Source organism: Dryas octopetala, chromosome 5 (genome assembly GCF_963921425.1).
Source record: "Dryas octopetala chromosome 5, drDryOcto1.1, whole genome shotgun sequence".
Taxonomy (NCBI): domain Eukaryota; kingdom Viridiplantae; phylum Streptophyta; class Magnoliopsida; order Rosales; family Rosaceae; genus Dryas; species Dryas octopetala.
Genome location: NC_141370.1, coordinates 7,294,869 through 7,439,047, shown reverse-complemented (window position 1 = coordinate 7,439,047; position 144,179 = coordinate 7,294,869). Strand labels below are relative to the sequence as shown.

Here is a 144,179-nt window from a genome sequence, read left to right as displayed (position 1 = left end):
TTTAAAGATGAATTTAGTTGCTTAGATATATGGATAGAACAATTGACCAATCTGTTATAGATTATATGGAGAACTTCTACTCTAAGTAACATTTTAAAATAGAGCCGACCTCAATACCTTGCAACCACTTGTTTCTGTAAAAAATGCTGGAAATTCATTGGTCCTATAAGCAGCAACACAAACCCCCTGTGTTTCCTGTTTTAAGAAGGCAGTTATTATAAATTTATAATTGACAATTTATTGCTGTATTACATCAGTGATAAACAGGAGATGGTTTAGACTGTTTAGTGCAGACCAAATATTCGAGGGTCCTTGGGATATCCAATATTGATTTTACACCAGCAGAGATGACAGCTACTGGTGTCCTTCCAAGCTCAGTAAGGTCAGAAGATATGTCCATTGCTGCAAAGGAAGAAATAAAATTTGGTAACATTTTATCGCACAATAACACGCTCCTTTAACCACTATCCAGCCTGGAAACATTTTTCTGGCCCAAGGTCAAGAGTTTCAAATAAACATCAATTTCTACATATGGATCAGAGGCAAGATAAATGGTATGCATTATCTGGCTAAGTTGCAGCACGCACATAAGAGCCAAAGACAAAGTAATAGGTGCTTATAGATTATTAGTTCATTATGCAACAATGGGCAAAGGACCTACATGATAATCTCTAGCTTTAGATATTTTGGGAAGATATAATGAGTTAAGATTCTTTTCAACAATAACTAAATATAAAGTCACATGCAAAATTTTTGTGCATGCTAAGCTGTGCAAGAATCATTTTTATTTAAATATGGGCCTATATGAGACAACAGATGACAATGAGTCTTGTATGGTTTAAAACATTATGTTTTTGACAGTCTACTGTCTAGGGTTATGTCAACTTAGTTTTAATTGAGCTTTTAATTTAGGGGCTTTAAGCAATAGGCCCCAAAAATCCCTCTTTTCAGAATTCCTTGCAGCACCAACAGTCACATTTTTCTTTTCCAAAAACTGAAGTTCTGAACCCTCAAATAACTCTTTTAAGCATGCCTAAAAAACCTTAAATCAGATGTTTCCCAGGAAAGCTCTGCACCCAGATTTCTAGGAACCAGCCCCAATTTTCCTATTGAATTACCCAGCCATTGTTCTTCCCCAATTTAATCCTGAATTTTTGAACCTTCAAATAACCCTTTTAAACAGCCCTTATAAACCACAAATCAGCTGCTTCCCAGAAAAGCTCTTCACCCAGATTTCTTCAAAACCGGTCTCTATTTGCGTAATAAATTTCCCAGTTTCGCATCGAAGACCCTAATTTAATCTGAATGCAAGCCAAGCAACAAGCAGACATAGGTAGGGTTCCTAACCTGTCCCACCTTAGTTTGTGTGCGTACTAGTTGCCTATCTGTGCTCCAATCTAAACCATTTGAGGGACCATAGACTCAATTAACACAGAAGACATATGACTCGGCTTGCAATTAGGAGAAAAAAATCATGAATGCAGATATTAGAAATATGGTTGCCTTTGATAGTGACTCTTTGATTCTAATTCCACAATGGATAGCTACAGATGGACAAAGGTGGTTTCTGTCATGAACTTTTAATAAAATCTAGCAGCAATATGTATGTAGCACAAAACTCACTACGCTCGCCGTGTCTATGTACCCCTCCAATTCCTCCAGTCACAAACAATGGGATGCCAACCTACAAGAATGTGCTTCATTATATTTGTAAACGTAAACAAAAAGAAGACGTCCTTGAGAAAAGCTAATAATAGAGTGGTTACCATAGAAGCAAAATACATGGTTGCTGAAACAGTAGTTGCACCATTCCCTCTGGTCGCCACCTAAAAAAGAGTCAACAAGTCATCTTGCAACATTCTAATAATAGAATGATGATTCAGGAATTCCATTTTTCAGGAATTTCTTGAACATATATTATAACAATGTAGAAAGCCCCATAAGCATGTGTCTATCCACGTTATTTTTATGGAGAATCCAACATGCTAATAAAAGCTGTAAAATATAGCTAACAAACACTTTTGCAGATGTACAGTGCAATGCCGCTGATAGAAGCCTACAAAATAACCATCTTCGGCACATGCCCCTCACTAAAAGCATAAAAGTAACCTTAGACAGCCATATTTGAAAAATCATCATTCTTTTCTGTCCTCAATGAATGGTGGTATAAGTATTGTGGTGTGTTTTCATAATTTATGCAGGTGTAAATTTGTCAATTGCATATATTTCTATCAGCACAACACACAATCTAAAACCAAGATCAATCAACTTGATCAACTGATCTCATCGACCAATACTATTAGCCACAATAAGAGAAATGCATCAGTTACTCACAGCAAGTGCAGTATATCAGTTACTCACAACATGTGCTATGTCTCTTCGAGCTGTCTTCTGAGCTCTAGGACCCAGATTGGCAAGCTTCTCCAGTTCTTCCATACTCAGACCTAGACAAAGAAATAATTTGACACAAAATAAGAAAAAGAAACGAGTCATGTAATCAACCATCCCCCGGAATTATAATCAGTAATTATTTATGTAGTCAAGCTTCCCTTAGCAGATGAACCTTAACAATTGGATTAGAATACTCTTTAATCTTTTCTAAATCTGAAAGGCTGAACCATCAGTAAAGCTGTTTATTGAATTAGATCTAATCAACAGAAAATCAAAAGTGGACCTGATCTTTTTTGCTAAGATAATAAAATGTACTCAGAAAACTTGACTATTACCTATTAATTCGGTTTTGTGTAATTTGACCATACTGACAGGTTTCCCACTTGCAATTATATACTGTGTTTTCTTATTAAGTCTAAAGTTTCTCAGTTGTTCCCTAAACATATACAAGGGGCCTATATTACTGAAGTCGTAGGCACATATTCTTAAAGCATAGAAAACGTATGACGGTTTCACTTTTGAAGGAAATTGTACAAAATATATCATCATTATTGGACAACATCTGCACAAGTAAATTCATATTCTAATCTTCAACCTCTTCAGAGGGTATAAGTTGTCTCACTAACCAAGCAGTTATACTCAGATCATTGAAATCACTCAGTAAAACATATCACACTAGTTTTTATTCAGTGGCATGAAATCATTGCTCAATATAAGAAGACATATAGTTGAAATTAACATAAGCTACCTTCCAAGTCCATACCATATATTCATCTAGAAATCAGAGCAAAGTTAAATATAATAACGACCTACGCAAGGTACGCCACCCAAAATAGCAATAGTGGCAGGAACAGCTCCATTTTCCCTCACAACCGCCTCAACCTCCTTTGCAGTGTCCAAATTCTTAGGATACGGCATCCCTGAATACAAGGAAAAACAAAATTGAGCAAGAAAGTCAAAAGTGCTGTTCCTCATATACACATGGTGTAACACCATCATTGAACTTATCAACACATATTGAGCTATCAGTACGCAGCCATACTCCTATTTCCCCATTTCAAAACCGCACCCATGTCGTTTCGAGTAAGTCATACCATTGCGCCAAAGTGCCATTTATTATCATGATGGAATGAATTATGATAATGGATAGTATGCAGAAACCAAATTGGGTTTCATTTAGAATGTTATTAGAAACTCAACAGCAAAGTAGTTCAAATTTTGGGAATATCAAGGAAGAATAAAGGACAAAAAATCAACTGACAACACAATAAAAGAGATAGTGAATTACCATGGGAAATAATGGTGGATTCAAGAGCAACGACAGCATGCCCATTTGACAAAGCTTCAGAAACCTCTGGAGAAATCTTGATTAACCCCACACCATCCTTCAGAAAGAAATTGAAAAAAAAAAAATTCTAAATGTGAAATTTGGAACACAATTTAGAAAGATAATAATAAAAGAGGTAGAAAAGGAGGGGGAATGTATGTGTCATGTATGGAATTGGGACCTTGTTTGAGTGCGAAGGATGGAAGTGTCTGCGGAGATTAGACAGTCTTGAGAGCGCTGAAGAAGACGACGCCATAGCCTTTCTGTGATGATACTCTAATACAAGAGTCACAAGACTGGCCTCCAAAGTTCAAATTGTTATGTACAGTGGTATTGCTGATTTGTAAAGCTGCGACCTTTTTTCTGGTCAAGAAGACTGAAGACCTTAGGTACATTGGAGGGAGGGAATAGAAACCCAATTTTAATTTAAGGAAAAAAACAATTTTAGTACCTACTTTTACAGTTTTACCCTAAAAGCATATTAGGTAATGTGGTTTTAAAATTTCGCTTAGACTAATCAAAGGTTTCACTTTTGTTTATTTTTACAGTAGTGCTAGATATACCACATTTTTATACCATAATTTCATACCATCTTATGTGGCAACTTACATGGCATTCATACATTGGATACTAAAAAATAAAAATAAAAACCCAAAAAGAAAAAGAAAAACTCTGTTCAATAAAGTAATGACACGTGAGATAGTATAAGAATGTGGTATAAGAAATGTGGTAAGTATAGCATTATTCTTATTTTTAATCTGCACTACACATCACTTTTGTATTTTTGCCTATCAAATCCATGTCTCGTTCTTAAGGAGTAAAATTTCAGTTTTGAGAAAATTTGTGTGGAAATTTTTATTAAAATTTTGATTTCGACAAAATTAGACAAAAATGATGAATATTAATATTAAAATATAAAAATTTTGAATGAAACTTTATTATATATTTATTTAACATATTATCTACTACATTGATAAAAAAATATTCAAAAAACTAAATTATATAGTAAGTTTCATATGATATAAGATGATATAGACTGAACTGCCAAAAATAATGTATCAAAATTCTGTCTTTTTTATTTTACCACTTTGATTTTGCCCAGTTGTTTAAACATAAAAAAAATAATAATAATAAACAAAACCAACTGTTTTGTTACTTTTGTACTTAAGCCTGTAAGCCAAAAATTTGATAATTTTGAGATTTCTAATTTTTATTATTATAAAAATATGTTTTTTTTTTTTTAAAAAACCACACATGGATAGTACACTTTTTATTTTCACTTTATTCTTTGCCAAGGCTCCTAACTCCTGAATACTGATGAACAAAAACTTTGTTAACAATTTTTTATTTTTGATAAATTATGATTCAATTAATTGGGACCACACACTCTGCACCAAAAATGTATTAGAAGTTAATCATGCCTACCCCCTACCCCATGACACACTCATTCTCTCTCTTCTCTCTATTCCCTCTCTCTTTCTTCTTCTTCTTCTTTCTAGTGAATCTGGCTTTCTCTTTTAGCCCTTTTTTTTTCTTCTTCTTCTCCTTTCTGGCTTTCTCTTTCAGCCTTCTTCTTTTTTTCTTCATCTCCTTTCTTTCATTTATCTCAATTAGTCCATCCCCCGTGCTTCTCTCTCTCTCTCTCGGCATCTCAATCTCAGCCCAACCTCATCTCGCCCCTGTTGCCAAAACCTAGTCTCTTCTTTCTTCCTCCCTCCTCCACGGCCTCAGCTTCCCCAAAACCCAACCTCCCTAAACCTAGAAATTCCATCCAGCGAAAATTTCACCGAAATTTCGAGGTTTTCGGGGAAATTTTCGAAATTTCGACGAAATATTCTGAAATCAAAACGAAAATTATATGGTATTGTGATAAAATTTCGCCCTCTCCAAAAAACTAAATTTTCCTCCTTGCTCGTTCTTAGCCAACAAAAAAAAAAAAAAAAATTATATATTTGGTTTACTTATTTTATATGTTCAATTTTGATTCACGATTTTTTTTAAGTTTTGTTTTGGTCCACTCACTTGTTCAATAAAAGTTCAGATTTGTTTTTTGAAATTTGTCTCGCCTTTTACCCTATTAAATCTCAGTCAAATTCAGTAAACATATATATTTTTTTAAAGCTATGTATCTCTTCTTTACAACCATATAAAATTCATTCAAATTAGAGTTCTAAAACTCAAGATATTTGGTCCTAAAGTAAGGTACCCGAAACTACCAATTTTTCCTAGAAAATTTTTCAGATTTTTCAAACTTTACCAAATTTCAATTCTCTTTGATTCTCATACTCCAAATTGGTTTCTATGACTAAAAAATGATGAAATATAACTTATACTTCAATTATAATTGAAGAAAACACAACCAAAAGGATTTAAAATCATAATTGAAAAAAGATTGTGGATCAAAATTGAATTAGATATAAAATAAGTTAATCAAATTTGTAATTTTCTCAAAAAAATAATAATGAAAATCATCTCACTACTGCTGATGAGGAGTATTAACCCCACAAACACTACCTGCACTCCTCCTTTATTTATTAATTATTTTTTTTAATCACTATTTATCATTTGAATTTCTAATATTACTCTTAACGTTTTGTGACTTTCACCTCATATGGATGTGATCATGTGAGGGGTGATGTTAATTTTGGCAATTCAAAGAATAAAAAATAAAAAAAAAAAACAAATTGGGAGTGCATGTGCATGTAATGATTTGGGATTTGTTTGTACCCATTGGGTCATTTTGGTCTAGAAATGCTTTTGGCCAATGTAAGATGAGGCCAAAGAAGTGTTGTTGGCCAATTTTCGTGTTGTGACCAAGGAAGCTTGTTGGCTAATTTCCGTGTTTTGGCCAAAGAAGTGTTGTTAGCCAATTTCCGTATTTTGGCCAAGGAAGCTTGTTGGCCAATTTTCGTGTTTTGGCCAATGAGGTGTTGTTGGCCAATTTCCACATTGAGCGTCCAACACACCCAAACTCTCAAGTCTCAAGAATCTCTCAAAGTTTTTTTGCTTTCAATTTCTTTTTAGTTGTTATCGTTCGAGATGCTTTTAGGTTTATTATAACTTTAGTCACATGCCAGTCCACTTTAATGAGCTGAGCACTCGACACCATCACGAAACACTAGGTACAACCCATCAAGCGCTTAGCAAAACGGTACTATGCGCTATGAAATTGTCACTGTCAGACAGTGACAATGACTGTTAGACAGTGGCAATCACTGTTATTGTGCGACAGTAGCAATTTACTATTTAAAAAAAAAAAAAAAAAAAACCCACCGAGCACTTGACGCCAAAAACACGGAACAAAACATAACATGGGCTTTATTTGTACAAAGTGGACCTTTTCATCATTTCTAATTTTTATGTGAGTTTGTTTATCATTAAAAGCTGTAAAATAGACTTTAGAGTAATTTACTTTAAATATTTAGAGGATTATAAAAACATGCGAAGATAATTTTTTTTTTAATAAACAAACTTACCTAGTAGCATCAAAGTATACTTCTTTGTTACAACACACTCGAATACAGAGAAAAGAGCACATAATATTTTACAAACTTGAAAGTAGTGCAAATAAAAGTGATGCCTTCAACTGACTTGAAGGATTCCTTATAAAGGAGTTGGTAAGTAAACACAATAATTAAAACAAGCAAAAAACAGATAAGGAATCTGATCTCTTCGAACTCATTAATAAAGAAACAATATATTTAGATAAGATTATTTGTTTTGGAGAATAATCTTTCTGTGTTTGCACAGTCCTTCAGAATTAAGAAAGGAGACAATTTATATATATATATATATACAAATATATATATACATGCCCATTTAAGTAAGGATGTCCTTACTTTAAGAAAAGTAAGAACATCTTCTATGTGTAACACCTGGTAATGCAATTCGATTATTGAAACCGTTTAATTTTTAGGTTACTTCTCAAGGGTCATCCTTATAAAAACAATTAGCCAAATTGGTGATTTGTTTCGTCATCTAAACTGTGTAGAAAAATACAGTCCGTCAGATAAAATTGAAATGATGTTTGTTATAATAAACTGGCTAAACAGTTTCCGATCTAACTAATTTTTTGCAAGGTTGATATTTTAATGATGTTCTAAAATATAGACGGTTCTGATCATCCAATTGTAGGTCTAAAGAGGTTGTTCTTACTTTTCTTAAAGTAAGAACATCCTTACTTAAAAATTTCCCTATATATATATAGTAATGATCACTCGTTCACCATAGAGCGAGGAATTTTTCGCTCACCTAACCACCCAGTAACGAATTTCAATGATCGGAACTGTTCATATTTTAGGTCATCATTCAAAGATCACCCTTACAAAAAATAAGCCAAATCGAAAACTGTTTAGGCTGTATATTTCTGTCAATATCATTTACACTTTATCTAACGGACTGTATTTGTTAACACAGTTTGGATGACTAAACAATTACGGATTTGGTTGATTTTTTACAAAGACGACCCTTAAGAAGAGACTTAAAAAATGGACCGTCCCTATTATTGAATTCTTCGCTCTGTGGTTGTTGGGTGATTAGGTGAGCGTGGAATTCTCCGCTCTATGGTAAGCGGGTAATCATTATATATATCCATCTATCTTGAAAGTGGCAAGAGGGTCATTGGCACAAAGATGGGGTGTTCACCAGCCAAAGTGAGGCATTGAGGTGAGGTTAGGTGGGGTGAGGTGGGGTCGGGTGGGATGGGGTGGGGTTGGGTGGGGGGGGGGGTGGGGGTTTATGCATCCTTCCCCCCTCTTTTTATTTCCTTTTAGTTTTTTTTTAAATTTTAAAACTATTTTTAATACTGTTTGAAGCGTTAAAAATTGATCACGTGTGTGAGTTGTGATTTTTGACACAAAATTGAAGTTTATGTCTTGGATGGACACAAAGTTGAGGTCGCATCCTAAATTGTGACAATCCGCATGGTTTAGGGCCTTTGCTAAAAAATTTCCAATAATTAACTCATATATTTAACTCAATCTACATTGATGTTAAGAGGTGTGTAAGTGATGAATCACAATGAATACATACACAAACACTAGACTTGTTGAATCTTAATCTGCTCATCTAATAACCCAGCAATAAATTATAATGATAAAAATTTTAATTTGTGTATAACTGTCAAAATTATTTTAATTTTTTTTTTGCCACAATATTATTTTAATTTTATCTTGCAGATTGTATTTTTATATATATATATATATATATATATATATAAAAGATATTGTTTAGTTTGCGGCATCAAAGAAAGTCATTAATCACAAATCAACAGAATAGATTTTTTTTTTTTTGGGACATTTTGGTAAATCCAGTTGGAGATATAACCACCACAAGTATGTCCCAACTGCTCTTTCTTTCCATCCCCGCTTTCCCTCCTCTGCTATTGCTCTCTTGCTCATGGCTTCCAGACTCTCACTCACTTGGATTCCTAATTTTCCAATCCCACCTGAAACACTCCCTAAACACCCTCAGAAGATACCACTTTTTGGTCTCCAACAACCTCTGAGTTTTCATTTAAAATATTCCTCCAATTCAAGGACCATTTCGAGCTCTAGAGGAGGAATATCATCACCATCACTTCATGCTGTCCAACAGGAAGTGACCCAATCCCTCGCTTCAGAGTCCACCAATGATTCCGATTCTGCCCCTCCTTCCTCTACCAAGCTCGTTCTCGTCATTGGCGGCTCCGGCGGTGTTGGTATTCCCAATTGCTTATATAATTGCTGTTTTTTCTTTTGTATGAATTCTGTTTATGGGTATGTGTAATTGTTGTCTCTTTATATTTATTATTCAGATTTTAGTGCTTGTTTCTTTTTTTGCTAGTTTTTATGCGCTATATTGCGAAAATGATTCTTGTGATTGTGGAAATGCTATTGATTCTGTTGTGAAGTATGTAGGGATTTATATTGAACAATTTTCCTGTTTTTAGGATGCAGGTTCGTGTAAATGATATGGATTTCCTCCAATATTTTCAGGTTTTCACATACTTTTTTGTGCATTTCTTGGAAACTTTGTAAAATTTAGTGTTTTAATCTCATTTCAGGTCAGCTGGTAGTGGCTTCATTGCTAAACCGGAATATCAAGTCACGCCTATTATTGCGTGACCCAGAGAAAGCAACTACATTATTTGGTGAGCACGATGAAGATACATTGCAGGTACCAATTTCTGAGTAAGTAATTAAGCAAGAGATTTCTATCACTCACCTGTTAAGGTTGGAGCATCCAACCCAAAATAAATTGGTGAAGAGGCCCCAAGATTTTCTATACTGAGATGCAAGGTTCTGACTGAATTAAGTCAAACTTGTGTATAAATTATATTAGGTGACATTTGAGATGTGGATTAATTGTCTGCTTTGATACCATGTTAAAGTTTGAGTATCCAACCAAAGCCAATTATTGATGGGTGGAGTGATCCACAAACAAGGTCATACATATGGATGAATTTTCCACTAAAGTTCGAGTATCTAAACTCAAAACCAATTAGAAATGGTTGGAGATGCCTCATGGTTATATATACTGAGATGCAAGATTTAGAATCCTAAATTTGAGGTTTTATATTCTCAACAATTTCTTCTTTTAGCTTAATTTTAGTTTCTTTCTTGAGGAGTGAGGATTACAGTTCTAAAGCATCTAAACTTGATAGGTATACAGAGGGGACACTCGGAACCCAGATGATCTAGATCCTTCTATTTTTGAGGTTTGTGCTTTGGTTCAGTTACTTATACCTTTTTTTCCGTTTCTGGATTTATAATGCGGTCTATGGTTAATGATTTCTGAATGATTAATTTTAAAAGGTCTTTATCTTATAGGCAGTCACACATGTGATTTGCTGCACTGGAACCACAGCCTTTCCTTCAAAGCGGTGGGATGGGGATAATACACCAGAAAGAGTTGGTTAGAATTTATCTATTTTGATATCTTAGATATATGAGTGAGCAAGTACCTGTGCAATAAGACATTGTGCATCATTTATTTTCTGTTGGGATATGATAGGTTGATGAACAGCCTTGCATACTGGATAGATTCATAATTTTTAGGCCAATAATAGATGAATTATATACATGCACATGCATGCATGGGAATGCACACGCATGCATGGGAATGCACACAACAAAAGATTGCCTACTCTATAAATGTGCTTTCAGTGCTTTTGACTATAAATGTTTTTTTTTTTTTGAAGATTGGGAGGGTGTGAGAAATCTTGTATCTGCACTGCCTTCATCGCTGAAGAGAATTGTTCTTGTATCATCAGTTGGTGTAACCAAGTTCAATGAACTGCCATGGAGGTAAGACTACTTATTTATGGATGGTGAGTTATAAAACCAGCAACAAACTTTCTTTGGTTTCAGCAGGCAATAGGAAATTACATTTAGTAATTGAATTAATATTAAGGACCCTTAAATATTGCATAGCTTTCGCTGGGTTGCATATTTCATAATAAGACTCTCAGCAAGGAAACTCTTTAAACAAAAATTATTAGTAGAAGAGGGGATAGGTTCTCAAAAATAAAAATTTATCCTGAGTGCAGAGAAATTTCTGAAATAGTTGCTATTTTATGAGACCATAATGATCAACCAAAGAGTGATACATTTTGTTTTTTTGTTTTTTTTTGGATAGGAAATAGTGATATACTGATTTATTATGACTTGGAACCTACATTCCTTGTATTTTTGATTAATGTGGGGTTCTTCATATCTCTTCTTGTTATGGCTTTCAACAATTTGAAAGTTTGACATGAAGCTCAATTTGGAATTGATCTGAACCATGAAGTTGGTTTTAATTTTCTATTTCCTTTTCGCATGGATTAATATTTCTTTTTTCAAATTATTTTATCCTTTGTAGCGTTATGAACCTTTTTGGTGTTCTCAAATATAAGAAGATGGGAGAGGATATTCTTCGTAATTCTGGTCTACCATTTACGATAATCAGGTTTGTGTAAATTAGTTATGTCACTTTCATTAAACGCTGAGAAACCAGAAGGCAATTATAGTATATTGGCAGATTTCAGCTCAGAGAAAAGCAACTGTGTATCCTTAAAATCGTTGCTTGTATCATACTTATACTATATATGTATTTCAGACCTGGTAGATTGACAGATGGACCTTACACATCATATGATCTTAATACGTTGCTCAAAGCTACAGCTGGCCAACGACGTGCAGTCCTTATAGGTCAAGGTACACTATCAACTATCTGTTTATAGAAGTTGCAACAACCATCACATTAGATGGGTTACAGATTCATTTCCTTTGACTCAATTATTGGTCCTATGGTCTTATACCAAACATTTAGCATTAATTAGCAGCTGCGAAACAGAGCACAAAAACCATCAAACAAGAGATTAAGAAATGCCAAACGGATCAATGCTGTCTCTGCAAGTTGAGCTTGGTGGAACTAGATCACTAGCTTGGCAAAGCCAAATGGTCTGAAAGCTCCTTGGTCTGGAAGGAAAATTGTCAAACTTGTGGTAGGGTGGGGGGTGTGAATATTGGGAACTGCAATTTAAAATGTTATAGTAGGGTTGAGGGCCAATTATGAGTACCATTGCATAGTTTTTGCTTATGTCATTATCTTGTTGCCTAATCCCTTTAGGGATTGTTATGCAGCCATGTTGTTATTGGGAACATTTTATTCCAATTAAGAATGTTTTTATGGCCAAAATAAGAAGGGAAATATGTAGGTGATAATACTTAAGGATAGGTGTCATTTAGATGTCATATACGTTCACATGAATGCTGCTGCTGTTCAAATTTGTTTGTCCCAGGCTCCCAGCAACCTAATATAATTGATGCTTCCTTACTTGGTGAATCCAGTCTGCTTCTGGGTAAATTGCTCAAAACCTAGTAACTTATTTCTCATCAAGCCAAATGTCGTGCCAACTTCAATTTGTAGGGACTATGGCTTAATTTGAGTTGAGTAAAATATATGGTGATTCAAATAAATAATTTGCGAAGGAATTTTCCACAAGATGCCAATATAATATGTTTTCCCGTCACACATGAAAAATTCTTCTAGTTTAGGAAAGGATGAACTTGTTTGTCTACTGATTTGTGGATTGAGTGTTACTAATTCCTTCCTATCTTATGTCTTTATTTTAATGGGTTTAATTATTTATGGGATCCAGGAGATAAACTAGTTGGAGAAGTTAGCAGACTTGTTGTTGCTGAAGCTTGCATACAGGCGCTGGACATAGAATGTACTGAAGGAAAAATTTATGAAATCAACTCAGTTGAGGTAATTTTCTAAAGATCAATGATTCAGTATTTAGGAGGTCAAGACTGTACAATGCATGTCTGGTCATGTTTTTTGACATCCCTTGGCATTTGAACTCAAAATTCAGTCTTTGTTTATATATTTTCTTAAGAGACTTACTGCATCCAAACTTAATAAATGACAATTTTTCTTTTTGAAATAATTTGATTTGGTTTAAAGAGGCTATGAGCTTTTTGAGAATTGCCTTCTCAGTGGGCAACAGGGAACAACTGTTGACTTCCTAAAGAATTCATTGTTTCTTGTTGTCATGATATTTCTGGAGACTGTCACCACTATGCATGTGGTGTGGCCAACAAGGCTGAATTTCAACTGAAGTAATTCTGCCTTTGTCTGTCTGACACTGTAACCTTTATTTTCTATTTTGGATCCTCTCAACTATTTAAAAATCAAGCTCTTTGTGATGGTTTCATCTAGCCTACTGGTGGTTGTTGTTTCAGTACACAGAAACATTTTGTTTGTTTGCTTATTCCATTTATTCTTTCCTTTTCCCCTAAATTTAGAAGGCATACTGCTTCCTTTGGAACACACTTGATATTGTTGCCAAGTTTACTGGAGACCTAGACATAAAGAAATTGGAGACCCTTTTCCAGTTAATCCTACCATATTCTGATGCTTTGAGGAATTTCTTTCCAATAGTAAAATCTAGTACTGTGCAGGGAGATGGTCCAGGAAGTGATCAGCAGAAGTGGCGAGAATTATTCAAAGCTGCCCAAGCTCAAAAACTGGATTCTTAGATTTCATTGGGGGTCCATCCATGCATGCCAATGATACTGGTTGCAAACAAGAAATATAAATGTTGATCTGTCTATATATTGTACAGAATGACTCTGTATTTCAATACAAATCTGTAAATTTTGCATTCTTTCGTTCACTTTTTTCATAGTTATGTATGCAATTTACATTTAAAGTGATGTCACAAATGCTCCATATTGAAAAAGTATAATATCTAGGGGTTGTATTTGAGCTCTTGTGTACCATTTTCTTGCAAGTTGAAGTTTTTGATTTTGAACGTTTGAACAATAATTCAAGGTTATTCTGAGATGGATGACAGAATTTACATTGATACCATTTGACGCAAAATTATTGTATGTGACTATAATCGTCACCACGTGGATTTATAAATTTAGAATTTGGAGTTTTAGATATTAGTAATTGTACATATGTTATAATTTTAATGAATTGATCACACTGCCACATGGTATTATAGTTATATACAATAATATATCAATAATACTCCACAAACTCCATTGATTTTTTTATATTTTTTATCAATTGATCATCCAAATTTGCCATCAAATTAACATGAATGCATTCAAAAAAGAAAAAGACATCAAGGACAAATTTGAAAAATTTATTAATGAAATAATAGTATATGACGAATAAATCAAAAAAGGAGTGTAAGTGAATATTTGTGGAGTGCCAAACTGGCCTCCCTTAAAATAAACTTTGACCAACCGTTAACCTCTCACTGAAATAATTGAGCTGCATATAAATGAGTCGGCTTACCATTTTATGTTTAGCGAAAATTATCACTATATATATACATATTTCAAAAGAAAGAAGGAAAAACAAATGGAACAGATGTGAAGACACAATTACAATCTAATTTTAAAAATTGTTACTAATAAATTCTCCTTTTCTATTCCAGGGGCGATCTTCAAAAGACTTTCCAACTATACTGCGACTGTGATTTATAGTCCCGTCCTCGCAGCAGTATTCAGGAAAGTAATCCAAGAAACTTTTGCTTCCTAGTTCATCAATTCCATTGAAGAGGAAATTCACCAGCAAGTCCTATGGATTAGACTTCAAGTAAGAAACTGCACTCATGTAAGAACATCAAACTCATCAATGTCTAATACCTTTGCTTGTGTCTCTCCAATCAACTTTTTCAGTAATCCGTGTCCAGGATCCTGCTTCCGTCACAACAAAGTAAGTCATGAAAGCAAATAATAGGGCATAAACTGTAAATTGAGTTAGAAATTAAGTGATATTTTTCAAGAAAAACTATTCCAAGGCCCTATAACTAATCACTAGGAATTCATTCATACACATACGATGGGATGCATGGAAGAAAAAACCTAGCAAAGAACATTAATCACCTTCTCTGCTCTCCATGTTAGATATCTATGTTGCGCTTCACGGTTACAAATAATTTGAGATGCATTTGTCTCCACTACTGCTTTGTCCATCAGCTTAAGCCAGGCCTGCAGGAGCAAGAGGGACTTGTAACACATTACAATTTGGAATTCTTCATTTCGATTGATATTGGAACTACCATATAAACATGATATTCCATTCCACTTAGCGGCGTCATTAAAAATAAATAAACTATAATTTTGGGCCATAAAAGCCATCCAGTTTATACCTTGTAATAATCCATGAATGCAGAATATAAAACATCATATTTGTAGGGGCTTGACGTAAATCTTGTCCATATCACAATTGGTGAAAAAAATGTTAATGACTCGCTAGTAAGCTTTCCTCCCCAGGGTAAAAGCTGCAAGAAATCTGTGTTCAGTCACCATGCCATATCTCTTAGAAAGAATTTGGAAAAACTATGAAATCAACATTTACATTATATGTGCCAGTTTGAATCATTCTACTTACCTCAGCATATTTAACACCAAGAGGTATTAGGCCTTTATAGTATTTATCTTTGTAATCTCTTTGACTGATGACATCATGCAAAGGGTTCAGGTCCCTATAATAAATGATCAATCACAGGTAAGCTCCAAAGTCTAAAGTATTCGATATTAGTTATGAATTATACCAAAATGGCTCCAGGGAACACAAATATAGTTAAGCTGTACTACAATATTGAAAGGGAGTCGCTAGATGCAGCAAATCCAACATCATCTAAAAAATAATTTACAGATGCATCAAACCAGAAAGTAGCACTGCCAGCTTGTCTATAAACTAGTGTTCTAAATATGTGATGACCAGAATATGATATTCCTTTTGCTTTTTATATTTCCACATAAAAAGGTTACTCAATGTCTCAAGTTACATGTAAAAGAGAAAATGTACAATATGGCCAAAGGATAGAAACTGTAAAAGCAAACGAATAATAGATTTGATGATAAGCCACTATATCTGCACTTATACTTCAACCCCAACTTTTGAAAGAATTTCTATAGAAAAGATTAGGCTTATTAACACTATTGCCCCCTGTAAGATACACTTTTTTTCACTTTGCCCCCTGAAACTTAAATCCTCTCAGTTTGCCACCTGAACTTCACAAAGTTGTTACAAAAGACCCTATGCCGTTAACTCTGTCAATTTTTCCGTTAAAATAGCTGACATGGCACCTATATGGCATGAGTGAGACCCTTTTTTAGTTATGTAAGATCCATGTAGACAAGCAAAATTATAAAAAATTGACATGGATCTTATTATTTTTAGTTTAAAAATTATTTTTTTTGTCCACATGGATTTTACATAACTAAAAAAGAGTCTCACTCATGCCATATAGGTGTCACGTCAGCTATTTTAACGGAAAAATTGACAGAGTTAACGGCATAGGGTCTTTTGCAATAACTTTGTGAAGTTCAGGTGGCAAACTGAGAGGATTTAAGTTTCAGGGGGCAAAGTGAAAAAAAGTGTATCTTACAGGGGGCAATGGTGTAAATAAGCCAAAATATTATAACTCAAATAACCCAGAAAATTGTTTAGCATGAAATGGAAAATATGATGCCTTGTCCTTTGATAGAGGAGTATATGTATTTTAAAAAATAAAATAAAATAGAATTTGAGAAGCAGTTTCAAAGAGATGAAACTATGAGAAACGGCTGTCTCACAAACAGTAGTGCACAGATGTATACCATTAAGCAAAGCCATCACACAGTTATAACTTATAAGACAAAAATAAAAGCATATAATGTTGGCAAACAGAGCCATACCATCACAGGAGCCACATCATTATCAGATATTTATGTAGACATTTTAATCACTGTTGAAACTTTTATCAGATTATTATATAGACAGTAACTTGGTAGGGATGTTTCTCAGTTGAGGAAAAAGAACACTATCAGTAATAATGTTTAAGGTTTATATAATTAAGTGTTATAAAAGAGCAGTAATCCTATTATTATGTTTAAAGAATTAATAAAAATGAGAGCTTACAGAACAACTATGTTTATATTTGCACTGGTGAAGAAGTTGGCACAAAATATGGGCATATCAAATTCTGGTTCTGGGAAGGCAGCAAAATCCAAAACCTGCATATGATTTATTATACCAATGTTATTACAAAAAAAAGTGTGATTTGTTCTATAGATCATAACAAAATGCACAATAGATGTACATCTTTTGAAGAAAAGTTGCGTGGTGGAGGTTTCTATACCTTTTCTCATGATGCTTACAGATAGGCCATGACCAAGATCTTACTAATTCTCAGGTCATCTTTTAACAGCTTAAGCTTCTAGATTCATTGGTTATTTATCAATTGTTAAATGTATTAGAGAAAGATATCATGTTTCCAAATCCAAACCATCCTAGTTTAGTTCATCATCCACCACCCATGCTAATAATGCATCACATATGAGAAAAGTGTAGAAATAGATGATTTTCACCATCTCCTAGCTAATAATTCGTTGAAACAAATAAAAATACAAGTGTTGAAACCTTTGAGACTAAAGTTTTCTGAACCCTTAACTTGTTCTCATGTTTTCTCTTATTATTTTTATGATGCCCAGATATTTAAGCAAAAATTATGGGGGTACTGTGACAAAAACCTTAACCTTTGAGACAGAAAATGTTTAATATCAGTAAAAATATGCTTTCAGCTTCCTTTACTGTTCACTTTCTAATTTTAAATTCCTAGTAAAATGACGTGATACTTTGAACTTTCGTAGTGTCAAGGGTGGAACAAAATCTAGCATGACAAGATAAATTTCAACTTGAAGCTAATTAGGAAGCAAATTACTATAGATAAGAACCAATCAAGCCTCTAGTCAAGAAGATAAATATGACCGGGGCTAGAGTACATTGCACACATACCATGAAGGATATATCAATTTATACACTTAATTCTGAAGAACATAGGTCAACCTAGGATTTTCCAAATGATCCTATAACAATACTCTAGGAATTTCATCCTTCAATTCGACAGGCAACTCCCAAATGGCTATCTTTATTTTAATATTTTGGTGAAATACTTTTGGAAAATATAGAAATGATGGAATACTCGGTAGTTGACATCATTTCAGAACTATTATAGCAATAATAAAAAATAAAAAAAATATTAAACTTAATGGTACCATTTAGCCCTTCTATAGTTCACAATATTAAGTACATAAAGTGACAAGTTCAAGAATGATACCTGCATTGTTTGACTCTCAATGCATAGGCTACGTATAAGTCTAATTTTAGTAGCTTGGAATGAGAACATTTGAAGTTCTGCTTTACCATCCATGGAAATCATGGAATTAAATCTTTCCTGGTGACATACAAAGTAAGGTTAGTCATGAATAGCAGCAATAATAAATATGATGGTGAAGCATTGATAATTTGGTACCATAAAAGCAGCAAATAGTTCTCAAAAATGGAAAAGTGATATAATAGTTAAAGAAATGGCCAATGGAGTGGACCATGTCTCAAAATTGTAATCTTGAGGTAGCAGTAGCACTACATCTGCATATGGAAAAGTGTACTTTTTGTTCAGAAAAATTGGTACATAAGGAGTTAATAGTTCAAGAAATTGCCAAACCGAAGTTGCGAAACTTTTGTAAAGCTGATCTACCCCAAATGATGACGAGAAACAAAAGGGTTTTTGAAAATTATGCTGGTGTTGAGGAAAAGGTATGCTTGGATAAGCCAATTAAGTTGAGGAAAGGTATGCTCGCATAAGCCCACCAAGTTTATGCTTGAATAAACCACCCCAACATAATTGGTGCTTGAATTGGCTCACAAAAGAAATGGGTAGCTTTAGATAAGTCTACCAAGGGCTATGGCCACCTAAACATAGGTTGTGATCGAATAGGCTAACTTCAGGTAGAAGTAGACTTAGATAAGCGTATCAAAGGTTATGGCCACCCCAGCTTAGAGATAAGCCACATCAATGCAGGTCATGCTCGGATGAGCTGACCTGAGGAAAAGGTATGCTCAAATGAACTACCAAGGGTTGTTCCCCAACATAGTTCGTGCTTAGATGGGGAGACGTAAGAAGTCAACCACACTTTATACTCTGATAGACAACTAGAGGAAAAGGTGGACTTGGATAAGGTACCCTAGGGTGAAAAAGAAAGGTCGGGATAAGCCTGCTACAGCATGCTCAAATAAGCCAAATTGAGAAAAGTGATCAGGTCAACCTTCGTCTATCTTGGTCACTTGGGGGATATCGTTTTGGGGAAAACTAATCACCAAGCACAAAGAGCCATGTGGTGCCAAGATAGCCCCAGAGTTTAAGTGCAGAACTTGTCGACCCAACCACCTCAGCCTACCACCATGTCGAGCACAACCCTGCTTGATAAAGAGGGCCGTGAACTTTTCGTACATTGTATGCCTACTTTTTCTGAAACATTTCCGGTTGTTTTGATAGATAGAGACAGACTATCCTAGGGTGTCATCCTAAGACAAGTACATGCATCAAGATGAGCAGCATGATCTGAATACTAGCTCAACCTGAGTGCTATCAGACCCAATACTAGCTGGGTACCCAATATCAGCCAAGTTAAATTAAGCACTTGTATGGGTGATTTATAATTTATGATAATGATTACAAGGGAACACTTGGAACTCCACACCATTGGCATCAAGAAGGGACCAACTTATTGTATGTTTAATAGGAGCCCAGATAAGGGAGAGAGAAACATGTGGAAGGTCTACAGTGCTTGAATATGCTCAGTTATGTTTTTCCTTGAGCAAAGTGAGTAGTATTTTTCATATGTTAGTTTCCTCATAAGTGCACTTATTGATCTTCATACCATACCATACCATAATTTCACTATCCGCTCTTTCTTTTCTTCCTGATTAAGTCCTTATTTAATAGGAACTTCCATGACATCATTTGATTTTGAACCGGAGAGCATCAATTTATCTTTACATGACAGTGAAAGCAGTAATTTTTATTGAAAGTACGTATGTTAAAGAAAAAAGGAAGTAATTCATAAAGTTCCAAGTCCAAATTCATTATTTTCCAATTGCAACTTGAAAAAAATTTTCCAAATGGCACCAGCCACCAGAAACATAACAAACAGCTCAGCACCAAACCAGCATTCAATAAGTTTCAAAGAAAAAGGAAAAAATTATACATCAAAGATTGGAATTCCAAAATAAATAATTTAAATCAAATCAATCCAAGAACAACCCATATGCTGAAGGCAATAAAGTGCATATATATACAGATATATGAGTTTTAGGAGAGTACATACCTGCAGGGAAGAAGGTGCCAAATGGGTATGGCGTTTAGTTTCATCCAAAGCAAAGTGAATGAATTTCTTGTATGAAATTGCAGAGACTTGGATAATGGGCCTCTGCTGCTTCCTACTGCTACTGCAAATACTAGTAAATAATTCAGTGCTGAATGGTGGTAAAGGTTTTTGCAGTTTGCAAAAGCTTAATGAAGAACACCATTCCATGGACGAGGAAGAGAAACTCGCACTGAAGCACCCACCAAACATGGGGCGAGATATAGGGAAATCGAACTGCCGATATTTATTTCTCTTAAATAGATAAGTTGTAAAGACTTTAAACAAATTTGTTGTGTATCTAGCAACAAAAGTGTTAAATGGTGTAGTGGTAAGTTGTCAGGCCTGATCCCAGGTTCAAAGTGTAGTGGAGCCTGTGGAGGTGAGATTTGGATTTCCGTTTTACTAGTTTATATACTTTTTTTTTTCCATTAAACTACTATATATATAATTATATAAACATAATCAATGAATTACTAGGTTATAAACATATAAAAACTAGGGTAAATTCCTTTAAAGCCCATTTTAGAAGGCCATTGCAAATGCAGTCCATTGATAGTGACTGCAACTTTTTTATTTCCTTTTAGAGTTCATTTTTGCTCACCACAAAAAGAGGTGATGATGAATATTATCACTATGGTGGATGGGTGATATGTGTCACCTGATTATATTTTTGTGACACGTATCACTCATCCACTATGGTGGTAATTAGGGGTGGGTTCGGATCGGTAACCGAACCGAAACCCCTAAACCGAAAACCGAACCGAACCCCTCCGGTAAGCCTCCACGGCAACCGAGACCGAGACCAAAAAGCCGGTAAACCGATGTTCGGTCAACCGAAGAATCCGGTCGGCTCGGCTCGGCTATGGGCCTAGACCGAACACATGTTGGGCCATGTTTTGGGCCACATTTTGGGCCTTGACTCCATTCACTAATTTAGTATAATATATTAATATTATGATTTAGGGTATTTTTAATTAGTTTATATATATTAAAAAACATATAAATTAAAATTATAGGGGTTTATAAATTTATATATGTTTTATATAAATTATAGAAATGTATTATATAAAATTATAAATTATTTATTAGAAATGTATTAGAAATGTATAAAAATGAATTATGTAAATGATTTGTTAAATATATTCGGTTCGGTTCGGTTTACCGACGGTTTAAGGATATGGGAACCGGGACCGAGTCCGAACCTCCCGGTTCGGTAGTCAAACCGAACTTCCGGTACGGTTTTATTTCGGTACGGTTTTTTTCGGTATCGGTTGGGCCGGTTTCGGGCTCGGCCTCGATTTTTCGGTCAACCCGACCCAGCCCTAGTGGTAATGCACACCATGATAAGCAAAAAAATTTTCTTTCCTTTTATACACTTTTTGGACAATAGCATTCAACTTCACGTGGAGCAACAATAGTATTCCCTTGTGTTTGTTACTTCGCAATAATTTGCTGCACTTTTTTGTCTAGTTTTCAATTTCCTGCTTTACCCATAACATACGGAGAAACTAATAAATCTCAACACTCTTTTGTGTATAAATAAAGAAGCTAGCTCTCATTGTAAAGCACGGTTTAAGAAGGATACATCTCTCGTGCTAGCTTTCTCTCCCTTGTTCTTAGTTTTCAGTTTTTTTGTAAACCATCTTTGTATCAGCTTTTCAGCAATTATGCAATAATAACTAGTAAGTTCTTATTAGTTTCTCTTTCTCTGTTACTTTAAGCTTAACTTCAATTCCAAAATAGGGAAACACTATCTTAGCATATTATTATTTTAATAAACACGGTCCTTGTATTTCCTTTCTCTGGTCACTAGTTTCTCTGTTATGTTAAATTTGACACTGTAAGAAAGATTCTTGAGTCTGCGAGTCCCTAATTTTGAGCCGCCATTCATAGCCTGAAGTGTTACGTGCGGTGTTCCATATTTGTTGTACTATACTCCACACAGTATTCAAACGCAATAGTTTCAGAGACACATCGGTTGGCGAGAAACTTGGTATCAGAGCCTTGTTTATCATTATAATAATACTGTTAGATAGTAAAGTACCTTGATGATTGAAGTTATATTTACATCTTGTTGAAAAGTTTATTGTATTGTTTGCATGAACTATTTTTTAATTCACATGCCAGATTACACTATTATCGGAATAAAATCCAGACTAGAAATTGTAAAACGGACTAGAATTTAAATTTCATAGATCAAGAATAACATATTATCTAGAAGTCTTGCAATTACCTAACTTTAGTGAACAAGCTCAAGCAAATTACTTTGAGGTTATATGAATCAACCATAAAGCAACAAAAAACTTAAAGATTATTAGAGAATCATTACAAAACACTTTAGCAATTGAACTAGAAAAAGACATGTTATAATAGATTACCCTAATTTGGAAATAAGTGAGCATTAGAAAAGAAAACTATTTCAGATAATAATACTTTACTTTTTCATTTTCATAATAAATAATATAAGCATATTTTACATAGCAAAAAACAACATATAGAAAATAGCATAGTAGATTTACTTATAAATCTGTCAGAAAATATTAAGCTAGAACAACTTAAGCAAAATCAATCAATAGAAATATTAAGGTACAACTTAGAAAGAAACTCAACAAATATCTTAAGAAAAAATTTAGATTATATCACCAAGCAAGTAGGAGATAATAACAAGAATATTAAAAAATTTCCTATAATAATAGATCAACTTAAAAAACAAGTACATCAAATACAGTTAGTACACAAGAATTTAGCAGGACAAGTAGACATTTTACATAACAAAACAAATCAGCTACTAAAATAGATGCAAAGTGCAAAATATATAGAAGCCCTAAAAACACTTCAAGAAATAGAATCGGGAAGTGAGTCGCCGGCGCAGAGTGAGGGGTCTGCAGCCAATGGCCGGTCGGAGTGGGGGAGGGAGGTAGGGTGGAGGTGAGGAGGTTCGGGGGGTAGGAAGGGTTCTGCATCGTCCCTCCCTTTTAATTTTTTAAGTTCCATTAATTTTTTAAAATGTTTTTAGAATTATTTTTTAATGGTGATAAAGAGGACAAATTTGCCCCTAAAAGTTGATCACGTGTGGGTCACGTGATCGACTTTTAATGGATTTTTTGACGGATTTGACAGAAAATTCTTAATTGAGACAAACAGTAATTTAGAGTCCTCAATTAGAACAAAGTGAAAGTGACATCTTCAACTGCGAAATGGGATAAATGTCATGTCCTTTTTCTAAAATATATTTTCTCTAATAATTTCCTTAAATGGACTTGAATCAAACAATTAGAGGCAAAATTCCATTTTTGGTCCTTGTAGTTTCAATAATTTTTCGCTTTCATCCGATAGTTTCAATTTTGACAATTAAGGTCTTGTACTTTTGTAACAATTGAAATCAAGTTAGAAATGTTAACCTCATCTATTTTAAAGAAATTTGATGTAGCATAGTGGTTAGCTTTGTCTATTCAAGACATAAATGTCCAAAATGCCTAAATACGAGTGCACAATGTTGAATTTCCGTGTTAAAAAAAATGGGTTTAACGCTTATGAAGATTGCAACCATTATGAAAGTACATGACCGAAATGGCAAAAATTGAAACTACGGGAAGAAAGTGAAAATGACTTAAACTAGAAGGACCAGAAGTGTCATTTGACAAAAATTAAAAAGCATAAAGTTTTAGTCTAAAAAGGAGAAGCGTTAGGGTCTGGAATTAAAAAATCTATTAACAAAAATTGTAAAAGAATTGAGAGTAAAAATTGAAAATTCAAGGGGCAAGTGAACAATATTTTTTTTCTTAATAAAGCTAGAAATCAAAAAATAAGAAAATTTATGTGTATACTTAACATAAAAGAAAACATAATATGGAGATAAGAATGGGCCACCATTTGGTCGCATCCAGGACAACGGAGTTTTCAAATAGATCCCAAAGAAATAGTAAAACCAGATTTGACGCCCATTGAATTTTCAAAACTGCTCTTCTCAAAACTTAATCCCATACGTACATACCCAAATTCACGCCCATTGAATTTTCAAAACCGGTCTTCTAGAAACCATTCACGCCCATTGATTTTTCATATTGCTCTTCTAGAAACCTCTATTTGATATATAAATATAACCTAAGATCGGTCAGTTGGTATGTTCACAAATCAGTAATATATCTCTTTCTCTCTTTTCATGCATCTAAGAGACAAGATGAAGAGGAAGATGGTGCTTCTTGTGAGCCAAATCATCGAATCAATGATTTACCAGAGGTATTTGTCAATAAGCATCGATCTTGGTCCATTATGATTTTGAAAATTTAGTTGAGTCTTGTCTCTAGTTAATTTGTTCACACACACACACACACATACTTAATATATATCTTGTTGTTTATGTACATGTGTTTACTATGAATAAATTTCATTTTATTCTTGCTCTCAATGGTGGTAAAGCAAGAAGATTTGTAGGTCTTTAAGAGATATGGTTGATACATTTCTATTTATTTTACTTTCTTGAATTTTTGTTGTTGCATACAATATGACAAGCATTTAAAATGAATTGGTATGTGTTTTATGGAGGGAGCTTCTGTTAAAGAATCCTTCAAATAATTTTATTTAGCAGATCTCTCACTCTATATTTTATTTCAATCACCCAAGCTATATGTTTTTAAGGTTCATATGATCATCTCTGCAAAATATTTTACAATAAAAAAACATTAAGATTTTCAAATTTGATTAAATAAAAAGACGAATATAATGTTTTCAACAAAAATTTGAAATGATAATAACCATTTAACCAAACAGTTAAATGATTTTCGATTTATCTAATTTTTGGCATAGATGATCCTTGGATGGAGACCAAAAATGTAGATGGTCAAATTTTTGAAATACAACGCAAAGCATGAGGGATCTCTAAATAAATATTTTTTGAAAGATCCCTTGTTGAGGCTCCCTTGTGTTATATATATGTGTGCTTATATACATTTTTAATTTATTTTTTGTTACATTCTATCTCTAATCAACATACAAAAAAAGAGAGAATTCATCTAGTATACAAGGTTGTGATGAAATTGATCTTAATTGTAAGACTCACCATATAGAGCCTTTCTTTAATTAGATGTTAGGATGGCTAGCTACAACATTGGTTAAAGTTAGGTTGTGTTAGCAAATTACCTAGAGTCTTGTTTATACACTTATAATAAGTATATATATTTCTATAATATTGTAGATCTAACTATCTTTAAATATTCATAGGTATATTTAGGTGTGTGCATGTGTTTTATTTAGGAAAATTCTTAGGACAAAGAGGCACATTCATAAAAAAAAAAACAAAAAAAAAGTACTAGAGACACTAGAGTTTAGTGGTTGGACAAGAAAGTAAGTAGGAGGTCATAGGTTGGAGCCTTTTTGGAAAGAAATAAAAAATATATTTTCAATTGTTGCTCCTGTTTCAGGCACAAAAGGAAGGGTTTTGAATTTTGAAAATAAGTGGTTGGTAAAGTTTGAATTTTGAAAAGTTTTAAGGTCAATCCAATGATGGAAATGAAGGATAAAGTTTGAAAAATAATCTCGGGGGTGTGCTGTTTAGGGAAAGATTGACTAACTTATTTAAATTTTTTTAAAAAGGTTTTGAACACTTTACAAACAAATTTTGAAAAATAAAATTTCACAAGTCCTTTTGTTATAAAAATTTTATTTTAGGGAGGTTGCAAAGGATAGAACAAGAGGGACTTTTGGTGTAGTGGGAGGCCATGACATGTTGGAGCTTTTTTGGAAATAAATCAGAAAAATCTTTTTAATATATATTCCTCTTGTTTCAGGTAGAAAAGGACGCTAGAGTTTTGAATTTTGAAAATGAGTGGCTGGTAAAGTTTGAATTTTGAAAAGTTTTAAGGTCAGTATATCCAATCATGGAAATTAAGGATAAAGTTTGAGAAATCTCGTGAAGGGGTGGAGGGGGTTGCTGTTAGGGAAAGATTGACTAACTTATTTAATTTTTTTTAAAAATAGGTTTTGAACACATTGCAAACTAATTTTGAAAAAAAAAATTCACAAGTCCTTTTGTTCAAAAATTTTTATTTTAGGGAGGTTGCAAAGGAAAGAACAAGAGGCACTTGTGGTGTAGTGATTGGACTAGAAAGTTCTAATTAGGAGGTCAAAGATTGGAGTCTTTGTTAGAATATAATTAAATTATTCGATCTGCCTGTTGGTTTGGGCGGCAAGAGTTGGTGAAGTTAGAATTTTAAAAAGTTATAAGGTGAAGCCAATAAGAATATGAATGATAGGTAAAGTTGAATAGAACTCCAATGATTTAAAATGATTAACAAAAAATTTGAAAAGTAAAGAGGCTCTAATTTCCCAAAGTCTTTGTCTCCACTCTCCTTATAATATCGATAGAGGTTCTTTTTATATAGATAGTTAAATTAATTTTTTGAGTTAATAAAATTACTAAGATAAGGAAAAATTAAAATTTTATCATCTATATTAGTTTTCAAATTTATGTTTGATGGTAGCAATTTATATATGATGATGGAAGAAACTTTTTCTTTTTGTGGGACTAATACGACATATATCCACTATGAAGCCAGATGGCTAGCTAGGCAAATAGAAGATTAATAGTGTCATATTCTTTTGTCTGTTTTCCTTTTTTTTTTTTTTTTGAGGCCGATCGAATGCCATCTTCCTTTAAACAATTGCAGAAGGGGTTGATGTGATACTTTCAAATGTTACAAAAATTTTTTTGTGACCAAATACCTTTTTTTTTTTGTGTCTTATAGTGTGTGCAAATAGATATTAAAATTTTACAAATTCATTAATTTAAAATACTTGTAATACTTTAAATTTTTACCTGTAAACAATATTATATATAATTGATCATGTTTTTGGGTTCAGGTGCTTCATAGGAACAGTTTCGAGACACTGTGAAATCATTCAGGCATCTGAATGATATTGACAAAATTTTGGACCGTGAAATGCGCCCCCACTATAGCTAGCAATTTTGGGCTTGAAGCAAATTTTTGTTAGAGAACATCTGGTGAAGTGGAAGGGACTTTCATATTTGCATTGCACATAACGGCGAGGTTCAAGAGAAAGATTGAATTCTTCAAAGTTTCATGTAAAGTAATGGAAAGAACTTCCATATGATGATTGCTATTTGGATTTGAATCCGACATATGATATGTATTGCATCTGAAATTTCATAGAGAGATTAATGATTAATTCAACATAATTTAGTCTAGGCCAGTGTCAAAAACTGTTGTCAATGATCTTTCTAACAGGCTTAGGAAAAATTATTTTGTAATCTTTAGAGACTCTTTCAAATAAACAAAAACGGTTATCAATTATAAAAAATTAATAGTTTAACTAACATGATAGTTTTTTTTTTTTTTTTTCTGGACATATAAATTTTACCAAAACAAATTTATATTTTACTTCAAATGCATACAATTTTTTAAAGTTAATAATAAATTAATTACCATATTTTTGTTATAAATAAGAAAATCAGATTCATTGAATATGAGCCAGAATTGACAATGTAGCCAAGCACATAAGGTAACGTCCATAATGAGTCAAAAAAACCAAAACAAAAAGGATCTGGACGAGATCTAAATCAGATAACGCATATCAAAACTTAATTCCGGACACAGATTTAAGCCCCTTGTTTTCTCAAAACCGTTGTTCCGGAACCCTCCATTTCATGTATAAAAGGACCTAAAGACTAAGTTGGTCTCAGGTCTCATCATCTCTCCTTTCTCTAATTAGCACTGATTAGGTGCTTCCTTCCATACTGAGAGGATGGTGAAAGGTTGCCCAGAGGAAGATGAAGATGAAGATGAAGATGAAATTAATCCTATAAAGCCTAGCACAAATTTAAAAAATCGGATCAATGATTTACCAGAGGTATATATATTATATATCCACCGTTCAATTTATATATATTATGACCGATATCAATTTCTTGAATATATAAAACTGTGCTGCGCACCGTTAGGGTTTGTTAATTACTTTGACCCTCATTTTTGAATGATAGTTATATGGACCAAGTCTTGTTTGATTTTGTGAAAGAATATATACTCATGTTATACTCATGTCCTCCTATACGCAGGGCACACCCATAATACCAGAATGGCTACGTGGAGGTGAGATAATGAGATCCAATCTAATATATTTATACATATGTGTTTATGTATCTTGGTGGTTGTTTTTTTGCCAAGTATATGTGTGTCCAAATGAAAAATTAATCTAAAAAAAAGTAGAAAAATTAATCTTATGTTAACAGCTTCTTAATAATTTTATTTGAAATTTTTTTTTTAATTTTTCTTTCGATTTCATTTTCTGCTAATTACACAGAAACAAAATTCATGGTCTTTTATTTATTTATTTATGAAAATGATCTTAATTTTCTGACTATGGCGCACTAAGCAAATTAAGCACCCTGTGAGATCCATCGAATTTGGATACGAATACATGTTGCCTTGATTTAATTACTTGTAATTTCTATGTATGGCCATCTTGAAAGTCTCACAAACAATTTGTCACTTTTTTTTAATCAATACTAATATATATATATATATTTATGTCTGTGCATATTGGTGTCTGTTCATGTTATTATGAGTAAATATTCCTTGTTTCGGTGGTGGTTTCTCTGCTTTGGGCATATATATAACAGTTATTAGCAGAAAATAAATTAATTGTCAATACATTTTGTCGTACTTTTTATTTCTTTTTTGCTTGGATTTCCTTCTGCGTTTTTGACAGTTTGGTTTTAAATCAATATAAATATTTAGTTATTTTTAAATGACTTACTAGAATAGATGCATCAATCGTTTTCATTGTTAGAGATTTAAAGTTTTGTAGTTATTCTTGTTATATCTAAGATGAAGCAGAAATTAGATGAGTGAACTTTTTAGCTAGTTTTGTGCATCTTAAAATTGTTCAGATTTTTGACAACAATGCTCAAATGATTATTTATGTTTTTCTAAGATTATTATTATTATTATTATTATTTTCAGGTTGTGAGTTGGCTTGCTAATCTGTTTAGCAGAAATATCAACGAACATGACCAAGACACGCCATTTCTGTTTACTACCAACTGCTACAGTACTACCCATGGTCATTTCACTTATCTTCTCCTGGCCCAACTGTTCCAGCTTTGTTGTCGCTTTCGACTTTTCATCCATTAATTGGATCATGGTGCTAGTTTTAGCCTTTTAGGGAGTCCTAAGTACAATTTTAAAAACAGAGTAGATCAATGGTTTATCAGATTTTTATAATTATCATTTTTCATAGTTAGACTTTCACTTTTTTTTTTTTTTTTTTTTTTTTTTTTTCTATATGGAAAATTCTACCTATTGTGTAGAATGTATAATGTTGTACTTAAAAGAAGAGGCGGATTATAGAGACGGTGACTATTTCATCATTTCTTATTGTGAAAAACAGAAACAAGTGGATGTACAACTTACCAAGATAGATGCAGGGCCGGTCCAAGAAACTACGAGGCCTTAGGCGAAAATCAAAATTGATGCCTTTTGCATAAACAAAACAAATTAATGATAAAAAATTGTTGGACAAAATTTACCACCCAAACAATCTTTTAATAATATCTCTAACAAATTTTCTAATAAATAAAAACTAATTGAACAAAAAAAAGCAAGGGCAAAAAAGAGAAAGAGAGAGAGGTCATGGAAAGAGATAAGAGAGTTAGAGGGATGACAAGAAAAATTAGTGAAAAAAACTTTGTTATAATAAGCCTTATTTTAAAGAAAAATACATATTTATAATAAAAAAGATTGAGCTACTTTATTTTAAAAAGAGAGGCCCATTTATTTGAAGGAGGAGGAGTCCAAATATGGGCTTAAAAACAATAAAACGAGTGAAGATTGAGTCCACACAAGAAAACAATTAATGAAGACTTTTTATTTCTTAGTGGGCTTAAAAACTAGTGCACCAAAATGAGGCCCTATACTTGCCAGGGCCCTAGGCGGTCGCCCAACCCACCTGCCCTCAGGGCCAGGCCTGGTTGTAGCCTATAAGAATAGATTCAATATATTGATAAAAACAGATTCACAAACCCAATACATTGATAAAAACAAATTCACAAACCCAAAATATGAACATATATAACAATTCACAAACCCTGAAATAAGAACATATATAACAATTCACAAAACTCTAAAACACAATTCACAAAACATACCCATATTAACATATAACCAAGGAATAAAATTTCGGGTTTCGATGAAATTTCGACGGAAATTTCGAAGATTTTTAAATTTCGATAGAAATTAGATGGAAATGATGGAAATTGCTATCAAAATACGAAAATTTTGAATGAAACTTTACCATATATTTATTTAACATATTATCTACTACATTGATAAAAAACATTGAAGAAACCAAATTATATAGTAAGTTTCATGTGATATAAGATGAATATAATGCGCGTTGAAGGCAAATACTGTTAACTAAAATTAGTATAATGAATAAATGAAATTAGTATATTTTTTATACTCTATAATCTTTATACTAAATCCTAATAATAAATCCTATATACCATAATACTTTTTATGCTCTATAATCTATATAATAAACCCTATATACTTTATAATCTATACTCTTTATTAATATTGTTTAAGATATCGTATAGGATATTAGGGTTTAGGCCCTTTAGGTTATTTTTAATTATTTTTTATATAAAAATGTATTAGAGTTTAAAAACAACTAAACAAAACCCCAAAACGGCCAAACGAAACCCCAAACCATTTTTTTTCTTTTCAATTGCCCAAAAGCCCCAAACCCCAATCAAAGGAAAAACTTTTATTATTTTTTCTTTTTTATTTTTTTTTGTTTCCTTTTTTGTTTCTGTTTTGTTTTGTTTTGTTTTTTTTTTCTTTCCCCGTGACTCTCCTTTTCTCCTTTTCTTTCCTTGCTCTCCTTTCTTCTCATTTCTTCTTCTTTCTTTCGCCTGTACTTCTCTCTTTCTCTCTCTCTCTCTTATTCCTCTATCTCTCTCTCTGCATCTCCATCACCAGCCCACCCTCACCCTCACCCTCAGCCTCATCTCTTTCTCCCTCCTATCTTTCTCCCTTATCTCCCCCTGCCGCCGAAACCCACCGAAAACCAATTACTTCCAGGCTTCAGCCCCTTATCTCTTCCTCCCTCTATCTCTTTCTCCCTCATCTCCCCCATGCTGCCGCCCTCTCTTGCTCTCTCAATCTCACCCGTCAAAAATTTCGGCGAAATTTCGATAATTTCCACGAAATTATCACGAAAAATTGGCGATTATGTGTTTCAATTTTGAACCCCCCTAAAATCGAAATTTTTAGCAAAATTTCGCCGAAAATTTCAAAATTTAAACCCTTGCATATAACCAAATCAAACATATAATTAATTCACAAAACCCATATTAACAGATAACCAAATCACAAAACCCATATTAACAGATAACCAAATTAAACATATAACCAATTCACAAAACCTTTATTAACAGATAACCAATTCACAATTCAACAGATTCTAGTTGAACCATTCGAATAGATTCTAGTTGAACTAGCATACGAAATCAATTTTTTCAATTTTGCATACCAATTGCACACTCCAAGTCTCCAATTGCATTGAAGGTGAGATTCCAACTACCTGCAATCAAGTAAGAATTTAGGAATTTCAGCTTACAATAACAAAATTAACTTACAAAAAAAATTAAAAAAAGTCCTAAAATGAAATTAAAAAAAACTAAAATGAGAGATTGAGAGAATAAACTGAATCAAGAAAATAATTTGAGCTGAGGGTAATTTATGCTTTCCCTTAATTGAAAATAAAAAAAACCCTAAACTGAAGCCCGCAGTGAAAACTTACCCAAATCGAGAGATTGCGATAAGACAGATGATAGATGAGAGATAAAAGACTGAGAAAGTGAGAGAATAGAGGTGGAAATGTTGATTTCAGGTTTGGCCGTGGGAATTTAGGGTTGGAAAGTTAGGGAATTTATGGTTTGTGGTGGGAAATGATGATGGTCTAGTGACTGGTGAAGGGGCGGAGTATTTGGTGGGTTTTTATGGTGGTCGCCGACGGATTTTGACTGTAGTGGGTTCTCTAGGGATTTGGATCCTCTGCTAATCACTTACTAATTAATTAAACTACTTGTTTTCTTGTGTAAGCTTGTGATCAGAACTGTTCATTTTTAAAATCACCCTTCAAAGATATCTCTGCAAAAAACTAATCAAATAAAAAATTGTTTGGTCATGTAAATGTTATCAAATAAACATATAGTTTTAGTAACGGTTAAAATTACTGTTTATTTATTTAATAACAGTTACATAACCAACAATTTTCGATTTGGTTGATTTTTTGCAGAGATGATCTTTAAAGGGTGATCTAAAAATGGAACGGTGCCGATTATGAACCTACATTGTAAAATAACGTAATTTTTATTGATTAGCACATAAGCGATTAGAAGAGAATTCAGATCCTCTTGGATCGTATGGAGGTGTAGCCTCTTTCAGTCTCTTAAGTCTTCTTTGAGCTTCGAAGGAAAATGAAGCCAAAAAAACTGAGGGACCTAATTTTGTTAATATAAAATTACTAATAAAATTAATATTAATATATATTATATGATTAAGTCGAGCGGTCGAGTTGGGAGTGGGTGGTGAGAAGCCCAAACCATACTAATCGGGCCACCTGCCTTTTTGTGTAGCGGCTTGGTCGGGATAAGACCAACCCAATCCGCCCCGACGTCGAGTTGGTCGGGTACATGCCCACCCCTATTATTGAAAACTGCGGAAAATATACATTGATCTTATCAACTAAGGTGCCTTCACTAGACCAACATAAATTTGGAAGCTAGTTTGCCTAAACCACCAACCAATTACAATGCATTTACGCACGAGGTTGAGATGGGTTAGGGAGTGATCGAATCTATCAAGGTTCTGTTTGGTGTTAGTGAGTGAGGAACATAAGCAAAGATAGTGTTTTCGGGTATGTTCATTCCCAATGCTAATGGAGGAGGGTAGGGCCAACTTTGCTGTGTGATTGGCATAGGCGTGTTGGAGGATTTCTTAGCCAACTAAAGCGCGCAGCGTAATTTTTTGTTTTTCTTCATATTTTCTGCCTTTGTGAGAAAACCATTGTTTGTTTGGATTGCTCATTGAACATTATGATATTCTGCACATGTCAGATGCAACAATCATTATCAATGAGAAAGATCAACAAATAGGGTAATTAGAATCCATATACATCACATGGTAGATGGGATTGGGGGCCAGCTGCTAGACTAGGGAGAGAGGTCAATAGTCTCCAAAAGCTGGAAATAAAAATGTATAAAACAAGAGTCAGGATGTATGTGTGTGTGTGTGTGTGTGTGATTACGTATGTACTTTTCTCTATATTCAAGAAGCAGCAATGGTCATGTCTTACCTTGAGTTCTTTTGCATTCTCTCATTACATGTGTTTTGTACTCCATGTTTGATGGTTATTTTTGTAACAACATTCTTCTCCCATTGACTCACTATAACCTTAGCAAGACTGTGCAGTTCTCTATTCCTTCCTATGAAAATTTATCATATATATACAAAATAGTTAATCAAGCAAGATTTGGTGAGTGTAAATACAATATATGTGAATAAAATTTACATAGCTAGAGCAAATTCCCCCTTTGTAGTACATCCAGCTAGATTTCCATAAGTTGGGAAATCATTTATTGTCAATAATAAAATAGCTTTTAAGTTGAACATAGATTTAGAGAATGCACCAAACACCTTCACACTGTTGTTCCAAAGCTCCTTCAAGTCATCCACAAGGGGTTCCAAATATATATCTATGTCATTTCCTAGTTGTTTCGGACCTGGAATAAGTAGAGTTAACATTAAATTCTCAGCTGACATACATATATTTGGTAGCAAATTGTAGATGACTAGCACCACCGGCCAACAACTGTATACACTGCTTAGATTGCTGAAGGGATTCAACCCGTCAGTCGCAAGCCCAAATCTGAGATTTCTTGGATCATATGCAAAATTGGGCCACTTCTGATCAACTATACTCCATGTAAATGAGTCAACCGGATGACGTATCATTCCATCTTGACTGTGGTGGGTGGAGTGCCAAGTTAATTGCTCAGCCTTTTTAGGAGAAAGGAACATTCTTCGAATTCTTGGTATTATAGGAAAGTAACGCAGAACTTTCGCAGGCACGCCCTTCTTAATCTTTTTACTGCGCGAGTTTACTTTCCATCGTGATGAACCACATTTAGGGCATGTCTCCATGTGCTCATTCTCTTTTCTAAACAAACAACAATCATTGACACATGCATCATTCTTCTCATACCCAAAATCAAACTCTTTGAGAAACTTTCTTACTTGGTACAAAGAATTGGGGAGCATGTTTTCATCTGGTAGCATGTTCTTAAATGCCTCAAGAAATTCGTCAAATCCCTTATTTGTAAGGCCATGTGCAGCTTTAAGTTTGTATAAAGTTAAGGTGGCTGATAGCTTTGAGTACTTTGTACACCCTAAATATAAAGGAGTTTCAGCCTCTTCCAGCCTCTTTATGAACCCATCTTGTGTCGAATTGGCAGCCCCATCGCAAGGAATGTATGCGTCGTTGTACATCTTATGTACCTCTGGCATTTCATAATCTTTAAATTGTGTAGACATCTCACAATCATCAATTTGTGCAAAAGTACTAGGTTCTTCTCCATGAAGGACCCAAACAGTGTATTGAGGGTCAAAACCATATTTGAGCAAATGGGTATTTAAATCCTCATCATTTTGCTGACAAAGATTTTTGCATAGATTGCAAGGACACACAATCATATCAGGATTCCTTGCATACTTTTTAGTATTTTCAATAAACAATTTCACTGCTTCTTGGTACTCCTTACTAATTCTACAAAGGAAAAAAAACATACATTACTCTAGGTTATTGGATGAATCCCTTAACATTATACAATTTTAGAGATTTTGAGAAACCTGTTTGGATTTGTTGTCCACCTCTTATCCATCCATAAAAAGTCCTAAAAATTATATATTCTTTTGCCTAAAAAAAATAAAGAAATATAGCCATGTAAAGATTTAGCAAGCCACTACAAATATAAAGATTTCAACATTTTTACACCAAATTTAGTCACTTTGAAACAAGACTAAAAGTTCTAACTCATGCAGGTCAATCATTTTTAATTTGTCAAATCAGTCACCAAGTCAAAAGAAAAATGGCTTCCTCACTAGGAAAGTTTCTAGGAAATGGCAAACTAAATGAGAGATGCTAAGGAACATCTCAAACATGTTACATCCTAAAATACCATGAATCAAAGATAATATTATTATTTTTTTGAAAGTTACCATGCAAATTAAAAATAGTAATTTTTGAAAGTTAAGTATTTAGGTTGAACAACAACCAAAGACTGTCAGTGCCTGCCATATCCAAAAATTCTGTAAAAACAATCAAAATTGAAGCCATGGAACAAGTACAAATTCAACACAAAATCGCCTAATTATCAAATTCAAACCCAAAAGACAAACAAACCTGGTGAAAGGAGAAGTTTTGGCCGAGATCATAAGCAAATTCTCTAACATGTTGGAGAGCAATTTCTGACAAGATCACGCAAGGCTAGCTTCAAATATTGGGTGCAGGGGGATCACTGCTCAACAAAAAAGAGGAAAATAAATTTTCTCAAATTATTTGGTCCAATTAAATTGTAAATTGAGAAAAAAATTAAAATATATTAAAGTAATAAATAATTTCCAGATCAAAGAAAAAAAAGAGTAACAAATAATTGCATGGGATACTGTCCGTGGACAATGAGTGAGGAAAGAGAGGAGACACCACAAAATTTTTGATAAAACGATAAAGGAGCTACGTACAGAGGGCCTCATAATACATTCAATTCATACAAACATGGATGAGTCTTCCCTTGCATATTATAAATCTCTCACACATTGCTAATGGAAAAAAAAAAAAAAAGAGTAAACACTCAAAGAAGCAATTAAACATAATCATGTTGGGTTGAGAAAAATACTCCTATGATAAAATGAAATACAAACATTCTAGAAACAAATTGTCTGTAAATACTCTAAAACCAGAAGATGCATCTTTCAAGAAATTCGATGGTCCCAAAAGTTCCTAGCTAGCTAAAAAAACCCGTAGTTTCTTAAATATGTTTTTTTTCGTATCCATTGCAATTTACAAGATATCATATTTTAATTATTGGATTACCATATTCACAATCTGGCAATACATGACATTATCAACTTATATTGTAAAACTATTTGACAAAAGAAATTTTTCATATATATATGGTTGAAGTAATTAAGTGAACTTAATTAATTAATAATTTGGTTAAGGGAGAATGCTTGCGTTAAGCTTTTGGTCTGTGAATTTAATTGTCATGATTCATGAACCATGGAATCATACACAGTAATACAAAGCCTTTTAAAAGGATTCGCATGTTACCATTACATTAGTAGAAAGGACAAAATGAGTTGCTACACTTGTGTTATCTAGAATTTTCATGCAACTACCACATGGGTTCTTACTGTTCTTAGTCCCGCATGTAAACTCGTGCCAGCTAGCTGAGAAGGAATAAGAGGATAGAGCTAGCTAGGCTGGGTTAAAGATAAGCAAGCCGAGCTAGCCAAGGAGAGAGATTGAGAAATCCATGGCAAAAACTACTGTAAAATGGGGCAGAAATCATGCTTAGTTTGATCATAACATACTCCATTGCTAAAACAACTTGCACCATAGAAAAAAAATTTAAAAGGTGCACTAAATGAATACTGCAAGCCTCATAATCAATGGAAAAAAACAAAAACAAAAATTGAACTGTGACAAAACACAAGCAGAGAAAATTTTAGAGAGAAAGAGATAGAGAGATTACCTTCCTAAGAAAATGAAACCATTTAATAGAAAACATTGTCCTGTACGTATCGTAAGCTTTCTTGCCACAAGGATTTAGGATGATAAAAAAAATAAACCAAACAAACCAAAAATTAAGAATTTGGGTTTTGCTTATATCATTGAGAGAAAGAGAGAGAGAGACTAACGGAACTTCTTGAAGGGGGTCGAACTGAGACACGATGGCTGAGCCCAAACCATAAGTGGTGGAGCGATGAAAAGGACCAGCGATGATCAGGGGGCTATGAATGAGAAGGAGATATGATCATGGTAGATAGAGAAAGAGAGAGAGAGGGAGTGTGTGGAGGGGGTTGGTGAAGTGTGTCAGAATAGAAGGATTTGGAGACTGTTTTGGACTTTGGTTTTTGTGTTTTTTTTTTTTTTTCAAACTGGCGCGAAACTAAAATAAACCCGTGGGAAAGTTTTGGGCCACAAATTTTGGGCCTATGACATTTTTAATATGCCATAAAATGTAAAATCTATGACACTGGAAAAATGTCATCGTTATACTTTTTTATGACATTAGAATAAATGTCATGCTTTTTATGGAAATTTAAAAAATGCCATGTATGTAATAATCTTTTAATGACATACTGTATGCGCTATTAAAATGTACTATTTCTCATGACATGTGTCTAAATGTCATGGAAATCATATTTAATGACATATTCATGTGTATGTCATTATACCTTTGTCATATGATACATTTAATGATGCATATTATAAAAATGTCATCTATAGTAATATGTAATGACATTTTATAATAAATGCCATAAAATTTGTGTCATTAAAAGCAAGTTTTGCTATATTGATAGCTTCATCTTCTTGAAGGATGTCCTGATGCTCGACTGTGTTTTGATTTTGTGGGAGTGACAGTACCACAACACTGTCATCTTGTTCAGAGATGTCTTGATCCTCGACAACAGTTTGATTTGGTGGGAGTTTCATTATCACAGCATCTTCATCTTCATGAACCCTCGACAACAGTTTGATTTGGTGGGAGTTTCATTATCACAACATCTTCATCTTCATGAACCCTTTTCCTTCTTCTGTAATACTGCTTCAGGGGAGTAGAAGGTAGCACTACTTCTTCTTGTTCTTGATGATGAGGCTTCATAGCCATTTCAATCTCTTCATCTACTTCTTGTTCTTGATGATGAGGCTGCATAGCCATTTCAATCCCTTTCTCTACTACCTCATGATTTTGAAGCTTCTCTTGATGAAGGCTTTCTTGATTCCTTTCCATCCTTCTGTAATACTGCTTCAAGGGCGAAGAATAAAACACTAGTTTTTCTTCTTGATGATCAGGTTGTATTGCCATTTGAATCTCTTCCTCTTCTTCCTCTTGTTCTTAATGATGAGGATTCATAGCCATTTCAATCCCTTTCTCTACTGTCTAATCGTTTTGAACCTCTTCATCATGATGAAGGTTTTCTCGATTCTTTTTCCTCCTTCTATAATACTGCTTCAAGGGAGGAGAATGAAACAATAGTTTGTCTTCTTGATGATTAGGTTGTATTGCCATATGAATCCCTTCATCTTCTTCCTCTTCATCTTGAACCTTCTTTGCCTTTTCTTGATGATGAAGCTTTTCTTGAACCTCTTTGTTCCTTCTGTTCAAGGGAGGAGAATGAAGCACTACTTGTTCTTGTTGATCATGAAGTTGCATTGCCCTTTGAACCCCTTGCTCTTCTTCTTCATGAGTCAGCTCTACCTCTTCACCAGGAAGCAATTCTTGATTAGCCATGCGTCTCAGAGTTGTTACGTTGAAATTGTAAAAACCAGCACACAACAGTTTTAAGTAATTGATGACGCCAAGAACATTGATTCCTTATTTGGCTGCCGCAGTTGTCCGATTTTTAAAGTCAAATAATGTGCACAAGACCCATCAACCCATCGATCCACCACCATAATAATTTCTTTGAAGATCCGCTCTTAGTTAGGTCCTTGTAGTAACATGCCAACAATCGATTTCACGGCCCACACCCAAAAAGAATGGGGATCATTGATTTGTGATGGTGCTAATTTATGTATCATTTGTTATATGGATACATTGTTTATATTAAGATGTATGTGTCCACACATTCTTTTCTTGGGTACGTACTCATGAGTAGTGTTTACTACGAATTTGTGAAGCTGTATAAATATATATCATAATTTTTGCGATATCAGGTTGTAAGATTTCTACAATTTAATCCCATAAAATGAACTTGAATCAAACAATTAGAGGCAAAATTCCATTTTTGGTCCTTGTAGTTTCAATAATTTTTCACTTTCATCAATCCCTTAATTCCAATTTTGACAATTAAGGTCTTGTACTTTTATAACAGAGTTATTTACACTTACAACCCCTGAGGTTTCAAAATTGTTGCACATAACCCTCTTTCCCTTAATGCATTGACTCCTCCGCTCACTCTTCATCTTCCCCTTGAAATGTTCACACCACGTACCTCTTTGCACCCCTCCAACATTCTTATTTGGACACCTCCTCTTATTATGGCTTAATGTTTTCTCTTGTAGGGGGTTATGTACAATAGTTTTGAAACCTCAGAGGGTGTATGTGTAATTTTTTAAATCTCAGAAGGTGTATGTGAAAAAAAGATAAATCTCAGGGAGTGTAAGTGTAAATAACTATTTATAACAATTGCAATCAAGTCAAAAATGTTAACTTCATCTATTCTATAGACATTTGATGTAGCATAGAGGTTAACTTTGTCTATTCAAAACAAAAATGTCCAAAATGCCCAAACACCAGCCAAATACGTGTGCGCGACGTCAAATTTCCTTACGTGTTAAAAAAAAATTGGTTTAATGCGTATGAATTGATTGCAACCATTATAAAAGTATATGACCGAAATGGCAAAAATTGAAACTACGGGAAGAAAGTGAAAAATGACTTAAACTACACCAAAAAGTGTCATTTGACAAAACTTAAAAAGCATAAGGTTTTAGTCTAAAAAGGAGAAGCGTTAGGTCCATGATTAAAAAATCTATTATAAAAAATTGTAAAAGAATTGAGAGTGAAAATTGAAAATTTAGGGGGCAAGTAAACAATATTTTTTTCTTAAAACAACTAGAAATCAAAAAATAAGAAAATTTTTGTGTATATTGGCATTTAAAACATAGTTGACAACATAATAATGCATAAAAGACAACATCAACCTGGAGATAAGAATGCATGGGTCAACCATTTAGTCATATCCAGGATGATGGAGTTTCCAAATAGATCCCAAACGAATAGTTAAACCAGATTTGACGCCCATTGAATTTTCAAAACCGCTCTTCTCAAAACCTAATCCTATATGTATATACCGAAATTAACATACGACCATTGAATTTTCAAAACCGTTCTTCTAGAAACCATTCACGCCCATTGATTTTTCATAGTTGCTCTTCTAGAAACCTCCATTCGATATATAAAAAGAACTTAAGACCGGTCAGTTGGTATGTTCACAAACCAGTCATATATCTCTTTCTCTCTTCACATGCATCTAAGAGACAAGATGAAGAAGAAGATGGTGCTTCTTGTGAGCCAAATCATCGAATCAATGATTTACCAGAGGTATTTGTCAATAACCATATATCGATCGATCTTGGTCCATTATGATTTTGAAAATTTATTTGAGTCTTGTCTCCAGTTAATTTGTTTTCTCTCACACACAAACACACGCAGGCTCACACACACACACACACATACTTAATATATATCTTGTTGTTTATGTACGTGTGTTTACTATGAATAAATTTTATTTCATTCTTGCTCTCAATGGTGGCCAGTAAAGCAATAAGATATGTAGGTCTTTAATATATATGGTTGACACATTTCTATTTATTTTACTTTCTTGAATTTTTATTGTTGCATACAATATGACAATCATTTAAAATTAATTGGTATGTGTTTTATGGAGGCAGCTTTTGTTAAAGGATCCCTCAAATAATTTTATTTAACGGATCCCAAACTCTATATTGGATTTCAATCATCCGAGCCGTATGTTTTTAAGGTCCATATTATCATCTGTGCAAAATATTTTACAATAAAAATTCATCAAGATTTTCAAATTTGATTAAATAATAAGATGAATATAATGTTTTCAACAAAAATTTGAAATGATGACCATTTAACCAAATAATTAAATGATTTTTGATTTATCTAATTTTTGGCATGGATGATCCTTGGATGGAGACCAAAAAAGTAGACAATTAGATTGTTGAAATACAACAGAGTGGCGCCATGAGAGATTTTTAAATAAAATTTTTTAAGAGATCACTTGTTGAAACTCCCTCGTGTTATATATATACGTGTGTGCTTATATACATTTTTAATTTATTTTTTGTTACATTCTATCTTTAATCAACATATACACAAAAAGTTAATTCATCTAGTATACATATATGGTTGTGATGGAATTGATCTTAATTGTAAGACTCACCATATAGAGCCTTTCTTTAATTAGATGTTAGGGTGGCTACAACATTCGTTAAGGTTAGGTTGTGTAGCAAATTACCTAGAGTCTTATTTATATGCTTATAATAAGTATATATTTTATAATATTGTAGATCTAACTATCTTAAAATATTTATATATATGTATATTTAGGTGGGTGTGTGTGTGTGTGGCATGTGTGTTTTATTTAGGAAAATTATTAGGACAAAGAGGCACATTCATCAAAAAAAAAAAAGTACTAGAGACACTAGAGGTGTAGTGGTTGGACAAGAAAGTTAGTGGAAGGTTACAGATTGAAGTCTTTTTGGAAATAAATCATAAAAATCTTTTCAATTATTCCTACTATTTTTCAGGCAGAAAAGGAAGGGTTTTGAATTTTGAAAATAAGTGGTTGGTAAACTTTGAATTTAGAAAAGTTTTAAGGTCAATCCAATGACGAAAACAAAAATTAAGGATAAAGTTTGAGAAATCTCGTGAAGGGGTGGAGGGGTGTTGTTAGGGAAAGATCGGCTAGTTTATTTAATTTTAAAAAAAATAGGTTCTTTTTTCTTATTGTTTTAAGTAGGTTTTGATCGAACACATTGCAAACCAATTTGAAAAAAAAAATATATTTCACAAGTTATTTTGTTCAAAAAATTTATTTTAGGGAGGTTGCAAAGGAAAGAAGAAGATGCACTTGTGGTCTAGTGGTTGGACTAGAAAGTTCTAAGTAGGAGTTCAACAATTGGAGTCTTTGTTGGAGCATAATTAAATTATTTGATCTGCCTATTGGTTTGGGCGGCAAAGGTTGGTGAAGTTTGAATTTTAAAAGCTATAAGGTGAAGCCAATAAAGAATAGGAATAATAGGTAAAGTTGAATAGAAATCCAATGAAAGGGGAGAGGGATCTACTAGGGAAAGGTTGATTAGGTATTTCTTTAAAATAAAAAAATCATGGCTCTAGTTTCCCAAAGTCTTTGTATCCATTTTCCGTATAATATAAATAGACATTCTTTTTATATACATCGTTAAATTAATTTTTCGAGTCACTAAAATTACTAAGATAAGGAAAAATTAAAATTTAATTATCATCTATAATAGTTTTCAAATTTATGTTTGATGGTTGCAATTTATATATGATGATGCAATAAACTTTTTCTTTTTGTGGGACTAATATGGTGTATATCCGCGTAAAATGTCATATTCTTTTGTCTCTTTTTTTTTTTAGGCCGAATGCCATCTTCTTTTAACAATTGCGGATTTTTTGGTGACCAAAAACCTTTTTTGTCTTATAGTGTGTGCAAATAGATATTAAATGTTTACAAATTTGTTAATTTAAAATACTTGTAATACTTTAAATTTTTACTTGTAAACAATATTATATATAATTGATCATGTTTTTGGCTTCAGGAGCTTCATAGGAACACAATTTCGAGACACTGTGAAATGATGTTGTTGATTTATTAATATCATTTAGGAATCTAAATATTCCTAAATGATATTGATAAAATTTAGACTGTGAAATGCACCCACTATAGCTAGCAATTTTGGGCTTGAAGCAAAGTTTTGTTAGAGAATATCTCGTAAAGTGGAAGGGGCTTTTCTTATTTACATTGCAAGTAACGGCAAGGTTGTAGAGAAAGAATTCGTCAAAGCTTTTATGGCCCTCCACGCTTAAAGACTTAGTATAAACAATTTCCATCGTCAAATGGCTTTTAAGAGGATGAGTATGTAGCCATATATTGGACATGAATAAATAGTGAGAAGATGATGAGAAAGAATATCTTGTAAAGTATTGGAAAGAACTTCCATATGATGATCGATTGTTATTGGGATTTGAATCGGACATATGATATGTATTGCATTTGAAATTTAATAGAGAGATTAATGATTAGTTCAACATAATTCAGTCTAGGCCGGTCTCAAAAGGCTAGCGTTCTCTATGATCTGTCTAACAGTCTTAGGAAAAATTATTTTGTAATCTTTAGAGACTCTTTCAAATAAACAAAAAATGTTTTCAATTATAAAAAAATAAATGGTTTTTTAACGAATATGGTAGTATTTTTTTTTTCTGGACATATAAATTTTACCAAAACAAATTTATATTTTACATCAAATACATACAATAATATAGCCAAGCACATAAGGTAACGTCTATAATGTAACGTCCATAATAAATGAATTATCATATTGACAATATAGCCAAGCACATAAGGTAACGTCCATAATGAGTCCAAATCTGGACAAATAGATCTGGAGGAAATCTAAACCAGATTACATATCAAAACCTTATCCCGGACACAGATTTAAGCCCCTTGTTTTCTCAAAACCGTTGTTCTAGAACCCTTCATTTCATGTATAAAAGGACCTAAAGACTAAGTTGGTCTCACTTGTCATCATCTCTCCTTTCTCTAATTAGCACTGATTAGGTGTTTGCTTCCATACCGAGAGAATGGTGATGGTTTCTGAGGCTTGCGAAGGCCAAGAAGAAGATGAAGATGAAATTAATTCTAGAAAGCCTAGCACAATTTAAAAAAATCGGATCAATGATTTACCAGAGGTATATATATTATCCACCCTTCAATTTATATATCTTATGACCAATATCAATTTCTTAAATATACAAAACTGTGTTTCGCGTAGTTAGGGTTTGTTAATTAATTTGACCCTCATTTTCGAATGATAGTTATATTGACCAAGTCTTGTTTGATTTTGTGAAAGAATATATACTCATGTTATACTCATGTCCTCCTATATGCAGGGCACACCCGTAATAACAGAATGGCTACGTGGAGGTGAGATAATGAGATCCAATACTATATATTTATATTTATATATGTGTGTTTATATAGAGGTGGTTGTTTTTTTGCCAAGTATATATCATATATGTGTGTTTTATTGAAAAATTAATCTAAAAAAAAAAATTGAAGAATTAATCTTATGTTAACTGCTATTACACCTCCGATGTTGTAAAGTACAGCCCATTTGTTTCTGATGGATATATTGTCTTAATTCATCATCTACATGTCGTTTGGATCCAGATCTGGATATCAATATATAGCTTCTATAATAATTTTATTTGAAAATTTTCTTTTTAATTTTTCTCAATCTCGATTTAATTTTCTGACTATGGCGCACTGGGCAAATTAAGCACCCCTGTGAGATCCATCGAATTTGGATATGATTCATATGAATACATGTTGGGTTGATTTAATTACTTGTAATTTAGTTTGAAAGTCTCACAAACAATTTGTCACTCATTTTTTTTTTATCAATTCTAATATATATATATATATATATATTTGTGTACATTTTGTCGTACTATTTATTTCTTTTTTGCTTGGATTTCCTTGTGCGATTTTGACAATTTGGTTTTAAATCCATATAAATATTTAGTTATTTTTAAATGACTTAATTACTATAATAGATGCATCAATCGTTTTCATTGTTAGAGCGAGCTTTAAAGTTTTGTAGTTCTTCTTGTTATATCTGTTATAGTATTTGTTATTCTTGTGTTAAATTTTTTTAATGAGAGTTAATACATTAAATTATTAATAGTAATACATTGTGGTATAAAACCTGTTATGAATAAAATAATTTATCAAACTAATATTTCAAGATTTTTAATTGATTTAAAGTAATAACCTTTTTTTTTTATCTAATCATTAATTTCAAATTTATAAAACTATAATGCCCAAAATCTTTTGTGAAAGTTCATTAGCATCTTTTTGAATAATTCCTTTGCCGACAAAAAATCTTTTCGTAGGAAACAACTTTTATTTTTAATATGTGATCATTTACGTAATCCATGCATGTAGTCTGGTCCATGCAGTTTCTCACATAGAGAAACAAATTAAAAAAGATACTGAGATTAGATTTTTGTTTTTTTTTTTATGAAGCAGAAATTAGATGAGTGAACTTTTAGCTAGTTTTGTGCATCTTAAAATTGTTCTGATTTTTGACAATAATGCTCAAATGATTATTTATTTTTTTTTTAAGATTTTTTGTTGTTGTTCAGGTTGTGAGTTGGCTTGCTAATCTGTTTAGCAGAAATATCAACGAACATGACCAAGACACACCATCTCTGTGTACTACCAACTGCTACAGTACTACCCATGATCATTTCTCTTATCTTCTCCTGCCCCAACTGTTCCCGTTTTGTTGCCACTTTCGACTTTTCATCCATTGATTTACCAGATGTTTATAATTATCATTTTTCATAGTTGGACTTTACTTTTTTTTCTATGTGAAAAATTTCACCCACTGTATAGATCGAATATATAATATTTTACTTAAAAGTAGAGAATTACAAAGACGATGACTATTTCATCATTTCTTATTGTGGAAAACTGAATAAGTGGATGTACGACTTACCTTACAATCATATTAAATTTATGCCTACATGTGGAAATTGCTAGGAGCGTGTGAATGAGCTCAATATAGTAACCCACCTAAGTCGATAAGCCCACAACGGCCCACAATTAGCCTATAATTTCCAATTGAAAGAGAGCTTCAACTAACATAACTGAAACTCTACAAAATTGAATTCATTGGATGCCAACTGCTGTAATAGTTTAATGAAGATTTCGCTACAAGCATCAAATCACAAAACAAACCTTTTCAATTAATCATAAACAAACTATAGGTACCAACTGGGTGAAAATTTCAGCTATATAATGTAGTGGGAAAAATTTTAACAAAAGGCCTAGATTCTTACACTGTTGTCTAGTTGAAAATACGACATTTAAAGTATTTCAATTAAGAACTCCTAATTTACTTAAACACCAATTAAAGATTCTTCGTCAATTCAATCATAACTGCCGTTTAAAATTAGTTATGTGACTCGCATGTGACCATTATAAGGGTCAAAATGTTTTTTTAATCATGGTTAAAAAATAATAATAAATTAAAAAAATTAAAAAAAATTAGGAGGGATTGGGGGGATGCAGAAACCCTCCTCCTCACCGGCCACCATTGACCCCCTTCCTACGTACGTACCCTCCTTCTGCCATCACCTCCCTCTCCCAGCCAAATGTCTCCCCGTCACATGAATTCTCGTCTTCCATTCTTTTCTATTATGTGCAGTATCTCCTATTAAATATAATTTTTGGGTGTTTTTGAATTTCTTATTCCAATTTACTTTATACTAAGATCTAAAAGGCTCAAGTAAAGCCTTTCAATTATTTGGGTGATGATGTGTTGCAGATTTCGCCCATATATAGATGAAAAAGTTATATTCATAGTCCAATTAATTGGAGGGTTTTTATGCTCTTATCTAGTTTATTTTTCATGTTGCTTTGAATAATAAAATGATGTCTTTTCATAATCAAATTGCATTTACTTTTAGCTGGTAGGTACTTTCTGTTGTATTATTTATTTTTATTTTTTTACTTTTTGTGAATTCAGGCTTTATGGATGATTGTCTGTCACTTTATTGAGTTCCCACGGTTTCTTCAGGAATGTGATGATCTGATGGCTAAAGGAATTACAGGCACTGGGCAAGGATTTGATCTTCTGGGGAGACGTTTGGGTGGTTTCTCCCATCAACCCCCTCCATCATCTATGCGCCCAACAACCTTGTCTGCTGTTGAAAACAGAGCACGACGTGGAGTTCTATTGCCATCAGGACCTAAGCGTTTAGGTGGTGATAGCAATATTAAGTCTGCTTTGAGCCCAATACTAAACCCAGTATGACGGAGCACGCTACAGTGAAGAACACCAAGTGAGAGAGAGAGAGAGAGAGAGAGAGAGAGAGAGAGATGTGGCAGAGTAAAGTGATTGACGCAGGCGGGAATAGAGTCGCCGGTGCGGAGGGGGAATAGAGTCGCCGGTGCGGAGGGGTAGGCAGTCGGTGGCCAGAGAATGGGAGGGATCTGGGGTGGAGGTGACGAGGGTTGGGCTGCCTTTTTTATTGAATTCCTTTAATTTGTTTTTTTAAATTTCTTAGTATTAATTTTTTATGGTGATGAAAAAGACAAATTTGTCCTTTCTTTTCGAGCACGTGCCGGTCACATGACATTTTTTAAACTACTGTTATGGAAAAATTAACGGAGAGTCTTTGATCGGTGCTTAAGTAAATTAAGAGTCTTTAATTGAAATAATTTGAATGTCACATTCACGATTGAAAAAAGGTGTAAAAGTCGAGTCATTTTGCTAAAAAAATTTCCATTGTAGTACTAGTAGCAACCAAGCTAGTCCTTTATCACTGAATACCCAACTGCTAATTCAGCAGCCACACACATCATAGAACCTCATGATCCTTGTGAAACATGTTGATGTATTGGACCACAATTAAACCCACAAGAAATAAACGACAGAAAAAAAAGCTTAAACATCACTAATTCATATTTGCAAACAAAAAATCTAAAATGGAGCAATGACCCATTTAAGTTAAAGACCCGAAACCCCAATCAAACGCTAGACTAGTGATTAAACCTCTTAGATTTAGGTTGCATATATGCAAAACAAAAGAAAGTATGGGCCACTTACGAATTGCTTGCGAGAGAGAAGCCTGTTGTTCATGAACTTCCTGGTACGGCCATTCACTGCCTTGTCAACCATGGTTGGTTTTAAATTTTTTTATAGCCTTAGCCCTTAGGCCTCCCACAATAGGCTAGAAAATTGAGAGCCAAAGCAATGCATGACTATGGCACTCACCGCAGTGGGCTGAAAAAATGAGGTCCAAACTCTTTATTTCCATCTCTCATAAGTAATTTTCGTGTCTTATTTTATCTTGATTTTTCCGTCCATTCCGTAAGTTTAATTCGTTAAATTTTTTGATATGGCACTCACATGGCTATTGTGAGTCTGTTTTACTTATGCAAGATGCCACTTGATCAAAAAAATTATTAATTTTTTTTTTTATAAAACCAAATTAGATAGAAAATAAAAAACTAAATGTAAAAAGTTCCCACAAACATCGCGCACCCTCCCCTTCCTTCATCCTCCCCCCTTCTACCCACCCCCTTCCCACCACACTTCTTTTCCAGCTTCCTCACCGCCGACTGCAGCCCATCCCACCACTAGCAACTTCACTCTGTCTATTCAAGACAAAAATGTCCAAAATGCCCACACATGAACCAAATACGTTTGCGCGACGTTGAATTTCCATGTTCAAAATATAGGGATTTAACGCTTATGAGTTGATTGCAACCATTATGAAAGTACATCACCAAAATTGTTGAAATTGAAACTATGGGAAAGAGGTGAAAAATGACTGAAACTACAGGGACAAAAACTGTCAATTAAAACAAATTCAAAGGCATAAGGTTTTAGTCTAAAAAGGAGAAGCATTAGGGTCCGGGATTAAAAAATCCATTAACAAAAATTGTAAAAGAATTGAGAGTAAAAATCGAAAATTCAGGGGGAAAGAAAACAATTTTTTTTTTCTTAAGAAAATTAGAAATTAGAAAATAAGAATATTTCTCTGTATACCGGCATTTAAACCATATTTGACTACATAATAATGCATCCTTAATATAAAAGACAATATCATTATGAAGATAAGAATGGGTCAACCATTTGGTCACATATTGGACGTACGACGCAGTTTCCAAACATATCCCAAAAGAATAGTTAAACCGGATATAACCTACCAAAACCCAATCTCAAACATACCAAATTTACGCCCATTAAATTTTCAAAACCGCTCTTCTAGAAACCATTCACACCCATTGATTTTTCATAGTTGCTGATCTTCTAGAACCCTCCATTTTATATATAAAAATAACTTACGACCAGTCAGTTGGTATGTCCACAAACCAGTCATATATCTCTTTCGAGACAATATAAGATGAAGATGAATAGGAAGATGGCAGGTGCTTCTTGTGAGCCAAATCATCGAATCAATGATTTACGAGAGGTATTTGTCAATAACCATCCTGGTCCATTATGATTTTGAAAATTTAGTTGAGTCTTGTCTCCAATTAATGTGTTCTCTCTTTCACACACACACACACACACACTTAATATATATCTTGTGGTTTATGTACGTGTGTTTAATATGATAAATTTGATTTTGTTCTTGCTCCCTATGGTGGTAAAGCAAGAAAATATGTAGGTCTTTAATAGATATGGTTGACACATTTCCATTTATTTTTCTTTCTTGAATTTTTTGTTGTTGCATATAATATGACAAGCATTTAAAATCAATTCGTGTTTGTTTTATGGAGGGAGCTTCCGTTAAAGGATCCCTTTAACTAATTTTATTTAATGGATCTCTCACTCTATATTGTATTTCAATCACCCGAGCCGTATGTTTTTAAGGTCCATATATATGATCATCTCTGCAAAAAATTATTTAGATTTCCAATTTTGATTAAACAAAAAGCCAAATATAATGTATTCAACAAAAATTTGAAATGATGAGTATTTAACCAAACAGTTAAATGGTTTTCGATTTATGTAATTTTTGACATGGATGGTTTTCGATTTGAAATACAATGCAGAGTAGTTCCATGAGGGCTCTCTAATAAGTTTTTGAGAGATCCCTTTGTTGAAGCTCTCTCATGTTATATATATAGGTGTGTGTGCACTTATATATATTATTAATTTATTTTTTGTTGTATTATATCTCTAATTAACATGCACAAAAATAGAATTCATGTAGCATACAAAGAGTGTGTGTGTGTGTGTGTGTTTTTTTTTTAGGAAAATTCTTAGGACAAAGAGGCACATTCATCCAAAAAAAAAATAATAAAGTACTAGAGACACCTAGAGACACTAGAGGTGTAGTAGTTGGACAAAAAGTTAGTGGGATGTTACAGGTTGGAGAAAATTGGAAAATTAACCCTTTTTGGTTGTCATTAAAGACTTTTAACCCTTTTTAAAAATTTTAGAATTTTAATCCTCGAGAAGTGCTCGAACCCCCCCTCGAGTAGTACTCAAACCCTATCGAGTAGTGCTCGAGGGAGGTTCGAGCACTTCTCAAAGAAAGCTCGAGCACTACTCGAGGGTCAAATTTCTAAAAATTTTAAAAAAAGATTAAAAGTCTTTAATTGACTTCAATTTAGGTTAGTTTTCTAAATTTCTCTACATGTTGGACTTTGGAGCCTCTTTTGGAAATAAATTAAAAAAATCTTTTAAATTATTTCTCTTGTTTCAAAAGGAGGGTTTTGAATTTTGAAAATGAGTGGTTGGTAAAGTTTGAATTTTGAAAAGTTTTAAGATGAATCCAATGTACATTTATAATATTGTAGATTTAAGCATCTTAAAATATTTATATGTATATTTAGGTGTATGTTGGGTGTGTGCTTTTTTTTAGGAAAATTCTTAGGACAAAGAGGCACATTCATCAAAAAATAAATAAAGTGCTAGAGACACTAGAGGTGTAGTAGTTGGACAAAAAGTTAGTGGAGGTTACAAGTTGGAGCCTCTTTTGGAAAGAAATCAGAAAAATCTTTTCGTTTATTTCTCTCATTTTGGAAGGAAGGGTTTTGAATTTTGATAATGAGTGGTTGGTAAAGTTTGAATTTTGAAAATTTTTAAGGTGAATCCAATGATGGAAATGAAGGATAAAGTTTGGAAAGAAATCTCGTGAAGGGTGGAAGGGGGATTGCTGTTAGGGAAAGATTGACTAACTTATTGGTTTTGAACACATTGCAAACAAATTTAGAAAAAAAAAATAAAAAAAATTCAAGTGTATCTTGTTCAAAAATTTTTATTTTAGGAGGTTGCAAAGGAAAGAACAAGATGCACTTGTGGTATAGTGGTTGGACTAGAAAATTCTAAGTAGGAGGTCAATAATTATAATATTTAAATTATTCGATATGCACGCCTATTGGTTTGGGCGGCAAGAGTTGGTGAAGTCAAAATTTTGAAAAGCTATAAGGTGAAGTCAATCAAGGAAAGGAATGATATATAGGTAAAGTTGAATAGAATTAAATTCAATGAGGGTGCTACTAGCTAGGGAAAGGTTGATTAGGTATTTCTTTGAAATGATAAAATAAAATAAAAAATTGAAAAGGAAAGAGATCCAAGAGAGGTGGCATTAATTAGGAAAGATAATCAAGAAAAAGAAACAAGCATGGCTCTAGTTTCCCACCTACTAAACACTTTTCTCACCCCACGTCTCATCCATCTTTATTTATAATTTTTTTCTTTCATAAACTCTAATTCTACTATGTCACCAAAATTTAAAGATGATACTATTGATGCCTATACATTTATTAAAATGTATGATTATTCTATACACTAAACCTTTTTTTTTATTTATACTTTTAATTAGATCAAGAATTTATCATTCTATTTTAATGTTTTTTTTATTTAGAAATTGAATATTAATCTTACGGATTTAATTTGGAATTTACTTAGGAATAAATTATAGGATGGGTATAAGATTTTTTTTCTTCTATTTGGAAAAAAGGTGGGTGAGTGGAATGATGGTTAAGAGGAGATGGAAAGAGTGTTTAGTAGGTGAATGTTTGAGTTGGTATATCAAAGGATATTATAAGAATAATGAGAGCTAGGTGGGAATAGTATTTTTATATATTTTTTTTTTTCAAATTTAATGGTGGGTATAAAAATAAGGTGGGTAAAGAAATATGACAGGAGGTGGAAATATAAGCACTCTAAACAAAAATTAGATGGCATAAAGTTTAAATCTATAAATGGGAAGCATGACGGTGTCCGAACTGATCGAATTGATCGAGAGTAAACCCCACATTAGAAATCTTATAATATTCAGGGGCCTTGAAAACCAACTTTGTTGTTTAAGGAGTCAAAATCAGTGCATATTAGTTTAGGGTAATTTCTATTTGTCCCTATTTAAAAATAAGAAAAATTTTCTATGTAGCGGCTTTTAAACCATAGTTCAAAACATAATAATGCAGCCTTAATTAACAAAAAGATAATAATGAAAAGGTAGATGGTTCTTATTGTTAGCGTAATGGTTATATACTTATCATCAAATTTATGATTTACCTGAAGTATATATCATTAATCGTCTTCGTCCATCGTTGATAATTTAGTTTATTCTTGTATCTAGCTGATTTGACATCCTTACTTGAAGCTTCCTCCATATATATTTTTCTCATATGTTATGTGCACCCATACTTGTTACACAGTTCTTTTAAATTTATGTCTAATTTGACATCCTTACTTGAAGCTTCCTCCATTTATATTTTTCTCATATATATATATATATATATATTTTTTTTTTTTTGGTAAAAAAAAAAAAAAAAGAGAATTCATTTGTCATTTTCGTTGTAAGTAATTATGTTTTAGAGTGGAACACAATGCACAAGTGATGTAGTTGTTGGACTAGAAATTCTAAGTAGGATGGACTCATTGTTAGAACAAAATTCAAATAATTTTTAAATTATTATGCTCGTTGGTTTGGGTGGGAAAAGGAGGGGTTGTTGACGTTTGAATTTAAAAAGCTTAATTTACTGATAGCAATCAAGGAAAGTATATATAAGGAAAAAGTTGAAAAGAAATCCGTGAATGGAAATTTAATATAAAATCTGATTTGGTACATAAAATCAGTGAATCTTTTAAATTTTTAGAATAAAGGGAAATTATCATATTTTTGTTATAAATAAGAATTGATTCACTGAATATAGCCAGAATTGACAGCATGGCCAAAAGCACCTATAAGGAATGTCCATAATGAGTCTAAAACCAGCAGGAGGAGACCGAAACCAGATAGCACTTATCTTGTTTTCTCAAACACAGATTTAAGCCGCTTGTTTTCTCAAAACTGCTGTTCTAGAGCCTTCCATTTCATCTATAAAAATGACTTGAGGATTGAGTTGGTCTCATGGGCCCTCGTCTCTCCTTCTCTAATTAGTAGGTGTTTGTTTGCTTCCATATGGAGGCAATGGTGAATGTTTCGGAGGTCTCTGAAGGCCAAGATGAAGATGAAGATGGTGCTAGCTCTAGAGAGCATACCGTTCTAAAAATCGGATCAATGATTTACCAGAGGTACGTATTGATATTATTTTGAATATATAAAAGTGTGCAATTAGGGTTCTTTTTTACTATTTTTCTACTTATGTCTTTCTACAAGTATGCACACCCTACAATAGCAAGTCTTTTACCTTTCTCTTTGTTAATTAATTTTCTCCATCAGGATGTTTGTCGAGGTGAAGCGGAATGGAGAGTTCCATGATCTCACTCTCCGTGGAACCTGAGGTATGTGGAAAGTCCGACATTTGTGCAAAGGCAAGAAAGCATCTTTTGGTGATGGGCTGGAAGTTTTTGCACGCGACAAAGGCTGATGAAGCTGTACGTGTTTCATAACAGCTTCAGGCTTCCAATCCATTCACCAATCTCCGCGCAGGAATGTCGTTGACAACTCCACAAGCCCAAAGTTCACCTACTTACACTAATTATGCTCCTATGCAGGTACTTATTCCTTATAATTCAGCTCATATTTTATAGTAAACTTGATCGGAACTTCTAGATATTGCTAATTTTCATTAATATATTCAATTTTTGGAAAAACCATATGTAGGGTCAAAGCATGTTAGGAGAGTGGAGAATTCACCCAAATCAGCCACTTTCATGGGAGTATTGGACAATTCATCTATGGTATGTGATATTGCCACTCTCAATTTGTATGTGACAATTCATTGTATATGGTTCATGATCAAGAAGTGAAATTTTTGACAGGCCCTCAATCCCTCTGGTAGTGGTCCTTTCTCATGGGCCTTTCTCTTACGTACCATCAGAATCTAAGTAGTCGTGTTAGTGCTGCGACAAAACAATAGAGAATCAACGAAGAATATGAATTTCCTGCACCAAATGAAGCAATTTTGTCTTATTAACATCTCTAACAAAAGACCCAAGATGAAGAGGAAGACTTATATATAGGACATAGGAGTGTTCTAGAGAGCCCGACTTAAAAATTGTTCGGATCAATGATTTACCAGAGCGATCTTGTATATATATGTATATATTTATATATTCAACCCTTTAATCATTTAGCCACCATCTTTAATTATGAATATATAAAACTGCATGTGCAATTTTAGCTGGGGTTTCGTTATGATTGTTCGATCCGATTCGTTTGATTTCAACGTACAGCTATGTATATATATACAAATGTTTTGGTTTTGTAATGGAAATTATCTTAATTTTGTGAATGAGAGAACAGAGCGGAATAGTGACACTGAGCTCAGGGAAGTATATTTCATAATAACATTTTAAAAATATGGGTATTTTTTGGGCATTTTAAATTTCATTAAATGAAGCAACTTCTCGTAATTTATTGCTCAACGCTTAAGGAAATATTTGGGTCCTTAGTTTTGAGAACTTGCTTAACCTGAGCTTTGATGTGGCCCAATAAAATAAAGACATATACGTATTGCTTTTAAACTTTTCTAAATATATAGTCAAACACTCCTCTAGCCTTCTTAACCATGTAACCAAACACTCTAACATCCCTACCCCCACCCCCACCCGGCCTCCTACCCAACCCAGCAGCCACATCCCTTCTGAGAGAGGGTCTTCAATGGGGCATGCCCCAGTGGGGCATGCCCCATATAAGATTTACGCTCCCTTCTGATCCTCACTGTCAGAGTCCAACTCTGGCATATCAAATTAGAAAAAGAAATATAATTTGCCAGAATGAATTTTTCTATTCCACGTTCTGCGTAACTTATACAAAAGCTATCCTACTAATCAGCTTCCTAGAATCAAGTTCTTTACAAACAATGAAAGTAAATATATACATAAAAGAGTATAATAAAACTTCCTATATTCTATTCCTAAAATGGTGGTACTAAGTTGACTTATCGACATGGCGACCCTATTGCCATCGCTGGCGACCCCATGGCCGTCGCCAGAGAGACTAACCGTCAAAACCCTCCCCTCATCTCTCCACTTCTCTCTTTTCCTCTCATCTTGAGCACTTTTTTGAGATAGATGAGATTATCTTAACAGAGAGGAAAAGAGAAGGAGAGAGATGAGAGGAAAGAAAGAAGGGGAGATATGAGAGGTAGTTGGGGTCTCTGACAAGTTCACTCCTGCGCTGCCGGTGGGGTCTCCGGCAGTGAGGATGGGAAGGGATGTGGCTGCTGGGTTGAGTAGGTGGGTGGGGCTGTGTGGAGAATGGAGATACTAGCTAGAGTGTTTGGTTACATGCTTAAGAAAGTTGATAGAATGTTTGGTTACGTTGTATGTTTAATTAGAAAATTTTAATGTAACACATGTCTTTATTCTATTGGGCCACATCAAAACTCAAGTATTTTCCCTTAAGAAAAACCACTCTAAGTGCTAGCTTCTTACTTCACACAAAGCACTTTTAAAATTTTTGCCAAACACTAATTAATGTTAAAAAATGAAAAGTACTTTTAATTATTTAGAAGCGCTTTTGGCAATGTCAAAAGCACTACTAAACGGGCCCTATATATAATTGTTTTTGGTTCTAGTGCTTCATGCACAATTTTGAGACACTTGGTCCCCAGGTTCATTAAACTTAAAATATGATTAATAAGCTTTGGTTGAGGGGCTTCACATTAGGTTAGGCCGATAGATGGAAAGCCGATTTACAATGTTGGTGAGTCAAATGATGTTGCTACTTTATCAATATCATTTAGCCCTCTAAATAATATTGATGTATAAGATTTTTGAAATTTAAAGTGCATTATAACACCATGATATTGTCATATTAGCTAGGGACTCTAATTGCCCAAGAAAGTGAACCGTTAGAGATCAGTGTGGAACTATTCAGAATGGGATCATGCATGCTGAGGTTTGGACTGCAAGTAGGGGGACTACATTACCTTGACTAGAGGTTTTTGTGTATGTATTAGGAAATAGTAAATATTGTACGTTGTGTGATAAAGATGCATTAGTTTTGTCTGCCATCTATTGTGTGGTTTTAATTATTATATGATATCTGTTGTCGAGATATCTGATGGATGACGTAAGGTCACATTTGGTCGAGATGACTTTGGATTTCAATCCCCACAACCTCTTGAGGGGTTATGCAAACTAACTAGTCTCGATCAATTTTCAAATTTAGGGAGGGCACTTTAATTAGGTGGTATAAAAATAGAAATGGATCATTTTCTCGCTACTTTACCGGATAATGTTTCAATTAGTGTAGTTGGCCTTTAAATTTGGTACCCAAATTGTTTTTGAAGGTTGTGTGAGCAGCTGGTTTCTACACTGATTATTGATATATGTTTTTTCAGTGTATATATTAACTATTATATCACTAGCTATATGCACGCAGTAAATATTTGTGATACTACTTTCAAACCTAGTATGTTCCCGTGCGGGGCAAGTAAACATATCTGATGCTCAACCCAACTTTTTGATTGCAAATCATATAATTGTTGACCATCTTGACTAACATGGCTTAACTTGTCTTAAGGGCTTTGGAATATGACACTTGAGATCCAGGTGTTGTATTCTCGGGCCGGATCCTTAATGTGGGTGCCACTGTGACGTTTCAAGTTTTGGGTATCACAAGTCAGCTCCTTATTTTCTTTTGGAGCTAAATTTGAGCCAATCCTCATTTTCTGGTCTGGCTAGAATTTGAGTCCAAAATTCGGTGATTGCACATTTATCCTCTATGTATTCTCGCTCAACTGGAGGATCCAAGTCAATCTCTAGCTCATCTAGATTTATTCTTCGAGGAAGAGCGCCTCATATGGGAAGCGACTTGCATCATCCACAACATTTGTCCTTGACATCGTCTATGAGGATGTGACTTAATTTCTACCCAGAGAATTAGGTTTCAAAGTGATCTTCTACAATTCTAACTCGATTTCTCTGAATTTGACAAAAAATAGTTTTCACCTATATTTGCTCCACAGTGCATTTCAACTTTTTGTTGAGCCTTCATATTTGCAGTTGAGACTCTGCATACTTGAGATTCTACTGTTTCCTAGAAAGATGTTTTGCCATCGTTTAGTGCAAATTACTTCGAAAGATGTTTTCCATATCTATGAAATGTTCTACCTAGAAATACATAAGCTCTTGCGCTTCCAAAGGAATTCCTTTATATATCTCTCTTCTAGTTAACACACAACAAATGTGAGGTTCTTAAGGTCGACCCTCAATAAGAGAGTTCGACCGAAAAATAACATCTTCTAAATGAGAGAGTTACATAAAATCTAGGATGAGAGAGTGCACCTGTATGAATTCAGCTGTGTTTGGAGCCTCTGGGAGCCCCTGTAAAAGCACCCTGATGCTCAAGTCAGTGTGGATCTCAGGGAGACAATCAAACATAAATCTAAGTATGAAAATGTAATAAGTTAAATGACTCAAAAGTTCTCGATCGAAATGCATGAGTCAATGTGGAAGCTTATAATTCAAATAACAGTCTCAAGATCGTACACCATGTGTCATGGACTAATTGGTGATTTATGGTCCATCAACCTACATTAGAATTATTTTTTAAAATTTAGGGGGGAGAAAACAAAACTTTTGTTTTCAGAAGCAAGGTAGAAACAATCCATATTAATTTAGGGAACATTGCTAAATTTTCCTTTTTAAAAATAAGATTTTTTTTTTTTGTTTAGCGGCATTTAAACCATTGTTAACAAGATAATAATGTAGCCTTTACAAAAAAGACAAAACACCATTACGGACATACAGGTGAAGCTGAGCATTTGGTCACATTTAGAATGCCAAAGTTGCCAAACATATCCCAAAGGAAAGTTTAATTCAGATTTTACCTACCAACACTTAATCCCATACACATACACCCACATTCATGGCCCTTAATTGATTTTTGAAACCCGCTCGTCTAAATCCCATTTGCGCCCATTGGTAACGTTGGCATTCTAGATGTGACTAACTCCTAATCCCTGACACACCCACATTCATGTACCTTGGTTTTTGAAACCCGCTCTTAATTCTAAATCTCATTTGCGCCCATTGGTTTTTCAATACCACTCCTTTGGGATATATTTGGTAACGTTGGGGGTTCTAGATGTGACCAATTAACACCTAATCCCTGACACACCCACATTCATGCACCTTAGTTTTTGAAACCTGCTCTTCTAAATCTCATCCGCGCCCATTGGTTTTTCAATACCACTCTTCTAGAACCCTCTGTTTGATGTATAAAAATGACCTCAGACTGGTTAGTTGATATGTGCATAAACCAGTCATATCTCTTTCGATCTCGATTAACTTATTAATTAGGTTCTGTTTTTTTTCTTGAGAAAATGATCAAGATCTCTGAGAACTCTAAAGGCCAAGATGAAGAGGAAGATAGTATTTCTTTTGAGCCAGATGATCGATTCTAAACTTTTCATCGGATCAATGATTTACCAGAGGTATATATGTTTAATTGGTCTATCATGGTTTTGATAATTTCGTTAATATTGTCTCCAATTAATTTGTTCGATCTCTCACATACACAAATATGATTATATATCCTTTTGTTTATGTGCATTTAATATCGATAAATTTTAATTCTTTTTGTTGCTCATCGTGGTGGTAAAGTAAGAAAACATACAGGTCTTTAACAGATTTTTTTTTATAGATTTCGCTTTATTTTCTTTCTTGATTTATTTTTCTTACAATAGGAGAAGAATTTAAAATTGGTATGCGTTATATATATATATATATAGAGGAGCGCTCTAGAGCTAACCAATTAGTAAGATAATACGACGCTAACTATCCTTTTTAGCCCACTACACAATATAATCTCATGATCTGAACCGTTTATTTTTTAAGTTCACATTCAAAGATCATCCTTGTAAAAAATCAACAAAATCGAAAATCGTTTAGTCAACTATTAGTAAGTTATTAGTAAGCTAAACCCTAAACCCTAAACCCTAAATCGTTTAGTCAACTATTAGTAAGCTAATGTAAATGGATGAACACAAGTTTTTAAATAAACATGAAATGATTGTAATGATAATCAAATGGCTAAATGATTTCTAATTTGGTTGATTTTGTGCAAGGTTGATCTTTAATTTGAGACCTAAAATATGAATGGTTTATATAATAAAATTACATTGTGTAATGGGCCAAAAAAGGGTGGTTAACACCGTATTATCTTACTAACTTGTTAGCTCTAGAACATTTTTGTATATATATATATATATAAGTGCGCGCTTTAAAGCTAAATAGTTAGTCAGATAATATGACGCTAATAATTATTTGTAAGGATGATATATGATGGGGACTCAAACGTACGTTCAGATTTTGAGGTCGCGTTGTACAATAGGCTCAAGAGAGTGGTTAGCACGTACTATAGTATCTTATTAACTTGTTAGCCGTAAAGAATTTATTTGATATATCGGGTTGTGATGAAATAGATTTTAAATTGTTAAACCCTCCATAAAGAGGCTTTTCTTAGAGTAAAAAAAAAAAAAAAAGATTTAACAAGAAGCACTAGTGGTGTAGTGTGAAGTTTAAAAAACTTTAAAGCCAATCAAGGAAAGGAAGGATATGGAAAGGGTTGTATTAATTTAGTGTGTCGCTAGAAATTAATTAATTAAGGACGAATTAAGATTTCACTATCTGCAAATATAATTTTTCAAATTTATGTCTGACGGTTGCAATTTTTATTTTAAGAAATAGCTTCATCGCCGACGAACACGAAGATACCAAAGAGGCAAAAGAAACGGTGAAGGAGTTTGTGTCCAAGTTTATCAGCTTCATCACCAGCGAGGCCTACGAAAAATGTCAGCAGGCGAAATCAGAAGACGATCAACGACCACAGTTTGCTATGGGCTTCATGGGGTGGGAGTGGCTGTGACACCAACGCCGGGACAAGTGGTTGTGCTGGGATGGTGATGATGGGTCATGCATCAGGGACACGTGTACGGTTCTGGTGGGTATCAACAACATCATATGGGTAGGTGGGGAGAGTGGTGGCCGGTTCAGGTGGTGGTTGAGGAGAGGAGCTTCAGTGGTCAGGTCAAGGTAGTTCAAGCACCTGAACCGGTCCAGGTGCTTCAGGTGCAGTTTCGAGACATTTGGTCCCAAAATCCATTAAACTCCAAATATGAGTAGGTTTGGTTGACAGGCAATTCTCGATCATTAGGTCTGATCAAAAGCCCATTTACCATATTGACGAGTCAGACGATGTTGCTGATGATAGTGATGCCTCAAAGCTAGCCTTGAAGCAAAAGAATATCTTATTTGCATTGCACATGATGGTTGGGTTTGAAGACTTATTTGTCATCGTCAAATGGCTTCAAAAGGATAATTTTGTAGCCATATATTTGGACCTGGTCTAAATGGACAAGTAATATTGATCAGATTCTTGCTTATTGCAAGGGAGGAGATGATGAGAAAGAATATCTTGTAAAGTACCGGAAAGAACTTTCGTATGATGATTGTTATTGTGAATTTGAACCAGACATGATCTGTATTTCAACAGAATAGAATTTTGATTCTAATCTTAGAAATTGTTGTCCATTGTAAAGAATAAATAAGAAATCTATGTAATCATTTGTGAATTGGGGTTGGCCTAGTTGGCCGAGGACAAAAGCTCCCCCCCTCCACACCCCGGTTCGAACCCTCCCCCCGGTTCGAACCCTCCCCCTTTCCCTGTACTCTAAAAAAAAAAAAAAAAAAAAAAAAGGAATCTATGTAGTCATTCGTTTTGGGTATGGCTACAATTAATTGTAACAAAAAAGCTCTCCAAATACTCAACCTTAGAATCACACAACCACTATAGATCTTTGGGGATGAAACTTTGAATTTCTCCCATATATTGTCACAACTTAAAGGAGCAATATATATAGTGATGCCTTGAAGCATGGATAGTAGATATTTTAGTTAATGAAAATAATAGATCAATAATATATAGGGAGACTTAGAGTCCAGTTCATTTTATAAGTCTTTCTTAGACTAAGACAGGTAATAATTTATGGTTTTTAATTAAGTCTTTTATTTTTCTTCTTTGACGACTTTATGTTAGGTTTTAACTCCAAAATTTTGGGCTCCACCCAAAATCTCGGAGTTAAACCCTAATATGCAGCTTCTACAAAGCTCACTCTACACCCTAAGACGAAAAATACCCTTCAAATCGGAGGACTTTATTATGAATTAAAATGATGTTATTATAAATTAAAAAGACTTTATTATGAATTAAAATGATTTTCTTATAAATTATTATGAATTAAAAGAATTTTCTTATAAATTTTAAAATACCCTCAATCTCTATATAAAAACTATTTTTCTAAAGGATCTAAGCCTAATTAATTATCTCTAATATATATATATAAGGAGTGACACTATTACCACCCACCAATCTTATTTCTCCACCCCTTTTTAAAAAAAAATATTTAATCATGATTGTACTCTCTTGTAAAATGACTAAGAGGGACACATGAAAAACAAAAAACAAAACAATAAAGCTTGCAAGCCATGGAACGCATCTTCCATCATGGTCGCTGCACATCCAACACCCCAATTAGCCACCTTATATATATATATATATATATATATATATATATGTCTTCATCATCTACTGATTTTAATATTATAAAGTTAGATCATAATAAAACTATGATTGCATTTCATGAAATGCTACGAGCAACTTCATTCTAATTATAATGAACGTACATTGGATTCCATCAAATGGGGTGCAGTCAGAACAATGTTGTCATAAATGAGATAAAGGAAGGGGAAGGGGGAAGGGGTATTTTAGGAATAAAAGGGGGTGAAATCAGTAGATTTATAGTTTTTTAAATTTGGTGAGGGGTGAAGAAATAAGAATGATGGGCGGGAATAGTGTCACTCATATATTAGAAATGCCTAATTTTCTCTCCCTATCATTGGACACCTTGGCTCCACCATCCTTACACTTTAAATCAGCCAATTCTAACCCTTTGAATCCCCAAATATGCTACGCTGCCATGATGAAAACGCTTTTGTTCCAAACTTGGTTTCAATTGGGGGCCATTTCACCATGGAGAAGAGAACTTGCGAGTCATGGAAGAAATTAACTATAGTATTCGCATTGCCTCCTTGATCGAAAACCAACTCCAAAGACTAGTTTGGAGGAAAAAATTGATGATATGAGTAGTGATGAATTTGTGGAAACGATCGTGGATGATGGTTGCTTTATAATTGAACCTCATACACCAAATTTGATATGTATAATTTACAAGTAATTGCATGTATTTGAAATTTATCTTCAACCTTGTACCTAACAAGGGTAGTTCCTTTAAGTTTTCATAGTTACCCATAAAAACATGATATGCAAAGGATACTGTCATTAACACTCTTCTGTGTAATGCTAATTGGACTGGCAATAATATCACAATCTGTAAAACTTCACTAGAAGATTGGAATGCATTTTTTTCTTCTTATTTGAACTCATTAATTCATCAGTCAAAAAAACAATGGACTTAAAACTCTACAAGGTGTCGTTAATTTGAACAAATGCAACACGCTTCAAGTCCCACAAACATTACACAGATGTCGCCCATGAGCCTCAGGGGTGGAGTGAGAGTAGATATCCTAAGTTCCAACTTTCATGTGTAAATGGAAAAATAATAATAACAACACAGATCTTCATACAAGTCTGGAACAGGGGAAAAGAAGAAAGAAAAACGAAAAAGCCAATGAAATCTGGGAACTCTCAATTTGATACAGGGGCCGCAGTCTCAAGGAGAGGCTGATAAGATTCCCAGTCAATTTCTCTCAATAGTTTGAACCTTTCATCCAATGTCACAAACCCAGCTTGAGGAGAAACAATACCAGATTTTCCAGCTTTATGTAGTAAAAGAACACTAGCCCCAATATCTGGGCCGTGAAGCTTCCCTGTTAAGAGCACTCGGAGGGGCATGAAGAGTGATTTTCCCTGCCATTAACATTTAAATGAAGAAAAATTTCAGTTCATTTGCCGTAAATGGAAAAGAGTTTAATAGAGGTTAAAAAAGAAAAAAAATGAGAGAGAGAGAGAGAGAAGCCACCTTGCGCTTCAGGGATTTGCCAAAGCTCTTCACCCACTTCTGCCACCCAGTTTGACCTTCTTCAAGTGCAACATGGAGTCCGCCACTATCATAAGCAGCTATGAAACTTGCTGAAAACTCAGAAAGCTTGTCTTCTAAGACAGGTTTGGCTTCATGACTGCAGTCAGGACAAACAAAATCAGAGCTATCATATAGTAGTTCTGTTAACATCACTAGCCAACAATCATCCCCTTCTTAAGTCAAATAGGATTAACAGCATATCATATACATCTACAAGTGGCAAAATCTAAATGTAACATCAATTTAGAATATTCCACCCTTCCATTGACATAAATCCATAATCTTGTCCATTTGAATGAGAGTACCAGCTTGAGGAGTAACAATACCAGATTTCTCTCAGCCCCAACATCCATGTTTCAAATAGAGCACTCAAATCCATAATTTTGTCCATTTGCTTGTATGTCATTATTTCAAATAGAGCACTCAGTGTCAATTTCACCCAATTCAAAATACATCATCCCCAACAATTATCATAAGAAGCCCATATATTCAAGAGACAAATTAATAGGTACCAGCTTGAGGAGTAACAATACCAGATTTCTCTCAGCCCCAACATTCATGTTTCAAATAGAGCATTCAAATCCATAATTTTGTCCATTTTCTTGCATGTCATTGTTTCAAATAGAGCACTCAATGTCACTTTCACCCAATTCGAAATACATCATCCCCAACAATTATCGTAAGAAGGCCATTATATTCAAGAGAAAAATTAATTGTTATACTAAAAGTTAGGAAAATATATATCGAGGCTGCGAAGGGGCAATTGTTCTTTGATATTTGATTAGAGAAAATTGTCATCAATCTCTCTCAATGGCTTATAAGCCCCTAAGAGTACCAAGTCCAAAATTAAATTTTCCAGCAACCAAAAAAAAAAAATAGTAAGAACATAAAACCTGCGAATTGAGTGCACAAAATAATAAATAAATCAAAATCACCTGGTTAAAGTGGCATGTAAAGGATAAGACAGCAAGTTTGAGAGTACTTTATCTGAATCTGGTATCAAATCAATCCCATCCTTAAGCAGCTGAATGGCCTCCTATCAAAATTACATAGTACACGCATGCTTACTTTGCATGATTGCAGAATACTACAAAAGAAATAGCATTGAGGGAATTGAAAAGCAGTAAAAAGAAAAATTCATTTTAAGGGGGAATTTCAACTTCTATTCAAATAATCTTGAAGTGAAAGTCCTCCCCGGGAGGCCTATGCATTCACTCCTTGTTACAGAACTATCTGCATACAGCTGACCTATTCCTGACGAGCATAAGCTACAAATAATCTCATTCTTAAGAAAGTATCATCTACAACAATGCAAAGGATTATATGATCATCTTAGTGAATACAATGAACATAGACGCTACTTCTGGAAATTTACAAAGTAAAACAAACTGAAAATGAAAATGTGGAAGAGATGAGTCTTACTTCAACAAATGAGCCGTCTGATTCTGTAAGGATGCCAGTACTTTTCCATCGTTCACCAATAAGCTTTGTCATCTCCTCTGATGGAAGTGCTCTTAAGTGTTGACCATTCATCCACCTTTAGTTTGTAAGTAGATGTTAAAAGGAGAAAACAAAGGAAATCTCAATACCACAGTAATGCACAGCAGAGCCATTAATTCAAGAATTCAATAAGCAGCCTAAATGCTCAAAGACGTGATCCACAGTAAATCATGGAAATCAAAATCTAGACTTGGAAATATTACACAAAGCGACCATGCATCTGAAAAATGCTCATTTAATGTTTCTCGGAATATAGTGAATTTTAAGCCAAATTACCTTAACTTGGTAGAGTCAAAAATGGCACCGCTTTTGTTGACGCGGCCAATTGAAAATTTTTCAACTATGAATTGCATGAAAATAGTCGAGTAAAAATTAGTTGAACAAAATATTTAGATAATTAAACATTTGTGCGCATACGGTGAGCAGCAGGTTTCTGAAGATGATAGGGAGCAAGTGAATGACAAAGAGCAAACTCAAAGGAATTCACTAACCCAGTTGCTCCAGGGTGAAAAATTCATTTTCAGTGCCATCACCCCAACCTAACAGCGACAAGTAGTTCACCATTGCCTGGGGTAGATAGCCCATCTCCCTGTACTGTTATGTTCTAGTTATTAGATGTCAAGAATATTTATCATTATTAACAAAGAAACTATTTAAAGTTAAAATCAGTACAAGAAAGGTGTGGTTGGACTTCAAGAAAACCATCACAAAAACATCTTGTAGCCCAACTTGTTTAGCAAGCAAGTAACAATGAGTATTATTAATAAATAAGTACCTGGCCCACTGAAGTTGCGCCATGCCTTTTTGACAGTTTACTCCGATCAGGTGCAAGAATTAAGGAAACATGTGCAAAGGAAGGCATTTGGAATCCTAGAGCCTGTGTTAAAATGGTGTTTAGATACCAAAATCAGCTTTGTCATATTGTTGAAAGATATTAGAAACCAAAATAGAAAAGAAAAACATGACACAAGTTTAAAAAGTTACCTTATATATTAATGCTTGCCTTAGAGTATTTGGTAAATGCTCCTCTGCTCTGAATGCAAGTGTTGGGAGAGTCAAATGACATAATACAACAGATGAACCAAAATTAACAAACAAATTATCAAAAACCAATAGCAAGTGAACTGTAAAATATATGAATTGGATATATATATATATGTATAAAGTAAAAAATTCCCATCTATGTTAAAGAGGTTATTGTTATTACCTGATGACATGTGAGATAGCCATGGTTGCATCATCAACTGTGACACAAAAATTGTACACTGGTTGCCCATTGCTTCTCATAATCACAAAATCTCCAAGCGTGTCCAAGTTCCAACTGACCTTCATGACACTATACAAAGTTAACAGCCAGCCTATCCAACTTAATTGAAAATTTGATGGTGGTTGAAGTTAATTGGCAAATTACTTAAAGTTAGTGGGCAGAAAACTTTTTCGCCCAAGGGGTTCCTATCCCCTCCCCTCCCTCCCCCCCCCCCCCCCCCAGACAAAAATAAAATAAAATAACAATAACAATAAATTACCTCGCCTCGAATTAGGTCATTTATTTTCAAACTTCCTTCCTTTGGCACACGAAATCGATATGTGTAAGGAGTTCCTCTTTCCAGCTCTTCTTGTACTTCTTCATCTGTTGCATTGGCCCACTTTCCTGAATATACTGGAGGGAGCTGTTTTAGTTTCGCAATTTCCTTCATTTTTTCTAGTTCCTGGAGAAAACCATGGTTACGAATTCAGAAATACAACAGCAACACAGAATGAAGAAATAAAAGGACGCATAATGCTAAAAATTCCCTCAAAAAAATATGAAGCAAATCTTTTATTTTAAATATTTCCTTCAAAAATGAATAGCAAATAACAATCTGACACTCGTTTAGCCACTGAAGGTAACAAGGCAAACAAAATCAAATAGAAAAGTAGGAAAAATTTAGAAAAAGAAAAGCCTTCAAGGTTTTATCACACATTATGCATCTAAATCTAACAGGAAGGACAACTCATAAAGTCATTCAAACTCCTGTTTAATTTCCATTGTATTACAAGCATATTCTGTAATTTTTGGCAGTTTTCAATCTACAAATTTGGCAAGTGAACACATGTTTCAAGATCCAAATATTGAAGAGAATCACCTCGCTAGAGCAAAAGCAGCGATAGACATAACCAGATTCCAAAAGCTTCTCAGCATATTGCTTGTACAAGAAATTTCTTTCTGATTGCCGGTATGGACCATAATCTCCATCAATACCAGGTCCTGCAGATTTCACCACAAATGAAATGACCCAGTTGGATTCTTTACAAGATAGACCAAATACACAAATAGAAAAGCAGATTTACTATGCATTAAAGTTGGGGAAATGACCTATCCTACCACCTCTAACTGAGAGACATTAATACTAAGTCATTGAATATGAAAGTCATACAAAATAAGTAACTAACAAAAGCATTCACATAAAAGATTTTGGATCAAATTTAGTAGTAATAGTACCTTCATCCCAATCAAGACCAAGCCAAGAGAGATCGTGTAACACAGCCTCCTCAGATTCTTTAGTAGACCTCTCCAAATCAGTGTCTTCAATTCTCAAAATAAACTTCCCTCCTTTAGACCTGAGGAAACACAGATACACATACTCACCCCATAAGGAAAAAACCAAAACGTTTCAGGGCTCAAAACAAAACAAAAAAGACGAACCTGGCAAAGAGATAGTTGAAGAGTGCAGTTCTAGCTCCACCAACGTGCAGGTTTCCAGTGGGAGAAGGAGCGAAACGAACGCGAACTTGGTGGTTTTGGGTCTCCTTGATTGAAGACGCAGAGACTGAGAAACATCTGCATCTCCTCCCTTGGAAGATTGAGAGTTTCTTGGGTCTGTGCGATTGGCGCAAAAATGGAGGAACGAGTTCTGGGAAAACTCTAATTTTCATTCTCATACTGGGCATTGCAACCAGGGTCGCCATTGCAGCTTTTTGAAGTTGGAGGTTTAACAGCAAACAATCTAAACAATCTTCAATGTATGGAGGCAGTCAGCTCTGCACTTGGTAGAGCCAAAGATATAGCTTTTAAGTTTAATCTGGTCATTGAGGAGTGGGCACGGCGGCAACCGATAACCAAACCGACCTTGTCGGTAAGCCAGAAACCAGAACCGGCGCCGGCGCCGACGAAGCCAAGACCGACAGGTCCGGTACGCCGATTCGACTGCGAGCGAGAGATAGAGAGTGCGTGCGACGGTGAGCGAAGGAGAAGAGGCAGAGAGAGATGAGGAGAAGAGGAAAGAGGAAGGAAAGAGACGAGGAGACGAGGAAAGTAGGATGAATAGTTTTTGCATTTACCTCAAAATTACCTCGCTTGAAAAAATAAAAAGTACCGATAACATTATCTAACCACGAAAAGGTAAAAACATTTATGAAATTAAAATAAAAAAAAGTATTGCTATTTGCACACTTTTTTTTTTTACACATCCTCATCACTTAATTAATAAATTTACAAAAAAAAATGAGTGTACAAAAAGAGAAAAAAAATGGGTGTGCAAATAAATAAAAAATAAGGAACAAGAAGACCACGCTTGATAGCATAATATACCAGACCAAAAAAAGATAGCATAATATACAAAATAATAAATTACTTCAAAGGACAAAAAATTTAATTTTCCTAACTGAAAATTCACCTAAATAAAAAATTAAGTTGAAACCCAATCAATTCGCGTGTGCGCACTTGGAGGCCAGAAACACGCTACAGAGTGCTCGACAGGATGCCGAGCCCTGGGCATCTTATCAAGCACTCGGTAGACTTGTCGAGCTCGGTGGATGCAAATGCATCCTCCATCTACATTTGCAAATTTTTAGGTTGTAGATGACATGTTTTTTGTTGTAGATGTAGGTTCTAAGTTGCAGATGGAGGTTTAGGTTGCAGCTACAGGTGGCGGTTACAGATGCAGATGTCGAGCGCTTGGTAGAATTTTTAGGGTTTTGCTTAAGTTTTAGGCTGACTGGACTGTGGGTTAAGTTTCTTTCTCATTTTAGGTTTTTTTTTATATTATTTATTGCAAACTACCTATCTTTAAAGTCCATATAACTATTCACAAAACCAAAATGCGAACAGCTCAAAATAATTGCATAAAAAGCCAACCAAAATAACACTATAATAGTGAAAATGAAGAAAAAAAGTGACAAGAGAATAAGAAAATATGAAGATAGAAGAAAAAAATAAAACCTCTTGAAAGCTTTATTTGTTGTCGAAATCACGCCAAGCCGCTACAATACTCTGGAAATCTCATAGGTTGCAGTGGGTTCCTCCCAGGGCCGTCCCAAAAATTTTGGGGGCTTTGTGCAAAAATTAAATTAAGGACCCCTATAACAGTCTCAATGATTGATGAATTTTTATTAAGAAATTTTGATGAAAGATTAAGGAAGATGAACTATAGTATGTTAAACTAAAGAGTAGAAGAGAAAAAAAATGAAGCTAAATTGAGTCACTTCATGTTGACTTTTTTTTAGAGAAAGAAGTCATAAAGTTTAATTAAAAAGCCTTTATTTTTTTTTGCCAAAGTTCATTTTTGGTCCTTAAAGTTTGCGTTAGGTTCTACTTTGGTCCTTATAGTTTTAATTGTTATGACTTTAGTCAATGTAGTTTGAGTTAGGTTCCATTTTGGTCTCGTAGTTTCAATTGTTATGATTTTGATCCCCGTAGTTTGAGTTAGGTTCTATTTTTTGTCCATGTAGTTTGAGTTATGTTTCACTTTGGTCATGTGGTTTAATAAACGAAAATGCTAAGATATCCTTGAATTGCAACAATTTATAAACTAGATGAACAAAATCATAACAATTGAAACTACAGAGATCAAAACCAAACTTTGGCCTTTTTTTTTATCTCCTAGTTTAAATAAGAACTTAGATGTAATAATAATTAGTAAAAAAAAAAAAAGGAAGTCGTGTAGGAGTAGGAAGTTAGAAACCCGTAGACCAAGAAACAAAGTGAAACAATTTGACCCTTTTTTTAGCCTTGATATTGTGTAGGGGGAAATACTTAGGTTTTCAGTTTTGAGGACATTCTCATCCTTAGTGCCAATATTTTATGGGAAATACTTGGGTACTGAGGTTTGAGGACTTGTCCTGAGGTTTTAGGTGGCCAAATAGGATTTTGACACCTGTATTATACTAAATCCTATAACTTTGTAACCAAACATCATATTTTCTTACTAACCACACATCCAAACAACAACTTTTCAGTTCAACAGTGCCATCCCCTACGACCGTTGTTTCCACTTAGCTTTCGACCACCATCTTCCCCGCTGCAGCAACCCACCCAGAAACACCGCCACCCAGTCTCCCATAGTTCATTTTTCCCTTTGTTGTCCATTGGAATTCCAATCATGATAGATCGCTCTTCTCTCCACACATCCAAATTGAAGTTACCTATTGGAATTCCTATTGATCTACTTGATCATACAAGAGCTCCATATGAAGAAGGGCCAGGTGCACTTCACCAAATCAACTTCAACACCGTCGATACCAGCGACTTTGTCATCACCAAGCGTTGAGGTGGCAAGGTGGTCCTCAACCAAGCATTTAGGTGGCATCAACTAATAGATATTTAACCCAACAACCAAACATACAGTGATTTGACTTCTGCCTTCATGCTTGCAGCTTGCCAGAATAGATATACTCAAAAACAACTTGAAGGTAGCTAGTTTGGGTTGGGCATAAATGGGTGTACGTGGGTCAAATTCAGGTCAACCCGCCAAACACGAGTTACACGGGTCATGTCGTGTCACCCATTTAATAAATGGGTCTTGTTCAGGTTGAGTGGTTTTTTGTAATGTTTGACCTCAACACCCATTGTTAGCCCTAATGCTTGGTGGGTGCCATGACATCTACCTTGGCTCTGGGAACAAGAGGAAGAATGATGGTGTTTGGTTCTTTGGGTTAAAAAAGTTAAAAAGTTAGGAGTGTTTGGTTGTTGGGTTAAAAACATTAAAAAAAAATACAGATGTCTAAATCCTATTTGACCACCTAAAACCTCAGGACAATGTGGTCCTCAAACCTCAGTCAGGGGCGAATCCAATTCAGGACCAGGGATGAAAGTTTGTATTAAGTGATTTATTTACCTAATTAACTTGATTAAAACCACAGTCAGTAATCAGACCCCAATTTTTGTTTACGTGATGACTCAGAGACTAATCAAACAGACTTAAATCTGAAGTCGCAAATTGACACTTGTAAATCAAAATACAACTTTTGTAACCAATACAAATCAAAACACACCAAATGATCAAGTGACAATCTATACACTCAGAGGATCCATCACAGTAGGCATCACAGTGTTATCCACAACTACAGTGATGTGTGATTAACAAGACGATTCCATATGACATATAACAATATCACGCATATATATTCAATGCAGATTTGTGTTAAAAGTTGAGTAAGTTAGTAAACATAACAACACAAAATAGAGACGAAGGCACTCAAGATGTTCACCCAGAAAAATCACAAAGGGTAAAAACTGGGGCCTTTTTCAGCTGACCGGGCAATCCACTATATAGGAGGTTCAATACAAAGGGAGCATACATTACACAAGCTCAATCACTAAGTCCTAAACTAAGTGACAGCTTCTTACCCCTTTGTGCAACTTCCAAAAGCATGGTAATCAGCTAATCATGAAGAAGACAGCTCAATCTCTAAGCTTATCAACCCATGACACCGATTCATACCAAGCACAGCAGATTCTTCAATATATGAACATGATATGCAGATTTGGATTCTTTAAAAATTAACCTTTTCAAGCAAGAGACATGAAAAGGCTAATGGAGAATCCTAGATCTAAAATCTAAATGATAGTGCTTATAAATTTGTGAAAAGTCTTTAGAACATATTCAGATTTTAGAGGATAAAAAACAATTCAAGAAAATTATTTTAGTTTATCAAATTCAAAACCATTTTCTTACTTGAAAAGATGAGCACACACCTAAAATAACCCAAGCGCAGCTAGCATGCTCAAAGATAATGCGCGTCACCACTACAAAACCCAGACCAAAACACCCATATACCCATGACACACATACGTCATTGTCTGCTCATGCCACATGGAAGCCAAACAATGACTGTTCACAAGAAAAAATTGAAGGCATATTCTTTTTGTCCTAGAAAAGAATCCTAGTATAGCTGTAGATAAGAATGTGGAGCTGTAAATCAATAATTTCCTCATTTTACAAAATTCAGAAAAGAGGAAGAAGATGAATAGTGCTGAGGTGTGTGTAAGTGCGTGAAGGCTAGTTGAAAAATACATCACATGTCTTTTACAGATTAAATCAATGAGAAACCAGTTCATGTGTTGTGCACATGCTTTTAAGAAAAAAGGAAATGGGCTTTAATTGGAATGAGCTTTAAAAGCCAAGTCACGAAATGGCTTACTGAAGTGTCATCAAATATTTAAATATTAAAAATACATGTACAGTGCACGTGTGAAGAAAATTGTTCTTATGATTAGTGAGTGACTAGTCAAATAGACACAAAACTGTTTTTCGTGAAATGCATGAAATGCATTATACCTTAGAGTCTTTTGCATTGCACTTTTAGTCTTGATTTCTTCTACACAATTGATCTTAACCTTAGTTCTAACCTAGAGCTTGTGAGTGAATAATTAAAAAAATAAATACATTGATTTTGACAAAGAACAACCAATTTAGAATCCTAGAAACTAACAATGGGGCTCAAGGCCCCACTCACTTTCATTTTTTTTTTTGTATATATTTATTAAATGACAACAAAGCCCCCTCTGATAAATGACCAAAAGCCCCATGTATTGTAAAAAAAGAAAGCATTAATGATCCTTCTTTTGAAACAACGAACGAGAGAGACAGAGTCACATACTCTGTGAGAGAGAGAGGGAGAGAGAGAGAGAGAGAGTCAGAGGACTACCTTCGGTGGCAGTGACCGGATAGGTGATGAGGGGTTGAGTGATAGCATGGTTGTATATATAAAAAATGATATCTTGAAGGAGATTGATAATGATACAATTATGAAAATATTTCAAAAGATGAAAACTCGTAGAGACCAATTATAAATGTACGTATGAAGTATGAATTTTATAAATAAAATATTTGAATTTTTGTGGTAATTGTAATGCTATATAGTTTTTATTATCTTTGTTATTTTTATATTTTAAAAAAAATATTTAGAAGCCCCCTAGACTAATTTCCTGAATCCACCGCTAACCTCAGTACTCAAGTATTTCCCATATTTTATAATATGTGTCAATACTTTGAAAAATAATAACTATTACTAAATTATAAGTAAGTTTATTTAAAATAAATAACACATATTATGAGATTATTGGTACTGAGAATGAAAAGCCCTTATTTTAACATCTAAATTATTTTTAATTGTAAGAAAACATGTATATATAGCTGGACTCAAAAAAAATTTTGGAGCCCTTGAAAATTGTGGGCCCTGTGCACAATTTTGCTCCTGTTGCACTTGCCCAGGGCCGGGCTTGGTTCTTCCTAAAATCCCCAAAATCCGGCCTAAGAAGATTGAACCCATGGCAATCGCTACATTATCTAGTTAACACAAGTAATGTTAAGACTAAATAAACCACTATCCTCCTATGTTTTCATCTCACAGAAACATTAGCCCCGACTCCTAGGTATTAATTAAATCCATTTCGTTTTCGAATTTCAAACCAATGCAAAAAGATTGGATATACTTTAGTGAAACCAGCCAGAAAGTATTTACTCAAGGTAAGCAACAATAAATAGTTGCAGAAGTGTCAATCCAAACCATTAAAAATAGTGTGGATTGTTGTAAATGTTGGAGTGGTTTGGGGCCTTTGGGCTTCAGCTTTCCATTTCACCAAAAACAAAAAAAGAATGTCACAGACAAGTAAAGAATGCAGTGACTTTTATGGACAAAAACTTTTTATATTGGACAATTGTGTTATATAAGCAAACAAAAAAAATTCGAGGGCTATGTTCGGAGATAGATATGTGTTTAGTGAAGAAAGCAGTAGAAGAAAATCAAAATTAAGACACAAAGATGCAAAAAAAAAAAAAAAAAGTGAACAAAAACAAAGGGAGTTCTAAAAAATGAACGAATCAAAAGTAATAAAAAGCATAAAAGGAGTGCAGAATGACAAAATTAGAGTGCCAATATCGCCTAAAAAAGAGATAGTGTTTCATAGGCCGGTCCAAAACTATTGTTTTCAAAGCCACGCCCATTTGTTTTCAAAATTGGAGTGCAAATATCGCCTAAAAAAAGATAGTGTTTCACAGGCTGCCCCCATTGGTTCAAAACCGCGCCCATTTGTTTTCAAAACCGCGCCCATTGGTTTTCAAAACCATGCCCATTGGTTTTTGCGCCTTCTAGCCCTCCAATTCAACTATAAAAATACCCAAAATTGGTGAGTTGCTATGTCCACAAACCAGTCGTATCCCCTTCTCCAATTTCTTATTAGGTTGTATCTTATTCTTTAATTACTTTTTAGGTTCTATTTTCCCTAGAGAAAATTATCAAGATTACTTAGGCCTCTAAAGGCCAAGATGAAGAGAAGGCAATGTGTTTGAAGAACTTGATGGTTCTAAAGTTAACATCGGAACAATAATTTACCAGAGGTATATAAATCAATAACACTTTTAGTCGATTATGATTCTGATAATTTCCTTAATTCTTGTCTGATTAGTTAATTTGTTTACTGTTCTTTGCGTTTATAGGATAGATTTTAACTCACTTACTTGTTTCTCTTGGTAGTAGTACACATAAAAGAGATCTATTGAACGCACATTTCTTTTTATTTTCTTTCTTGGTTTTTCTGCTTACAAAATGTCATTTAAAATCGTATATATATACATGTTATAGTGATTTTTTGTTTCCTGTACATGTACCCATCACATATTTTCTTTTAATTTCATTCTTATTACATCCTATTAATTTCTTTCTTATTACATCCTATTAATTTTCTGAGTGAACTTTGAAAATTTAATATTGTTGTAAGAATTCCATTATGCATATTAAAAAAATTTTATCTCCAAAATGTTATGAACTACTGTATAGAAATTCATATATACATCTTTGGAGTACGCTTTATGTTTTGTAATATTCACAAATTTCCATTTAGTTTAATTTCCGTTTCACGGGTCGTAGCCCACTATTGAGCCAATTGTTACTTTTTCTTTTGTGATAAAACCAACTACATCAACTCCTACTAACATGGTCAAATTCTCAAATTGTTGATTATGTTCATATATATATGGGTCATATTAATTTGTGGTTTTAATTCGTCGGTGTTTTGTGTGTGTGTGTGTGTGTGTGTGTGTTTAAATGTTGGTGCCAGAATAGAAAAGTTATATTACTTGGAAGAAAAAGGTTTGCTTTATATCTTTTCCTGAAGATAATTTAGAGTACAAGTTTATATGGTATTTTTCTTCAATATAATTATGATCGAGATTATCAAATTGGATTAAAAATGAGAAACCAATTAAGTTTCGGGTAAGTGCCAATTTAGGTATAGGGCTAATAAATAGATATTTCATCTTAAGACTTTATATATATGACTCTTATTTTTATGGAATGACAAGATATATACAAGCATCAAACGCCAAAATGGTAGCAAGATGGAGAATAAATAGGAGAAGGGATGTCTGTATACCATGAGCTAAATCCTCTCCAGCTACCAATACCACCAGCTCGGCCGTTTGTGCCATTACATCCACTATGGCATCCATAATGGCACCGATGCAAATATCAACATGTTGGCGGCGACCTTCCGATGCCACCGGCGGCTGTGTGTTGGATCTGTTCCTGGACATGGAGATTAGCACATCTTCCACTCTAGCAATTCGACTTTCCGAAGAAAGATATATGCAAGGTTATAGATGGGGGACCTTAACAATAATTCTCATGACAAATAATGAAGCTGTTATCATGGAATAGTCGAGTAGTTTTCGATCTTGATGTCTTTCACAGACTAGGTTTTATATATGTATATGATGTTTTGAATCTGGAACATTTATGTTTTTACTAGCTAGACACTTGGAAGATAGTTTGCCTTTTGATAATAGCTAGCTTTTGCATGTGTTCTCATATTGTAAGGTATCAAACTTCCCTTGATCCATACTTTTGCTTATTTGGGTCACTTACAAAATTTTGAGAAAATTTGGTTTAATATGTGCTCCTCCTGCTGTTCTACTAGCCTACAATTTTGATTTTTTGGGATTAAGTTGTAGGCAAAAAAAGCCTTGAAATGGGTGGGTAGTCGAACCATATGTATGGTATGAGGATCTAGTATTATATCGCTATGTGTTAGCTCTATTAATTTGATTTAAAAAACTGTAAACTTTATTTCAAATAAGGACACATGTTAGTATATTAATGAAGGTCACACCATACACGTGGCACGATTATCTCACTGAATAATCTAGGCATAATTTGATGTTGTTATTTGGTTTTAATTAGCAAAAAAGGGCAAAAAGGTTATCTCACCTCATCTTGCAGAGGAGGTTGCCCCATATTGTATCTTGCCAGATTTTGTCTTTTGGGCTGATAATATTTAGTAGATAAGATGATAAAAGTTTGTGACAAAGTGTTTAATCTCAACTTTCCCAATAAAAAACTAATTTAGTTTTATTTTTCTTTTCCCGTAAATTTGCTTTAGTATAATTTTCTTACTAAGCTAAGTTATTATCCAAGATTTTAAAGAAAACAAAAAAGATCACAATCATGATCTAAGTGCTCCACAATGGCACAATCTATTATTATTAAACAATTCTATACTACTCACAGTTTTATGATTTTTATCAACTATTTCATCCTTTTCCTATGTACAATGGTTTCTGTTTTAAAATGCGATGATGTGATGCGATCATATCACGAGCCATATAAATAAACAGTTTGGAAAAAGAAAATAATTGAGATAAATAGGATTTTCGATAATTATCTAAGATCTAAGTTTGACACTCAGAATGGTGTAGTAGATCGAGCAACCCAATAATTAGTGCTTTCACCAAAGCAAACACAAAATGAATTAGGAGGAGATTTTGGATGTGGACTAGCTCAGATTTAACATGCTAGAGATCCACATGATTAGTAATGGTTTGTAACTGACATCCATCCACGCATGCAGTCAATATAAAATTGCAAGCCATAAATTATTATGCTACATTCCTGTTGTATTACATCTACTTGTCAACCATGCTTGACAAATTCAAATGTGGAATCCTACATGCAAGAAGCAAACCCCACGTTTCCTTACATGTAACTACTAGCTAGCTAGAAGCTTACAAGGTGTTCAAATTCCAAACAACCCCAACTACAAATTCAAATCATATTTGATAATTGAGATTGATATGACCCAGTTTATGATTAGCTCCTATTATATTAACCCTCCTCCAATTTTAGTGGCATGGACAAATTTAGCAGAAGAACTGCACTCTTTCTTTTCTGGTTCGTCATTGTCTCACTTCAGATTCCTTCAACAATTGGGGAAGCACAACAAGAGGTTGATAATAAGAATGAGGAAGAGCAACCTTTCTTTGAAAAGACAGTGCAAGATACAATATCTATGCTCTATGACACAGTCTCTATGCTGCAGAAGTCTCATCAAAATGCCTGGGACAAAGTTAAAACCATCATAAATGATATGCAAATGCAATTTTCCCCGCCAAATCTAGAGTAAGTCTTGTCACTCATATTATACCATCTTTCTCTTGACAAAACTAGTAAAAATTTACCCTACATTATAAAAAATTCTCACATCTACACCTAGTCCAAACAGAATCCTATATGAGAATTCTTTACGTCAATTCTATACAAGAAGTTTTTCATGCGTAAAGAATTCTCGTATAGGATCTCATCTGGACAAATTTTTTGTATAGGATTGGCATAAAGGAGCCAACCCCGTCTTACACATCTGTATGGAAACTCATCCGAACTAGGTGTGGGTGTGAGAATCCTCTGTTTTTATAAAATTTTCAACAGAGCCAAAAACAGGATGTGTAAGACCTTCTTTTCGGTACATAGGTCTATGCAATGTTCTTGGAAAGTTTAAACAACTGATTTTTTTTTTTTAAGAAAGGTATTTCTTTTCTAGTTTACTGGAAACTTTCTAAAATTGTTAGATCAGTTTCAGGGGTGATTTAGATAAACAAGGTAGCGGAGAGAGTGAAGGCATGGGAGAAAAGATGAAAGAGGCAGCTCAGAAGACTTTTCATACAAGCAAACATACGGTTGAGGAAACCGCTAAATCAGCTGGTGAAGCAGTCGGAGAAACCGTTCATAAGACAGCAAACAAGGTAAGGCAAAGCGTCTCTGATGAAGAGTCTGCTGCGGAGCTTTAATGATTTTAATGCTTTCTTTGGCTTTTTAAGAATTTTTCATTGTAAACTTGTATTGATCTGCATTCATTTATTCTAATAACTTTTCTTATAAATGGATGGTTGTGATGATGCTTAAGCAATAAGCAATATTAAGTGATCTCTCATAGGAAGCCAATGATGGATTGAACAATAAACAGAGGGCTTTCTTTTTGCTTTTTCTTTTTTGTCAAAATAGGCACCAAAAGTTGAGGAAAGAATTATGTACAAGTGTTCTGTTAAGGTCATGCCATGTCCAAAATTTTCCATATTGCTTGCTGATGCATTTTGGAAAAGCTATTTGTCAATTTTTTTTTTTTCCAATAGAGTAGTTGCCAATAAAATACTACTAGGATCACCAAGATTTTTTCACTAAATGGTTCGGAGGTTTCATTTATTCAAATTTGGATCCACCATAAAATTCATTTGTTTTAATAAATAAGATACTAACTTCCATATTGACCCATTATTTGGTTAATAAATTTGTAAATCCCAACTTTATTGATCCCAATACACATCTCCACATAGCAATAGTTTCACAGCTGCAATGAGGTAACAGCACAACGAAATCAGGGTTACTTTATGCATTATTAAATGTCATCTGAACCTTAATGATGCACATGGCTCTCTATAAATGCCCACGTACCTCAGTTCCAATTAGACCCACTGTAGCTTTGTACCCAAGCATAAAACCCTGATATCGAGATCAAGAAGCAAGCCATGGCAGCGTAGCCAAGCACCCAAATGCACATCAGTTGCACACTTAGACAAAATCCTGAACGGCAACAAATTACAGAGTAACTCAAAAAACAAACACATAAGTTTGTGCAAGAAAAAGCCGTAAGAGAAATTACGCATAATAATTTGGTCCATGCTTGTGAGCTTAAAAGTTAAAATTGATAACCAATTCAATGGCATTCACAATCAGAGAATATATGTCAGATAATGGGAGTGCCCGACACTATGATAACTCAACTAGTTATACATTTTTCTTTTAAGTTGAAAGAAAATGTACTAAGAAGAACTGGAAGAAGAGAGCCTTAGACATTCACTCTGGCATCTCCGAAGGCAGATGTCATTCCAGTTAGGTACTTGATGTTGGTTTACGCAAACAGTGCGGGCACATGCATCAGCACATGCATCCAGCTCGGACACACCGCAGACAGTAACACAAGTATCAGGAATTGGGTCCTTTGAGAATGCTCCTACCTTTTTCAGCATTCTCTTTGATGTACATACCCTCTCACAAACAAAAATTTCATCAGAACTCTTCTCTCTTCCCCTAGCACTCTTTAATCTCTGCTCTTCAGCACGCCTTTTTTTTACTCGAAATGCTTGTCCTGCAACCACTGCAGGGATAGCAGCTAATAGCGACCACCACACTTCCACCATCACAAATGCAAGGTCGACCTCTTCTTCAGCAGTCTCTAACAGAAATAGAAAATACAATGAACTTAGCTATTCATTTAGTTATCAATAGATTGTTAGCATATGCATTACTTTATACAATTCTACCAGTCATTTTGGTAAATGATTGGTTATATATGATCGAAGTTAAGAAATTCGAGTCATGATAAAAAAATCCTTGAATTACATGTAACAGATGCAATATCACAGTTTTCAGTAAACAAACTTTGCCCAGAAAGGAGCAAGAAAAATGCAAGTAGAAGTTTAATAAGTTGTTAACATTCTCTATCGAGATTTCAACAGGAAATATGATAAGGAAAACCCATTAACTATAAAGATCAACACGACTGCCAACCATCAAAGTTAATATTTCTGCACTAAATCATTACAGAACTCTGCATGAATCATGATAACAGACACACATGGCAGTCATATTCAACTTGATTATCAGAATATCAGTATCATAAATTAGATTTAAAAGACAAAGCAACTTTCCATCATTGGGCGTCAGTATTGAAAAGTAATCAAAAAAGTGTTCATGTTCTCATATTACTACTCACTAAAACAAAATTAGCATGGCTTTAAATTTTACTGCCAAAATAGTTTTAACTTGTTTTTCTTAACAAACATATAAACTAAAATTTACCCAAACTAATCCATCTTTCTAGTTTCTAATCCTTGATTACTTAAACCACATAAGCGATTAAGTAACAATTACAATGATGGACGATCAAAATGACCATCTGACAATCACGTTCCAATCAACCACAGTGGTCACATTGAGAGAAACTAAACCAAAATTCATTATCACATAAACACTTTTCTGGGATTTAAACCCTGAACCCCAATAAATTTTATTCAAAAATAAGTAAGTACACTAAAGCAAAGCAATGCCATTACCTAGAACATAGGTTGTTTCTTGGCCACTCAACAACACCAATTAACAATTAACACAAAAACAACGAGGGCAAAAGTACACACTACCATATTGAAGAATCAACCTAACAAGAATAAAATAACTAAACGTCGTTGAGAAAACCAATGTTCTCAGCCAAACATCAATAGTGAACCTTACTCAAAATGGTTAAGAATTAAATGGGAAATTCTAATAATTCTGAATTAAAAACAGAAAAAGAACCCTAGAACCCTGAACTGTTTCTAGGGTTTTGAGGTTGTTCTGGTAAGAGTAGACGGTTGGGGGTTTGAGAAGCATACCTGGTATAGAGCGAGGCCTCTGCTCTTCTGGCCCGAGAGAGAAAGTGCAGAGTGAGAGAGTGAGACTGTCGGAGTAACCGAGAACCGAGATACGGCCGGTTGGGTTAAAGATGGGGTGGTGAGAATGACCTCCAAAATTGGACTACTTTTAAATTTTTAATTAACCTTTTTATAGACTTTTTCAGTTTTTTGGTAATTTTCCTTTGTTTTTTTTTTTTCGCCATTATTTAGAATTTTAGACCAAACTTTTTTATGAGTAGCCACAGTACATTATTTATACCCAAGGAGTAAAATTTCGGTTTCGAGGAAATTTTCGATGGAAATTTCAATTAAAATTTTGATTTCGACAAAATTAGATAAAAACGACGAAAATTTTGAATGAAGCTTGACCATATGCTTATTTAACATATTATCTACTATATTGATAAAAAACATTGAAGAAACCAAATTATATAGTAGGTTTTATGTAATATAAGATGAATATAATGTGCGCTGGTGGTAAATACTGTTAAAAAAATGGGTCACTAATTAATAATTATATAAATAACACCTCAAATTTATTTATATTACAATTTTAAATCATGAATTAAATAAGTATTCAATATCACATAGAATTCCTAGAAGGTTTAAAATTTTCGCTGTCTTCAGTATCATCATGTCCAGAGTAAGTGAATTGCGAAGAATAATCACCCCAAGATACATCTCCAGCATAACTTTGCATATAATTCCCAACATGCCAACCGTATAAATCAGAAGGTGGTATTTGTGGTGGGATTTGCCCATAGCCATACTCATTTGAAGAGCTACTGCCAGATTCACCTAAGTAAAAGGGATATGGTGGGTAGACTATTGGAGGGTTTTGCCCATAATTGTAATTATCATCTGCTACCCCCATAGAACCAAAAGTGGTGGATAACGAATCCTCTTCTTCTGGTATCATACCCACATTACCTCTTTTCCTACGATTGTAGTCATTTCCAATGACACCAATTCCCCGTCCTGCACGCATACTCCCATGATCCTCATCTTGTGTTGCATGGGTGTAGTTTTCTTCGCCAGTAAATCGAATGATATCGTACTGATCATCTCCAGTGTTATCTTCATTTCTACCACCACCACCACCACCACCTTCACCACTACCTCTACTTTCATTGTTGGTAGGTGTGTCTGATCCTGTGTCAGAGTTGCCTGATCGAGAAAGATTAGTAGGAACATTTTCGTTGCGATTTATTGGACTTCGCATAAGTTCCTCAAAACTCTCAGTAGGGCCCACCTCCTCATTAAGAACTCTTTCCACATTAATACCTTATTGGCGTGCTTGGGTTGCAACATCAGGATTTGGATTGCCTGCGTCATCATCTAGATGGATGGGCCTGATCCACTGATAAAGCTAGTTTTCCTCTGTATCATCATCCCCCATACAATTTTCAAACATATCCAGCGGATCATAGTTGTCGACGCGATCTTCCTCAGCTTATTTGTCTCGAATTGCAAGCTTCATATTATAGTAGCAATAGACCATCTTCTCTAACCTACTATATGAAAGCCTGTTTCTTTGCTTGGTGTGTATGAGAGCGAAAGTGCTCCAGTTTCTTTCACAAGCGGATGATGACGCCGTTTGTGAAAGAACTTTGATAGCTAATTTTCTTACAGTACGCCCATCAGTCCCATACATGATCCACCATTCACCTGAATTGTACAAAATTATAAGTGTAAGTTCAACCATTCAATTGATCCAACTAATAAAAGTACGGTGTATACTCACTATGAGACATTTTTTATCTAGCGGCAATTGCAGCTCGCTTTCCGAACATTCTCTTCGCATCTTTGAAATAAGTTAGCTAGATACAAATCATACAATATCCATCAAAATATAAAACTTAAGACAATTAAATTTTTTAAAGTGTTACGGCAAGTTATTTTCACAAAGTAAACTAAAGTGTTATGGCAAGTTATTTTCACCTCATTTTCAAATTGGGCAACTTCTATTGAATAAGGATCCAATGTTTTATATACATTGTACACAGCCCGAATAAGTTCACCATCATTTGCCACGCCCACCTTTAATTTAAAAAATTTAAAAATTTATTAATACACCCAATATTTTTTTCAAAAATATCCTTAATAAAACCCAACAAGCAAACCTAACCTATTCTTACTCTTTATAGTTTATACCAAACAGCAAACCCAATCTACAATTTAATCATCTACTCGTCAATTTTGAACTTGTTTGCATCAATATGAAGAGTGTTATAGTGTGTTTACGGTTTTGATAGAGAGTTAACTAGATGTGACTAAATAATTGATGTTGGGTATAGGTTCAAGTTAATTTTATTTTAATTAAATGTTTAAGTCCTTAAAGGTCAATTTACATTAAAGTAAAATTATAAATTATATTTTTATTAAGTGTTGGGGATAAAAATAAAAAAATTGGGTCTAAATAACGACACCCTTTTTTTCTTTGGGAAAGAGACTTATGTTAACTTTTTATGTTATAACTTCTTACTCGATTTCATTACTTATTAGTATAATAACTTTCTGAATAGTTACTGATGTAACACGGTTCTCTCTCTTTCTCTCTCTCTCTCTCTATATATATATATATATATATATAGACCCCTTCAAGTGTGAGATCTCACATTTAAGTTTATTTGTGGGATGAGGTGAATGGGTCCACTTTATGTAGTTTAATTTTTAATAATTCGAACTGTCAATTTTTAAGGTCTCTATTCATAGATCATCCTACAAAAAATTAGTAAGATAAAAAATTATTTGTCTATCTAACTTTGATAAAATAAATAAACGATAATTTTCAAAATTCTATTGAATTAACCTCTATTAATTTTCGGTTGCAATACAGATCATGTCTGGTTCAAATTCACAATAGCAATCATCATATGAAAGTTCTTTACGGTAGTTTACAAGATATTCTTTTTCATCATCTCCTCCCCTGCAATAAGCAAGAATCTGATCGATATTACTTGTCCATTTAGATCAGGTCCAAATATATGACTACAAAATCATCATTTTGAAGCCATTTGACGATGACAAATAAGTCTTCAAACCCAGCCATCATGTGCAATGCAAATAAGATATTCTTTTGCTTCAAGGCCAGCTTTGAGGCATCACTATCATCAGCAACATCGTCTGACTCGTCAATATGGTAAACTCTGACCATTGAAGCTTCTCTCCTCAACTACCACTCTGACTCGTCAATATGATGTTGTTGATACCCACTAGAACTGTACACGTGTCCCTGATGCATCACCCATCTTCACCATCCCACCATAAACCCAGTCATCCCAGCATAACCATTTGTCCCGGCGTTGGTGTCATACCCACTCCCACCCCCTGAGAAATAGTCAAAATTGTAGAAGATCAGTCTGAAACCTAATTCTCTGGGTAGAAGGACACATCCTCATAGACGATGTCAAGGACAAATTCCATGGATGATGCAAGTCACTTCCCATAGGAGGCGCTCTTCCTCGAAGAATAAATCAAGATGAACTAGAGATTGACTTGGAAATTAAATAATAAGATTAAAATAAATAAGTAAATAAAAATTAACCAATCTGTTAAGGTGGAGTAGTTAAATCAACACCCGAAAAGGAAATTACCAAAGTATAGTAAAACCTAAATAAGTTTACAACCTAATTAAATTATAAGTAAAATATTGTTCGAACTCATCCCAAACGGGAATAATATAAGGAAAGCCATTGAAAGGCATAAAAAGCTGCAAGGCAAAAGACATGAGCAATGAGACCTTAGGACACCAGACAAGAGACTTCAATGTTGCACACCCCTCAATCGAGATCGTCTCCAAGAGGTAAATCTGCATAAGCAAGAGAAAAAAAAAACATCACATACGATCATTGCTTCCCTTAAGAGGACCCTTCTAGGTTTGAAAACTTTTAAAACCTTTACTAGTGAAAGATGGTTTTCCAAAACTTCAAAATATTTTCACAAAATCGTTTGAACACCTTAGCTGCAATAGTATATGGGAAACGTACATACATAAAAACCCATAAATATCAATAACTCAGATGATCGATACACAGTAGGTACAACTACGGTCAAGTCATAATCAACTAAGCAACTACCATAGAGAGAATGTCACGGTAAACAGAGATAAGAACTCTCAATTGAATATCCATACCACCTGCCATCTGATCAGTTATGAGCATCTGTTTCGTACAAGCAAGTGGTAACTAGCGATCAAGAATGTGGTAAGTTACCACAAACTTGATCCTAAGTTACCAATTACTTGAGCGAGATATCAAGAAGTAGTAAGTCCTCTAGATATGCCTTTTTTGAAGAGTTACCACAACCTTGATCTGGAGTTACCAGTTCTTGAATAAACTCTCAAATAAGTGGCAACTAGCGATCAAGAATGTGGTAAGTTACCACAAACTTGATATGAAGTTACCAGTTTTTGAATAAATGCTCAAGAATGTGGTAACTAGTAATTAATAATGTAGTAAGTTACCCAAAATTTGATCCTAAGTTACCAATTACTTGAGCACGATATCAATAAGTGGTAACTCATCTAGATAGGCATTTTTTGAAGAGTTACGATAAATTGATTCGGAGTTACCATTCTTGAATAAACGCTTATGAATGTGGTAACTAGCGATCGAGTTTGTGGTACAAGAATGTGGTAAGTTACCACAAACTTGATTTGAAGTTATCAGTTCCTGAATAAATGTTCAAGAATGTGGTAAATAACGATCAATAATGTGGTAAGTTACCCAAAACTTGATCCGGAGTTACCAATTACTTGAGTTAGATATCAAGAAATAGTAACTCATCTAGATATGCCTTTTTTGAAGAGTTACCAGAAACTTGATCCGGAGTTACCACATTTTGAACAAACGGTCAAATCAGTGGTAAATCCCGATCAAGAATGTGGTTAGTTACCAGAAACTTGATCGAGAATTATCTTGTTCTTGAGTGACCTCTCAAGAAATGGTATGTGGGTGTCAAGTTTGTGGTAACTTTATGAAGAAAGGTTTATTTGGTGCAGTTAATACAAACTTGACATGATGCTACCATTTCCGAAAGAGAGGCTCAAGTTTGTGGTAATGTACGAGAATCATGAACGAGAGTTACTAATTCCTTGATTGATACATCAAGAAGTAGCAAGTCCTTAAGATAGGTCTATTTTCAAATACTTACCACATCTTGAACAAACGTTCAAGTCAGTGGTAAATCCCTATCAAGAATGTAGTTAGTTACTATTTCCTAAACAAATGCTCAAGAATGTGATAACTAGTGATTAAGAATGTGGTAAGTTACCAAAAACTTGATCATGAGTTACTACATTCTTGACGGCATAGGTTGATCACAATCAAGACCATTCCGAGCCAAAGCATGGGCAATAGAGTTACAAGCACCGTGGTACATATGAAATAGAAAAAATCTCAAAATTAACCAACAACAGTTGCACATCATGAATAAGTTCTCCCTCGACACAAAGAGTCTATGAGAAGTAATAACTTTCTTAATAATTACTTATTACTCAATTGGATTACTTATGTAATGGGTTTTTTTTTTTTTTTTTCTCTCTCTGTCTCTGTCTCTGTCTCTGTATATAGATATATATAATATATAAATATATATAGATATACAAGCTCATTCAAGTAAGGATGTCCTTACTGTAAGAAAGGTAAGAACATCTTCTCTATGTAACATCTGGCAATGCAGTTCGATGATTGAAACATTTTATTTTTTAGGTTCCTTCTCAAGGGTCATCCCTGTAAAAAAATCAGCAAGATTGGTGATTGTTTGGTCATCTAAACTATGTAGACATTTACAGTCCATCAAATAAAATTGAAATGATGTTTGCTATAATAAACTGGCTAAACAATTTTCGATTTTGCTAATTTTTTGCAAGCTGACCTTTGAATAATGTTCTAACATATAGACGATTATGATCATTGAATTGTAGGTCTAAACATGATGTTACTTTTCTTAAAGTAAGGACATCCTTACTTGAAAATTTATATATATATATATATAGTCATTCTCTAGAGAGAATGTCTGCAAATTTCAAAATTTATGAACGTTGACACAGTACTGATATGGGGTAAACAATGTGTCGACACGAAATTTCAAAACTTGCTGCAGCACATTATTTGTGTCAACACACTGTTTAACCCATGTCAACACTGTGTTGGCGTCCGCAAATTTTGAAATTTGCGAATGTCCTCTCTAAAGAAAATCCCGATATATATATACAAGAATGCTCTAAAACTAATTGATTAGCAAGTTAATACAAATCTAACCACTATGTTGGGTCTACTGCACAATGTAATCTCAAAATCTGAACCATCCATTTTTTAGGCCCTACTTCAAAGATCATCTCTATAAAAAAATCTCCAAAATTAGAAGTCATTTAGCAATTTGATTATGATAACAATTATTTATATGCTTTTATCGAAAATAATGATCGTCTATTTTGGTCACAATTAAATGACTAAATGATTTCTAATGTAGTTTATTTTTTACAATGATGATATTTGAAGTATAACCTAAAAAATAGATTGTTCAGATTATTAGATTAATTATGTGGTGGGCCTAAAAACATAGTTAGTTTCTTATTAACTTACTAACTAGTTAGTTTTAGAATACTTCTCTATATATGTGTGTGTGTGTGTGTGTGTGCGTATATATATTTATATATATAGGTTTTTTTTTATTGAGGTATACCTCAACTTATTTAGGTTTAGGTATACCCTACTGTGGCCCACACAAGTTATTTTGTGTCGATTCGAACCGTTCATTTTTGACATCTTCATTGATAAATCATCCTTGCAAAAAATTAGCCAAATCGGAAATCATTTGCCTATCTAACTTTGATCAATTAATGGACGAACCAAATATTTAGGGACCTAAATATTTTCGATGAAACCGTCCATTTGTTTTATCAAAGTTAGATGAGCAAATGATTTCCGATTTGGCTAATTTTTTGTAAGGATAATCTATCAATGAAGATGTAAAAAATGAACACTTCGAATCGACACAAAACAACTTGTATGGGCCCCAACAATGTCATACTTCAATATAAATAAGTTGAGATATACATCAATAGAAGGGGCCTGTATATATATATATACAGGAGCTTCAAGTGTGGGATCCCACATTTAGTGTTAAATGTGGGATGAGGTGGATGGACCCACTCCATATAGTTTTTCAACGATCCGAATCGTCTATTCTTTAGGTCTCTATTCATAGATCATCTTTGCAAAAATTAATCAAATCGAAAATCATTTGTTTATCTAACTTTGATCAAACAAATAGACGCTTTTATCGAAAATCTTTAGTTCGTTTATTTATTTAATCAAAGTTAGATAGGCAAATGATTTCCAATTTGACTAATTTTTTGCAAAGATGATCTTTGAATAGAGACCTAAAAAATAGACAATTCGGATCGTTGAAATATTATATAAAGTGAGCCCTATGAGAGATCTCACAAACAAAATTATTTATGGGATCTCACAATTGAAGGGGTCTATATATATATATATATATATATATACACATACATGGACTTTCAAGTGTAAGATCCTACATTTAGTATTAAATGTGGAATGGGGCAGATGGGTCCACTCAATGTAGTTTTTCAACAATCCGAACCGTCTATGTTTTAGACCTCTATTTATAGATCATCCTTGAAAAAAATTAGCTTAATCAGAAATCATTTGTGTATCTAACTTTGATCAAACAAATAGACATTTTTGTCAAAATATTTAGTTCGTGTATTTGTTTGATCAAAGTTAGATATGCAAATGATTTCCGATTTGGCTAATTTTTTGCAAATATGAACTTTGAATAGAGACTTAAAGAATAGACGGTTCAGATTATTGAAATACTATATGCAGTGAGCCCTATAAGAAATCTGACAAATTATTTATGGGATCTCACAATAAAAGGGACCTATATATATATTATATACCACACACGAGAAAAACTTATTTCTACAGTGTTTGTGTTTTGGATAAGAAATCAATTTGTATATGGTAAACCTATCTATATATGTTAATTCTAAATATATATATATAGATGAGTGCTCTAAAACTAACTAGTTAGCAAGTTAATACGAAACTAACCATATTTTTGAGACCACCATTAACTAATTTCATAATCCGAACCATCAATTATTTAGGTCATACTTCAAAGATCATCATTACAAAAAATCAACTAAATCGGAAATCATATAGTCATCTAATTGAGATCAAATAAATAGACGATCAGTGTTTTCGATAAAAACATATAAATAATTGTTGTTATAATCAAATAACTAAATAATTTCTGAATTTGAAGATTTTTTACAGGGATGATCTTTGAAGTAGAGCCTAAAAAATAGACGGTTCAGATTTTGAGATTACATATATATATCAAGAATGCTCTAAAACTAACTTTTCAGTAAGTTAATACAAAATTAACTGCTCTGTTGGGCCCACTGCACAATGTAATCTTAAAATTCGAACCGTCTATTTTTTAGGCCCTACAAAGATCATCTCTGTAAAAATCTCCAAAATCGGAAATCATTTAGTCATTTGAGTATAACAACAACTATTTCTATGCTTTTATCGAAAACACTGATCGTCTATTTATTTGATCTGAATTAGATAACTACATAATTTCCGATTTAGTTGATTTTTTGCAATGATGATCTTTAAAGTATGACCTAAATAATTGACGGTTTAGATTATGAGATTAGTTATGTGGTGGTCCCAAAAGCATGGTTAGCTTCGTATTAATTTGCTAACCAGTTAGTTTTAGAGCACTTCTCATATATATATATTTGTATATAAATATGCAATATAAATAGATCGATAAATACCCTTTGGTTACACAATCATTCGATCAAGATATAGTATTAGGAGTATAAAAATCAAGGAGATTTTAATTTGGAGAAGGCATTACCTAAGTTACCTTCTAGTTAACAATACTAGTTCTGTCTTCAGTTTTAGAAAGCAACGCTCCCCACAAATTGTGCTCTTAGCTTTGCAAACATGAGTGCAAGACTATAAATTGCACAACAAAGGAGCGTGAATAAGTGTTTCCCTAGTTTTGATTTAAAGAACTTAAGTTTGTATGACAAATTTGTTAAGGTTGCTTATTTTCTTTCATCTCTGATTAGTTATTATTTTTTCAATATAAAATTTTGAAAACTTGTCATTTTTTGTTTGCATTGAAGAATTTCCGAGTTTTTTTTTTTTCTAGTTTTAAAATTATAACTCTCAAGTAATGCTCGATCTCCTCGAGCATTATTGGTCAAAAGTCAAGCACTACTCTAGGGGTTCGAGCACCACTCGAGTTAACTAATCAAAAATTATATTTGTAAAGCTTGAAAAAAGGCTAAATGTACGAGTTTAGTGTCCCGAATTTTAATTAGTTTTTCAAATTTGCTAATTGGAAAATTAGATTAACGTAACTTTGATTTCAAAATTAGATTAGCAAGAATAAAGCCACCTATGAAGAGAATAACAGTAATATCGAATTCAGCTACTTGATTTCAATAACATTTAGTAAATTGGTTTTGAGTAATATTGTCATAAGCGTGGAAAATTTAATGAATGTCAATTCTTTTAATGTCCAAAAATATTGAACTGAAAAATATTCGCAACTCAGAAAGTCTCTTCTTATTTCGCAATATGTGATGTTTGCTGGTGTTGGCGTGAGTTGTAATTTAGGAGTATTAGTTATAATTTACTTTCCTTATTGTGTATTTTCCTTATTCTATGCCTAGTCTGATTAGGATAGATTTATTATTCTATGCCTAGTCTGATTAGGAGTATTAGTTTTCTTGTGCGGACAAAGGATTGTACTCTTATAAGAGATAAAGAATAAAGAATACAAAATTATTTTTACGCTTGAATTTTGCAGCTGGGTGATAAAGTTGTTTCTTTCATCAATTAAATTCTTTGGTTCTTTTTATGTTTTTGTTTTTCTTAACAGATACGAATTAAAAAATAAGACAGGGAAATCAACAATGAAGAGGCAAAGCAAGAGCAGCAAGTCTGTGCCACGACAAGCTTCACCAAAGATGATGCAAAGAGACACAACATCATCGACATCAACGAATATACAAAAAAGTGAGGCATCTTCGACCAATAAGCAAGGAAAAAGCAACATCACTCCAAATTCAACTTGGTCTCCATTGATGGATGGCATAAAGATACAAGAGGATGATGCTGAATCCAGCCGAGCACCTCAAAGGTATGGATATGAAGACATTGTCTCTTGGGATGGTGAAGGTCATGACATTCCTGCATACATAAACCATGTCCTCTATGGTCCAAGGGAGGCTAGAAGATTGCCAGTTTTTGAAGAGATATGCCCCAAAAGAAATTGAACTATTCAAGTATATATGACTAGAGGCCCGTGCCAATAAGCTTTTTCTAAATATAGGATATTAGGTCATAACTGGTTGGATGCTACTTCAATTATAGTACTAGTTGTATTGATTAGCCACTTTAATTTACATGCATTACTACTTTGATTTTTTTTTTTTTTGATGCATGAATGATTAAACTGTCCATTAAATTCAATGCATTGCTTATTGTTTGACTAGTTAAAAGTTAAGGAGTTTTGTTCTCAATGTTGGTTCCATGCCCACAATAGTATCTATGTGTTCTACCACTGCTTGATTAGTTACAAATTTGGTCACATACAAAGTGAATTTCTGAAAAGATGGCGAAGATGTCTTCGACATCATACAATTTTATAAAAATTGGCACACAAAGAGAAAGCTTGATGGAAAGAAATGCCTGTAGTTTTCAGGTTCATCAATCATCCAAACATATAACAAGAACCACTTACAATGATCCGTTCGTGCACAAATAATCGCCAGAAGGCAAAGACTATTAGACATTCATAAGCTAGATCACTTGTTAAAGCAGCTAAAAGACCACAACATCAAGATTTGTGTGTTTCTACTAATTTTGTTCCAGAGATTGTTTTGCTGGAACAGATTCTAAAACTAACTAAACCCAAAATAATTGGTTTAGAACAACATTGGTGTAATTCTTATGTTTTTAAATATTAAGGCACAACTATATAGCTTAATTTTCTTCAATTTTCAGAATCATACGCTATTCAGTCCAGAAGAAAAAAGAATCACAAAATAAATTTGGCAGCATGTTCTTTTCTGAACTGTAGTTACATAGAGAGAGAGAGAGAGAGAGAGAGAGAGAGAGAGAGAGAGAGAGAGAGAGAGAGAGAGAGAGAGAGAGAGAGAGAGAGAGAGAGAGAGAGAGAGAGAGAGAGAGAGAGAGAGAGAGAGAGAGAGAGAGAGAGAGAGAGAGAGAGAGAGAGAGAGAGAGAGAGAGAGAGAGAGAGAGAGAGAGAGAGAGAGAGAGAGAGAGAGAGAGAGAGAGAGAGAGAGAGAGAGAGAGAGAGAGAGAGAGAGAGAGAGAGAGAGAGAGAGAGAGAGAGAGAGAGAGAGGGAGAGAGAGAGAGGGAGAGTCTGAGAGAGAAGGAGAGAGAGAGAGCGAGAGATGAAAGCATACCAAATGCAGCTGCATCACAGGCTCATGGACCTGCATCACTTGCACAGCTGGCATTGCTGACTACGGTTGTATCAGTCAAAGAATAGTTAGCTAGTTAATGAACTTGTTAGGTTGTTAAGCATAGCTAGTTATAGTCTGTTGTTAGATTAGCGAATTGTATTTAAGGGCATTTAAGTTAATGTATCTGAAGTCTGAACTGATAGGAATTTATAGAAAGAATCCCAAATAGAAGAAGAAGAACATAGTAACATATGTTAAACTGAAATGCAAGATTCTCTGTGAAAGTTGGTTTAACATTCTATCTCCGAGGGATTACGAAACCTGTTTGGAATAATATATGCAACACCATTCTGAGTAAATGACATCATCCGCACATGTGAACGGGGACAGACAACAAATAGGATTCCCATTTTGACCAAGCATTCCAAGCATCCAACAGGGCCTTATATCAGTAGTGGAAGAACCATATTCAAATATTTATACACTTCCATATTTTGATCTGTCTCCTCTTATCTTATTCATTATATAAATGGCAGGGTGACCATAAACATCTATGATCTATCAACTATCACAGACACATTTAGCGACAAACGAACTTAAGTTATTAAAGATCGCAGAATCCTCACAGCAGGTTAAAACATTAAAAGACTTCAGAAAGTAAATTATTGTCGATTTTCAGGACAAGGAAACGTAATTTGTATCTAAAGAAAATTACCTCTCAGCAGGTTAAAACATCAAAAGACTTCGTAAAGAACATAAGTACCGAATCCATTTGTTTGTATGCATTTAAGGTTCTACCTATTTAGTATGCAGTATTTACAATCCAATACAATAAGCTTTCTGGAATACAATTCGTAAATTTTTCTCCCTTTGCACATTATACATCATTTGGATTTTGAAAGTGATAACCTCATATCAAATTCTATTGCTATGAAAGGTACACATGGCAGTTTAGCATTCAAAAACTGCAAACTATCCAACTTAGCAGAAAAGGAAATAGTGGGACAACATCTATGCAAAGTTATCAAGAGATACTTCCCAACTGTAGTTCTGTTGGGTGAGGCATGAAGTGAGTCTTAAGCCTTCAGACATTTATCTTTTTAATTTCAAAAAATAGTAGGTAAGCCTGAAGTAGTAGAGAACATCTTATAAAATCTAGAATTTCATATCAATAGAAGAATACATAACAACCAAGATTGCCGAATCAAAACACATGCGTCTGAGTTAGATTCACTTACCAGAAAGAGGAAAGAAATCTTTGAGATAACGACAAAAGAAAAGGATGAACCTGAACAAGTGACCAAAATGGGGAGGTGTGTGGCAGAAACTAATAAAAATTAGTGTGGGATGTGGATAAGAATTGCTAATTACAATTAATCCCCAATGTGGATAACAATATTGGCAGAGTGTGCCGGCATCTTGTTCCAGTAAATTAAATTCTTATTAAGAATATGCCCTGATAGTTTCTGTTCCAAAGTCTGAAAACATAATTTGAAAAGATGAAACCATCTGTAAAATTCAGACAGGTGATCCCACAAATAATTGAAAGAAACTGAGAAGGGACAAAGCAACAACCATTGTTAAAGCAACTAAGAGATCACAATACCAAGATTTGAGTGTTTCTACCATTTGTACCAAAAAGATTATTTACTAAAACAGATTCCAGAACTAACTAAACCAAAGTAATTGAATTAGAGCATCACTGGTCCACTTTTTTATTTTTAAATACCAAGGTCCCTCATATATGTGAGGTAGAAGTATATGGCCAGCTTAATTTTCTTGAATTTCAGGACTACAAACTAAATTTGGCTGCATGTTTTTGTTTGAAATATCATACGCAACACAATTCCTGAGTAAATGACATCATACACACACATTAATGGGACAGAAAACAAATAAGATTCCCATTCTGACTATGCATTTCAAGTATCCAAACAAGGCCTTACAGTAGTGAAAGAACCCTATTCAAATATTCACCCTATTCAAATGGCTCAATCTCACACTCAAAAGCAAAAGCTAAGCCTAGCTAGTTATTCCAAAATTAATGTGCTAGTCCCCGTCAAAACCCCCCAAGATCAAGCTTTGCAGACTAGAGCATCCAAAATTAATGTCCTAGTCCCCAAAAAGAACCACTTGCCTGTCAAGAAAACTAAGAAGTAAGAACATGAATTGCAATATCTTTTACTATAGGATCAGCGATTACTATACCTTTTAGTATGGAAAACATATACCACAATTATTTATCACATAGTCTAAATTTAGCATCGGATCAATGATTTACCAGATATGTACCACATATATAATATATGTACATCTGGTGAATCATTGATTCGATGATAAATTTAGAACCAGCACGCTCTCTAGAAGCACCATCTTCCTCTTCATCTTAGCCTACAATACCAATTGACAAGTCTTCAGTCAATTTTATAGATCAAATGTAGGGTTCAGGAATGGGGTTTTGAAAAATTAGTGGGCTTCAATCTGTGGGTCATATCCGGTTTTGAAAAGAAGATAGTGGCCAAAAAAAAATGAAGATGATGAAAGAAATAGGATTCCCACGTTGGGACATTCAAAAAGGGCAAAAGAGTTTGAAAAAAGGTGGAGACGAAGTGCCACGTTCAGAAGAAAACAAATTGAAAAGGAAAAAAAGAAAGATAAATGTGGATTTATCTGGAAGCTTGGTTATCCCTTATTAGATGAAGTTTGATCTTAAATAAAGAGAGTCATCTTATATTTCTCTAATCTCATCTTTTAGTCTTCCATGTTGCATATCAAAAAATATGGAAGCTTTGAGAAATTCACGCAGAAAAGGAGGCACCAAAAGGCTGGTTGATATGCAATTGCCATCATTTGACATTGATACAGACATACAATTACCATCGCCTTTCAAAAATGATCTCATCAAAATGAAACTTAAATGATGTAGCTCGAAAACAAAAATATGGGTTTTCAGAACTTGCAACATACCTCCCAGTCCGAACGTCAACTGTTCGAACAATTCCACCAAAATAGTTTAAGTCTCTGCAAATCAATAAGATTAAGAAAAAAAAAAGAACAAGGGAAAATGTGAGCAAAATGTTCAGTTCCCAAATAATAATTTTCAAGAACACACTTTGATTAACCACTAAAATCCACACGAAATTCTCACTATCTTACCCATCAGAAAGCCAAAAATGCACTTACCCATCAGAAATAGAAGACACTTTGATTACCCACTAAAATCTACACGAAATTCTCATTATCTTACCCATCAGAAAGCCAAAAATCCACTTACCCAGAAATGGAAGGTTGTTTTTGCTGAGAAGCAAAATAAAAAAAGGTGTTGGTCCAATTGGCAGAGCCCGGCAGGCCATGATGGGTCAGGGTGGCACCGACCCGTTATCCTTCCACTGCAAAGAGCGGGAGGTAATCGCTGCTCTGTGAAGCCAGCCTCACGCTGTGCCCTCCACTCTAGAAGCCGTGTGACCCGAGCCTTCGCCCAAGCCACAAAGCCCAACCCCTCGCTTGGAATGGGCGGGCCGGATTGAAGCCACACCAAACCCGACCAGCAAATGCTGAGTCAATGTCCCAACACCTTAATGCCCCCACTTGGGTTACAAACTTGCGTTGCTAAGCTCGGCAAGACAAAATTCTTGTACTAGGCTTATAAAGCGTAATGTCAAATTTCATTTTAGCGATGTGGGACAAACTTGTTCAACTGTCTCAAAATTTAGACTATAATTAATCAATTTGTATGTTTCAATATCAATTTGGAGAGTTAAACTTACAATATTGGTGGAGAATCATTAGAATGACTGAATATTAAGGAGTTTGAAGCTTCTTATCCAACCATACATACCTTTGCTTCAAGCCTTTAATGGTCTTCTCAATTTTCTTCTTCTATTTTGTCTTGTATTCATTTTGGGTCGATATCAGCAGATATAACACCTGAAATGATCGATTATCTTCATGGGCGAGGGCAAGATATTATCAACATACACTTGAGTGTTTGTGATACTGTTCCTATTCATCTTGACATTTGTGGGCTTGAGATGGGACAACCTACATCACCAACTCTTCTTAAGGGCATGCTTGCATTAAATGGAAGCTCACTTGGTGGTTGTGCATGACACTGTTCCGACTAAGGGACGTGGCCTCATCTCCACTATTAATCCTCGTGTAGGTAAATACCTTCCCACCTCCTTTTGCATATAAATACATAACTCATACTTCATTTAAGGGGTTCAAAATTTAATCTACACTAAATTAAACTTACAAACATTCCACCAGAATTGCCTAACCTTACCATCGGAGCGTGTTAGGCCAATGCCACTTCTAGTGACACTTGTTCTAGTTTGTGCAGGATAAGAGTTTTTTTAAGTGATGAAGAAGATAGTGAAGACTAGATCTACTATTGAAAGTTGGTGCTTTGACTTTCCCGTTTTTAGTATCCACAGATTGACGCCATCTGTGGGAAAAGCATCGATAGCCATCGTGCTCATTGTCACCATCATTGGGCTTTTCGATCTCTTGAACTTTCATTCTCTTTTACTTAATTCTCCCCAAAAATGAGTGAAGGCAACACAATGAGCCGAGGAGCCCAGCTAAGGTCAAAGCTAACAATAAATGCTTAAAGCTAGATCAGATGTATCTAAGGCTCCAAAATGAACTCTTAAAGAAACAAACTGAACTCCTATGCAAGCAGGTGGAGTACACCATCGCTGAGATAGAATGCTAGAGATCTTAGCTTAAGATGGGTGAGGGATCTAGACAATCGTCTAGGTTGACCCAACATGACGAAGCTTATTCCCCTCTACCTTCTAAGACAGCTCGGGTCACGTAAATGGATATCGATAATCACTTCCTACATCAAATATGGTCAACTGCGGGCTCTCCGTGTTTGAAGACACAGCTTTCAACACAATCCGAAAAGAGTATTTTTTGGCCTATCATGAACAAAGACTCAGCATCCCTATTAATTGTTAGGAATTTTGCAATTGTTCCCTTTGATCCTCATGAGCTGCTCACGCCCATGACCAGTCCCTGGTCGTTCGCACAGTGGAGACTCAATCTGATTGGCCCCATGTCAAAAGCCAAGGGCCAGGTAATGGCTCTTGTGGCTATAGACAATTTAACAAAATGGACCGAGGCCGAATCACTTGCCAAAATTACTGCCAATTAAGTAGATGGAAAACTTTGTATGGAAGAACATAATTTGCCAATTCAGTGTCCTAAACATCATTATTGTTGACAATGACAAACATTTCCATTGTAAGAGATTCCAAAAATTTTGTTTCAGTTTGGGAATAAAATTGTACTTTAACACCCTCAATCTAACGGCCAAGTTAAGGTCATCAACAAGATCATCAAGAAGACTTTGAAGTCCAAGTTGGATGACTCCAAGGAACTTTGAAGTCCAAGATGGACTTTGAGAGCTATTCCCAGAGGTACTGTGGTCATATTGAGCAGATAGAGAACTTTGCATGAAAGAACATAATTTGCTAGTTTGGTGTCCCACACGCTATTATCGCTGACAATGGCAAGCATTTCAACTACAAGAGATTCAAAAATTTTGTTTGGGTTTTAGAATAAAATTGTACTTTACCACCCTCAGTCCAACGGTTAGGTTGAGGCCATCAACAAGATCATCAAAAAGACTTTGAAGTCCAAGTTGGATAACGCCAAGGGACTTTGAAGTCCAAGTTGAAATTTGAGAGCTACTCCCAGAGGTACTATGGTCATACCCAACCTATTTCAAAACCTCAATTAATGAAGCACTATTTTCACTCGCATTTGGGTTTGAGGCTATAGTACCCTTAGAGATGGGAACATTCTCATTTCTAATTGCAATGTACATCCCAGAGGTAATGATGCTAGAATATAACTAACTTTGGACATGTTGCAAGAGAGAAGAGAAAAGGTCAACTTATACCGAGTGACATACAAGTAAAGGGTATCCAAGCACTACAACAAGAGGGTGAAACCAAAAATTTTTAAATAAATGGAGCTAGTCATGAGGAAGAACCATATTGCCATTAAGAAAAGCTCCTTTAATTCAACATGAGATGACCCCTACAAGAATGTTGGGGTAGTTAGGCCAAGGACTTATTGCCTCACCACCCTAGCTAGAAAGCCCCTACAGCATAACCGCAATGTTGAATACCTAAAACATTAGTACTAGTGAATTTGTTAGCTTATTTTGTATCTAATTTTAACAGACGAACCGATAGTAAAGCATATACTAGTGCTCGTCGATCCATCCCTGATCATTTTAATTAATGAAATGATATTTTGGTCTATTACACTTTTTAGTTATGAAGCAAACACTGAGGACTTTTTAGTTATAAAAAAAGGTGTTGGTCCAATTGGCAGAGCCCGGCAGGCCATGATGGGTCAGGGTGGCACCGACCCGTTATCCTTCCACTGCAAAGAGTGGGAGGTAATCGCTGCTCTGTGAAGCCAGCCTCACGCTGTGCCCTCCACTCTAGAAGCCGTACGTGTGACCCGAGCCTTCGCCTAAGCCACAAAGCTCAACCCCTCGCTTGGAATGGGCGGGCCGGATTGAAGCCACACCAAACCCGACCAGAAAATGCTGAGTCAACGTCCTAACACCTCAATGCCCCCACTTGGGTTACAAGCTTGCGTTGCTAAGCTCAGCGATACAACATTCTTGTACTAGGCTTATAAAGCGTAATGTCAAATTTCATTTTAGCGATGTGGGACAAACTTGTTCAACTGTCTTCTTTTTGCTTATGATATGGCAAACATCTTTCGAAGTAATTTGCACTAAATGATGGCAAAACATCTTTCTAGGGAATAGTAGAATCTCAAGTATGCACAGTCTCAACTGCAAAGATGAAGGCTTGACAAAAAGTTGAAATGCACTATGGAGCAAATATAGGGGAAAGCTATTTTTTGTCAAATTTAGAGAAATAGTCAGAATTGTAGAAGATCAGTCTGAAACCTAATTCTCTGGGTAGAAGGTCACATCCTCATAGATGATGTCAAGGACAAATGCCGTGGATGATGCAAGTCACTTCCCATAGGAGGCGCTCTTCCTTGAAGAATAAATCAAGATGGACTAGAGATTGACTTGGAAATTAAATAATAAGATCAAAATAAATAAGTAAATAAAAATTAACCAATTCGTTAGAATGGAGTAGTTAAATCAACACCCGAAAAGGAAATTACCAAAGTATAGTAAAACTTAAATAAGTTTACAAACTGATTAAATTATAAGTAAAATATTGTTGAAACTCATCCCAAACGTGAATAATATAAGGAAAGCCATTGAAAGGCATAAAAAGCTGCAAGGCAAAAGACATGAGTAATGAGACATTAGGACACTAGACAAGAGACTTCAATGTTGCACACCCCTCAATCGAGATCGTCTCCAAGAGGTAAATCTGCATAAGCAAGAGAAAAAAAAATAATGAACATCACATACGATCATTGCTTCCCTTCAGAGGACCCTTCTTGGTTTGAAAACTTTTAAAACCTCTACTAGTGAAAGATGGTTTTCCAAAACTTCAAAATATTTTCACAAAATCGTTTGAACACCTTAGCTGCAACAGAATATGGGAAACGTACATACATAAAAACCCATAAATATTAATAACTCAGATGATCGATATACAGTAGGTACAACTACGGTCAAGTCATAATCAACTAAGCAGCTACCATAGAGAGAATGTCACAGTAAACAGAGATAAGAACTCTCAATTGAATATCCATACCACATGCCATCTGATCAGTTATGAGCATCTGTTTCGTACAACCAAGTGGTAACTAGCGATCAAGAATGTGGTAAGTTACCACAAACTTGATCATGACTTACCAATTACTTGAGCGAGATATCAAGAAGTAGTAAGTCCTCTAGATATGCTTTTTTTGAAGAGTTACCACAAACTTGATCTGGAGTTACCAGTTCTTGAATAAACTCTCAAGTAAGTGGCAACTAGCGATCAAGAATATGGTAAGTTACCACAAACTTGATCTGAAGTTACCAGTTTTTGAATAAATGCTCAAGAATGTGGTAACTAGTGATTAATAATGTAGTAAGTTACCCAAAATTTGATCCTAAGTTACGAATTACTTGAGCACGATATCAATAAGCGGTAACTCATCTAAATAGGCATTTTTTGAAGAGTTACGATAAACTTGATTCGGAGTTACCAGTTCTTAAATAAACGCTTAGGAATGTGGTAACTAGCGATCAAGTTTGTGAACAAGAATGTTGTAAGTTATCACAAACTTGATCTGAAGTTACCAGTTCCTGAATAAATGTTCAAGAATGTGATAAATAACGATCAATAATGTGGTAAGTTATCCAAAACTTGATCCAGAGTTACCAATTACATGAGATAGATATCAAGAATTAGTAACTCATCTAGATATGCCTTTTTTGAAGAGTTACCAGAAACTTAATCCAGAGTTACCACATTTTGAACAGACGGTCAAGTCAGTGGTAAATCCCGATCAAGAATGTGGTTAGTTATCAGAAACTTGATCAAGAATTATCTTGTTCTTGAGTGACCTCTCAAGAAATGGTAAGTGGGTGTCAAGTTTGTGGTAGCTTTATGAAGAAAGGTTTATTTGGTGGAGTTAATACAAACTTGACATGATGCTACCATTTCCTAAAGAGAGGCTCAAGTTTGTGGTAATGTACGAGAATCATGATCAAGAGTTACTAATTCCTTGATTGATACATCAAGAAGTAGTAAGTCCTTAAGATAGGTCTATTTTCAAATACTTACCACATCTTGAACAAACGTTCAAGTCAGTGGTGAATCCCTATCAAGAATGTAGTTAGTTACTAGTTTCTAAATAAATGCTCAAGAATGTGATAACTAGCGCGCGATTAAGAATGTGGTAAGTTACCACAAACTTGATTATGAGTTACTACATTCTTGACGGCATAGGTTGATCACAATTAAGACCATTCCGAGCCAAAGCATGGGCAATAGAGTTACAAGCACTGTGGTACATATGAAATAGAAAAAATCTCAAAATTCAGCAACAACAGTTGGACATCATGAATAAGTTCTCCCTCGACACAAAGAGTCTATGAGAAGTAATAACTTGCTTAATAATTACTTATTACTCAATTGGATTACTTATGTAATGGGTTTTCTCTCTCTCTCTCTCTCTCTCTCTCTCTGTATATAGATATATATAATATATATATATAGATATACAAGCCCATTCAAGTAAGGATGTCCTTACTTTAAGAAAGGTAAGAACATCTTCTCTGTGTAACATTTGGCAATGCAGTTCGATGATTGGAACATTTAATTTTTTAGGTTCCTTCTCAATGGTCATCCCTATAAAAAATCAGCAAAATTGGTGATTGTTTGGTCATCTAAACTATGTAGACATTTACAGTCCATCAAATAAAATTGAAATGATGTTTGCTATAATAAACTGGCTAAACAGTTTTCGATTTTGCTAAATTTTTGCAAGTTGACCTTTGAATGATGTTTTAACATATAGACGATTATGATCATTGAATTGTAGGTCTACACATGATGTTCTTACTTTTCTTAAAGTAAGGACATCCTTACTTGAAAATTTCTATATATATATACAGTCCATCTTTAGAGAGAATGTCCGCAAATTTCAAAATTTGTGAACGTCGACACAGTACTGACATGGGGTAGACAGTGTGTCAACACGAAATTTCAAAACTTGCTGCAGCACATTATTTGTGTCGACACACTGTCTTACCCATGTCAACACTGTGTTGGCGTCCGCAAATTTTGAAATTTGTGAATGTCCTCTCTAAATAAAATCCTTATATATATATACAAGAATGCTCTAAAACTAATTGATTAGCAAGTTATTACAAAGCTAACCAATATGTTGGGCCCACTGCACAATATAATCTCAAAATCTGAACCATCCATTTTTTAGACCCTACTTCAAAGATCATCTCTATAAAAAATCAGATGTCATTTAGCAATTTGATTATGATAACAATTATTTATATGCTTTTATCAAAAATAATGATCGTCTATTTATTTGGTCACAATTAGATGACTAAATGATTTCTAATGTAGTTTATTTTTTACAATGATGATCTCTGAAATATAACCTAAAAAATAGACGGTTCAGATTATGAGATTAATTACGTGGTGGGCCTAAAAACATAGTTTCTTATTAACTTACTAACTAGTTAGCTTTAGAACACTTTTATATATATGTGTGTGTGTGTGTATATATATATGCTCTTTCTATTGAGGTATACCTCAACTTATTTAGGTTGAGGTATACCCTACCATGGCCCACACAAGTTGTTTTGCGTCGATCCGAACCATTCATTTTTGACATCTTCATTGATAAATCATCCTTGCAAAAAATTAGCCAAATCGGAAATCATTTGTCTATCTAACTTTGATCAAATAAATGGACGAACCAAATATTTAGGGACCTAAATATTTTCGATGAAACCGTCCATTTATTTGATCAAAGTTAAATAAGCAAATGATTTCCGATTTGGCTAATTTTTTGCAAGGATAATCTATCCATGAAGATATAAAAAATGAACACTTCGAATCGACACAAAACAACTTGTGTGGGCCCCAACAAGGTCATACCTCAATATAAATAAGTTGAGATATACCTCAATAGAAGGAGTCTGTATATATATATATATATATATATACAGGAGCTTCAAGTGTGGGATCCCACATTTAGTGTTAAATGTGGGATGAGGTGGATGGACCCACTCCATATAGTTTTTCAACGATCCGAATCGTCTATTCTTTAGGTCTCTATTCATAGATCATCCTTGCAAAAATTAGTCAAATCGAAAATCATTTGTCTATCTAACTTTGATCAATCAAATAGACGCTTTTATCGAAAATCTTAGTTCGTTTATTTATTTAATCAAAGTTAGATAGGCAAATGATTTCCAATTTGACTAATTTTTTGTAAGAATAATCTTTGAATAGAGACTTAAAAAATAGACAATTTGGATCGTTGAAATATTATATAAAGTGAGCCATATGAGGGATCTCACAAACAAAATTATTTATGGGATCTCACAATTGAAGTGGTCTATATATATACACACATACATGGACCTTCAAGTGTAAGATCCTACATTTAGTATTAAATGTGGAATGGGGCAGATGGGTCCACTCCATGTAGTTTTTTAACAATCTAAACCGTCTATTTTTTAAACCTTTATTCATAGATCATTTTTGAAAAAAATTAGCCTAATCAGAAATCATTTGCGTATCTAACTTTGATCAAACAAATAGACAGTTTTGTCAAAATATTTAGTTCGTGTATTTGTTTGATTAAAGTTAGATACGCAAATGATTTCTGATTTGGCTAATTTTTTGCAAATATGAACTTTGAATAAAGACTTAAAGAATAGACAGTTCGGATTATTGAAATACTATATGGAGTGAGCCCTATGAAGGATCTGACAAATAAAATTATTTATGGGATCTCACAATAAAAGGGACCTATATATATTATATACCACACACGAGAAAAACTTATTTCTACAGTGTTTGTGTTTTAGATAAGAAAGCAATTTGTATATGGTAAACCTATCTATATATGTTAATTCTACATATATATATATATATATATATATAAGGAGTGCTCTAAAACTAACTAGTTAGCAAGTTAATATGAATCTAACCATGTTTTTGGGAACACCACATAACTAATTTCATAATCCGAACCATCAATTATTTAGGTCATGCATCAAAGGTCATCATTACAAAAAATTAACTAAATCGAAAATCATTTAGTCATCTAATTGAGATCAAATAAATAGACGATCAGATTTTTCGATAAAAAACATAGAAATAGTTGTTGTTATAATCAAATGACTAAATGATTTCCGAATTTGGAGATTTTTTACTGGGATGATCTTTGAAGTAGAGCCTAAAAAATAGACCGTTCAGATTTTGAGATTACATTGTGTGGTGAGCACAACATGGTGGTTAGCTTCGTATTAACTTACTAACTAGTTAGTTTTAGAGCACTCCTCATGTATATATATATATGTATATAAATATGTGATATAAATAGATCGATAAATACCCTTTGGTTACACAATCATTCGATCAAGATATAGTATTAGGAGTATAAAAATCAAGGAGATTTTAATTTGGAGAAGGCATTACCTAAGTTACCTTCTAGTTAACAATTAATACTAGTTCTGTCTTCAGTTTTAGAAAGCAACGCTCCCCACAAATTGTGCTCTTAGCTTTGCAAACATGAGTGCAAGACTATATATGCACAACAAAGGAGCGTGAATAAGTGTTTCCCTAGTTTTGATTTAGAACTTAAGTTTGTATGACAAATTTGTTAAGGTTGCTTATTTTCTTTCATCTCTTATTAGTTATTATTTTTTCAATGTAAAATTTTGTTTAATTTGATGAAAAATTTTGAAAACTTGTCATTTTTTGTTGGGATTAATACCATTTTGCTCCCCAGACTATTACACTTGTATCAGTTTGCTCCCCAGACTTCTAATTTGGAAAATTAAGGACTCTGACTTTTTCAATTTTGCCAATTGAGGTTCTTTTGTCAATTTACACATTTTTTATCCAAATCTTTGAGGGCAAAATGGTCCCTTCCAATTAGATCTTATCATTTTTTCCTCTTTTATTTCTTGCTAAATTTTGCTTGATCATCTCGACATTTTAGATGAAAAATGTATAAATTGACGGAATAACCTTAATTGGCAAAATTGAAAAAGTCAGGGTCCTTAATTTTCTAAATTAGAAGTCTGGGGAGCAAACTGATACATGTGTAATAGTCTGGGGAGCAAAATGACATTAATCCCTTTTTTGTTTGCATTGAAGACTTTTTGAGTTTTTTTTTTTTTTTTTTTTTTTTTCTAGTTTTAAAATTATAACTCTTAAGTAATGCTCGATCTCCTCGAGCATTATTGGTCAAAAGTCAAGCACTACTCTAGGGGTTCGAGCACCACTCGAGTGAAGCTTGAGAACGTTCTCATATTGTCATAAGCATGGAAAATTTAATGAATGTCAGTTCTTTTAATGTCCAAAAATATTTGAACTGAAAAATATTGGCAACTCAGAAAGTCTCTTCTTATTTTGCAATATGTGATGTTTGCTGGTGTTGGCGTGAGTTGTAATTTAGGAGTATTAGTTATAATTTACTTTCCTTATTGTGAATTTTCCTTATTCTATGCCTAGTCTGATTAGGATAGATTTATTATTCTATGCCTAGTCTGATTAGGAGTATTAGTTTTCTTGTGTGGACAAAGGATTGTACTCTTATAAGAGAGAAAGAATAAAGAAGACAGAATTATTTTTACGCTTGAATTTTGCCGCTGGGTGATAAAGTTGTTTCTTTCATCAATTAAATTCTTTGGTTTTTTTTATGTTTTTGTTTTTCTTAACAGATACGAATTAAAAAATAAGACAGGGAAATCAACAATGAAGAGGCAAAGCAAGAGCAGCAAGTCTGTGCCACGACAAGCTTCACCAAAGATGATGCAAAGAAACACAACATCGTCGACATCAACGAATATACAAAAAAGTGAGGCATCTTCGACCAATAAGCAAGGAAAAAGCAACATCACTCCAAATTCAACTTGGTCTCCATTGATGGATGGCATAAAGATACAAGAGGACATTGTCTCTTGGGATGGTGAAGGTCATGACATTCCTGCATACATAAACCATGTCCTCTATGGTCCAAGGGAGGCTAGAAGATTGCCAGTTTTTGAAGAGATATGCCCCAAAAGAAATTGAACTATTCAAGTATATATGACTAGAGGCCCGTGCCAATAAGCTTTTTCTAAAGATAGGATATTAGGTCATAACTGGTTGGATGCTACTTCAATTATAGTACTAGTTGTATTGATTAGCTAGCCACTTTAATTTACATGCATTACTACTTTGATTTTTTTTTTCTGATGCATGAATGATTAAACTGTCCATTAAATTCAATGCATTGCTTACCATTGTTTGACTAGTTAAAAGTCAAGGAGTTTTGTTCTCAATGTTGGTTCCATGCCCACAATAGTATCTATGTGTTCTACCACTGCTTGATTAGTTACAAATTTGGTCACATACAAAGTGAATTTCTGAAAAGATGGCGAAGATGTCTTCGACATCATACAATTTTATAAAAATTGGCACACAAAGAGAAAGCTTGATGGAAAGAAATGCCTGTAGTTTTCAGGTTCATCAATCATCCAAACATATAACAAGAACCACTTACAATGATCCGTTCGTGCACAAATAATCGCCAGAAGGCAAAGACTATTAGACATTAATCTTGGGCAGCATTGCTAATCTAGGAAGGCTGTAGTTTCAGAAACTGAAACTGGGTGCGAAGGACAAAGCGTGGGATGGGTTTTAGATTGCATTGTACAGGAAGAGGAGGGAGCAGGAGCAAATTGTACTTGTATTCAACAGACCATCACGTATTAGTATGATAACTAGAACTTTCAGAAATTTTTAACAATTCCTAATTTCATAACCAAGCATTACCTGACAGAGAACAATTTTGGCTAAAAAAGACAGAAACCTGAACAAGTGACAAAAATGGGGAGGTGTGAGTGGGATGTGAAAAAGGGTTACTGATTAAGGCCCCATGTAGATGACCAGAATGGCAGAGAAGTGTTGGCATCTTTGTTCCAGTAAAATTCTTATTAATAACATGCCCTAATAGTTTGTTTGAAAACATAATTTGAAGATGTGGAACCATCCAGCATCACATTCCCACTAATAATTAATAGAAACTAAGAAGAGATCGACATAAGCTAGATCACTTGTTAAAGCAGCTAAAATACCACAACATCAAGATTTGTGTGTTTCTACTAATTTTGTTCCAGAGATTGTTTTGCTGGAACAGATTCTAAAACTAACTAAACCCAAAATAATTGGTTTAGAACAACATTGGTGTAATTCTTATGTTTTTAAATATTAAGGCACAACTATATAGCTTAATTTTCTTCAATTTTCAGAATCATACGCTATTCAGTCCAGAAGAAAACAGAATCACAAAATAAATTTGGCAGCATGTTCTTTTCTGAACTGTAGTTACATAGAGAGAGAGAGAGAGAGAGAGAGAGAGAGAGAGAGAGAGAGAGAGAGAGAGAGAGAGAGAGAGAGAGAGAGAGAGAGAGAGAGTCTGAGAGAGAAGGAGAGAGAGAGAGAGAGAGATGAAAGCATACCAAATGCAGCTGCATCACAGGCTCATGGACCTGCATCACTTGCACAGCTGGCATTGCTGACTACGGTTGTATCAGTCAAAGAATAGTTAGCTAGTTAATGAACTTGTTAGGTTGTTAAGCATAGCTAGTTATAGTCTGTTGTTAGATTAGCTAATTGTATTTAAGGGCATTTAAGTTAATGTATCTGAAGTCTGAACTGATAGGAATTTATAGAAAGAATCCCAAATAGAAGAAGAAGAAGAACATAGTAACATATGTTAAACTGAAATGCAAGATTCTCTGTGAAAGTTGGTTTAACATTCTATCTCAGAGGGATTATGAAACCTGTTTGGAATAATATATGCAACACCATTCTGAGTAAATGACATCATCCGCACATGTGAACGGGGACAGAAAACAAATAGGATTCCCATTTTGACCATGCATTCCAAGCATCCAACAAGGCCTTATATCAGTAGTGGAAGAACCATATTCAAATATTTATACACTTCCATATTTCGATCCGTCTCCTCTTATCTTATTCATTATATAAATGGCAGGGTGACCATAAACATCTATGATCTATCAACTATCACAGATACAGTTAGCAACAAACGAACCTAAGTCATTAAAGATCGCAGATCCCTCACAGCAGGTTAAAACATTAAAAGACTTCAGAAAGTAAATTATTGTCGATTTTCAGGACAAGGAAACGTAATTTGTATCTAAAGAAAATTACCTCTCAGCAGGTTAAAACATCAAAAGACTTCGTAAAGAACATAAGTACCGAGTCCATTTGACTCATTTAAGGTTCTATCTATTTAGTATGCAGTATTTACAATCCAATACAATAAGCTTTTTGGAATACAATTCGTAAATTTTTCTCCCTTTGCACATTATACATCATTTGGATTTTGAAAATGATTACCTCATATCAATTCTATGGCTATGAAAGGTACACATGGCAGTTTAGCATTCAAAAACTGCAAACTATCCAACTTAGCAGAAAAGGAAATAGTGGGACAACATCTATGCAAAGTTATCAAGAGATACTTCCCAACTGTAGTTCTGTTGAGTGAGGCATGAAGTGAGTCTTAAGCCTTCAGACATTTATCTTTTTAATTTCAAAAAATAGTAGGTAAGCCTGAAGTAGTAGAGAACATCTTATAAAATCTAGAATTTCATATCAATAGAAGAATACATAACAACCAAGATTGCCGAATCAAAACACATGCGTCTGAGTTAGATTCACTTACCAGAAAGAGGAAAGAAATCTTTGAGATAACGACAAAAGAAAATGAGGAACCTGAACAAGTGACCAAAATGGGGAGGTGTGTGGCAGAAACTAATAAAAATTAGTGTGGGATGTGGAAAAGAATTGCTAATTACAATTAATGCCCAATGTGGATAACAATAATGGCAGAGAGTGCCGGCATCTTGTTCCAGTAAATTAAATTCTTATTAAGAATATGCCCTGATAGTTTCTGTTCCAAAGTCTGAAAACATAATTTGAAAAAATGAAACCATCTGTAAAATTCAGACAGGTGATCCCACAAATAATTGAAGGGACAAAGCAACAACCATTGTTAAAGCAACTAAGAGATCACAATACCAAGATTTGAGTGTTTCTACCATTTGTACCAGAAAGATTATTTACTAAAACAGATTCCAGAACTAACTAAACCAACGTAACTGAATTAGAGCATCACTGGTCCACTTTTTTATTTTTAAATACCAAGGTCCCTCATATATGTGAGGTAGAAGTATATGGCCAGCTTAATTTTCTTGAATTTCAGGACTACAAACTAAATTTGGCTGCATGTTTTTGTTTGAAATAACATACGCAACACAATTCCTGAGTAAATGACATCATACACACACATTAATGGGACAGAAAACAAATAAGATTCCCATTCTGACCATGCATTTCAAGTATCCAAACAAGGCCTTACAGTAGTGAAAGAACCCTATTCAAATATTCACCCTATTCAAATGGCTCAATCTCACACTCAAAAGCAAAAGCTAAGCCTAGCTAGTTATTCCAAAATTAATGTGCTAGTCCCCGTCAAAACCCCCCAAGATCAAGCTTTGCAGACTAGAGCATCCAAAATTAATGTCCTAGTCCCCAAAAAGAACCACTTGCCTGTCAAGAAAACTAAGAAGTAAGAACATGAATTGCAATATCTTTTACTATAGGATCAGCGATTACTATACCTTTTAGTATGGAAAACATATACCACAATTATTTATCACATAGTCTAAATTTAGCATCGGATCAATGATTTACCAGATATGTACTACATATATAATATATGTACATCTGGTGAATCATTGATTCGATGATAAATCTAGAAGCACCATCTTCCTCTTCATCTTAGCCTACAATACCAATTGACAAGTCTTCAGTCAATTTTATAGATCAAATGTAGGGTTCAGGAATGGGGTTTTGAAAAATTAGTGGGCTTCAATCTGTGGGTCATATCCGGTTTCAGTTATCTTTGGAAGTCAACGGGTGCGATCACATCTGGTTTTGGTTTTGAAAGTCTTGAACCATAAAAATAAAATAAAAAAGAAAAGAAGATGGTGGCCAAAAAAAAAAAAGAAGATAATGAAAGAAATAGGATTCCTACGTTGGGAGGGCAAAAGAGTTTGAAAAAAGGTGGAGACGAAGTGCCACGTTCAGAAGAAAACAAATTGAAAAGGAAAAAAAGAAAGATAAATGTGGATTTATCTGGAAGCTTGGTTATCCCTTATTAGATGAAGTTTTATCTTAAATAAAGAGAGTCATCTTATATTTCTCTAATCTCATCTTTTAGTCTTCCATGTTGCATATCAAAAAATATGGAAGCTTTGAGAAATTCAGCAGAAAAGGAGGCACCAAAAGGCTGGTTGATATGCAATTGCCATCATTTGACATTGATACAGACATACAATTACCATCGCCTTTCAAAAATGATCTCATCAAAAAGAAACTTAAATGATGTAGTTCGAAAACAAAAATATGGGTTTTTGTGGGTTTTCAGAACTTGCAACATACCTCCCAGTCCGAACGTCAACTGTTCGAACAATTCCACCAAAATAGTTTAAGTCTTTGTTTAAGTCTCTGCAAATCAATAAGATTAAGAAAAAAAAAAAAGAACAAGGGAAAATGTGAGCAAAATGTTCAGTTCCCAAATAATAATTTTCAAGAACACACTTTGATTAACCACTAAAATCTACACGAAATTCTCACTATCTTACCCATGCCAAAAATCCACTTACCCAACAGAAATAGAACTACCAGAAATGGAAGGTTGTTTTTGCTGAGAAGCAGAATAAAAAAAGGTGTTGGTCCGATTGGCAGAGCCCGGCAGGCCATGATGGGTCAGGGTAGCACCGACCCGTTATCCTTCCACTGCAAAGAGCGGGAGGTAATCGCTGCTCTGTGAAGCCAGCCTCACGCTGTGCCCTCCACTCTAGAAGCCGTGTGACCCGAGCCTTCGCCCAAGCCACAAAGCTCAACCCCTCGCTTGGAATGGGCGGGCCAGATTGAAGCCACACCAAACCCGACCAGCAAATGCTGAGTCAAAGTCCCAACACCTCAATGCCCCCACTTGGGTTACAAGCTTGCGTTGCTAGGCTCGGCAATATAGTATTCTTGTACTAGGCTTATAAAGTGTAATGTCAAATTTCATTTTAGCGATGTGGGACAAACTTGTTCAATTATCTTCTTTTTGCTTATAATATGACTCTAAAGGTCTCTATTTGAAAGCTCAAAATTTAGACTATAATTAATCAATTTGTATGTTTCAATATCCTCAGTCCAACCGCCAAGTTAAAATCATCAAGAGGACTTTGAAGTCCAAGTTGGATGACTCCAAGGGACTTTGAAGTCCAAGATGGACTGTGAGAGCTATTCCCAAAGGTACTGTGGTCATATTGAGCAGATAGAAAACTTTGCATGAAAGAACATAATTTGCCAGTTTGGTGTCCCACACGCTATTATCGCTGACAATGGCAAGCATTTCAACTACAAGAGATTCAAAAATTTTGTTTGGGTTTTAGAATAAAATTGTACTTTACCACCCTCAGTCCAACGGCTAGGTTGAGGCCATCAACAAGATCATCAAAAGGACTTTGAAGTCCAAGTTGGATAACACCAAGGGACTTTGAAGTCCAAGTTGAAATTTGAGAGCTACTCCCAGAGGTACTATGGTCATACCGAACCTATTTCAGAACCTCAATTAATGAAGCACTATTTTCACTCGCATTTGGGTTTGAGGCTATAGTACCCTTAGAGATGGGAACATTCTCATTTCTAATTGCAATGTACATCCCAGAGGTAAATGATGCTAGAATAGAACTAACTTTGGACATGTTGCAAGAGAGAAGAGAAAATGTCAACTTATACCGAGCGGCATACAAGTAAAGGGTATCCAAGCACTACAACAAGAGAGTGAAACCAAAAATTTTTAAATAAAGTGAGCTAGTCATGAGGAAGAACCATATTGCCACTAAGAAAAGCTCCTTTAATCCAACATGAGATGACCCCTACAAGAATGTTGGGGTAGTCAGGCCAAGGACTTATTGCCTCACCACCCTAGCTAGAAAGCCCCTACAACATAACCGCAATGCTGAATACCTAAAACATTAGTACTAGTGAATTTGTTAGCTTATTTTGTATCTAACTTTAACAAACGAACATATCGTAAAGCATATACTAGTGCTCGTCGATCCATCCTTTATCATTTTAATTAATGAAATGATATTTTGGTCTATTACACTTTTTAGTTATGAAGCAAAAACTGAGGACTTTTTAGTTATAAAAAGAGGTGTTGGTCCAATTGGCAGAGCCCGGCAGGCCATGATGGGTCAGGGTGGCACCGACCCGTTATCCTTCCACTGCAAAGAGTGGGAGGTAATCGCTGCTCTATGAAGGCAGCCTCACGCTGTGCCCTCCACTCTAGAAGTCGTGTGACCCGAGCTTTCGCCCAAGCTACAAAGCTCAACCCCTAGCTTGGAATGGGCGGGCTAGATTGAAGCCATACAAAACCAGACCAGCAAATGCTGAGTCAATGTCCCAACACCTCAATGCCCCCACTTGGGTTACAAGCTTGCGTTGCTAAGCTCGGCGATACAGCATTCTTGTACTAGGCTTACAAAGCGTAATGTCAAATTTCATTTTAGCGATGTGGGACAAACTTGTTCAACTGTCTTCTTTTTGCTTATGATATGGCAAACATCTTTCGAAGTAATTTGCACTAAATGATGGCAAAACATCTTTCTAGGAAATAGTAGAATCTCAAGTATGCACAGTCTCAACTGCAAAGATGAAGGCTCGACAAAAAGTTGAAATGCACTATGGAGCAAATATAAGGGAAAGCTATTTTTTGTCAAATTCAGAGAAGTAGTCAGAATTGTAGAAGATCAGTCTGAAACCTAATTCTCTGAGTAGAAGGTCACATCCTCATAGACGATGTCAAGGACAAATGCCGTGGATGATGCAAGTCACTTCCCATAGGAGGCGCTCTTCCTTGAAGAATAAATCAAGATGAACTAGAGATTGACTTGGAAATTAAATAATAAGATCAAAACAAATAAGTAAATAAAAATTAACCAATCCGTTAGGATGGAGTAGTTAAATCAACACCCCAAAAGAAAATTACCAAAGTATAGTAAAACCTAAATAAGTTTACAAACTGATTAAATTATAAGTAAAATATTGTTCGAACTCATCCCAAATGAGAATAATATAAGGAAAGCCATTGAAAGGCATAAAAAGCTGCAAGGCAAAAGACATGAGTAATGAGACCTTAGGACACCAGACAAGAGACTTCAATGCTGCACACCCCTCAATCGAGATCGTCTCCAAGAAGTAAATCTGCATAAGCAAGAGGAAAAAAAAAAAAAACATGGTCATACCGAACCTATTTCAGAACCTCAATTAATGAAGCACTATTTTCACTCGCATTTAGGTTTGAGGCTATAGTACCCTTAGAGATGGGAACATTCTCATTTCTAATTGCAATGTATATCCCAGAGGTAAATGATGCTAGAATAGAACTAACTTTGGACATAATGCAAGAGAGAAAAGAAAAGGTCAACTTATACCAAGCGGCATACAAGTAAAGGGTATCCAAGCACTACAACAAGAGAGTGAAACCAAAAATTTTTAAATAAAGTGAGCTAGTCATGAGAAAGAACCATATTGCCATTAAAAAAAAGCTCCTTTAATCCAACATTAGATGACCCCTACAAGAATGTTGGGGTAGTTAGGCCAAGGACTTATTGCCTCACCGCCCTAGCTAGAAAGCCCCTACAGCATAACCGCAATGCTGAACACCTAAAACATTAGTACTAGTGAATTTGTTAGCTTATTTTGTATCTAACTTTAACAGACGAACCGATCATAAAGCATATAATAGTGCTCGTCGATCCATCCCTGATCATTTTAATTAATGAAATGATATTGGTATATTACACTTTTTAGTTATGAAGCAAACACTGAGGACTTTACCGTCGTATCTCAACATCGATACCCTAAACTAACCAAGTGTTCCCTCAAAAACCTAACAGAACCCAAAAATATATAAATATACCTACCTGAGCTTGCATGACCCCAAGTGGTCCCAATGATCTATAGGATAAAGGACCCCAAAGATCTTTAAATACACCTACTTGAGCTGGCTTGACCCCAAGTGGTCTCAGTGCTTGGTAGGATAACAAACCCTAAAGGTCATTAAAAACACCTACCCGAGTTGGCGTGACCCAAAATGGTTCCAGTCCTCGGTAAGATAACAGACCTCAAAGGTCTTTAAATACATATACTTGACCTGGTGTGATGCCAAGTGGTCTCAATGCTCGATAGGATAATAGACTTCGAAGGTCTTTAAATACACCTACATGAGCTTGTGTAACCCCATGAGGTCTCAATGCTCGGTAAGGTAACAAACCTCGGAGGTCTTTAAATACACCTACCTGAGTTGGCGTGACCCAAAGTGGTCTCATCGCTCGGTAAGATGATGTACTTCTTGAAAATCCTCCCGAGCATCATCTTCTCCCTTAGATGCTTCGTCCAACTCACCAAGGAAGGTCAAATTCTCATTTTGAGTGCTTTACCTTGATATTATTCGTACAATGAAAGTACTTATCAATTTGGGCATCTTGGATCTTCCTCAACACTTTTGCAAACTATTAGGCCTCGAGAATCCTCTTCTTGAGCTCCAAAAAATCATTTTGAAGGGATGTATTTAGGGCTGTTAGCTAGAAGATTTTTTGTTCGGCTTTTTCCAGCTTCTTTGTAAGGTCACCCTTCTCTGTAGTTAGGATTGTGACTTTGATGTTCAGCTTTGATGCCCTCTTAAGCTCTCTTTCAGCCTTGGCCTTCTTTAAGTTGGTAGTATCTTAAGCAGCTTTCGTATTTTCTCTCATCTTCTCAATACTCTTGGCCACCTCAAAATGCATTCGAGCTCCCTGAAACACCATAGGAATGTTGAGATCCGAAACTCAAAATATCTTTACAACCTAGACTTTTTTCTTCCTAGCAGAATTTTCTTTGGATGAGATTTTGTTCTGATCAAGACCGTAGGATTGGAGTCCCCCAACAAGAAGGATCGAAGTCAGGCAACTTAGGTTAGAGTTCCCCAAGTCTCCTAGCAAGATGGGCCAGAGTCGGGAGACTTCGAGTCGAAAGGTTGCCTAGGTATTCCCCCTTTTATTGAAATATTGGTTGGGAGGATTTCCCATTGTAGGAATATATAATTGAAAATTAGGGTTACGAGGTTTTCTCCCTTTCAAGAAATATATAAGCAAAGATTGGGGTCGAGATGAGTTCTCCCTCATAATGGTATCTCATGTTTAAGAAACATTGAAGCAAATATTGGGGTCGGGAGGAGTTCTCCCTCTAATTAAAATATAAGGTCAGGAGGTTTTCTTCCTTTTGAGAAATATGTAAGCCAATATTGGGGTGGGGATGAGTTCTCCCTCTAATTGGAATATGAGGTCAGGAAGTTTTCTCCCTTTTAAGAAATATGTAAGCAAATATTGGGGTTGGGAAGAGTTCTTCATCCAATTGGAATATGAGGTTGGGAGGTTTACTCCCTTTTGAGAGATATCTAAGTAAAGAATGAAGTCGGGATGAGTTCACCCTCCAATTGGAATATAAGTTTGGGAGGTTTTATCCCCTTTTAAGAAATATGATTGGGGTCAAAATGAGTTCTCCAGCCAACTGGAAAATGAGGTTGGGAAGTCTTCTCCTTTTTGAGAAATATGTAAGCAAAGAATGGAATCGGGATGAGTTTACCCTCCAATTGGAATATGAGGTAGGGAGCTTTTTTCTATTTTGAGAAATATGTAAGCAAAAATTGAGGTCATGATGAGTTCTCCCTTCAATTGGAATATGAGGTCGAGAGCTTTTCTCCCTTTTGAGAAATATGTTAGCCAAGATTGGAGTCGTGATGAGTTCTCCCTCCAATTAGAATATGAGGTCGGGAGCTTTTCTCCCTTTTTAGAAATATGTAATAAAAAATTGGAGTCGGGTTGAGTTCCCACTACAATTTTTTTTTTTTTGAAAATTTGAGGAATTCAAATGAAAAGAAAAAGAAAGAAAATGCATCAAAAAGGAATGTAGGGATTTTTCCAAATTTATAATTTTACCCTAATTGTTTTAGATATTCCATATCAGCACATTTTGTTTAAATAAAAAAAACTAATATGGAATGAAGTGAAACAAAAAGAAAAAGAAGGAAGCCACACCAAAAATACACAAAAGGGATTTTTCTGCTATGCATTTACCATATTTGCAAATTTTTTTTAAAATAATTAACATTAAATGGCATTAAATTTCTTTTTAAAGAAAAATTTGATATGGAAGGAATTGAAAAAAAAAAAAAAAAAAGTAAACTGATCACCAAGGAATAGAATGGATTTTTCTCCTCTGCATTTACCATATTTGAAGTTTCTTCTAAGGGTCTGTTAACATACAGGTATTGGTACCTAAATTTATTAACCAAAACCACCTAAAGCCTCATTCTTTCTTTGCGGGCCAACTACCATAATCCTATTATTCATTTGCGGACACCACACCCACTAGATCCCAAAATATCATGCAGACACCACACCACCACCACCACTAGATCCCAAAATACCATCCAAAAATAGACATAACAAAAACATAACATGCAAACATCTTCCAAAATACCAGCATCAACACATCACCAAAAAACAGAAACTGAAACTGCAAGTCCGCAACTCCAATAAACTGCAGTTTCAACTCTAATAAATTGCAGTTTCTGCAGTTTCAGTTCACTTACAGTTCCAGAAACTGCAATTTAGGGTAAACCCAAAAAAACAGAAACAGAAACTGCGAGTCCGCAACTCCAATAAACTGCAGTTTCAACTCTAATAAATTGCAGTTTCTGCACTTTCAGTTCACTTGCAGTTCCAGAAACTGCAGAAAGTTCACTTGCAGAAACTGAAACTGCAAGTCCGCAACTCCAATAAACTGCAGTTTCAACTCTAATAAATTGCAATTTCTGCAGTTTCAGTTCACTTACAGTTCCAGAAACAATTTCTTATCAAGGTCAGTTCGCTTGCAGTTCCAAAAACTGCAAAAAACTGCAGAAAACTGCAGTTTCAGAAACTGAACTAAACAAAAAAAATCAAGAACCTAAACATACTCATGCACAGACCTTGATAAGAAGAGAGAAAAGTCGGGATCTGAATTATTTGATTAATTGATAAATTGGATCGAAATCGGTGGCGGGCAGCGGCAAAATAGCAAAGCTAGATGACGAACAGATCACGGAGCTGCTCGTGGTGGTGGTGTTCGTCCTGGAGATGCTTGCTCTGCGAAGAAGAAGAACAAGAAGATGATGAAGAAGAAAGAGAAAAGAGACATAGTGGGGGGGATAAAGAGAGAAGAAAGAGAATGACAAAAATGAAATAAAATGGCAATTGACTAGATTTCAAGATAGCAACTTACCTTGTTATTAAAAAAAATTAATTGGTGCACTAGAAAGTAAAAACAATAAGTAAAAGGTAACTTAGGGTAATTAATTCTTCTTCTAATGGCCCTATGAAGTAATACTCCGTGTTAGCATAATTTAAACAATGAAAACAAATTTGATATAGGTGTGAAAAATAAAAAGTAAGAAACAAATCTTATTAGCTAAACAAATCTCCTGGCAAAAAAACCTAATATTGACTAAATATCATTTTAATTTGTACCTATAGTTTAGGCCAAGTTACACTTTCATCCAATTACTTTCAATTGTTTTTATTTTGGTCATGCACTTTCAATTATCTGCAAGTATGCCCTCAACTCCAAATTCAATCTGGTGTTCATGGATGGATGGCAGTTTAGAGATGCTGACTAAATTTGACATTAATGCATACATAGATGGTGTCCTCTACGCTCCAAGAAAGACTAGAAGAATGCCAACATCAGAAGAAATTGAATATCACGTTAATCTTGACAAATATTTTGGCTTTAATTTAGATCAATTTTTAAGGCACAATTAGTCACTTAAATTTAAGATGGTAGGCCATAAGTTATAGTATGCTACTTCACTATGGTATTAGTGCTATTAATCAACCACTTTTACACAGTACTTTTTTTTTTTTTTTCCTTGATGCACAAATGATTGGATTAACAACTAATTAAAATCACACTTAGCAACTTGTCTTCGGTCCATTCCATGTGGAGGGTGATTCTCTTCATATTGTCCATGTTGTACCAAGAAATAAAGAGGATCTCTCTTTTCTGGGGTGGGTTATTGATGATGTTATTTATTTATTTTCTAGTCCCCAAAAACGAACCACAAGAGCCTGTCAAGAAAACGAAGAATATGAGAAAATGATTTTTTTTAATAGAATCAACAATTATAAATAGCTTTTAGTATGTACATATAGCACAATTATTTATCACAAACTCTAGATTTATTATCGGAATAATGATTTACCATATATTTAATATATATCTGATGAATCATTATTCCGATGATAAATTTAGAACCAAGCTCACTAGAAGCACCATCTTCCACTTCATCTTGGACTACAAATGCATTTGAAGCCTTGATAATTTTCTCTAGAGAAAATAGAACCTAATAAGTATTTAAAACGCATGACATATAACTAGTTTGCACGCATATCAATTGATAAGTTTTCAGTCATTTTTATAGATTAAATGGAGGGTTCTAGAATGTGGTTTTGAAAAATTTGTGGGCTTCAACTTGCGGGTCATATATAGTTTTGGTTTGCATTGGAAATTACCAGGTGCGGTCATATCTGATTTAGGTTTTATTTTGGAAGTTACCAGGTCTTATCTCCATAATAATGTTGTTGTTTTATATGACACATATGATGTTGTCAGTATTTAAGCCTATTTAGTGAAATTTTCTTTCTTTTTTTAATAAAAATTATAACTAAAGATTTGAAATAAAAATTTCTACATTATTGACTTCCAAAAAATTGTATATCTTCTGAAATAGGTATTTTAATGTGAAAGTTATATGCCTCATCAATTTTGGCGTCTATCTAACTTTTCCCCATAATTTTTTTTTTACCCATTGTGCCTTATATTTTGGATTTGTTGCAATGTAGGACATCTGTCCAACTTTTTGTGAAAAAAATGTAAAAGTCTATAAATACCTACAAAATTTTGGACGGAGTTGAAAAGAAAATTCAAGTTGTAAAAATTCATAATATAGGGGGGAATGTGATTTATTTTTAGGGGATAAACTGATAAAGTGGAATAGACCCCAAATTTTAGGGGGCAAGAGCAGAATTTTCAATTTAAAATGCATTATTGGGGAATTTTAAAAAAAAATACACCAAAGACTTATTTTCTGGGACAAATTGTCGGGTTCCAAGGTCATGAAAAACATATTGGGGTTTGAATGATTTCTGTATGTATTGAATTGAGATAAAAAACAGGAAGTGTGTACAAGTCTTTATACAGGGGAAGAAGAATATGAGATCCCTATTTAGCTCCTACAAACAAGCTAATTCCTAACTATAAAAGGAAAGAATTAATCTATACAATCAGACAAATATTCTAGTTGACTTTACTATCTTTAACACTCCCCCTCAAGTTGGAATGTATGTTGATGACAGCCAACTTGTGCAGTAAAGTCTCAAATTGCATGGAACTCAAGGCCTTTGTGAACAAGTCTGCTGGTTGAGAGTGCATGGAAATGTAGGCTGTTTGGATCAACCCTGATTGTAACTTTTCACGAACCAGATGGCAATCAATTTCTATGTGCTTAGTTCGCTCGTGAAACACCGGATTTGAGGCAATGTGTAAAGCTGCCTTGTTGTCGCAATACAAGTGAGCTGGTTGAGGGTGTCTGACTCTCAAATCATTTAAAATGTATTTCAACCATGTAATTTCACAAGTGGTGGTGGCCATGGAACGATATTCCGCTTCTGCAGTTGAGCGAGCCACTGTTGTTTGTTTCTTGGCTCTCCAAGAAATGGGTGATTGGCCAAGGAGTATACAATACCCAGTCACTGATTTTCGAGTGTCTCTGCATCGTGCCCAATCTGCATTACAAAATGCATTGAGTTGAATTGGACTAGTAGCAGAGAGAAAGATACCTTGGCCTGGTGTTCGTTTGATGTACCTCAGTACTCTATGGGCTGCTTCCAAATGTGGAACCCTTGGTTTACCCATGAATTGACTTAAAACATGCACTGCATATGATAAGTCTGGTCGGGTAATCGTTAAGTATATTAGACGTCCAACCAGCCTCCGATAAGAAGAAGAATCAGTTAAGAGCTCTCCATTGTCATCAGTGAGGTTCAAATTCTGCTCCATAGGAGTTTCAGCAGGTTTGGCTTCTAGAAAACCAGTGTCATCCAATATTTCTAGAGCATATTTTCTTTGTGACAGTGAAATTCCCTTTGTTGAGCGTGCTACCTCAATACCCAAGAAGTATTTTAATGGACCAAGATCCTTGAGCTTAAAACGCTGATTCAAGAAATATTTTGTTGCCTCAATCTGGTCCATATCATTCCCTGTTAAGATGACATCATCAACATAAACTAGGAGGGCAGTGAATGAACTTCCTTGGGAACGGACGAACAATGAGTAATCAGCCTTTGATTGTTTGTATCCAGCGGCACAAAGAGCAGAAGATAGCTTCAAGAACCATTGTCTTGAGGCTTGCTTTAGACCATACAATGATTTGTGAAGCTTACATACTCTAGTCTCCCCCTTTCGTCCGTATCCAGGAGGAAGGGACATGTAGACGTCTTCATGGAGATCACCATGCAAGAAGGCGTTGTTGACATCAAGTTGATGGAGATTCCAACAACGAGCAGAGGCAATGGCAAGGAGGAGGCGGACGGTGACCAATTTGGCAACGGGGGCAAAGGTCTCCCTGTAATCAAGTCCCTCTACTTGACTGTACCCCTTCGCAACTAATCTGGCTTTGTACCGTTCGATGCTCCCATCAGATTGAAGTTTAATCTTGTAAACCCATTTACAGCCAACAGGCTTCTTTCCAGGAGGAAGAGGTTGAAGGGACCATGTGTGATTGGCTTCAAGTGCTTCTATCTCATGTCTCATGGCATCACGCCATTGGGGAACCTGAATGGCCTGGGAAAAATGTCGAGGCTCTGTGGCAAGGGTCACAGCAGTAGTAAAAGCATAATGTTTTGGAGACAAATGTGTGTAAGACAAATAGTGTGAGATAGGGTGAGACGTACCATTTGTTTGAGCCAATGTCGAGGTTGATGACGAGCCGGGCCGAGATGGGAGTTTTTCTGCAAGATGAAATTGTTGATAGCGATCAGGAGGCTTTGTTGGTCGAGTGAGATGCCGAGTGGGCGGTGGTGGTACTGGAGGAGAGGATGGGGCTGACCTCTCAGGAGGTAAGTCATTAGAAGAAAGAATGGTGTCAGGTTGTGTGGGTGAAGGAGATTGACTCAAAGTGCTTGTGAATGTGTCATCAAAGGAGAGGTCAAGTGGACGAGGAAGCACAATTGTGTCGGGAGCAGCGGAAGTGGTGGTTTGAGTGGAGTAGGGAAAAGTGGACTCATGAAAAATCACATCTCTAGAGGTGAAAGTTTTCCCTGAAGCTAGATCGTAGACCTTGTACCCCTTTTGACCATATGGATACCCAAGAAACAAGCATTTTGTTGCCCGAGCATCAAATTTAGAGGGCCTATGGGCATGAGTAGAAGCAAAACATAAGCATCCAAATACTCGTAGGTGGGAGTAAATGGGTTTGGCTCGAAACAACATTTCATAGGGAGAATTCCCTTGAAGAAGTTTTGTTGGTGTTCTATTGATAAGATAAGTGGCGGTTAAGATTGCATCTCCCCAAAAACGTTTAGGTAGATTGGCTTGAAACAACAAGGCTCTAGCTACGTTTAGAAGATGGCGATGCTTTCGCTCAGCCACCCCATTTTGTTGAGGGGTGGCGACACAACTTCGTTGATGTATGATTCCTTTTGTTGAATAAAATTGCACAAGTTTGAATTCTGGACCATTGTCACTTCGAATGATTTTAACTTTGGAAGAAAATTGTGTTTCAGCAAGATTGACAAATGAGATGAGAAGATTTTGTGTGTCTGACTTGTGATGCATCAAATAGACCCATGTACACCTAGTGTAATCATCTACAATAGTGAGAAAGTAACGAGCCCCAGTAATAGATGCAACATGGTATCCCCCCCAAATATCAACATGTATTAGCTCAAAAGCTTTATGGCTGGAGATAGAACTTGATGGAAACTTTAATCGAGTTTGTTTAGCTAATGGGCAAACCAAACAAGTACTAGCATTATCATGAGATTGAACACCATTTATTGGAAGGGAAAGAGAGTGTAAAATTTTATTAGAGAGGTGTCCTAATCGCTGATGCCAGAGATGGGATGAAATCACTGTGGTTGTACGCTGAGGAGAAGGCTTTTTGATGGAATGGCAGGCTGCTACTTGTTTGAGATCAAGGTAATAAAGGCCTCCCCACTCAGTGCCCGTCCCAATCATCTTCCTCGAGCGTTGGTCCTGAATCATACACACACGATCAGAAAGTATAGTGAGACAATGAGATTGGCTATTTAGCTTACTGATGGATACGAGATTTAAATGGAAAGATGGCACACAAAGGACATTCTTAAGAGTTAGGAGTGGAGAGAAGACAACCGTCCCAACATGAGTGACAGGAGCATATGTACCATTTGGAAGTTCAACAACACGATTTTGAACCGTTACACATGTAGTTAAAAGTGTATGAGAACAAACCATGTGATCAGTTGCACCGCTGTCCAATATCCATAGTGTATTCTTACTGGATGTAAGTAAGCAGATTGATTTACCTGAGAAATCATTTGGGACAGAAGAACTACCAGCATGGTTGGCCATAGAGTTGCCCTTACTATTGCATTGCAGGAGGGTCATAAGCTGCTGGCACTGCTCCGGTGTGAATGGAAAAGAATTAGAGCTTTCATTCTTTTCTACGGTCTGGGAGGAAACTTGATTGCCTCTTGAATGACTTGACCTGGAAATATGGTTGCGTTGCCCAGGTTGATTAGACTTCTGAAGTTTGCGGCATGTCTCCATGGTATGACCATTCCATCCACAGAAGTCACACTTCAAGTGAGAACGGCATGTTTCTGATGTATGCCCAATTCTGTCGCAAGTGTCACATTTGAGATGGTTGTTCTTTTTCCCTGGTTTGCCCATGGTTTTGTTAGATACAGCCAATGCCATAGCTTCAGTGTTTTGTCCTCTCCCATTAGCAACATCACATTGTCTTTCATGTTGGGAGACAAGTGAGTGTGCACGGTTGACAGTGGGAAAAGGGTCCATAAGCAGTATTTTTCCCCGCACTGCTGTGTAAGATTCATTAAGACCCATTAGAAACTTCATTGTTTTCTGGTTCTGCTGGTAATCCAGAACCTCTTTCATGGTACCACAGCTACAATTGGGGATCGAACACAAGGCTGCTCGTTCATCCCATAGACCCTTTAGTTTGGTGAAATACATCCCAACTGTCATGGAACCTTGAACACAATCATGAATTTCTTTCTCAACATGGAACAAATGAACCACATTGACTAGTGAAAATCTTTCACTCAAATCAGTCCAAATCTCACGAGCATCAGAACAGTATATGACACTTGCAGATATGCCTTTGGAAATTGAATTTAAAAGCCAAGATTTTACCAGATCATTGCAACGAGTCCACTGTCGAACATCGGCAAGGTTGGTTGGCTTCTCGATGGTTCCGTCAATGAAACCCAGCTTGTTCTTAGCACTTAACGCCATAACCATGGCACGGCTCCATGTGCTGTAGTTTCCTTCATCCAGGGGTTGTGATACAAGGACTACCCCAGGCTGATCTGAGTGATGGAGATGAAAGGGATGATTTGGATCATCATATCTGCCTGACTCTGTTTTGGTAGAGCCAGACCCTTTCTTTGATTCCTCTTTGAAGGAATCAGATCCTTTCTTTGAGTCTTGATCGTTTGTCATGACGGAAGTAGAAATACTGGTTGTAGCAGCGGGATGGGTCTAGGCCACCAAGATCGAATGATGCTCTGATACCATCATGAAAAACATATTGGGGTTTGAATGATTTCTGTATGTATTGAATTGAGATAAAAAACAGGAAGTGTGTACAAGTCTTTATACAGGGGAAGAAGAATATGAGATCCCTATTTAGCTCCTACAAACAAGCTAATTCCTAACTATAAAAGGAAAGAATTAATCTATACAATCAGACAAATATTCTAGTTGACTTTACTATCTTTAACACAAGGAGAAGTGTTGGGTTCTCTGTGTTTTCGTTTTGATCAAGTCAACTAGTAAAGGTCTAGTGGGGATTAGATGTCTTTCCCGCATACGGTGCCAATTGTTGTTGTCTAAAATTGGTATTGCTGCTCAACGTGGTTTGATTCCAATCTAAGGTCATGTCTTTAGGGTAAGCAATATACTAAGTTCATCATATTCATCATCCTCCTTATAGTAACTTTTTTAAAATTCACTTATTACTCAACTCAATTCCACTTTCGATTAGGTAATAATAGCTTGTTTACTACTCAATCATTCACCTCCAATCAGGTATCTTGCCTTCTCTCTACATATACTACACAAGAGAACCTCTTTCTAGCATCTTCGTTAGTAGAAAACCTACATGAACCTCTCATTAAATAGTGTTACTCACACATGCATGAATATATTTAAATAGGGAGTGCTAGGGTACCCTAATAATTTGTACCATAATGACATGACATTGCTACATAAGCTTCTTTATCCCCTCCCCTTATTTAGGTCCTTTGTTTTTCTATACTTTTAATCTCAACCATACTATTTCATTATAGTTGATCGAATGGACAAAATAATTTTAAAGAAAAAAAAAATTCCTTTTTTTTTTTTTTTCAAACGTGAAAAAGTCTGATTTTTTTGTGACGAATATGAGAAAGTTAATCAATGCTCATAATTCAAATTGCATGCGCATGAAACATGGGTTGCTTTTGTCTTGCAAGCTAGTACAAAAGGTAGTACATTGCATTTTGAACTGTTCAACCATTGTTTATTTTTTAAGTTTCACCATTAGCGACTAGTGAGAGAGAAGGATTTTAAGGCACAACAAGCATTTGTCGTTTTCCAACGTGCGCTGTTTAGCTGTCCTAGATGCATGATTAATTGGAACAATTAAACTCCATGCTTACCACTGTTCGAATAGTTATGGTCGAGGAGTTTTAAACTCTTCATTTTTTATCTCAATGCTTATTCCATGCCCACAAAAGTGTCAAGGTGTTATCCACCACTGTTTGCTTAGTTATAGATGATTTATTCACATCCAAACTGAACTTTCTGAAAAGATGACAAAGATGTCTTCAAAATTATAAATATATTGAAATTGGGAAACAAAGGGAAAGCTGAGTCAAAGAATTGTTTGTAGTTTTCCAGGTTGATCAATCACTCATTATATACTTACCAAACATAAAATACGAACCACTTACAATGACGGCCCTGTAGAGATAAAAGAATCAATGGAGCAGTTACAAGGGAAACAAATGAAAGAACTTGGGACGCATGCATGAACATCCAATCATGCAAAAATAATCACGATAACCAGAGACAACAAACATTAGACATTAATATCTGAGCGCTTTGATCTGGCACTGCCGTTAATTTCTGTGTAACCAGTATGTGCAAATCTAGGAAGGTTGTAGTTTTCGGAAACTGAAACTGGCTGCTGAGGATAAAGCGTGGGAGGTGGTGTCAGATTGCGTTGTGCAGGAAGAGGAGGGAGCGTGTTGTACTTGTAAGAGTTGCCGCGTAAGCTACCCAAGAAAAAAAAAAAAAAAAACTGGGTAAGAAGCTTCACTTCAAACATGGTAAGACAACACATTGGGAGGAGATGAAGACAGTGGATATAACAAGTTCATGAGAAAAATGATAACTGGCTGAAACTACCTGGTATTCCTGTAGGAATGATCCTCATCACTCCAATTTTCATCTACAGTCTGTGCAGGTCTTTGAACTGGAGAAATAGACCATGGAGTTTGTGCAGGTAAATCATCTGAAAAATATCTTCTCCTAATCAACTGAAACAACCAGAAAAAAGAGTTGGAAATCTTTCTTAAGACAAGAAATAAGACAACAAGAACACAAATACAGACCATACGGAAAAATTTCATCACAGCTTCCTTGTCATATCTTGCTTCCTTGGCTGCCTGTATATGTTCAACAGATCATGACTTATTAGTATAACAACAGCTTAAATGAATTGATTAACAACCATTCATAGTTTCATATTACAAACGATTCCCTCACAAGATGCTAGTGTAGACAAACATGTAGAAATAATATTCCCTGAGAGAGCAATTGAACTTTTTTGATAGAAAACAAAGACTAGACATGCACAATAGGTCCACACTCCACAATTTAGCCAACCAAAACAAAATTCAAAACAAATTTAGCCTATTACATCCAGAAATCGAATTACAAACTTCTCTCCAACTACAAAGGACTAAAACTAAGATCAACTCACAGTAATCCAGATGGATAATATTAAAAAGAACAAAAATGGGGGAGGTGTAGCGCAGAAACTAACTGAAAATTAGTGGTATGGGAGAAAGGGTTACTGAATTAGAATTAAGGCCCAATGTGGATGACCAGCATGGCAGAGAAGTGCTAGACTGCTAGCATCTTGTTCCAGTAAATTGAATTCTCATTACCAATATGCCCTAATAGTTTATGTTACAATGTTTGAAAACATAATTTGAAAAGATGAAACCATCCATCATATTCATACATATAGGAAGGAAGTTAATCGAGACCAAACATTATTAAAGCAACTAAAAGACAATGGTACCAAGATTTGAGTCTTCCTACTAATTTTGTACCAAAGAATGGTTTTCAGGAAACAGATTCCACAACTATATAATAATTGATTTAGAGCAACATCTGTGCACTTTTTATCTTTTACAATATCAAGGCCCCTTGTATATGAGACGTGCGAGTCTACACCTTAATTTCTTGAACTTCAGAATCACAAACTAAAGTTTCTCTAGATGTTCTCTCTAAACCATAGGTATAGAGAGATAGAGATAGAGGTAGAGGGGGAGAGAGAGAGAGAGAGAGAGAGAGAGAGAGAGAGAGAGAGAGAGAGAGAGAGAGAGAGAGAGAGAGAGAGAGAGAGAGAGAGAGAGAGAGAGAGAGAGAGAGAGAGAGAGAGAGAGAGAGAGAGAGAGAGAGGACTGAAAAGCAGAATTTCCACAAGAAAGATTGAGATGTAAGAGAATGTAATAAAAGGAATTGAAATGCAAGAGAGAGCTCATATGTTTAAAACTGAAAAGCAGAAAAAATCTGCTCTCTTCTAGTCCCACAGAAAAATTTCAGATTTGAATTCTCTGTGAAATCCGGTTGTTTTTTTGTTAATTTATCGCATATACAAGTGGGTGGAAGTTGTGTGTTTGTTGTCCTTTCTAGTGTAAATTTCCACAAGAAAGAATGACATGGAAGAGAATATAATAAAAGTAAATGAAATGCAAGATTCTGTGGAACTTTCTACCTTCCAGAGGGAATATGAAACCACATTGGTTAATATGAGCAACCTCAATCCTAAGTAAATGACATCCACATACATGACTGAGCCAGAATGCTATCTTGGATTCTTTGATGGAAACCGCCTTTTCAAATGATCTTCCCTAATAAAGATCCCTTCTCTCTCTGTCAAAAGGTTTTTTTTTTCTTATATATTTTTTCTTTTGAGAAGAAAAAACAAAAAATTTTCTATGCACAGCAGAAATTACAGTGGACAAGAGATCAACTTCAATAAATACAACACTTCCGGCCTCTTATATATCATTGTTGGTTGAGAAACATTGTGCTGATGGGGAAGGCATACACTTTGTGGAAGTGTTGTGCTTGTCTGTCTTTCGGGTGGTTTAGCTAGAGAGCATTTGAAGAAAAGCTAGGGAAGGAGGTAATATCTTTATGGAATAGAGTGAGGCTTTGTGCAACATTGTGGCCTTCGCTAGCTGCTGAATGAAGGGAGATTACATTTTTTTTTTTTTTAATCTTCATTCTGATTGAGGAGCGGTTAGCGATTTTTTATCCTTAATTTTAACAGATTTGTGCAATTTGTTCACTGTTTTTTGTAACACAGTTATTTGTTGCTATATTGTCTAGATGGTGGACCTCTTGTCCAAAACTGGACTTTTATTTGTAACTCTTTGCATTATTATTTAATGAAGTCTTTGTTTTCCATTAAAAAAGCAAAAAAAACACATTAAAATTGAACAATTACTCCTTTTATAGAACAACCTAACCAGCACCTTGGTCAATTAAACCAACCACAACATTGTTTTCACCAAAACATGCTCTAATATGGCCTCAAAAGGATCATCAAAAAGAGGTCAATTGTCTTACTACATGTCAAATGCAATCACAACCAACAGATTTGTTAGATGCTAAGTTACCAAATACTAATTTCAGCTTCGTCAGTCATAATGCCAACAATGACAAGAACCAAGGAGAAAAGAGTGGGAAAAGAAAACAGAAATAAAAAACCTTTCGCTTACCGCAATAAGGCCTCCAGCACCAGGAAAACTTTCAGTCAGTGGAATTTCCTCACTGGATGGAAGCAAACCTTGCTTCTCAACCCACTGTCGAGCTACGTCAACAAGATTGCCACTGCTTCCTCTTGTCCCCTCTTTTGCAGCAATATCAGCTTTGTTACCAATAACAATATATGGGACAGGAAGGCCACCAGGACCTCCAGATCCTAGAGGAGCTGAAAATGTCCCAGTGGCAGCAATCTCAGCTGCCCACTTTTGCAAGCCAGTTTTTGTCCTTCTTTGGGAGAGATCATGAACAAAGATTACACCTGTGCATGAATTTCAAGCAAGATTATGAGTTGAAAAATCAAAGGTCTGCTTGCACCATGTTGGTTCCATTGCACGTGATAGGAAACAAAATACCAAAATAGATGTCTGAATACTTTTAAATAAGTTGTGTAGCATTGTAACGGTGGTAACCATATATTTTCATGACCTACAATAATTTTAACTCAATTTTCTCATACTCATTTGCATCATTAATACATAAAACATGCATGCATCAAGAGATACAAAAATGTTTATTGCACGCACTTACAAACCCAAGAAAGGCTGTTAGTTTCTAATTTAAAGATAAATACTGAAATAACTTGTCTCTACAGATGTGTTTATTTCACAGCCTTTTTAGAGTTAAAATGCATAGTAGTTACCAAGAGCATGGATGTTTATAGAAGGGGAGAGAGGTCCCAAACTAACCATTAATTTGAGAATAAAAAAGAGACCGGCATTCTTTGTATCTATCATGTCCAGACACATCCCAGAGTTCAATAAAGAAATCTCTTTCGGCATCACCTTTAATGTTGCTTGACGAGCTACCAGAATTTCCATAATTAGTATGCTGGATAAAAAAATGGTAAAAATGGTAAAAAAAAATGGTAAGCGCTTAATGGAAACTTGAAATTTAGCAATAGCTCTCAATATCCCCTCAGAATAACAGTACTAGTAATGCTTACCTTTACATCAACTGTACACCCTACTGTCTGAGGAGGGCGAGTGATGGAAGAACCTTTGACAATCAGATGAACAAGCGAAGTTTTTCCAACACCTACCAATAGGAAAAATATAAAGATGAATTTTGATATTTATAACTAAATTTAGGGGTTGTAATGGACAACAAGACAGAGATTGGGGAAAGACCATCCTCTATGCATGCATTCTACAATTGCACTTAAGCACAATATATATCAACATATTCCCAACACGTAACGAGGCACTGGTCTTTCTTAAAATGAAAATATCAGTCTCCAACATAACACCATCAATATCCTTCTTTAATCCCTTCAATTCTACAACCCACATATAAGAATACCATATGTCCTCAACTATAAGCAATCTGATCCTCTAATACTCGAGGATATACAATAAATTTCTAAATTCATATATAAAATATGTAGAAAATCTATTAATCAAGTTCTGCAAGTTACACGTGAAAGCCGTTTCTCATGTGTAACCAAGTCCCTGCGCTGATATTGTTTTGGCACTCACTCGAAACAAAAGTTTCTTCACTCTACCACAGTTGCAATTCTTAATCCAAACTCTTTAATTGAACTAACGCAAAGAAGCTTCACTCTGATGAGAACTGTACTCAAACCAATGTTTTAGGCAAATTTAATTCTCACTATCCATATTCTTCATACATGAGGTTTCACTAACTATGAACCTTTAAACACATACAAGCATACAACACAAGCCGGACCAAACCAATCAAAATTTGCAAAACCCAAAACTAAAAGGAAAAAAAAAGGAACAACAAGGCAGAGGAAGAGAATTCTACCCTCAGAAGCAAATACCTGAGTCGCCAACAACAAGCACTCGAACCTGCCCACAAGGCGGTCCACCACCGTTTTGCTCTTTGTTCTCCCTCCCACGGTCCCTCCAGAACATGTTGTCCTCCAAACCCTTTCAAACCAAAATCACCTCAAAATGCAAAAAAAAAAAAAAAATCAATCCCAACTCTTTTTTTCACACATTCGATACCCAAAAATCAAGTCCCATCAAACACACACAAGAAACAACAATTTCTCCAACTGGGTATCCTCAGTTTCAATCTAAAATCCATTTTACATCAAGACCAAGCCAAGATTAAAGCTGGAGTCATAAAACCCATTTCTAAACATGTCCCTAAGGACCGAATAGAAAGCCCTCTAAGGTCCACCAACAGATCTGGTGATAAAATCTTCAACTTCTTTCTAAACGCAAAAGTTAAAGACTTTTAGTTACGAAATCAACAACTGGGTGACCCCTTACGACCAAGAAGGCTGCAAAGACTGTGCAGATCAGATTCTGTGCATCGGTGCTCCACTTTCCATCTCAAGTTGATCATTCACCATCGACAGGTTTAATCGCCTTAACAAGATTCTGTGTTGAGAATACTTAGCTACGTATATCTGCCATTACTGTTGGGCTACTTATTAACGGGCTACAACATAGCTATTATGGGCTGTGGTACATGGGCTGCATATATTGAGGTTAATGAGTCGGGTCTGTTTACAGCTCAGGAGCCTTCTAGTACATGTTCTATTGTTTAAAGGCCATGACTCATGAGCCTCCACTATAGAGGCATCACTAGATGAATGAATAGTTATCATCTTTATTTTACTATAGTTTCCTCTTATTTGCTCTTATTTACTCTCATCATGTCTCTATGAGCCGTGAGGTATGGTTCTATTCCAATTCTTTCAACACATAATGTTGTTACTATGACTGAACTGCACCAATTTGTTTATTATTTGGTGTTGTGTATTCATGAGCATAAGTCATTTCGCATTTCTATTACTAGAGTAAATCGGTTTGCAGCTATCTATATTATTAGTATGAGCTCTTGGTTAAACTAGAAACTCTTGCTATCTGCGTTTTGGGTTTTGACACCTATAATTAGAATATCATTGATGATAAGAAAAGAATAAATTTATGGTAGAAATCAGGATTTGTGCGGTGCTAGAGAATGGGAGACATGGCTCACACCAATTTGGTTGTTTTTTTGGCATGCCTCGGATGGAAAAAACTTACATATCTCCGTGTTGTAGTGATGTGGTATTTCTTAAAGAGAGAGATAAAGACAAGAGATGAGAGAAAGAGAGTGAGAGAAGAGAGAGAGCCAATGAAAAAAGAGGGATGTCATGTGGTATCATATGGGGGAATAAGTTCTTTTTGCCTCGGACTCATTTGGTTGCTTATGAAAATGTCTAAACTTTTTTGAAAACCTTGATTGATTTTGCACTCAAGGAGCAGCTTAAGATGAAAAGTGAAAGATATGGGATTATTTACCTCACAAATATGAAACAATACTCATTGGATTATTAAGACAATAAATTACAGAATGTGTTAGAGGAGTTCACTAAATTGTGGAAGAGCCCTTTTTCTATGAAGCTTATGCTACTGGGATTGAAAGTATCTTTTGGCACCATTAACTATGAATACATACCAAAGCTGTCAATAATTGTAGCTGGAGCAATAATAAGAGAACTTCTTGCATGATGTTGAGTGGTCTGATGCACTTTTCTGCTGTATGTCAACCTCTCGTCAAATTATTGGGCATTACCTTATGATTATCTTTGTTTATTGGTGGACAAAATGGGACAAAAGAAAAAACTTTCCTATATAACAAGAATAGGAGCTAATTTGGCATCGCAATATATAGATAGTTTCTGTCTTGAAATTAGAGAAATTGTTATGTGATAAATTATAAAAATATAGATGTTATCATGTTATTGGATTAAGATATCAAATCAGCTATATCTATGTTGCAGGGAAGTTTCTCTTTGAGGCAAATTCTAAGTATGTTGATAGCTTTATCTATTAAAATGGGTTATCAATTACTGTTTCATTGGTTATTGCCTTAATTAACAGTTTAACACATATTATAGATATGGGTATGTTTCTAAATGTTCTGGCGCATGTGGTGCAATACCTTTGAGAAATTAAGACACATGGACAATATTGGATAATGGTCTACGAGTGTGCCAACAAATTAAAGTGTAGGGGATAATGAGCATGTAGGGTAAGGACAGCAAGGTTTAAATAGAATTTCCCTTATAAAAAGGTATTGTATAGTGAGTATAATAGTATAGAGATGAGCACACTAATATTAGAATGTTCATGTCTACTGTTATATTAGCACTTTAATATAGACTAGTAAGTATAGACATGAGCACTCTTATAGTGCTAATGTCTATAATATTAATGTGCTTATGTCTATGCTAGTTAGCATTAATATTAACTAGTTGATCGAGCAAGTTAATAAGAAATTAACACCACTTGGACCCACTACATGATGTAATCTCACAATCTGAACTGCCCATTTTTTATGTTCATGCCACTTCAAATATCATATTTTCAAAAAAATCAACTAAATCAGAAGTCATTAAGCCATTTGATTGTAATTACAATCATTTCAAATTTGAACAAAAATATTGTGTTTATTTATTTATTTTATCACAATTAGATGACGTCTAAATGGTTTCTAATTTTGTTGTTGCAATGATAATCTTTGAGATATGACCTAAACAATAGACGGTTCATATTATAATATCATATTGTGTGGTGGACCCAAAAGGCTATTAGCTTCTTATTAACTAGCTAAATAACTAGTAAGTACTAGAACGATCCTAATAATATAGCTAAGATAAAACATAACCACTGATATATCTAATAAGTCAATGACCATTTAGTCTAGTGGCATCCGGTCTCTATTTTGTGGGAGGATGAGTTCAAATTTTATGGATGACAATTGTTGATTAATATATAAATACATAAAATATACGTAGCATAATAAATATCTTCAATTAATCAAAATGAATCATCCTTAACACCTTCAAATACTTGTGTAAGTTCCGTTTTGTTTTGCCGAATACACATTCATTTAGTTTTTTTTTTTTGTTACAAAGTTTGGAGTCATATCTTCTTAACTCAAGGAAACAGAGGTATAAGATCCTAGCTATAGAACAACTTGGACTGTCAACAAGTCATTCGCAGGGATTGGGATTGCTCTATTATTTATAGAGAGCATAATAAGGCTGCTGATCTCTTAGCTAACTTTAGCTTTACGTTTGACTTGAGCTATCATGTTTTGGTTTATCTTCCTTCTTCTATAGTTGGTCTCTTGGCTGAGGATAGGGATCATGTTTCCTCAGCTAGGGATGTCTCTCTGTAGGCTTAGTGTTCTTGGGCTTTAGCCCACCTTAATTAGTACCCCAAAAAAAAAAGGTGTGTGACATGCTTCATTGTTTCCAGTCTATTTCATTTTGTCATGTGGCTTCGTACGTATTTGTAACATCTAGCCCCTCGGTTGGCACGATTGCGAATCTCACGATTTGGCAGAAGGCCCAGACCATTCGAAAGAGAGATTGTAGACCATGGGTATTAATGTTGTTGTCATGGGTGGTTACTTGGCGTATATTTGCCAATTATGGCTAGGTGTTTTAGTCAAAAAATTTCTTTTATAGGGAGAGTGTTTTTTCACTTGTCAGTTTGTGTTAATAAAAATGGGTGATATTGACCTACCTTTGTACCCTTTTTCTCAATGAAAATGACTCATTGTTTTGTGTTGAATTTTTGTTTGTGAAACTCATATTGGTTTTGCCATTTGAAAGTCATACATAATGTTGGAGTTGAATCACACCTATCACAAAGTGAAGACAACTTCCACAATGAAAGCTAGAAATAATTAAAATGGTTGGTATTAACCTAATAGCATAAATAAAGCTAGAAATAATAAAAATGGTTTCCACACATTCACAAAATATAGACCTGATAAATGCACCAAATATTCATATTACATTGCAAAATATAGACCTGATCGCAGTATCAAATTTCCAAATTACATTCCAAAATATAGATCTGATAAATGTACCCAATTTCCATACACATTCACAAAAACTACCAAAGTTCACATAATAACCATCTGTGCAATTTCCATAAGTCCAATCTGCACAAAAACTACCAAAATAACCATCTATGCAATCTGCACAAAATATCAACCCTTCCAAAATAACCATTTATGCAAAAACTTCACAAAAACACATATGCTCCCATAACTTCAAAGTCCTTCAATAGCCTTGAATCACCTATTGCTTCTTGGTCCTCTTGCTTTTTCTTCCACTTGATGATGCTTGTGATGGTTGTGATGCCTGGGTGGGTGGTGGAGCTGAGTTAGTGGCTTCTTGGGAGGCTTGGGTTGGTAGTGGAGCTGAGTTAGTGGCTTTTTGGGACGCTTTTTGCTAGTACTCTGAAATACATAATAAATGCAATTAAAATATATGCTTGGACAATGAACATGCCAAAGAAAGAACGCTATCATCAATATACCTCAGAAGTTGCATGCCTTGTCCTTCGTTTAGGCATTTGTCTTGGTGGCAAGTTCCTGTGACATGTCCTTATGTTATGGCCTTCTTTTTTGCATTTTCCACATTTGACTGTAACTTGGTCTTGCCTACCAACATTCACAAGATCACCTTCAGCTTCTATCTCTCCCACTGACTACTTCATCCTCATCCTAGGCTTGCCAGGTTGCCTACTGTATTCAGGGGTTGTATCCCATCAGTTGGTTCCCACAATGTCATTCCATTCACTAGATTGATCAAGCAGTCATAAGAGGCAAGATAGATCATCTGGTGGTAGAAATCATCTACAAACATTTTTTGGGCCATCTTTTTGTAATTACATGCAACAACAACATGAATGTAAGGAATGTCAGTGAGTTGAAATTTCATGCAACTGCATGTCTTGTCACTGAAGTCTACATTGACCTGATCACCACCACCTCCATCAACTTGGTATTTATTACCCCCATTCCAACTAGCAGTGTACCTTGAAATATCAACTTTCTTAACCTCTAGCTTCTTTTGGATCTTAGGGCAAATATCTCATGGACACTTCAACATCTTATCCCTCCTAACATGAATTCTTTTCATCAACATGGTTCTAATCATTTCTAGCATTGTGAGAATGGGTTTGCATCTGGCCACCAAAATCACATTATTGAAACTTTTACATAAGTTGTTCAAGAATAATCACATTTGGGGAAACAATTGAAATGAGACCTACTCCATTGATGCGTTAACCTTTTGAGTAGTCACTTGTGAGCTTCATCAAACAGTTTCTTTACAGCCTTCATATTCTTGTTGAAATGCCTCACATGAGTGGCCCTTGCACAGTTCCACAAGGCATTCTTTAAAGCCTTGCCTTTGTGCTCAGTCTTGAAGTTTGTGTACAAGTGTCTCACGCAAAACCTGTGAGCAGAATTTGGCAAGACCACCTGAAATGCAGGAATCAACCCTTTTTGCTTGTCTGATATAAAGGTCCAATCATGATCTCTTACAACTCCAATGTTTTCAGCTAGCAATTCTAAAAACCAGACCCATCATTGTTCTCAACCTCAACAATTGCATAAGCTATCACCTAAGTTTCATAATTAGCATCCACACCTACTGCAGAGAGCAATTGCCCCCCAAATGGTGTCTTCAAGTGACAATCATCTAATCCCACGAGTGGCCTATACCCTCTCTTAAAACCCTCCTTGCATGCCTCCAAACATATGTAAATCCTCTTGAAGTTCCCTTCCTCACATTCAACCTTTGCTGTTGTACTAGGGACATTGAACCTTTGCTGTTGTACTAGGGTTAGTCCTCATAAGCTCATGACAGTAGTCTCTAACCCTACTATATTGCTCTGCATAACAACCCTCGATCACTTTCTTTGTCATTCTCGGTGCCGTATAAGCTTATGTCTTGGTACACCTAACATTCCACACAGCCTCCACATTTTGCATCAATGCATCTATTGGGATTATAGGGTTCAGTTTGATTTTTTCCACAAACTTACCCATTATCTACTTGCTAAAAACATTCATGTTGTTGTGATCTCAATGACACATGTGCACCTTCATCATCTTTTTTATTTGAAGTGAGTCATCTTTGTGCCTCTTTCCAACTCTCATGAAAAAAGAACAAACTTCAGCACATGTCACCCACAATTTAAATGACTCGTTCCTCCTGAACTTCATACTTCCATATCCATTTAGAATTGAATACTCAATCTTTGCTGCCCTAAAAACCTTGGCATCACTGAATATCAACCCTTTTTGGAACTTTGGGTTCACCATGTCAATAGTAGGTTTGAACTCATACCACTTTTTATGGGTCATTTTTATCAGAGTCTACCACACTGTGCAAGTCATCAGAGTCATAGTCTTCATCACCATCCACGATCTCTCTCACATCCAAGTCATGCACACCAACCTCTGGTAGCACATGCATGGTATTTTTATTTCCTCTTTGATTCCCTTCACTCTACTTCAGTTGAGGTCTCATCCTTATGTGCAGTTGAGGTCTCATCTTCATGTGCAGTTGAGTTCTCATCCTATGCAACAGCTGCATGCTTTATAGGCATGCATTACAAGAAAAATATCAATAGATATCCCCTCTTTTATATCAGATTTGAAATAACTGATATTGTAAAAGTTATAACATTAGTTAATTTTTTTGCTAATATCTGAACTCTAATAAGAAATCACATTTTTTTTCCATCTGATATATAATGTTTTCCCTCTTTAAAAAATTTTATAAAACATCAGTTTAGACTGTCAATTGATATCTTAAGGCCTTCCACAATGCAGTCTGGAACTGAACCTCAAACCCAATTTTTGGGTATAAAATGGGTATAGCCCATTCACAATGGGCCGAAATGTAATCTCCATAATTTTTTGAGACCCAAAAACTATCCCTAGTTTTGGGTATAGACTATACCCAAAACCAAAATGAATGGTTGGCCCACAAAAAATAAAAAATTGATACTCTTTCTTATTCACATGAAAGCAACCTATGGGACCCACTAGAGCATGAAGGAATAGGGAGCTGCCACATCAGCCGACAGCCCCTTGCAGCTCCTGCATGTCCTTTAATCAATTCCCATGCCATTTAATCAATTCCTCTCCTTACAATGAAATGCTACAACAGCTCCCTACCAAATTGAATGGTTAGCCCAAAAAAGGTGGGCCATGCGGGCCATTTGAAAATGAATGGTGGAGATTTACGTGCCGTTGAAGATCAACAGCCCAAACAATTTAAATGTCATTTTGAAAAAAAATAAATAAATAATAATAATAATAATAATAAATATGGAAAAAATCAAAAAAAAAAAAAGTCAAAAAAAAGTCTGAAAAATTTCTTAAAATTCTCTATAATTTTATAACGGCTAGTATACCAAAAATTCTATATAAACCTCATTCTTCTTATTTTTTTTCTTAACATCTTTCTCTCTTTTACACCACATTTTCATGAAATTTAGTGAATTCAATATGGTTAAAGGTCTTGGTTGGGCCAAAGATGAAAATATTGCTCTAGTTCAAGCTTGGCTAGAGAAGTCTCCAAATTTGGAACTCGGTGCACAACAAAAAAATGATGTATTATGGGCCGAAGGTTACATTGTTTTTCAGCGTAATTTGGGCACACCAACGAGCAGAACAATGGGCGCAATTAGATCACGGTGGAAGGACATTGCCGCCTTTTGCAACAAATTTTATGCCTTGTTTTTTGATGCCGAAAGGAGACGTCAAATCGCTGCGAAATCAGACGATGTGGTAAGTTTTATTTTATGAATGTATATATTTAATTGAATGTTGTATGTTTATTCCATTGTTAATACTTGATAATTTATTCATGTGCCATAATTTTTATAGTTTGCGGATGCACTTGAGATATATAAAGACAAGCACAATGGAAAAAAGTTTAGCATGCTCTATGTTTGGAAGAATTTAAAAGAATGCGTCAAGTACTCAGCTGCAAATTCAACTGTGCGGGTCAGAGATCAAGACGCACAGACCGATTAAACACCGGATGATCAAGATGAGACTTGCCTTGATACAGATGATGACCCACCATCATGGCAACCGGTAGGCCCGTCACGCCCAAGGCCACTAGGAAGAAATAAAGCAAAGTGGGCCAAAGCAGCTGATCCCCACCAAATTCATATGTTATAGGCCATTGACGAATATAATGATAGGTCACGTGTAGCTGAGGAAATGAGACATGACAGAGAAAGGGCAAGGCAAGAAAGAGAAGTGGCAAGAGACATGGCATGGGAAGCAAGAGAAAGGGCGAATGAAGCAAGAGAAAAAGCGAGAGAAACAAGAGAACAGGTGAAGCTTGAGAGGGCGATAGAATGGGAGGAAGGTCAGATTATGGACAAAGACTTGACAAACATGAATGACATGCAAAGAGAGTATTGAGGATCAAAGCAAGCTCAAATAATTGCAAGAAGACGTGCACGTGCTACCTCTATTTCAGTGGGATACTACCCGGATATGACCGACCTTAACCAGTCATACCCAAGGTACCCTCCAAATAATTAGTGGATTTGAATTATGTTTTTATTATGTCTGAGAGTTGAATTATGTTTTTATTATGCTTGAGAGTAAAATTATGTTTAAGATTTGAATTATTATGTTTAAAGTGATTATTCCCCTACCGGTAGGATTTGAATTATGTAGTGAATTTGAAGTGACTATTCATGTACCCTGCATGAAATAACTATTCACGCACCCTGCATGAAGTGACTATTCACGTACCCTACATGATATGACTATTCACGTACCCTACATGAAGTGAATATTCACTAACCCTTCATGATATGACTATTCACATACCCTGTATGAAATGATAGGTCACGTACCCTATTATTATGAACTCTCTATAAATTGTGATAACTTCGTCCATTGAAATTCACATAGTTTTTATCTATTCAAGGTAATTTCTCATCCGATCAAAACTTCGATGAATCCTTTCAACTATGCATCGTCTTCATCATCATCTTCGAGTCCTCCCGAGATCAAGTATGACGATTCTGATACTAGTTACGAGAGGGTAGAGGAAGACAGAAGGCTGATGAGGTGTGTAATTATGTCCATGGGGCAATCAGTCGTCGCCCCACGTCCACGTCACGGTGGTACGTGTTCTCGTCGGCGTTACACACTTCAGGATAGGGAAGGCGCTCACAAGAGGCTGATGCATAATTACTTTATCCCTGCACCATAAAAGACACAGTGACGTTTCAGAGACGCTTCCGTATGCATCAACCCTTATTCAACAAGATTCTGAACGATGTGTGCCTCCATGATGATTGTTTGCAATCCAGGCCAGATGCCCTCGGTAGACTTGGTTGCACACCCCATCAGAAGGTGACTGCAATATTGAGAGTGATGGCATATGGCCAACCCCTCGATGGGGTTGTAGAGCTACTAACCATTAGCCAGGGCACCATAAAAGATGCACTATATAAGTTTTGTCGAGCCATTACCCACGTTTATGAGGAGGAGTACTTCACAGACCTAACTTGGAGGATATGAGAAGACTCATGCGAAAGGAGCTCCAAAGAGGATTTCCAGGAATGATTGGAAGCTTAGACTGCATGCACTGGGTGCGGCAAAATTGCCTCATGGCTGAGCAAGCTCACTATCGTGGGCACTATCATACATCTACCGTTATTTTGGAAGCAGTTGCCTCATACGACTCGTGGATTTGGCATGCAAACTTCAGATTTTCGAGTTCTAACAATGACATTACCGTGTTGGACTGCTCACACCTTTTTGATTGGGAGATATCTGAAAGAGCCCACAGGATGAAATACAGTGTCAATGATGTAAAATTCAAAATCTCATACTATCTTGCTGACGGGATCTACCCCAAGTGGGCGACTCTAATTTCATCAATACGCAATCCAGTTTCGGAACCTCACAGGTTGTTTGCGAGGAAACAAGAGGGCTTCCGTAAAGATGTGGAGAGGGCGTTTGAGATTTTAAAAGCCCGATGGCAAATTATCAAACAACCCGCTCGTTATTGGGATATGGATGATATGGGTTATATCATGAAAGCGTGCATAATATTGCACAATATGATTGTCGATGATGAGCGACAACAAGATGATCCAACCTGGTAGGAGTTTAACGTGGAAGAGGCGATTAGAAGAGCAGAATCAGAGTATGACGGCGTGGAACCAATCATACAAGGTGGGCCTCCATCATCTTTACCTGAGGAGAATGTCCGTCGCAATTAGATTAGGAATAAGCGTGTGAATGAACACTTGAAGGAAAATTTGATTAAGCACGTATGGATCCAAGCGGGAAGCGCACCACATGCTTGAGGGGCCAATGTTGTTTAGATCATGTGTTTGTGGTTTAGTTTATGTGTTTGTATTGTGAAATGAATTAAATTGTATTGTGTTTAACGTTTTTAATATTAATATATTAATATTGGTGTCATTTTGAAGAGCTAATTAAATTATTAATAATGATATAATATTCTTAATCATAAAATATTTTAAATATTTAATTAAATAGCACTTAATCAATTTTAAGATTAAGTAAATGAGTTAAATATTAATATCCTCATATTTGGGCATCAACACCATTGTGTTAATGATCCCCAAAATCTATATTTTTACACTTTTTGATCCCCAAAATTATTTGGGTATTGGGTATTTGGGGATCCCCATTGTAGAAGGCCTAACACACCACTTATAAATTTTTTTTTCCTACCACCCAAATACACCTGATATCTAATGTTTTAATTTTTCCTTATATTTTATAAGCTTATTTGCACATTTGGCACCTGATTTTAAGGTTTTGTCTCAATTTACCCCCTTATATTTTTTTGTCTCACATAACCCCATAAACTTTTATGCCGTGTCCTACATTGCCCGATTCCGTCAACTCCGTCTACACCACCGTTAAAAATGCTGACGTGGCATCTACATGGCGGGGTAATTTCGTCTTTGGGGTTGGCATGTGCAGGGGGAGAGAAAGAGAGAGAGATATATATATATATATGATGGGTGGGGCGTGGCTGGCAATTTGTGGGTAGAGGTGGGGTGAGGCAGGGGGTGGACGGGGATAGGTAGGCGGGGAGAGAGGGAGCTGGGTGGGTGGGTGGGGGGGTGGGGTGGGTAGGGTGGATGAGGCTGGTTTGGGGTGGTGGACGGGGATAGGTAGGCGGGGAGGGAGGGGGCTAGGTGGGTGGGGTGGACGGGGCTGTGTTCGGAGGGTGGACGGGGATTGGTGGCAGGGAGGGAGGGGGGTTGGGAGGAGTGCGACGGGTTCGGGTGGGTTGGGTTGGTTTGGGGGGGAGGTGCGACACTGCGACGGTGGAGGGGGTGGCCGGGTGGGGTGGGGAGGGGGAGGGGACTGGCATGCGCAGGGAAGGAAGGGGTTTGGTTTTTTTTTAAAAAAAATTTTAATTGATTTTAAATATGTTATTTTTAAAATATTATTTTAATTTAAAGTTTTATTATTTTATTAATTTAAATATTGTTTTAAAAATATTTTATGGTTGAAATGACAAAATTACCCTTCCACGTCAGCATTTTTAATTGTGGTGTAGACAGAGTTGACGGAATCGGGCAATGTGGGACACGGCATAAAAGTTCAGAGGGTTATGTGAGACAAAAATATAAAGGGGTAAATTGAGACAAATCCTTAAAATCAGGTGTCAAATATGCAAATAAGCCTATTTTATTAACACATCAGTCTAACATATCAACTGATATTTTATCTACATAAGTATGACCCCACTTAAAATTATTGTCCTACCAGACTGTTAGACACTAACCCTCACAAAGCTCAGACACAAACCCACAAACCCAAAACACACACATACACACACACACACACACACACACATACACACATTATCTTTCTCTCTCTCTCTCTCTCTCTCTCTCTCTCTCTCTCTCTCTCTCTCTCTCTCTCTCTCTCTCTCTCTCTCTCTCTCTCTCTCCCCTCTTCTCCTTCGCGCTCTCTCTCCCTGCGAACTCGATCTCTTCTCATTCTCGTTGTCCAGCGAGTGTGGCCGGCGAGATGACCACCACTCTCTTCCTTTTCTTCTCCTCTCTCTTTCCTTGTACTTCACTCGCCCTGAAACCAAGCCAGAAACCCTAATCGAGCCACACAGACCCGATGGTCTTCTCCGACGATCTTCTAATCCTGACGGAGTCGTGGCCCAAATCCGGCCACAATGGGTTACTCTCGTCGATATGTTTCTATCCATGGCCTTCACTTACCTCGACAGCCATGCACGACAGCAGTTTGAAGGCTACAAAGCCACGACTTCTTGAGCTATTTTACGGCGAGAGAGGCGGCGTATGACGGCAACTTCACCTTGGTAAACCCCAACATTGAGTCGCCTAAGACTTCATTGAGCTTCATGTAGCCTCAGCCTGCAACTCCGTCTTCGATCTCGTTTAGGGTTTTTTTTTTTTTTTTTTGAATATCTGATTTCTTTCTCTCTCAATTTGCTCTTGATTTTATACTTTGGTTTTGTAGGTGAATAGATTGTGGTTCTGAGCTAAGAGATCGATTTCAAGGATTTATTTAAGAGGTTGGCTTAACAGGGTACGGGGTGTGTGTGTGTGTGTGTGTGTTTGTATAACTTATTTAATTAATTATATAGGGTACAAATGTATACTTTTAATTAATTTATGTGTTTTTTTATTATAAATTTTCGTGTTTTTTGCAGCCCATCATTGAGCCACCAACTCTTGCCCACCACCGTGCCCATCCTCCACCTTGACTCACCAATGATCCACCAACTTAGGTAAAGGAATAAACGATTATTTTTTTTCCTGGTTTTTGGTGGTTTGATTTTTGTTTTCTGTTATTCTTTCACTAGTATTTGTTATATATGGTGGGTTATGAGTTCCGTATGCTTCTATTATTTAACCTTTATCCTAAATTGGTGTGTTTTGTATAAAGCTATTGTTTTATCTATTTTTTGTGCAGGTGCTTTGGAACTCCCATTACGTACATGTGTCATGACTAATGATGTACTTGCAAATATATCCCTTTCTGGTTTCTAATATGATATTTATTATCCAGCTATGTTGTCTTCTATTTATATTGTATTTTTCTAATGGCTGAAATAGTTGATTGTTCACCAAGTGCTGCATATATGGGATGCCTACTCATTGCTCTACTTTTAAAGTTTTTGTAAGATTTCTTGTAGCTTTCTTTGATTTTTTTATCTTTTTTACACTAGAACAAGTAAATAACATGTACTCTAATTTATTTATGCTAAAAACAAGAACTCTAATTCATTTCACTACACGTAAATGCAGAGGGAAATTAAGAAAAAGTGAAAATCATAGTGTTAGTTCCCTGTGTTAATCCAAAAGAAGGTACTGCTAGCTAGCTATTAATCTAGCTGAAGCTAATGTACCTCTACATTCTTTGATCATAAGTTTATATATATACATATAGCAACTAGTAAGTGCTCCAATTCTTAGTTTGTCTTTAATAGCCAACTTGTAAGTTGAGTGCTTTTCTTTTAGATCTTATGATTCTTATTCAAGTGTATATGCATGAGTTATATAGAATGCTCAAAGCGATAAAGATATATTACAAAGAAAAGTTATATTTATATATTGTGACATTGTTGCATTATATTTATAC

At 35.0% G+C, this 144,179-nt stretch overlaps 8 protein-coding genes, 3 long non-coding RNA genes and 4 other non-coding genes across 17 annotated transcripts in view; 3 read left to right on the top strand and 12 right to left on the bottom strand.

The window, feature by feature from the left end:
- The window catches only part of LOC147283907 (indigoidine synthase A family protein), a 7,906-nt gene extending 3,847 nt beyond the window's left edge, over window positions 1–4,059 (bottom strand). The window contains exons 1-8 of the mRNA XM_086243647.1: window positions 3,900–4,059; window positions 3,680–3,776; window positions 3,201–3,311; window positions 2,362–2,444; window positions 1,767–1,826; window positions 1,624–1,684; window positions 296–402; window positions 118–195 (exon numbers count right to left, since the gene is read on the bottom strand). Coding sequence (XP_086099773.1) covers window positions 118–195; window positions 296–402; window positions 1,624–1,684; window positions 1,767–1,826; window positions 2,362–2,444; window positions 3,201–3,311; window positions 3,680–3,776; window positions 3,900–3,974 — 672 coding nt within the window. The 5' untranslated portion in view covers window positions 3,975–4,059. The remainder of the gene's footprint in view (window positions 1–117; window positions 196–295; window positions 403–1,623; window positions 1,685–1,766; window positions 1,827–2,361; window positions 2,445–3,200; window positions 3,312–3,679; window positions 3,777–3,899) is intronic.
- A 5,003-nt stretch (window positions 4,060–9,062) lies between these two features.
- Window positions 9,063–13,954, top strand: LOC147283906 (NAD(P)-binding Rossmann-fold superfamily protein). Of its 2 annotated transcripts, XM_086243745.1 has the most exons (9): window positions 9,063–9,416; window positions 9,762–9,874; window positions 10,362–10,415; window positions 10,528–10,612; window positions 10,899–11,004; window positions 11,561–11,647; window positions 11,798–11,895; window positions 12,843–12,952; window positions 13,648–13,954. In XM_086243745.1, the coding sequence occupies exons 1-9, from the start codon at window positions 9,116–9,118 to the stop codon at window positions 13,723–13,725; spliced, it is 1,032 nt and encodes a 343-aa protein (XP_086099871.1). In that variant the 5' UTR covers window positions 9,063–9,115; the 3' UTR covers window positions 13,726–13,954. The 2 variants fall into 2 exon arrangements, with proteins under 2 accessions (XP_086099871.1, XP_086099872.1); XM_086243746.1 differs by lacking the exons at window positions 12,843–12,952; window positions 13,648–13,954 and adding an exon at window positions 12,483–12,727.
- Window positions 13,955–14,409: 455 nt separating this feature from the next.
- On the bottom strand, window positions 14,410–20,700 carry HY2 (phytochromobilin:ferredoxin oxidoreductase, chloroplast / phytochromobilin synthase (HY2)). Its single transcript, XM_086244690.1, has 8 exons — window positions 20,362–20,700; window positions 18,312–18,428; window positions 17,114–17,208; window positions 15,599–15,692; window positions 15,357–15,488; window positions 15,091–15,195; window positions 14,851–14,901; window positions 14,410–14,782 (listed from the first exon to the last, which is right to left on the bottom strand). Exons 1-8 carry the CDS (start codon window positions 20,608–20,610, stop codon window positions 14,600–14,602), a joined length of 1,026 nt encoding a protein of 341 aa, XP_086100816.1. The 5' UTR covers window positions 20,611–20,700; the 3' UTR covers window positions 14,410–14,599.
- A 13,289-nt stretch (window positions 20,701–33,989) lies between these two features.
- On the bottom strand, window positions 33,990–35,174 carry LOC147283904 (uncharacterized). Its single transcript, XM_086245617.1, has one exon. It carries the CDS (start codon window positions 35,172–35,174, stop codon window positions 33,990–33,992), a length of 1,185 nt encoding a protein of 394 aa, XP_086101743.1.
- Window positions 35,175–62,870: 27,696 nt separating this feature from the next.
- On the bottom strand, window positions 62,871–68,350 carry ERS (glutamate tRNA synthetase). The gene is made up of 13 exons (XM_086245048.1): window positions 67,762–68,350; window positions 67,558–67,676; window positions 67,202–67,323; window positions 66,602–66,784; window positions 66,283–66,401; window positions 66,060–66,108; window positions 65,851–65,952; window positions 65,567–65,669; window positions 65,352–65,415; window positions 64,998–65,112; window positions 64,511–64,611; window positions 63,516–63,672; window positions 62,871–63,403 (listed from the first exon to the last, which is right to left on the bottom strand). The coding sequence occupies exons 1-13, from the start codon at window positions 68,022–68,024 to the stop codon at window positions 63,182–63,184; spliced, it is 1,719 nt and encodes a 572-aa protein (XP_086101174.1). The 5' UTR covers window positions 68,025–68,350; the 3' UTR covers window positions 62,871–63,181.
- An 8,951-nt stretch (window positions 68,351–77,301) lies between these two features.
- On the top strand, window positions 77,302–78,394 carry LOC147283902 (uncharacterized). The gene is made up of 2 exons (XM_086244708.1): window positions 77,302–77,729; window positions 78,181–78,394. Exons 1-2 carry the CDS (start codon window positions 77,461–77,463, stop codon window positions 78,392–78,394), a joined length of 483 nt encoding a protein of 160 aa, XP_086100834.1. The 5' UTR covers window positions 77,302–77,460.
- Window positions 78,395–79,231: 837 nt separating this feature from the next.
- On the bottom strand, window positions 79,232–81,159 carry LOC147283901 (uncharacterized protein At5g64816). The gene is made up of 2 exons (XM_086244709.1): window positions 81,032–81,159; window positions 79,232–79,836 (listed from the first exon to the last, which is right to left on the bottom strand). Exon 2 carries the CDS (start codon window positions 79,799–79,801, stop codon window positions 79,424–79,426), a length of 378 nt encoding a protein of 125 aa, XP_086100835.1. The 5' UTR covers window positions 79,802–79,836; window positions 81,032–81,159; the 3' UTR covers window positions 79,232–79,423.
- Window positions 81,160–92,566: 11,407 nt separating this feature from the next.
- Window positions 92,567–96,160, bottom strand: LOC147283900 (uncharacterized). Its single transcript, XR_015122400.1, has 3 exons — window positions 95,822–96,160; window positions 95,515–95,568; window positions 92,567–94,938 (listed from the first exon to the last, which is right to left on the bottom strand). It is a non-coding gene; the product is annotated as an uncharacterized LOC147283900 (long non-coding RNA).
- Window positions 95,863–96,167, bottom strand: LOC147283899 (signal recognition particle RNA). The gene has a single exon (XR_015122583.1).
- A 2,708-nt stretch (window positions 96,168–98,875) lies between these two features.
- On the bottom strand, window positions 98,876–99,184 carry LOC147283898 (signal recognition particle RNA). The gene has a single exon (XR_015122616.1).
- Window positions 99,185–109,451: 10,267 nt separating this feature from the next.
- LOC147283897 (uncharacterized) lies at window positions 109,452–111,297 on the bottom strand. The gene is made up of 2 exons (XR_015122344.1): window positions 110,945–111,297; window positions 109,452–110,786 (listed from the first exon to the last, which is right to left on the bottom strand). It is a non-coding gene; the product is annotated as an uncharacterized LOC147283897 (long non-coding RNA).
- On the bottom strand, window positions 111,004–111,308 carry LOC147283896 (signal recognition particle RNA). The gene has a single exon (XR_015122594.1).
- Window positions 111,309–112,490: 1,182 nt separating this feature from the next.
- On the bottom strand, window positions 112,491–112,795 carry LOC147283895 (signal recognition particle RNA). Its single transcript, XR_015122627.1, has one exon.
- Window positions 112,796–125,505: 12,710 nt separating this feature from the next.
- LOC147283894 (small GTPase LIP1-like) lies at window positions 125,506–131,089 on the bottom strand. Its single transcript, XM_086243812.1, has 7 exons — window positions 130,534–131,089; window positions 129,697–129,788; window positions 129,440–129,581; window positions 128,708–129,012; window positions 126,302–126,355; window positions 126,096–126,226; window positions 125,506–125,962 (listed from the first exon to the last, which is right to left on the bottom strand). The coding sequence occupies exons 1-7, from the start codon at window positions 130,625–130,627 to the stop codon at window positions 125,767–125,769; spliced, it is 1,014 nt and encodes a 337-aa protein (XP_086099938.1). The 5' UTR covers window positions 130,628–131,089; the 3' UTR covers window positions 125,506–125,766.
- An 11,410-nt stretch (window positions 131,090–142,499) lies between these two features.
- The window catches only part of LOC147283893 (uncharacterized), a 3,577-nt gene continuing 1,897 nt past the window's right edge, over window positions 142,500–144,179 (top strand). The window contains exons 1-3 of one of the 2 annotated variants that reach the window (XR_015122404.1): window positions 142,500–143,109; window positions 143,248–143,325; window positions 143,511–144,179. The exon at window positions 143,511–144,179 is cut by the window's right edge and continues 1,548 nt beyond it. This is a non-coding gene — a long non-coding RNA (uncharacterized LOC147283893). Of the gene's footprint in view, window positions 143,124–143,247; window positions 143,326–143,510 lie in introns of both variants that reach the window. The other variant, XR_015122403.1, reaches the window with a different exon arrangement.

Bases quoted from the DNA above. Each gene is read 5' to 3' on its own strand.
- LOC147283902 (XM_086244708.1), top strand. From the start codon at position 77,461: ATGGACAAATTTAGCAGAAGAACTGCACTCTTTCTTTTCTGGTTCGTC. The intron at 77,730-78,180 runs GTAAGTCTTGTC...TTGTTAGATCAG, and splicing joins TTTTCCCCGCCAAATCTAGA to TTTCAGGGGTGATTTAGATA.
- ERS (XM_086245048.1), bottom strand. From the start codon at position 68,024: ATGGCGACCCTGGTTGCAATGCCCAGTATGAGAATGAAAATTAGAGTT. The intron at 66,109-66,282 runs GTAATAACAATA...ACTTGCATTCAG, and splicing joins GCTATCTCACATGTCATCAG to AGCAGAGGAGCATTTACCAA. The intron at 65,953-66,059 runs GTAACTTTTTAA...ATTTTAACACAG, and splicing joins GGCAAGCATTAATATATAAG to GCTCTAGGATTCCAAATGCC.
- LOC147283906 (XM_086243745.1), top strand. From the start codon at position 9,116: ATGGCTTCCAGACTCTCACTCACTTGGATTCCTAATTTTCCAATCCCA. The intron at 11,648-11,797 runs GTTTGTGTAAAT...TATGTATTTCAG, and splicing joins CTACCATTTACGATAATCAG to ACCTGGTAGATTGACAGATG. The intron at 11,896-12,842 runs GTACACTATCAA...TATGGGATCCAG, and splicing joins TGCAGTCCTTATAGGTCAAG to GAGATAAACTAGTTGGAGAA.
- LOC147283901 (XM_086244709.1), bottom strand. From the start codon at position 79,801: ATGGTGGAAGTGTGGTGGTCGCTATTAGCTGCTATCCCTGCAGTGGTT.
- LOC147283904 (XM_086245617.1), bottom strand. From the start codon at position 35,174: ATGATTGTGTGTCCTTGCAATCTATGCAAAAATCTTTGTCAGCAAAAT.
- LOC147283894 (XM_086243812.1), bottom strand. From the start codon at position 130,627: ATGTTCTGGAGGGACCGTGGGAGGGAGAACAAAGAGCAAAACGGTGGT. The intron at 126,356-128,707 runs GTAAGCGAAAGG...GAACATATACAG, and splicing joins GTGCTGGAGGCCTTATTGCG to GCAGCCAAGGAAGCAAGATA. The intron at 125,963-126,095 runs GTAGTTTCAGCC...TTTCTTGGGTAG, and splicing joins CATTCCTACAGGAATACCAG to CTTACGCGGCAACTCTTACA.
- HY2 (XM_086244690.1), bottom strand. From the start codon at position 20,610: ATGTTTGGTGGGTGCTTCAGTGCGAGTTTCTCTTCCTCGTCCATGGAA. The intron at 18,429-20,361 runs GTATGTACTCTC...GTATGTCACCAG, and splicing joins TGGCACCTTCTTCCCTGCAG to GAAAGATTTAATTCCATGAT. The intron at 14,783-14,850 runs GTATTAGACATT...TCTAATCCATAG, and splicing joins TTGGAGAGACACAAGCAAAG to GACTTGCTGGTGAATTTCCT.